Raw genomic sequence first — 144,179 nt, forward strand, 5'->3', positions numbered from 1 at the left:
TGCACTACACAAGCGATTGCTGTCTTTAAGGCAAATTATTCGAATTGAGAGCTCTCATTGGATAACTCTGTGTAGCAACAAATTGCTTATGGAGAAGTTAGTATTGAAAAAATTTTCATTGGTAAGCCTCACAATAATATTCTTCAAAAATACAAATTTTCTTCTCCTTCATTAAGAACCTATATATCTCGAGTATCAGAGGCACCTCTCCTTATCCAGACGGCAGCGAAGGAATTTTCGAGATGGAATCAACGGTGGCGGGTTCAATTCCATTAAGGTTGAACTACTTAGTGAACACATTATAGAGCTTCAACGACTTATTCGGAGCACAAGCCTATAAGGAGCAGTTTATTTGGCTCCAAGTCCTTGGAGTTATACTAAGGATCAGGCCTTCAAGGTTGGGGGTTGTGCCGGCGGGGTGTTTTCCTGACCACGTAAAAGGCCTAGTTGCGAAGCACCAACAAAGCTCGGATACGGACGGATTTACTGTTGACAACCCACGCAAACGAATTGAGGACAACGAACACTGCTATAAAGCAGACATCACCGTCATCCAGGAAATACGATGGGATGGGCTGGGAAAAAAGAGAATAGCAAACTGCAACATTTACTTTTGTGACTGCTACCACGAAAACCAACAGCGCTTATTTGGATGCGGCTTAGTCATTGGAGCCAGACTTAGGCAAGAATTCTTGAGCTATAGGTGCATCAATGAGCGCCTCATGACTATACGAATCAAGGCTAAATTCGGCAACATTAGCCTGAAATGTGCGCACACCTCCACAGAAGAGAAAGACGACAATACCAAAGATATGTTCTTCGAGCTTCTAAACAAAACATAAGAGCAGTGCCCTAGCTACGATATTAAAAATGTCCTGGGCGATTTTAATGCTAAGGTAGGAAGGGAAGACATCTTTGGTGGAATAATCGGGAAGAACAGCCAGCACGACAACACTTCCGATAACGGTTTCAGGCTCATAGATTTTGCTGCGGGGCGTCATGGTAGCCAGTACGCGTTTTCCACACCTCAACATCCACAAAGGAACTTGGAGTTCTCCAGATGAATCTACCGTCAACCAGATTGACCATATTGCGATCGACGCTAGACACGCTTCCAGCATCATGGATGTCCGAACTTTCCGATTAGCTACCATCGACTCGGACCACTACCTCCTTGTAGCCAATGTAACACTTCGTGTTTCCAGACCCAAGGCAAAACAGGGAGGTGCTGGGAGAAGGTACAACGTCGAACGGCTGTAATCGCCAGAGACCGCCAAATCCTTTTCAGACCGAGTCACAAGTACCCTCTCTCAAAGTTCTTTGCCGCCAACACAATGTATCGAAAACCAGTCTCAACATTGCCAAGATGCAATCAGAGAATCTGCCTCTGATATGCTGGGATTCAAACAGGCACCAACAAGGAACCCCTGGTTTAATGAGGAATGTCGGCAGGCAAATGCAGCCCAACAACAGGCACGCAAGGCGGCGCTGCATAAAAGAACAAAAGCTGTTCATGAGCTCTATGAGCAGAAGAGGCAAAGAAACACCGACTTCTCAGAAGGAAAAAGAGAGGGCATGAGAAGCGTGAAGATGTTGAGAGGTTTAAAAGGAGGAAAGAAATTCGAAAGTTTTATGAACAGGTGAAAAGAAATTCACAGTTACATAAACCTAGAACCGAGGCTGCAAAAACGAAAGTGGAAACATCATTCAATGCAGTCAATGCTGAGGATATCGAAGGACCACTTCTGCAGACTGTATAACGGCGACGACGAACCGAATTCCGCTGCCAGGCAAGATGATCCATTCAACATAAACGACGAAAGCCAACAATCCCATCCTCCCCACTTAGACAAAGTAAAGACATTAGACATTGTAAAGATTATTCTTAAGCTGAAGCTCTTCAAAGCAGCTCGAGATAATTTGGTTAGGAGCATGCACCAACTTATCTGTAAGATATGTACGATGCATGCCCGATGAATGGAACCTCAGTTTTTTTTCCTCGATTCTGAAAAAATGAGACCCTCTTAACTGCACCAACTATAGAGGCATCAGTCTACTTTACACCGCTTACAAAATCTGTTCCGCCGTAATATGTGAACGTCTAAAGCCCATCGTCACCAACCTGCTACGTCCTTATCAGTGTGGTTTTGGACCAAGAAAGTTCACAGTCGATCAAATAATCGCATTACTGCAAATCCTAGAAAAAACCCAAGAACATCAAATCGCCACCCACCATCTTTTCATCGACTTCAAGGCCACATATGAAAGAATCTACAGGGACGAGCTATATATAGAACCTTGTCTAGTTTTGCCATACTTTCCAAACTCAAGACCGACCTAAATGGAGAAGTTTGTTGTGTGAGGCCCTAGTTCACACAAGACTATAACGCCACCTTAAGTAGAAAAGTAAGTATCTCGAGTTTTAAATCAGATCTGCTTGTAAGACGTTAAACAAATTGGTTTCAAAATTCAGCTTTTTTTCAGCCTACATTTAAGGGGGTATTCTGGTCTAGAGACATGAATTTTAGGTAATTTTTGAAGTGCTGTAGAAAAAAGCAAGCAACAATTTTACCATCAATTTTTGTATACATTATTTATTTACATTTAGGAAGAAGAAAAAAAAATAAAAAAGTAAAAAAAAAATAAAAATTCCGTTAGTTATCAGCTGATGAAGTGGTGCGTCTCAAAAATTTGGGGCGTGACCATACCCACGATTTTAACTCTCCTAGAAATCTGAAATCAAAAACTAAAAATGATTATTAATCTACAATAATGTCGCAACGTCTGGAACTACGGAAAAGTTACAAACATTATTTTTTACAAAATGGCGACTGTCTAAAGAAAAATAAAAAAAAAATACCATTTTTTTGAACATTCTTCGATTTGTTAAAAATAGTAAAAATGAAAATTGGGGCATGGCCGTAGTTCCGGACGTAGACAAGTCCCTAAAGAAGACTCTCTTAAAATTTCAAGTAAATCGGTTCGGCAGAACCTGAGAAATCGTGGGTATCAGATTCAAAAAGACAGTTCTGAGAAAAACGCGTTTAAAGTACCCATTATGTCTTTTGTTCTATTAGTTGCAGCCCAACCGATTTGGATGGCTGATCAGCAAAATACTTATTTCTCCGAAAATAATTTGAATTTGGGGAAATCCTCTCGTAGACATATTCTTAAATAGTTAAACTATGAAAATATGAAGAGAAAAAAAAATCGATTTTTTTTAATTTATAGACCAGAATACCCCCTTAAGGATCAATCAGATTTTGACTTAATTAAAATGTGAACAGTTGTAGCTAATTAGGAAAATCTTTTTTTTTACCAAGTAACAAATCGTTTTTATAATTTTGTATGTTTCGAAACTATTCTGAGGTTTGATCTTTTGAGAGAAAATTTTTTAAAAATGTGCCACCCAAAGATACAATTTGATTATATTTTTCGACTCTATGTGCTGCACCCTAGCGCTTAAAAAATACTTCCAAGTTTCTTCTTGACGATAGCTCAAATCGTATAGCGCGGTTATTGTGACTGGAAAAATGCCAGTGAAATAAGCATCCATTTCTGATCACTATGGAGTATATGCACTTTCCATATTTAAATCATTTCTTTTTTAACAATAATTAGTTTTGATTTTCGTTTCTGTGCGATCTATTGGTTTATTTATCAAAGTGCTCATTCTATACAATAAACTAACACACGTCTGTCGAGCCAGTTAGTTGAAAATAAATTATTTATAAAAAGAAACTAAAATATTTGTCAATGTTATCTTTTTGCATACATTTATTTTTCCGGATTCGAAAGACGTTCTCGTTGAAAGCTCAATATTTGTCGGAGTTTTGAAGTGATATTGATTTAACGTAGAAAGGTTTTATGTCTTCCAATAAAATTGACTTATACTCAATATCTCGTTTTATGATACAAAACGTATTCCTCACTTAATAGAATGTTTATGTTGGGTTTCTTTATTTATTGCTGAGATTACAAGAAAGTACCTTAGTAAGTAAGGACCTTTTTCTTCTCTGGACAGAAATAAAGGCAATTTTGTCCTTAAAAAAAAAAAAAACAAACAAACAAAACTCTCTTTTTTAAATGTTTCTTTAGAAAAAAAAAATAAATTTGTACCTTTGAAAAAAGATACAAATTTTTATTTGAAGAAAGATCAAATTTTTCTAACGAACTTTCTTATTTTCTATTTTGTACTTGCGACATATAGGAACTATATATGTATGTATGTACAGTACATGTATGTATTTGGTAAGTTTTGCATTCGTACAAAATTTAGATTTTAATCAAACATGATATTACGATGGTAGAAAAGGCTAAAAAAGTGGGTCCTGCGATTCCTTCCGTCTATCCTGTCTGTCTGTTCACGCTCCTACAGGCTAAACCATTGGGTCGATTGAGTTTAAACTTGAAAGTTAAGGTTTTGAGTAGATTCGCGTTAGGTGTTTTTCTCATTTTATTTTTTAAGATCAAAAATATCAGTGGCCCCCATAAAATTTTTTTGGTGAAAAAACGAAAATTCGAATTTTCTCAAAAAACAATCCGATAGATTTTTTTAAATGTTCTCTAAATTTTTATTTTTTAACTTGGCTTCTCTTAGTAAGAAACAAATATTTTTGTATTGAAAGGTACCGCTAATAGAACCGTTATTAACTTCTCATAGGAAGTTATTTTAATGGGTTCGATTTGTCAACTTGAAAATTTTGACATTTCTCGACGTTTCAAGGTCCCCAGAGTCGATATAAAAGATTTTAAGAGAGATGTCTGTTCTTGCGTGTACGTACGTACTTTCGGGAAGTTTTTTCGTCTTACATAACTCAAGAACCAGAAGAGATATCAACTTCAAATAAATGTTGTTATACAGATAATAATACAGAAAGATGCAGAAAGGGCTCTCAAACAAATTGCGTGGGTGGTTTTTTTGCAGGTGAAAATGTTGGTTAACATTAATATCTTACGTACTAATGACGCTAGAAACTCGAATTAAATTGTATGTTATATATTGTAACGTGATATTAAATCAGTATATTTTTGGAAAAAAATCCAATCAACGGTTTTTTTATAAAACAAACAAAACTAAAAAAAAATGTCACCTCGAAAATTGTACGAATACAAAATGATTTCATCTCCAAAACAGTTTTGTGCAACGAAAAAAAACGTTTTTAATATTTGGTAAAATTTTAAGAAGAGTCGAATTGACAGGATTTTTTATAAAAAATAAAAACCTTAAAAAACATTACTTAAAGTTGATAAAAATTAAATTTCGACTGAAATATCTTTTCGAAAATTTGAGATATTGCCTTTAAGCTAATTTTATCTTTTAAAAAATATTGTTTTTAAAATTCAGTTAAATTTTGAGAAATATCGAATTAACAGTTTTTTTACAAAAAATAAAAAACTTAAAAAAAATTGTACAAAAGTTAGTAAATATTGATTTTCGATTTAAATATCTTTTCAAAAATTTGAGATTATGGCTTCGAATCAATTTAAACTTATAAGAAATATTGTTTTCAACATTCAAAACAATTTTGAGAAAAATCGAATTAATAGTTTTTTACAAAAAAAATATTGTTTTCGATATTTAGTAGTTTTTTTATTAAAATCCAACAGTCCGTTAAAATCTACAAAAAATAGATTCGGTTCTTGACATCTCTCAAATCAATTTCATTCATCTATTCATTGGTACACATTTGTTTTCGAATAAAAATCTATTCGACAAAACTAGGGCTTTTAAGCTTAACTATTTCTTTATATGAAAAATATTGTTCGTAATTTAAAATTTTTTAAGAATAATTCAACTGACAACTTTATAAATCGACAGACGGGATGGGAAGTTATCAATGTGGGTCGCATCCCAGCCTCTTTTTTTGTTTTTTTCTTTTTTGATTTTCTCACAAACTCATGAACCTATTTCAATGAGTTTTTTTTACGAACTATTGCCTTAACAAAATTTATGTATTTTTATAACTATAATTATTGTAAATATCAACGATGGCCGTCCGCGCAGCGCCACTGCATCGAATTAACGAATATGATATGTTTAGTCAACAATCTATTTTAAAGTGTCTATCAAGAAGTATATATGATTTTAAAATATTATTCTTTAAGAACAAGGTTAATTCACTCATAATTAATTATTTAGTTAATTCATCTTCGCCTTCATAAAAGAATAAATAGTACAAATTAAAGAAAAGAGTATGCTTATTTTCTATTATAATCACTTTTGCGACGTAAACAGATTATACCTTTATAGGTATTACGTACAACCTTTACAACTACGTAACGTGTCACTTCAAACCTAAAATCCAAAACGCACAAGAGCCTGACTGTAAACAACACATGAATATCAAATTCTTGTACCTGGTCGTATGCTAGTGTTTGTTTTTAACTTTAACGACAAAAATTAACTGAATGTAATAACCCCATGTTTACCCTGAAAACTTGTAGGAAAGAAGGAATATGATTGGATTGAAGTAAGTACCAATAACATTCCTTCATTATAACCATAAACATGTTTTTATCTATACCTATGTCTCCATAAAGCTGACACGCCAATGAACTATTCTTTATTCGTTTTAGACACCTACCAAACTACACAACCAATTCGCAAAGACTTTAAAATTTAAACATAAATGTTCTGACTCGTTCTTATCTTCAGATAGTTTATTTTCCATCCTGGTTCTTCTAATATGAAATTGAAATAAAGCCATCCAAAGGAAAAAGCTTTGAACGAATTAGTTAAATACACAAACAATTGTTTTCGTTAAGTATGCGTACAAGTATTTTCCATTTCCGGGATGAGTTGTCCTAGGATGAGTTGTGTCTTGGGATGAATCGCGCCTTTGTATATTCAAAGAAAATACCTGGAAACTAGCTAACCGACAAAAAATGGTGTGTATTCGACAAGATCATCCAAATACACAAAGCATTTATCTTAACATAATATTTTCCAAGTATTTAATATTTTTATTATAATAAAAAGTGAATTTTTTCCAACAAATTATAAATTATTATTTAATAAAATAATCTTTGTATTTGTAATAATAATATTTTTCATAGACAAAGATAATATATATGTATGTATGAAGATGCTTAGTTCAGACTAAATTACTATTCAATCACTAAACAACTGCATAACAAAAATATTTTTAAGAAGAAATGGAAAATTTGTATATATAAAAAAATTAATTTAAATATATAGTTTTTTGTTGGTTTTTCTAAAATTTTAATAAATTGTTAATAACAATATTTTCGTGAAATATCACAATATCTTTCATTTTTCTACTTATACTTGAGTCGAAAACTATTTCTTATCAGTTTTTTGTTGTTTTTGTAGGTTTTCCTATTTTTGTAAAAAAAAGTTGTCAATAATTTGCATATGATAAAATAAGTTTATTTTCAAATTCAGTTTTTGTTAACAAGATTTTTTGTCGACAACTAATTTTTTACCAATTTTATTAGCATTTTCTTAAAGTTTTTATTTCTTATAACAGTTTTTACCATTGTTTTGTAGATTTCAATTTTTATGAAAAAACTGACTATTTTATTTGTTTACAAATTTTTTGAATGTTGAAAACAATATTTGTTTTTAAGGTGTAATCATAGCAAATATCATTAATTTTTGCAAGATATTCGAGTCGAAAACCAATTTTCACAAACTTTCAAGATAATGTTTATTTTATCTTAAGAGACTTCAAAAACTTTTTTCCTCGTTGCAAAAATTATTTTGGGGTAAAATCAATTGTTGTTCGTGAAAATCTTTGATTTTAAATTTAAGCACCTTAAAACATGAGGAATTCTTCCTCTTCTTCGGTTCCCACGCTCGTTATCAATGATATTCATTTTGTTAGCTCTCTCGCAGCAATAGGTCCACTAGTGATCTCATGAATCATCTCACAGAACAGTGGAGCAAGTCTTTAAATAGCTTTGGAGAAAGTAAGATTATTGCACATGATGTTTCAAAAACATTTGATAGGGTTTGGCATCAGGATCTCTTATCAAAAATGTGTGCTTTCGGTTTTAATGAATCTCTATTGGATGGTTCAATACAACTAATATTAGATGAGTTAAGTCTGAAAACCACAAAATAACAAAATTAATGCTGATCTCCCTTAGGGCACTGTTTTATCTTCAACACTCTTTCTTATTAACTTCCCACAGGAAGTTATTGTAATGGATCCGATTTGTCGAATTGAAAATTTTGAGATTTCTCAACGTTTCAAGGTCCCTAGAAGATTTTTAGAAAGATGTCTCTGTGTGCGTATGTCGTTACTTTCGTACGTCCGTACGTTCGTCCATAGCTCAAGAACCAGAAAAGATATCGACTTCAAATAAATTTTGCTATACAGATAATAAGGCAGAAAGATGCAGAAAGGGCTCTCAAAAAAATTGCGTGGGTGGTTTTTTTACCATAGCAGTTTAAAAATTGTATATTATATATTGTAACTTGATACCAAACAATTATATTTTTGGAAAAAAAAAAACTGAAAAACAAATTTGCCACCTCGAAATTTTTTTGAATGAAAAATAATTTTATCTCCAAAACAATCTTGTGCCACGAAAAATCAAGTTTTTAACATCTTGTACAGTTTGAGAAAAATCGAATTCACATTTTTTTTTATAGAAACCAAAAACCTAAACAAAAAAGTTAATAAAAGTTGGTAAAAACTGATTTTCGACTCAAATATCTTTTCAAAACTTTGAGATATTGGCTTTCAACTACTTTTCTCTTTTAAAAAATATTGTTATTAACATTCAGTAAAATTTTGAAAAAAATCTAATGGACAGATTTCTTACAAAAAATAAAAACAATGCTAGAACTTGGAAAACATTTAGTTTCGACTCAAATAACTTTAATTAAAATATTGGCTTTAAACTTTTTTTATTTCACAGAAAATATTGTTTTCGATATTCAATAGATTTTTTTTCTAAAAATATAACAGTCCGTTTTTTCATAAAAAAATAAAGTCTACAAAAAGTAGTAAAGTAAGTGGGACAAATGTGGCCTACGTGGCTAATATGGCCTATACTACTATTTCCCAAACCGGAAGCCATGCGAAAAAAAAATGTTGCACTACGAAGACGTTCAAACCGGTTTAGCCTCAGAATTTCGTGTTGTGAAAGATATTCGGGGCGCTTTGTTTTTTTTACTTTGGTTGTAATTTGTTGGTAAGTTGTCCAAAGTGTTTTAATATTAAATTTTAAGTTAAATTGCTAACTTCTTTTTTTAAATTTAATTGTATTTAATTTCTTAACATGTGCGAAATTATGATTTAAACAAAAATTTATATATATGGCCAACCCTGGGCCATATTTAAAACCAGGTGGGCCATATTTGCCTCAATTTTTTTTTTAATATGATTTATGAAGTTTCTTTAAGTTTTTGTTTTAACTTTTTGTTATGCTTCTTTTTTAGTTCAAGTTTTTAAAGGCTGAATTAAAAATGTTTTGATAGAATGTTTAAAAAAATAAATTAATTAGACTTAAATATATGGTTTTATTTTAATAAATGTTAAGGGTGGGCCATATTTACCGCACTTGCTCTACGCAAATTTGGTAAAAATTGATGTGCGGTTTGCTTAAATTTAAGAAATGCTATTTAAATTGGTAAAAAATTGTTTTCGACTAAAAATCTATTTCAAAAAAAATCAAATGGGGTGGCGCAACAGTCCGTTGTGAACCAGGGCCTAGTGACTTACAACTCTCAACCATTCCTGTGTGCGAGTACTGTTGTCAGCAATGGAAGGGACCTACAATTTTAGGCCGAATCCGAACGGCTAGTTTGAGAAAACACTTTTTCATGACAAGAATTACTCTTGAAGGATTTGTCAATTCCTCGCAAGAGGCAGTACCCGCGAATTTTTTTTTTAATTAAGGTGGCACAGGCGCACTTTTTTTCAAATTCATTTTTATTTATTCAATCTTTAACCTAACTTAAAGCTAGACAAAAATTCATAAAACTAGCCTAATTATCCATAACTTACAACTAACTTAATGGTCCCATACGGACACTCTTAGTTAAACTATAACACTTAATACTAATGCCTTTCGGCCCTTAGATCTTTTTTACTTCAATTTATATTTTATTTATTTCTGTATTTATTAGAAAATTAAAAAAAAAAAAACTAATATCAAGATCCTTTTTTTTTACTTAACTTACTACAGTCCATCTAACTAACCATCATGCTACGGGTACTACGAAAATCTATTTAACAAAACTAAATTTTCAAACTAAACTATTTCCTTATACAAAAAATATTGTTGGACATTAAAAAATAATAATATAACAGCTTTTTTAACCTATCACGAAAACCTGCAAACTTTTAAACAGAAAAAAAACGGGATGGGAAGGTATCAGTGTGGGTCGTATCCCAATCTCTTTTTTAAATTTATGATCTCCTTTCTGCAACTTCTAATCCAATACATTGTTTTGCTGACAAGGACAAAATATGATAACCTCAATAAATTCCGACCTTATTGGCATTGTACAATAACGAAACCACCACCAAACAGCTCTGTGAAACGATCACATACGCGATGTTGCCAATATTCCGCAAAAAAAGAAGTTTTTCTCCTCCTCTGATCTGGCTATTATCTACTAGACTTATATACGTCTTAAGCCTAAGTATAACTCACATATCTGGGCTGGTGCTCCTAAAACTTACTTAAGACAGTTTTGAACGTAGAGCATTTAGATTGATTGGTGATAATATAACCATAGAATTATTTACGTCTATTGAACATCGTAGCAAAGTTTCTTATCTCACCCTCTATTATCCTTATTTTAACTGGTTTATGCTCTAAAGAAATAGCCACCTGTATTCCTTCGCTTAAACATTGCAACCGTTATACTCGCGCTTCTAAAAATTCTCATCAGTTTACCCTAGAGCCCAACTTCGTACTACAAAGTACATTGATTCATTCTTCAGTCGCACTACGCGAATTTGGAATTCTTTACCACACTTTTTCTTTCCCAGCCATTGCAATATTCAGGAATTCGAAGTCGAGATATGTCAACATTTTCAATTTCGAAAAATTGGACTCATTACATCACCTTTTTTAAGGTTGCTTTCGGTATATAAGAGTTAAAAACTACTCAATTCACCAGTTGATGATTTTTCCTATCTTCGGTTTTGCACACAAAAATCGCCTTCATTGAACATTACAGTATTTATTTCATTGAGCAACTTTAGTTTGCTAAATAAACTAAATTGCTATATTCAATTTCCATTTGAAGTTTAAGCTAATTCCCAACTGGAGTTGTCATCTATCACTTTACCCTTATTTAATTACTCTTGAATTTGCTTAATTTTATTAATTGGTGACTTCATCTTAAATAGACAGTGAATAAATTGAGGTTTTAGTGAAAATTAACTTATTATAAAACTGAAGTTTCCTTCCCCCTCTTTACAAAAAAAACCTTTTAACATTTTATTTACCTTCCAAAAGAAAAATAAATAAAAATATAATACTATGTACCTATACATTATACCCTCTGGAAGTATCTTTCTATGGAGGGTGAGATATAAAAATAAAATTATAAGAGTACAAGTTGCGTGTGTTTCACCTGTCTACAGAATTTTCTTTGTTCAATTTTTTAAATCCGGATTTAAGGCAGAAAAAAAAAAGAACGAAACGAAACGAAAACCCTTAGTAACCCTTTTTAATTTTCTTTTTTATTTAATGTAGGGTAAATGTATCTCAGCTGTCATGGCAATGGTTCTCATTCTCAAATCTCAATCTTCTGATGGATTATAATGCCGATGAAAAGATACTTAAAAGAAAATCCTCTTCCCCCTCCCCATTCCAGACATTTTTCATGCTTCCTCGCTTCTCTGTCAAAAGAATAAAAATATAACAACTCCTATAGGTTTTCTTGTATTTTTAATTCTTTTTATTTGCATATTTTTTACTTTATTTTATTGTTGTTTCAACAAGTTTTAAACAGCAACAAAATAAAAGCGAAAAATAACCATAATACTAAAGCGAAACTACACCATCTTAATGTAGATGTAAAAAATGTCTAAATAAAAATACGTCTAATGCCTTAGATGCTATTCATGGTACATGGGTTTCAGTTGTTGTGAAGTATGTATAGTGTCCTTAAAAGTGTAGCGAGTATCCTTACAGCTATGTAAACTTATTTCTAAAGTATCTATAATTAAAACTTATTTACATTTCAGCCACACGCCGTTCTAAGCTTTTTAGTTCTTCATTGACGGCAGGTGGTAGGTCGGCTCCCACTTGTGTTTCGAAGTAAGTTGAAATAGCTTTAACTTCCTCCGTCCAGAAGTCCTTTTCCAAGGAGAAAAGTCGATTGACATCGATTTGTGTTGACATTCCACTGAGATTCAGTCCGTCTTTGGTGGGCATACGACCGATGGGTGAGTCAACGTAGCACGGTTCATTGTCAACTCGCTTCAGAATCCATTCGAGGACTCTGGAGTTCTCGCCGTATCCGGGCCATAAGAATGAACCATCACTTGCCTTGCGGAACCAATTGATGTGGAATATTTTCGGAAGGCTTCGTCCACTCTTGTCCATGCTTAGCCAATGCGCCAGGTAGTCTCCGAAGTTATAGCCGAAGAATGGACGCATAGCGAACGGGTCGTGCATGATGACTTTTCCGCGGAATTCAGCTGCGGCAGTTGCTTCACTTCTCATCGCTGCTCCGACAAATACACCATGTTCCCAGGAATTGGCTTCATAGACTAGGGGAACTCCTGCAGGACGACGTCCACCGAACAGAATTGCACTGATTGGCACACCTTCTGGATCTTCCCAAGCCGGATCAATAATTGGGCACTGGGATGCTGGTGTACAGAATCGGGAATTGGGATGTGCTGCTGGGCGACCTGAGTTCTTGTCCCAGGGCATACCTAGCCAATCGGTAATTTGTACTCCAGGTGCCAGACTGCTTTCCATGCCTTCCCAGTAAACACCTCCGTCTGATGTCGAGGCGACATTTGTGAAGAGGGTGTTCTTAAAGACTGTGTTCATGGCAATAGGATTTGTTTCCATCGAGGTTCCTGGTGCAACTCCAAAAAATCCATTTTCGGGGTTGATGGCACGCAAGACCCCATTGTTGTCGAATTTCATCCAAGCGATGTCATCTCCTACACACTCTACCTTGTAGTTTGCCAGCGAAGGACTCAACATAGCCAAATTAGTTTTTCCACAAGCCGACGGGAACGCTGCAGTGATGTATTTCTTCTCCCCAGCTGGATTAGTAATTCCAAGGATCAGCATATGTTCAGCGAGCCATCCCTCACGTTTAGCGATTGTGCTTCCGATTCTCAAAGCGAAACACTTCTTACCCAACAAGGAATTGCCTCCATAACCCGATCCGTAGGACACAATTAGATTCTCAGCGGGCTTGTGCAGGATTATTGTTCTTTCAGGATCACACGGCCAAGAAGGGATTTCCACAACTCCACTTGCTGGAGTTCCCACCGAATGCAGGCACTTTACGAACTCTTCACACTTCTGCAACTGATCGAGCACCGATTTTCCCATACGGGTCATAATTCTCATGGATGCCACCACATACGCTGAGTCGGTAAGCTCGATACCGATTTTGGAGAGTGGCGATCCAACGGGTCCCATTGAAAACGGAACCACGTACATAGTCCTTCCCTTCATGCATCCCGGGAAGCGCTGCTGCACAGCCTCCTCCATGTCATTGGGTGAAATCCAATTTCCCAATGTTCCCTTCACTCCTTCCGAGGGACTTGTAATAGCCTCATGCTTTTCTTCAGTGCAAATAAACGTCTTCGACTCCACACGAGCCACATCGCCCGGATTTGTTCTGGCCAACCAACAATTCTCATACTTTGGCAATGCCACAATAGTTCCAGCTTCGACAAGTTGCTTCAAAAGCAACTTATTCTCCATATCCGATCCATCGCAGATATGCACTTGATCAGGTTGACAAAGCGAAACGGCTTGCTCAACGAACGCCTTCACATTCGATGTCAAGTTGGACAAGCTACCATTGGATATATTCACTCCTCGAATATGGTTGTAAAGTCCGAAGTTCGTTTGGGCTTTGTTCTTCAACAAATATGTAGGCAATCTGTAAAATGCACGCGCAACAAAACCAAAAAATTACATCAGAAACAAGAAGACAGAAAACAGATAACAATAAAACAACAACAACAACAACAACAACAAAAAGTTGCAATTTATGTTGAATATGAAACTATTGTGAGAGATAAAACTTACACATTTGATTTTTCTATAAACTCAGGCATGATGAGATTTTTGTATTTGTTTGTCTAATTAAACAAAACAATTTATTTATTTTTCCACAAAAATTTGGTTTTGTTTCAAATTTAACTTTTTTTTATTAAAAGTTCAAATAATTTCTAGAAATTCTATGTTCCTCCAAAGTTTCTTGTCAAAAGTTTCTATAAGATCACTGTTTCTATCACTTGATCTTTCCATTTACTGAAGCTACGAGTAACTAGTGGCCAAAACGGTTGGCCAATGCTTTTATATGCGAAAATTCATACGCCGCGCCGCCGTGTGCTCTGCGATGACGGGCCGATCCGCACCGCGCTTCCACCGCACCATACCCGACGTCAACAGTTATAAAACTGCGTGTATACACTAAGAAAGAGCTAGCTGAGTTTGATTGTATCTGGTAGATTTTTATAGCAGATTATTTCGGTATACCAGAGTTGCCATGTCATATTGAGTAGCTTAATAGCCCAAATTAAAAATATTTGTAGCCCAAAATCGGCGCCAACAAATAGCCCAATTTTAATAAAATAATGGCTGGAGAAACAGGTTTGCGATGTCATAAATATTTGTACCATAAAATTTGGTCAAAAAAAGTAATGATTGAAGAAACAGGTTTGCCATGTCATGAATATTTGTAGCATAAAATTTGATCAGAAAAAGTAGCCCAAAAAATAGCTCAATTTTAATGAAAATTCTGAAAGATTCAATTTCAATTTGTTGTTTGTTTAAAAATACAACCGAAAATAAAATAGTAGTTTTGTTGTTTTCTATTTGCATCAATTATGTGATCGTGCGAAGAAAAATATGGCCCAATATTAGATGTGGGCTAATTATGGCCCAAATTTGTGTCCGGCAATTTTTTGAAATGATAGGCCAATTTTGCCCAATCTGGCAAGCCTGATGCATACCCCTGAAGCAAGCCTGATGTTGTTGTTGACTGATGGGTTACACTACCACTTAAGTTCTATACAATCTCTACGTTTAGTTGCTTTTGATTGGTCAAAAATTGGAGGCTCGTCTAAATGTACGGCAAAACAATAAAACAAAAAGATCATGAATTTCGTCTACATCCACGACAACGACGACGATGCGACGCGACGGAACAACTTTGCGTATAGATGTGTATTGAAACGATTTGTATCTTTTTTGTTTTAGTTTTGTTGTTTTCGGTAGATTGTTTATGATTTGAACTGAAATTAAGTGGAAAAAAGACGGAAATTTCCAAATGAAGGCGGGTGACAATATATGAACTTGTTTATTTGTCAAAATATGTATACAGATATGTAAATAATGTATAGTATATAGATACAATTTGTTTTTTGTTTTATTTTGTATTGCAATGTAGGAAACTTTATAGAAACTGTGAGAGTAAGTAATGGAATCATAAAAACATTAATAATCTATTAAAAATACATCGGAAACCTTGCTTTGTTTGTTTTTTTACTAAAGGAATCTCGTAAAATAGGAAATGTTCTTTTTGTCCTTGATAGATAGATAGATAGAGCTGATAATATTTATTCTATTCAATGTGACAAACGACAAATGATTATTCGTATTTTAAAAGGTCGAAAAAGGAACAAGAGGATTGATTTTTTAGGGATCAAACAAATTTTTTGTGTCAATTTTTCAAAATAATGGTTTTCAGTGGAAAATTATCATGTTGAAGTTAAAAACAAAACATTTTGGAAGTGATTGTAATCAGTCCTATTTGTCGTATTGAAACCCTTAAATCTAAATCAAAGGTTTTTTGGTAGATGTGTGTGTAATTAGGTTCGTAGGTGCGTCCTTACGTTCGGTATAGCCAAGGCCGATATTAGGGGAGGGCAACCGGGACGGAAGCACGCTGCAACAGAGACATTGGTGAAAGTGGATCCGGATAATTTAGAGCCTAGTCTTGGTAATGAGTTGGTTCAATTTGTATCTTTGATTGACTCATAAGAAAAGGAAAAGGACTATGGAACAGATCAATTGCTGGAACTATTTTACTCGAAAATCAAAATTTCATAGCTACATTCCCAAACCTCGAAATTTCATTAAGAATGTATTTGGTTTTGATGGAAACAAATTGCACTGGAGAGCGCTCATTTTAAAAAATGAAAATTATACAACCACTATTTGAAAAAAACCGTCTATCAAAGCTTTCTCTCCCGAGTATTAAAAGCGATTTTCTCCGAGAATTGGATTTCAAAAAAATCATCAACGATTTTTCGGCGAAAAAAGCTCGAAAGGTTCCGTTCGTTAACCCTAAAATTTAATTTTAGAAAATTCTTTTTCCCCTTTATATTTATACGTGTTTGTTCAATACTAATGGAATCTACTTGGTTTTACAATAAATTATTTATTGAACAACTCGAGTTAAAAAAATAGTTTACTATATTTTGAAAATAATTTATGGCGAGGGGGCCTCCGCTTCTATATTGCCCCGAGGCCTCTGGACAGCTTAATACGGCCCTGCGTATAGCTATTTCCATCGGTCTTAGATATAGCCTTCAAATACATTTTGTTTTCCAGATGATATTGTTAAAAAATGCAGGAACGACATTCAAAAACAATCAATTTGAAAAATTTGTATCGCAAATATCTCATGAATCAATAGCGAATTTAATTGTACATTGTGCCGTGATGAAGACATTTTTCACCTTGAATATTTTACGAACAAAAATGGTAATGCCTTCTGAATTTTTTGTTTGCAAGAACAAATAAAAACCTTAACAAATTGCCAATAAAAATATATCTCGAATATCTTGTTGAAAAATATGGATATTAGCTTTATACTGCATTCATCTTTTATAAAACATTGTTTTAAAAAATGAAAACCTTAAAGATTACTACTTAACTGTGTTGGTAACATAAAAAAGATCTTATTTTTATTATAAAATACGGTTTTTAACCTTCCGACCACAACACATTTAAAATATACTTACACCACAACAGGGGTGGCATAACGGGAATAAAGAAAAAAAAATACTTTAAAGGACAACATCAAATTTTTATTCAGAGATAAAAATTCATATATTTTTTTAAAAACAAAAAAACTTAATTCATAAAAAAATAAATATTTTTACAAAAAAACGATAGAAAAGAAAATGATCAAAATCAAAATTACAGTTCGAATAAAAATGCCTGGGGTGTAATAGCAGCCCTGTTGTGGTCGGAAGGTGAAACATCGACCTTTTTAAAGCAACTGTACATAATTTGGTAATGAGCATTCACCAAGTTTTGTGTTAAATATGGTCGGAAGACAGTATGCCTGATGAATGAAATCTCAGAATGGTTTGTCCGATACTGAACAGGAAAGCCCATAGTCAACATGTATTCACATTACGACAGATCCTGAAAGATAACAAGAAAAACTCGACACCCAACAACTTTTCATCAGTTTCAAGAAGACGCAGAAGACAACACCTACAGCTAAAACTGTTCACAGCCATTGCTAGTTTTGGCATCGTTGCCAAACTCGTCCGTTAGTGCAGGATGACCAAGGAGAATATGCACTGCTCCATTAAGGTCAGCGTAAAGTTCCCACGTCTACATAACAGGCACTATCTTTCAAATGTCTGTCCAATTATTGGTATATGCTGATGAATGAATTAAAGAATAGTTTTTTTTTTTAATTTGATTTAAACTATATGCATACAAACAAGAATTTAAAAAACATTATAATGATTGATCTCAAGCTGTGAGTTCGAACTTAAAGTGTTGAAATCTATCTCTCGACGAAAGCTCTATGTGAGAAAGTTCTAGTTTTGATTTGCAATAAGATGAAAAAACGCACGATTGCATGAGATCGATCTCACAAATTGTTGAGGAGGGGGTTTCTCTTACTCAGTTGATAAACAACTATCAAAATGGACGAATTTCGGAAAATTTTTTATACAAATCTTGTTTATAAAAATAGAAGATGTCCAACTGCCGAAGGTTTTCTAAAGTTGTATAGATTAAGTTAAACAGGGGCCTAATCCTGGAAACACATGGTGGTGCCTTGACTCATCAAGAAAAATTTGTCTACGTTACGCCATTGGTGCCCCGGATTGTACACATGTGCAAGGATACTACTCTATCACCACGAAGAGTACGTCAACTACAAAAGATGCTACTTAATAAATGTACAGGCTACGTGTAGACGGATGAAAAACTTACAAGCAACAAAATGAGCAATTATTTTTCCCAGTCCTTAAGAATTATTTTCTTATTTTCAGTTTTTTTTAAATCTATTTTGCTTTTTAAGCGGGACTTCATATTTGACACTTTTTTAGTAATTTTTTTTTCACTTATGTCCCGCCAAATTTGTTTCCAAATGCTTCTATGATTTTAAGAATAGCATCTCTTTTTTTCTTGGTTTTTCACTAAGATGGTCAGCATTATTGTTTATAATTATTACACTTTAATTTTCGCTTTCAGAAGACATTTTTCCTTCTTGGCTCGACTTACCGCACAGAAATTGCTGTTTTAACTAGTAGTCAAGTTAATGAAGGTTTTCATGTCAAACTTGGCAAACTTAGAATGTCTGGTGATGACCCAAAAAAAATACTAAAGAATCCGACGTGAGGTCTAGCGGCGGTTATAAAATAAATTAGGAGGCACAACAGTCCATGAGGAACCAGAGCCTAGTGACTTACAACTCTCAACTATTCCCTGTGTGCGAGTAATGTTGTCAAAGATGGAAGGGACCTACAGTTTATATGCCAATTCCGAACGGCTAATTTGAGAAAGCACTTTTCATGACAAGAGTTACTCTTGAAGGATTTGCCAATTTCTGGCAAGAGGCAGTATACCCGTGAAAATTATTTTTTTTAAATTAAGGTGGCACAAGCAGGAATTGAACCCAATACCCCTTGCATAACAGACCAACGCACTAACCATGTTTCGTTCATTGACTGGACTTAAGTGCAAGTGCATACAAAGATCTTTAAGATCGTTCTCATATTACTGAGTCAGAACTGTAGAGATTGAACTCGTTTTTTTGCATATAAACAGAGCCCGAGTCCAAATCTGCTCGATGGATCTCACATGCGAATTTAAGCTCGTCAGCTCTTGCTCTGTGAACTTTCTCATCTTTAAGCATATGACCAAATATTAAACTCAAAAAGGATTTCATTCCCATTGTCTTACAAACATGCAATGTGGGTCGCATCCCAGACTCTATTCTTACTAAAATAGTTAGGATAGTTTTTAGTAGTAATGTGGCACGATTGTTAGTACCTTGGAATAACACTCCTTGGGTTCAATCTTAAGTTTCTTTTTTGACAGATACTGCCTCTTGCGAGTAATACACAAATCCTCCAAGAGTAATACTTGTCATAAAAAGTGCTTTCTCAAATTAGCCGTTCGGATTCGGTCCCTACAACACTGACATCAGTACTCGCACAGGAATTGTTAAGAGTTGTAAGTCACTAGGCCCTAGTTCTAGATTTTACCTGATTACTCTAAAAGAATATATAGCTTACTTTACATACTTACTTACTTTACTTTACTTTGGCGCTACCGCGCATGGTGCTCCTAGGCCTAAAGTAATAACTTTCGCCAGCTTACTCGATCTCTAGCTTGCTGCCTCCAGTTTCGAATACCAAGTTGACGTACGTCGTCCTCAACTTGATCACTCCACCGGAGATGAGGCCTGCCTGCTTCTTGGTCCCTCAGGCTTGGCGTTGAATACCTTACGGGCTGGAGCTTCGATGTTCATTCGCTCGACCATCCCTAGCCATCTTAAGCGTTGAATACGCAGTTTTTTTTACCTTTTTTACCAATGGCAAATCACAGCTCGCATAACTCCTGATTAAATCTTCTCCGCCAGATGTTACTTTGCCTCTCGAAGATACCAAGAGATCCTTCATCCCCCTTTGAGAGGGTCCATGCTTCTGCACCATACAGCAAGACTGGGATGATTAAAGTGTTGTACAGTGTCTCTTTGGTACTTCGCTATAGGGCCTTATTCCTCAACTGCTTGCTTAGGCCAAAGAAACAGCGATTAGCAAGGGTAATTCTGCGTTTGATCTTTGCGCTGATGTTAATTGCAGAATTAAAGCAGTGCCCATGTAAAAAAATTCGTTTACCGCCTCGAAGTTGTGCCTATCAATTGTCACATTTTGGCAAAGTCTACGGTGTGAATCGACTCTTTTGTCCTCGTTAATGTTTCATCGCCTCAGACTCGATATTAGAGAAGGCACCCGTGACTGCTCGTTTGGTTCTTCCCATAATGTCGCTGTCATCTGCATATCCAAGATATTGTGTGGATTTTTGAAAGATGGTGCCACTTGAACTGGTGTTAGTGTTGCGCACCACTCTTACCAGTACAATATTGAAACAGCTACAAGACAGCGCATCACCTTGTCGAAAGTTATTTGGTGGTTTCGAAGGCTTCGGCCGAGTCTCTTCCAATTTTGACGCAGCAACAAGAATTTTCCAGCGTCATCCTGATAAGTCGTATTTGTTTGGTAGGGATACCAAAACTCAACATGGCATAGTTCGTTCCTGTCTACGCTGTCATAATCTGCTTTAAAATCGATGAAAAGATGGTGTGTTTCGATGTTATTTTCTTGGGTCTTTTCCGGGATTTGGCGTAGAGTGAAAATTTGGTCGATGGTAGATTTTCCAGGCCAATTAGTTCGTCAGTAAATCGCTTCAGGCGTTTACATAATACGCTGGACAACATCTTGTATGCGATGTTTAAAAGGCTAATGCCTTTGTAGTTGGCGTAGAGAAGGCGATCACCTTTTGTATGGATCGGGCAGATATGGTGCTTAAGTTTTACTCGTAGGGCATGCTTTCTTTCGACCAAATTTTAGTAAATAGCTGGTGCATGTTCCTTATCCGATCTGCTCCAGCTAACGTAAAAAGCTCCGCCTGCAGACCGTCGTCACCGGCCGCTTTGTTCAACTTTAGCCTGGCGATGGCTAGTTTGATCTCACTCTGGTCAGGTGGGTGAAACTCTAGAACTAGATCGTCAAACGAATGGATTTGACGTGGCTGCTCGCTGGCGGAATCGTTGACTTCTTCACCATGTAGCAGCTGGTTGAAACGATCTCTCCAGATTTTCAGCTTTGGCTGCGTCACGAGTACGGTATTCCCCTCCTTATCTTTGCAGGATCCAGGGCGGCTAGTGAATTCCGTTGTTTTCTTTTTGACTCCTCTATATAAGCTCCGCACCTGTTTCCTGTTAAAATATCCCTGAATCTCCTAGACTACTAACTATACGTACAATCGAAAAAAAAAAAGACAGAAAAACATAGTTTCGAATTTTCATTTATATAAAAATAGTAGATCCGATTAAAATTACAAAATATGTATTGTTAATAAATTTGTATTAACAAAAGCAATTACTTGGGACCCCTTCATTGCATTTAAATTGATTTTTTCTCTTTTATTTCAATCATGTGTTACTAAAATCAATAATTATCGCTATCTTTGGTGTGTGTTTGCTTTTTTTTAATTTAGATCGAAACGCATTAATTTAGCATTTAAGAAAAATGTTGTAAAACAATCGACCGTGAGAACAACACTCGCGTGGCTATTTTTCTATTATCTAAAATTGCCTAAAAACAAGATAGTTTTCATTTATCAATCAATTGTTTAAAACAATACCACTTTAAGTGGACTTTGTCCCCAAATGGCCTTAAAAGATTGATGAACTATTGATTTTTGAAAACATATAGTTTGTAGGTAGCTACTAGATATAAACTTTTGGTTGATTAACCGGAATTTCCGGTGTCTTATGGTAACAACATAGAAGTAGACACCGACGCGACGACACGCCTTGCCATTTATCTGTATACATTCATTTTTAAATTTTGTATAAAAGATAATCATTCCCATACTTGTAGGTATTGTAGATGCATTTTAATTCTTGTTTTTAATATAAAAAAGCTATGTGATTTTTCGTTGATTAAAACCAAACTAGGGCGCTATCGTCATCATTATTAGAATTCGAAAAAAAAATCCATCAGGAAAACAAAAACATTTGCGATAGCAAACAATTTTGCTGAAGCGAAAGAAATATCAAATCAGTGCCAGTTATTGGCCCCCTAATTCTTTCTAGAAATAGATTAAAAAACGTAATATCTAATCTAGGTATGTAGGAGTAACTTGAAATAAAATATTCTTTTAGATTTATTTTGTTATTAACACAATAAAATATTCCTATGTACACATTTCTTATCAATATAACGGACTTCATGTATAAAATAATGATTGAAAGAATATTGACGGATTCAAAGTTTAACTTTTTTATGGGTTTTTTTATTATTGTTATTATTTTTTTTACTGAGCTTCGAACCCTGACTGTCTGGGTATTTTTTATTATCTTACATTTATTTTCTACATATTCTTTTTTAACTATATAAAGTACTTATTATACCTCCAAGATGGAAGACGAATTTAGTTCTTCTAAACAAAAAAAACACCTTTATAGGCTATTTCTAGACACTTTTATTAAAAGAAGAATGAAACATCGGGATGCCACTAAATATTTTGAGGAAAAAAGTAAAAGTCATAGGTTTTTTTTTCAAGAAAGTAAATAAACAAATAAATTAAAAAGAGATTTCAGACTTCAGATACTCTATCTTTATACAAATTGGCAGGGTTAATTTTAGGTTTCTTCCGGGAAACAATAATGTCAAAGACAAAGTTTCTTTTTTTTGTTTATTTTTTCTTCTTTTGTTTTGACAAAAATTCAAGGAAAAAGGTCACTTAATTAGGGTGAGTTTCAAAAGTCGTTGCGTAAAGATCAAAAATTGAAATTTTCCTTTAATTACTAAGAATTAATTGGATTAAGATTTTTGTAAGATGAAAACCTCTTTAAAAAAAAACTATTAGTATGATTAAGAATTCTTCTTCTTTTGTTTAGTCACAAATAATAAAGAATAATTGTTCATAAGAAGTCTCACAAAATATGTGCACAGATTAAAAGTCTATAGGAAATTTTTTGAAAGATCTTTTTTGTTTTGTTATTTGTATAGCATGTAACAAGTCAGGGGGCACTAGGAAACAATATTGTTATTTTTAAATAGTTTTATAATCTATTTTTACTTACTATTACTAATTGCTAACTTTAAAATTTTAAATAAAATTACTATCTCAAAAATATAGTAATTTTATTTAAAATTTTCTGTGAATAAAAAAACTAATAATTTATGGTAAGTAAATTGTTTTCCAAGGATAGTTTTTATAGTAAATAGCCCGATATTTTAGCAACTGTCACTTTTGAAACTGTCATATTTTGACATTTGGCAGGTAAAAACTACGCCATTACTAAAAATTTAAATGTTCATGGTTTAAGAACGCATTGGCTTCGTTTAATCTTTGACCGATGGGGTATCCGGATAACTTTTTCTTAGTGTTTTAAAGGAACAGCTGATCCAAAACAGCTGGGATGTCACAAAAGGAATCTGGTACATGTGGATATCTGACAGAACAGCTGATTCAACTTATGTATTCAATTGTAAGGAACCAGAAGGCCAACGGCAGCAGCAGGTAGCGTCTGTACCCATATTGGGGGTCTACAAAAGGCCTGTTTTCCCACATTGGGCGGCCTTGTTTTATTGAATGTGTTCGAACATCCAAAAGGCGGGTGTGCCTGTCGAATCGAAGGCTTGTGTATAATGTAGTTAACACATTATGCAGATAGTGTTATTAACCACATCCAGAAAGACACATAGTGGAGCGAGAAGTTTATTCTTTTATGAAACATGACAACGAATGGTAATAATTCCCCAAGAGGTAACCAACGATTGGTAAATTCTTTTACAGTCCCTTCGGCTGTAGTAAACCGCACATCGGATTTGGGGTGCGGCATTTTTTATACAACAATGGCAATCGTGATGCTATTAATATTGAATCGGCAACTAGAAACTGAAATCTCAAAAATAGAACTAGGGACAGTACTTTCGAGTATCGAAAAAACACAAGAGTATGGAACGTTCAGTCTCTGTATGGACAGGGCATTTATGAACAGTTGGAACGTGAAATGAAAATACACAACTTGAGTATTCTTGGGCTGAGTGAAACGAAGTGGAGGGGAAAAGAAGAGCACAGATCAGCAACAAAGCGGACTTGGATGCTGTATTCTGGGGAGGATGTTGGCATAATGCTGAATAAAAATGTAAAAAAAAGCTTTATTTCCTGGGAACCAGTTTCGGTTAGGATAATGACAGCAAGGTTGAAGTCCAGAATTTGCAAACTCAGCATCATCCAGTGTTACGCTCCGACGAATGATTCAGCAGAAGAAAACAAAAGCTCATTCTACGCTCAACTGAACTCGGTCTACAGCATAGTTCCAAAGGGTGACATATCTATCATCATGGGGGACCTCAATACCAAAGTTGGCTCGGATAAAAGAGGCTTTGAGCGAGTTATGGGTAGACACGGCATAGGTCAACAAAATGACAATGTTTGTTGACTTTTGTAACGCCGGTCAGTTGGTGGTAGGTGGAACCCTTTTCCCACATAAGACCTGCCAAAAAGTTACCTGGGTATCTCTTGATGGTCGAATAGAAAACCAAATCGACCATTTATAATACAACAACGATGGAGGAAATCAGTTTGCGATGTGAAAAACGAGAGACGTGCAGATGCAGGAAATGCCCATCATCTGCTATTAGCGACAATTCGACTGCGAACAGCTGCTATCCAGAAATATCCCAAGACACCTGGGACAAAATTACACACTGCAGAGCACTAAAAATAAATATAAATAATGAAACTGAAACTGCTAATCGAAAAACGGTTTTGCGAAGTGAGTATAGAGTAGCTCAAAACGTAGTGCAGAGGTTTGTAAGACGAGAAAGGAGGGCCAGATTAGACAAATTGGTAGAAAGCGCTGAGGAAGCTGGAAGAAGATGTAACGCAAGGATGCTGTACAAAATCACTTAAGATCTTGTAGGCCAACAAAATATTGTTAACCATCCTGTTCGTGACACTAACGGTAGTCTTTTAGTGTCAATGGAAGATCAATTGCGGAGATGGAAGGAGCACTTTCATACATTGTTGAACGATGACCAGAATGCAAATGATAATCATCAACTGCCGGACATACGTAGATATATCAGAAGCATTAATATTGACCCCCCGACATACACGAAAATAAGAAACGCGATACATCTTTTAAAGATCAACAAAAAAGCTGGGCTGGATGGCATACCTGCCCAATTCCTCAAAGCAGACCCCGACTTGGCTGCCGATATCTTGTTGCCACTTGATAAGTCTGTTTGGGAAAACGAAACCTTTTCCAGGGAATGGAAGGACGGGGTAATCGTCAAGACACCAAAAAAAGGTGATCTTAAGAACTGCAATAACTGGCGTTGAATCACCATTCTGTCCATATTTCCAAAGTTAATGGCAACCATCATTCTCGAGAGGATAAAATCGAAGATCGAGTCTATGCTCAAGAGGCATCAAGCGGGAATTTGAAGTGGTCGATCAAGCATCGACCACATTAACACCTTGCGAATTATTCTTGCACAATGGTCGGAGTACCAATCCCCGCTTTACCTCATGTTCGTCGATTTTGAAAAGGCCTTCGATCGGGTTAATCGTGATGTTATCTTGAGATCGCTTGTTGCTAGAGGCATTCCTGACAACAACGCAAGGTGTTTTGTTTTGCATAATGCACAGCTTTCCGACGCATTCGAAGGTGATGTTTTTTCCCGATTCTTTTCTCGCTTGCTATTGATGATGTTATGACTGCTACGGTGGGTAAACACGAGAGACTGGGTATCGAATGGTGCCTGAAGGAACAATTAAGCCATTTGGACTCAGCTGACGACATATGCTAAAGGCCTCAGACCTCAGCCAAATGTGCCACTCTCTTCAACAAAATGAAGGTGTGGCTGGCTTAAGGATTAATAATGCCAGTAAGGTTAAGTTAATGCACAACAGCCGAAATTATTGTGAGACAAGTGGGAAGCTATTCGGCACTCGATGGTGGAGCGTACCTGGATGTCACCAATAGAATAAATAAAGCCCGTAGTACATTCGGAATGCTTTCTAAAGTGTGGAACTCCTAGAAAATAGCGCTCCGTACCAAGTTAAAGTTGTTTGAGTCCAACGTAAAATCCGTGCTGCTATATGCCTGCGAAACGCGGAAGTGCTCTGCTGACATCTCGAGAAGGTTGCAAACTTCTGTCAACCGCTGGCTACGTTACATCCTGAACTCCGGTGGCCACAAACCATATATAACGATAAACTGTGGCTCAGGACTGGGCAAACAGTAGTTGTTGACATCGAGCATAGAAAGTGGCGCTGGAATGGCCATACATTGAGGAAGTCGGACGACAACATAGCAAAGCAGTGCAGAGAGAGGTGGAAAGAACTGGTTGCCGCCCTACGCTCCAGGAGGATTACTGTCGTGCCAAAGGTCTAGGGTTCAATCGATGGCTGTGCCATTTGAAGTTTTTTAGGCTTAAGACTGCAGGTCCCCTCCGTTCCTGCCAACATTATTCGCACACAGGAATGGATGAGAGTTGTAAGTTACCAGGCCCTAATTCTCAATGGACTGTGCCCCACCTAATTTGTTTTTATTAATTTTCAATCTGGCAATACTCTTCTCGAAATTTGTCTATTTGACAGCTGTCACTCAATGCTCAATTTTGTTTTAAATTTCATAATGAATAAACTTATTCCTTAACGACGTTTCCAAATCGTGCAAATGTATTTACAAAATTTGCTGGGTTATTTTTTTTCGGTTATGTGAAGACACTTGTAAGCGTAAGACTTGGAATCCCAAGACGTGTTCACTTAAATGAAGAACTCAAACCAATCGATCACCAGCAACGTTGTATCGCAGGTTGGGTCCTTGAAATAAATAAATTATCAAGATTTCTATCGAAAAATTTGCTCCAATTATAAGAGGCCCGTTTTTACATCGAATGATATGCACAATTTTTTGCATTTGAAGATCAAACAATTCAAGAATTATAGTTAAAAATTCGACCTTACTTATTCGAAAATGAGGCTACTGAAACTATAACGGTGAATGGAATGTCCTAACGAGCAATGATTATTATTATCTCGCAGACAGTATTGTTTTTCTAATATTTGATCCCGAGCTACCGAGATCTTATGGTTTAATGCTTTTAGATTTAGTTTGGGGCTGAATTAAAAAATAAGGTATATGTCAAGACCTTGAGGATGAAAATTATGAAATTGTAAAGGACGTACATATAGCCGTAAATGTATTATTCAATTGTGTATATTTTACAACGACCTCATTTAAAAAAAATAACAAAAATAAAATATGATATTCGATCAATTAATGCGAACTGTAGAATATTCTAATCAGTTCCTTCTTCTCAGAAACTCCGCATTGCACTTTGGTCTATATATGTACATATTCATATGTAGATACATCAATTTAAAGGCCAATAACAAAAATGTTGACAAACAAGAAAGTAAATAGGTTCAAAAGTCCGATAAAAATGGTCTGGTCTAGCTTATAATTTTTATCTTTCCTTTAAAAAAAAGAAAACAAATTTTGTACTTTGATTTTAAGGAATTGCGTTTCAAAAATTGTTAAACTCCCCCATATCATTTATTTTAATTAAAAATTTTTGTATTTGTTATGAAATGCAAAATATTACACTTTTAAAAAATAATAATCTTATCTTAAATTTCTATAATTACATTTTTGAAATTCGTTCTTTCAAATAAGTCAATTCTTTGGTCACAGCATTTGGCAAATGATTGCCTATTTCAGTCTCAAAATATTTTTCTATTTCACTAACTTCTTGTAGCCAGAAATCTTTTGGTAGATCAAATAGTTTATCGAGGCTTTCGGGAAGATTATCAAGGCCATCGGTGCGGAGAGCTCCTTCGGAAGGTACAAATCCAATAGCTGAATCTTTGGCACAGTTTTCCCCCTTCACACGTCTAAATACCCAATCAAGGACTCTTGAATTTTCTCCAAAACCGGGCCACATGAATTTGCCGTCTTTGTTTTTGAGGAACCAGTTGACATGGAAGATTTTTGGAACTTTACCTCGGTTTTCCATACTAAGCCAGTGTTCTAGATATTTTCCAAAATTGTATCCAAAGAATGGCCGCATAGCAAACGGATCGTGCATTATTACCTTTTTGGTATGTTCCGCTGCTGCTGTTGACTCACTGCGCATAGATGCTCCTATAAATACCCCATGAGCCCAAGACCGGGCCTCATACACCAGGGGAATGCCTTTCGGTCGACGACCTCCGAAAAGAATTGCACTGATTGGAACTCCTCGGGGATCTTCCCACGCTGGGTCAATTATGGGGCACTGGGTTGCTGGCGTGCAGAACCGAGAATTAGCATGAGCTGCTGGTGTCTTACTGCTTCCCTTTGTCCAAGGCTTGCCCAACCAATCTGTTATCGCAACATCTGCAGAGTGTTCTTTTTCCAGACCCTCCCAGTACACTCCACCGTCGGAGGTGGAAGCAACATTTGTGAATATCGTGTTTTTGAAGATCGTTTGCATAGCTATGGGATTTGTTTCCTTTGAAGTTCCAGGGGCGACCCCAAAGAAACCATATTCAGGGTTTATGGCTCGAAGCTGTCCGTTTTCATCGAATCTCATCCAAGCTATATCATCCCCCACACATTCAATCTTATAACCAGGTAAGGTGGGAGTCATCATGGCCAGGTTTGTCTTGCCACAAGCTGAAGGAAAAGCTGCGGCAACATAGATTTTCTCGCCTTGAGGGTTCGTTATACCCAAAATCAACATATGCTCAGCCAACCAGCCCTCACGCTTGGCAATAGTGCTCCCAATCCTGAGTGCAAAGCATTTCTTTCCCAATAAAGAATTTCCACCATAACCCGAGCCATAAGACGCTATGAAGTTCTCATCAGGTTTGTGGAGGATAATTGTTCGCGCTGGATCACATGGCCATGCAGGAAACTCTACAATCCCATTTTCAGGACGTCCAACCGAATGGAGACACTTCACGAATTCAGCATTCTTCTGCAATTGGTGAACGACATCGATTCCAATTCTTGTCATAATACGCATCGACTCAACAACATACGGAGAATCAGTGATTTCAATTCCGACTTTCGAAAGCGGGGAACCCACTGGCCCCATAGAAAACGGTATCACGTACATCGTACGCCCCTTCATACACGATGGAAATCGCTGATTTATTGCAGTTTTCATGTTTTCTGGAGAAATCCAATTACCCAGGGAACCAACAACTGCTTCGTCTTTGTTCTCGGTGCAAATAAATGTTTTCGACTCAACTCTGGCAACATCACTTGGATTAGTCCTGGCTAACCAACAGTTTTCGTACTTTTTCAAAGGACTTAGAGTTCCCTGAGCCACCAATTTTTCTGTTAACCATCGATTTTCAACATTACTTCCATCACAAATGTGAACTTTGTCGGGTTGGCACATTTCTTCAGAGTTCTTGATGAAAGCCGCAGCATTTGGAGGTAGTTCAGTGAGACTGGTGCCGGTGTAAGCGGTTATATTGCGAACCCTATGCACCTGCCATACTCGCAGAGTTTTTGCAGCCCTGAAAAGAAAAGACAAAAAATTAAAACTTCTCAAACAAAGCTAAGCTTTTAAAGAAATTTTTCCAGCAGGGATCTTATCATCGCCTTTAAGTTTTCAATCTCAAAATGTTCATGCTCATTCTAAAATTGAGCATCAATCACAAAGATTAACATAGAATATACGTAACAGTTGAAAACATTTAAGAAAATCTTTTAAAAATTTCTCTTAGTGTAGATATTTTTATTTTTTTTTATTTATGTGAACTCATTAGATAACCTCAACACATGAGAATCAAAAAGAATGATGAGATTATTTTGTTAACCTAAAGTTCAGAGTATAACAAGTTAATTTGAAGAGTTATAACTGTTTGCGAATTAATTTTAACTTGAATTTAAAAATTTGGATCTTTTTGTAAAGCCATTGAATTAACGTCTTAATGTCTTGATCAAATCTTCTTACATTTTTAACGGGCATAAAAACAAATATTTACAAATTTATAAACCAAATTATGCCCCATTTAACAGCTACCCTGCAGTTGTAAACCCTGACCTACCCTATTAGCTGAAAAGAAATAAGTTGTTTTTTACGTGCCTTAACTTAAATATAAAGGTTTTTGTATTTGTACAAATATTTATTTATATCAAATGCGCAAAAGAAACTTGCTTAAGGTTACTTTTTTTTGGCATATTTGAATACCAAAATATTAAAATTTTTGTTTAACGGTGATATGGGAAAAGTCATAAATATTTGAGCTCAAAGTCCATAGTTATTTTTGTTTAGTTTTGTATTTCTAATAATAAACGAGACGAGACAATTTTTAAAATTAAACAAAATAAACAAAAAAAAAACAAATATTTTTGTGATGAAATGTTGCATCATCTTATGTTTGAAGCTTTCAAAATTAAATATATATTGAGAAGAGATTAAAATTACAAAGATCAAGACTTTGTCGATTTTTAACGATAAATTGGAATAAACTTCTCAAATTGTTCACTTAACTTAACTTCAGGGTTACCACATTACCAGAGAACAAGAATCGAGAACTCAAGTCTGATTTCTAACACAGTTCTAACACAGGGTATACAGCTATGCCCAAGCTAATAGAAATACAAATAAATAATATAGTTATGCTTTTGTAAAAGAATTTCGAGAATTCTCCAAGAATTCGTTTTGTTATAAGGCTTTTTTAAATTGGCTCATAATCAAAGGGATTTGAATACCTTTAATATGCAAAATACACAGTATGAGCTTTAAGAAAAAAAGGTGGGGTCTGAAAGGAGACGTCGGTCTACATTGGTTTTGAATTATTGAACATTGCAATGACTTGGAAAGACAGAGTGTGGGAAGTTATTTCACTTTCACGTAGTATGGCTAAAGAACGAATACCTGTAGTTGATAGTACGACCGAAGTTGGGCTCTAGGGTATACTGATGAGCATTCCTAGAAGTGTGGGTATTACAATTGAACTTAATCCTTTAAAATAACAATAAATTTAAATGAGTAAATGAGCCAATCAATTAATATGTTCTACGTTTAATACTGTCGAAGAGGTTTAAGTAAGTTGCAGGAGCACCAGCCCAGAATTATACTCAAGCCTTGGACATATGTAAGTTCTTGTAGATAACAACCAGATCAGAAGGACGCCCAAAAACACCTTGCGGTTTTCTTGCTGACATCACGTATTTGATGGTTCCGCAATAGACAGAATTCTGTTTTCGAAGCATTAAATTGAACGAGGTTTTTACTACCTATTGTACAGTGCTGTTAAGCTTGGAATTTAATGAACTTATCATATTTTATTGTTGCAGTTCCTAATCTGAAAGGAGGGGTTTAAGTCTGAAAACGAATATGAAAAGCTATTAGTACTACTACTATCAGCGAAACAGTTAATTGAATTAGAAGTTGCAGACAGGACAAGATTAACGAAAACAAGAAAGAGTGTGGAAGAAAAAACAGAGCCCTGGGGCATACCAGCATTTATTTTCCGGATTTCAGACTTGAATCTATCCAATACTACTTGCATTGAAAGGTCCGAAAGGTAATTTAATTACTACACCAATGAAACAGGGATTCATGAAAACCGAAAGCACACATTCTCGATAAGAGGACCTGATGCCAAACCCTATCAAATACTTTTAAAATATCAAGTGCAATAATCCTATTTTCTTCAAAGAGATGAACCATTAGATCACCAGTGGATTTATTGTTGTGAAAGAAGAAGCTTTCGATCCTTGAAAAAGAGGGCCGTACAAAAATCAGCTGCTCAGGAAAATTAATTTCCGTCCTGAAAAATATATTTTTTTAGGGGACGATCATAGCTATCAGGAATATTAGATAACTTGATAACTATAATTTAATTTAATGACGTAAATTTACTGATTGCTATAAACGCTCATCAGTAAAATATTTCATTTTTGGTGAAATAATCGGAAAAAGGGCCTGCCCGACAACACTTCCGACAACGGATTCAAGCTCATAGATTTTGCTGCGGGGCGAAACGTCATGGTAGCTAGTACGCGTTTTCCACACCTCAAAATCCACAAAGGAACTTGGAGTTCTCCAGCTTACAGCATCATGGATGTCCGAACTTTCGGAGGAGCTTACATCGACTCGGACTACTACCTCGTTGTAGCCAAGGTAGCACTTCGGGTTTCCAGACCCAAGGCAAAACAGGGAGGTGCTGGGAGAAGGACAACGTCGAACGCCAGAGATCGCCAAATCCTTTTCCGACCGAGTCACAAGTAACCTCTCTCGAAGTTCTCTGCCGCCAACATAATGCATCGAAAACCAGTGGCAACATTGCCAAGATGCAATCAGAGAAGTTCGAAAGTTTTATGAACAGGTGAAACGAAATTCACAGGTACATAAACCTAGAACCGAAGGCTGCAAAGACGAAAGTGGAAATAACATAGTGGAACGCAATCAATGCTGAGAATATGGAAGAACCACTTTTGCAGACTGTATAACGGCGACGACGAACCGAATTCCGCTGTCAGGCAGGATGATCCATTCAACATAGACAACGAAAGCCAACAATCTTCGTCCCGTAGACGAAGTAAAGATTGCCATATCTAAGCTGAAGTCTAATAAAGCTTGAATGCCGAGCTCTTTAAAGCAGCTGGATATAAGTTGGTTAGGATCATGCACCAACTTATCTGTAAGATATGGTCGGAAGAAAGCATGCCCCATGAATGGAACCTCAGTATTGTTTGCCTGATCCTGAAAAAAAGAGACCCTCTAAACTGCACCAACTATAGAGGAATCAGTCTACTTAACATCGCCTATAAAACCTTCGCTGCCGTAATATGTGAACATCTAAAGCCCATCTTCATCAACCTAATAGGTCCTTAACAGTGTGGTTTTAGACCAAGAAAGTCCACAGTACCAGGAACCTATAGAATGTATAATACGAAGACGTAAGTGGCAATGGATTGGACATACGCTTCAAAAAGTTAACAAATGCATTGCAGGCCAAGCAATGCAGTAGAATCCGCTCCCTCAAGAAGGAAGAAGAGCTGGATGACCGAGAAGCGAACTTAACAGGCCTGAGGACCTAAGTAAGTAAGTAAGTAGTGAATGAGACTTGAATATATCTTCATACATTAGTTCCGGACTAAACAAAAGTTTATAATAAAATAACTTAAGTTTATATTATGTTTATTCAAACAAATTTGTCATTTTATAGTTTTTGCAAACTTTGACGAAACAAATGACAAAATAAAAATATTAGTACCTTGCAGACATAAAATGTATTGGAGCCTAATTAAATGACATTATTATAAAAAAAAACTAATTTGTTTTCTTATTGCTAATCTTCAAATAAAAAATTAACAAAAGTTTTTATTACAGATAAGGTAAATGTTGTTTTCTAAGATTTCCTATAATTTCAATAAAGGTGATACATTTGTTTTTATTAAATGTGTTATTTGTAAACAATCTTACCAAAATTGAAAACAAATAATAAAATTCATTATGTACAATAAAATGCTCGTAAACAAAGAACTTTTCTAGACAGTGGATGTTTGTTATTTTAATGTCGCTAATAGATGGAAAAAACCTTAAACATTAAAAGTTTGCACATTAAACTTGAAACAATTTTGAATTAAAATGGATTCTTAGTTTTAGTTAATCTTATATGGTTCGGTTAAGCAATACTTATTAACAAAAAATTGGTTTCCTTATTAGATGCCAAAGTGTATTAACTTTGATTTTCATTTTTTTCGGTTTGATTGATGTTTTGAATTGTCCTTTTAAATACAAAAAAAATTCTTATCGATTTTAAATTCTTCCCTCTTTTTAGCTTGACAACTAAGTACTTCCTGTCAGGAGTCATCGTTTCTTTAAATAAAATGTAATTAAGGATAATTTTTTAAGGATAAAATGAATTTTGTCTCATTTATAAGTCATTACCATAATTAGGGTTCAAAAACTGGAGATGAAGAAATCAATTGTATTAAGAAAATAAAAAGGTTTACCATAAATACCAATAATTGTATGCCCTTATTTTAATTAGTTTTTAATGTTTTGGTAAATGAAAATACAAATATAACGCTTTTTAATTGAAATGTCATTACAGTAACAATTATTAATTTAAATTGTGACAGCATTTTTTTCTGTTTGTTTAATCAAATCTGCTTAAAAATTCGACTTCAAAATGCAACCAAAAAACTGTTCCTGCTATGAACTTAGTGAGGAAGTGAGTGGAGAAGGTGTTTAATGTCCAATGTGCACTCCGAGTATCACACAATTGGATTATCCATGAAATGATGGTTATATAGCGAAGGAATGAGAGTTTGGTGTTCAATCCTTATATAAAATCTTTCGAAGTATTTTCCCTCTAACGATAGGAAACAAATATTTTAAAAAATTCTCCAAGTGTAATTCTTGTGATGAAAAGTGCTAGTAAATAAGTCCTTCGGATTCGACAAATTGGCAATTTATCCTTTGATTATTCGAATGTTTAAAAGTTGTAAGTTTGAGTCGCGGTATCGACTTAAAATTTTGTATTCACAACAGACTTTTAAAATAAACATTTTTTAATATATTAAATACAACCAAAAACGGCGTTTTTAAGGCTTAAGGTGGGTGACCATTTGAGAGTAAACGTGCGCGAGTTTTTAGAAGTCATTCGCAAGTGTACACATGGGCTTACCATTATCCGTGATATAAGCTCGCGGAATACCAACATAGTTCTTATTTTGCGAGTAGCTGTTGGGAGCAAAACATGGCAAAGCAGTGAACTTTAGGTGAAACCAATCAACTTATTTAAAAATATGAGTCAGCTGAATTATTGTGGAGAACTACGGATAAATCATTTCGCAATAGAAATAAAAAAAGCGTAATATTAACCGAATTTGCGGAACAGTTCTCGTGTTCTGAAGCGATTCATATGCTTACCGGATGATAAAAATCTAAGTACTACCAGCATACGCTTGCGTGCTGGCACGGCTTCCTTTAATTGGGTATTTTTTTTTTAATTATGGGTCCAACTTTGGTTACGACGATCTACGGTTTGACCCAACATTTTTTTTAATTCTTTTTTCTTTTTGAGAACAGTTCTGATAATTAAGCCAGCTTCATACCCTCGCTTGTAAGAATACATGGCCAATTGAAAATTTGCTAGTAGAAGAAATTTATTAAGTGGGCACGATTCTGAGAGTACCCTGAGCAAGAAAACTCTTAATATTTTAGCAGAGAGCTCGCGATAGCAAAATTTCTAAAATTTGGCTCTCAAATGCACAGTCCCCTTTAGTCCCCGAGAGCTGGTCTCGAGAGTTAACTAGCAGAAGTACTCTCAAATGGACAAGCACCTTTATATCAAACGGAATGTAGTCCTTAGCATTTAATTGTCTTAACGATCAGCCCACTTCACGGCATTCTACAGAATTGGGCATCGCTTAGACAACATTACATAGGTAGTATATTGGTTTAAATCCTTCAAGATCATGCTGACTCAAAAATTGAAGACGGTGGGAAATTCACAAACAAAATTGTCAGGTGCTGCTAGCATGCCAGCGATGGCCATTTTGCCATATTTTTCCGTTGACGATAACGATCGTTTCGTTTTTCCTTTGGGGCGTTAAGTCATTGGTTTATGACAAGGAAAAGCTAATAGCCAACATATAACGGAAATTAGCAGCCGTTTCGGCCGAAATGTGTGACCGAGTGTTGGAATACGTTTTTATTAGATCGACCGCTGCAAATACCCATGTTTTTGTTTGGCATTCTATAAATAGTATAGTAGAAAATTCCCAAGAAAACGCATTGGCAGTAGCCAGATTTTTGTATTTAAAAATTGATACAAATGAAAGAAGATCTGTCAGATAAAACACAAATAGAAGAAAGTTTTGTGAAAATCCAAGGTTAAAATTAACTTCAGCAAAAAAAACTAACTAAATCTAATAAAATGGACAATTTTCAAGAAAAAATGGTAAGAATCCTATAAAAATAGTTCATTTAAAAACAGCAGCTTTCACAAAAAATAAAAACTTCAAAAAGGGGGTTTGTTCGTAGACTACAAACTTAACATGTGGCATTCAAGCGAGCTTGAAGCTTGTCTCAATTCTTTATATTACTAATTCGAGCTGAAATGAGCTTGATTTGACTCGATTCCGGTCGGAGATCGGAGTCGATTCAAAATTTGTGAATTAAAACTTGTGTGGAGGAGTTGGTTTTACAGATAATGCATTATGGTCTGTTTATTTGCATGTTTGTGTACAAAAAATATAGTTTTGTTTTAATCAAATTAAAACAAAAACTATGAACTATTCAGTTCTTTATTATTTAACACGAATCAAACTATCTTACTTGCACTTCATAAGAAACATCGAAACAGCATTTGCAATTTAGAAAGTGCTGTCAAACTTAACTGTTTTTAAACTTTTTAGTAAGTATATGGCAAAATTTTAATATTTTGTTTACTGTTTTATCTTCAAAATGGGCTTATTTTCATTAACAAAACTAAATAATATCAACAGCAACAGATTGATTTTTTTTTTCGCTACTGGAAAACACATGATTCCAAATGCACAACTACTCAACGGACACTGCCATCGAGATACGAATGCAATATCAATTGTACCAACATTTGAGAACGAAATCACATAAGATCCATTGGAGACTCATATAAATGTCAAAAACCCATCCGAAGTAATATTATACTTTAACTTTTATCGGTAGTATTCATACTACGGATATTGTTTTTGTTATTCGTGTAAAATTCTACTACTATTGATAGATTTTACAACAAAATGTTAAAGGTAATGTTACTGAGGTGGCCACAAGAAAAATTTCGAGTTCCATTCATAAATGTTTTGATTATACTTGAAGTCGATAATACAGTTTTTGAAATATCACAAATAGCTTGTGTTTTATTTAAAAAAAAAAGTAGTTCTTATTGGAAATCACTTTAAATATTTAAACTTAATTTTGAGGATTTTTAAATCTGGAAAACCATCAACATTATAAAATTTATATTTTTGAATAAATAAAATTTTCCTTTTGTTTTAAAAATGATTACTTCTAAGGCTAAATTCATTATTCATTCGATGATTATAGAAAAAAAAAAACAAAAAACAAAGAAAATCTCAGAAATTCGAAAAACAAAATAGTGATTAAATCTATAACTGAAATCGCACTTAATTACTTCTGATAGTGCTAATCACAGAAACTTAAATTGGTCAAAATCAAAACAAATTTTAAAAATATAATTTATTCTTAAAAATAAAGTTAGTAGGTTCACGAATAGTTGCTATGAAAGATTTTCTTTTGTTTAACACACTTCAAGATAAGATTCAGCAGAAAATCCAAAGACCAATATAATAATTCGATAAAAATAGCCACAAGCCGAAAAGGTAATAAACCAATAAATATATATCAAAAGCAATAAAAGATTATATAGTCTGTTGTTCACATGAATGACAAGCTCAATTAAAGCTAAAAACTGTAAAAAACTTTTAATTAATTAATGAGAACTAATTTGTACATATTAAGAAACATGAAATTGTGATGAAATGTCAATTTGTTTATTAGTTTGGATCTGTTCCAAATATTCGGAAAATCTTTTCTTTTAATACGCAATTTTTATTAGGCTTCGCTTACATTTAGGATTTAGTTAAATTTCGTAATTTTTCGTAAAATTAGACTGTTTTAGGAAGGTACGCGAACGGTCCAATTTTGTTCATTTGCAGGATTTGAATGTTCCAACATTTGTGTTGTTATGTTTTGAGGTATTGAAAATTCTCAAACAGGCCATTTAAACGTCATATTTAAGTAGACAGTTTGGTGAAATCCAAAGGAACACCTTTCGAACTGGTTACATATGAAACTCTGGCAGACAATGTTGCAACATTGTTAAACTTGATTTTCTGTGCGTTCTACATTTGTATCAGATTAAAAATATCAGCTGTCAAACTCTCGAACTAAGTGAATGTTAAGATATTTTAATTTTTAGTAAATTTTGTTCAACCTACAACTACACGATTGAGATATGTCAAATAACTTATCAAATTTCATATTTTGTAAATGTTGTAACATATTCAAAAAAAGATAATTCCAAACTTTAAAAAAAAGTATGACCATGGAAATTTCAAACCAGTTTCCATTAACCTTCAAAAATCATCTTTGTATTATAAGAATACGACATTTTAAAAAAAAAACGTTTACATAATTTTTAAGGGAATTATACTTTGACAAATAAAAATCATCACAAGAAAAACAAATACATACATAAATATGTTTATATTTTTTCAATTTAAATAAGACTTTTTTCAAATGCGACATTTCAAAAGAAATGTTTGATAAGACTTTAAACAATAATAGACTTTGTCTACAAAACTAAGTACAAAGTTCATAATTCACGTCCCTCCCACAAATCAATTCAAACCGGTAAAAATTGGAGTAGACACATTATTTTCCATATTTACCGCACAATAAGCAATTGCCATTAATAAAATCGTGTGGGCTTTGGTCAAGGCGTATGACTTATGGAATTTGTACATTTCCAATAATCATTTATGTTATGTGTTGTGGTTTAAATTGCTCGCATGTCTAGTATCTCAAATGATTGCTTTATTTTAATTTTCTAGGAAAAAAAATATGATTCTTATAAAATTCATTTCAGCCATGGGGGGTGTCAGGGCCCTTTTCATAGAGAGCATCAGTGTCTCTTGCCAAACTGACCTGTTTATCTCTTTGGTATGAACGATTACATTTATATATTTGTATATTTAAAGGTCACATCTGTATCTTAGGGGGCTCGCCCCTGATTATAATTAAAACTGATACACAGTGTCTTTCTGACATCACAAAATTTTGCTACAAAAACAAAATACAAATGATATAGTAAAATGTAAAAACAAAAATCTCAAGCAAGCCAGAAAAAAGAACACAAAGAGTATTTCAAACCAAAACAACAATATACTTAATCTTTAAAAATAACATGTTTTTATTTTATAGTTTCTTTTCGTTTTCATCGGCGGCGCGGCTAGCAACGACCGTCTTTAATTTGTTGTTCGATTGCATCAGGCACACCATATGAGATGTCAGACATCGTATATAGTACGTCTATCCGGCTTAGCTACTGACGGTTAAAGTTATTTGGTTCTGATTGCCCTTAACAATATAGTTTTGTAAGTAAAGTTGCGAAATTTAATAAAAGTGAACAATTCTAGAGTCTAAATAATGTTAACTATTTTTAGCAGTGACTTTGAAGAATTAGAACCATCCTCAATCATTTTTTAAGTAAAAACGTAGCAATTAAAAATAATGTGCAGTATAAACGTCAGTGCGATTCGTATATCTACCAGTAGAGGGCCGTATATCAGTATAGTATCTTTAAAAACAAAACTGTTTTAAAATTACCTGTTTTTAGAGTTTAACATTTTGATTTTTTCCTTCCAAGGAATATATTTGCCCCCAACAACTGAGGATCCTAAAGCTGTCATTTGTAACCTACATGCCTATAAATTGACGTACCAATCGAGACTTATGTTTGATTAAAATAATACCAATTCACCGTTGACAGTGTTTGCAAAATACGTATTAAAAAAGGCTGTTTTAAGCTGAATAAGAAGAAGTTGAAAATGTGAAACTGTGTTTAAATTTGTTTGGAAAGCAAAGAGTCTGATACGACCGTTTTAATTGAAGAAAATTATCCAAATGACGTTCGTGAGAAAGCTGTGAAAAATATAAAAAATTGTTGGGCAAATTGAAGGTAAGAACTTAAGAATGTTCAAAGCAGTCAGAAGTCAGGTGCTGAAGTGGATGATATTTATGAACCGTCGTCAACGCTTTCGAATGTTTATATGACCGTGTATCAAATTCTTAGCGGAGAGATAGTTGTCAAGAATTTTTAAACTTTCTTCAGTAAAATATAAGTTTGCGTAGTTATTTTGTTTCGTAAATGGCGAGCCTTAGGATTGGCCAATCATCTTATCGAACAACGCTTTCAAATTGTGGGAATTTGTTTTAATAATAAATGAACTAAAAATGTTCAATGATTAAAGCTCATTTCTGTTACACCGCTTCGTCAATGACATTCTCAAGACATTAACGAATCGATATTGCATTTACAACCATTAAAATTAATTGTTGGTTCGGTCACTGATTGTTTGCTTCAAAAAGTTATTCAGCCAACTATCGACTAGATTCAATACCAACAAGACGGTTCAGTTTTTGAAGCAGCAGTTTTTATGACAATAATTACTCTTGGAAGATTTGTGAATTCCTCGCAAAACTACATTAACGATTTGGTGACAACACTATTTCCAGAACTAACCCTGTAAACAAGCCCAATTAGCGGCTAAGCGCTTCTCAGTTACTTTGTATGGGAATTCGTTAAGTAATTAGTGTCAAACCACTACATTTTGAAACATTAAAAGTCAATGTTCATGCCACTATTGGCGCAATACTGGCCAATTTACTGGAAAAATTGAAAAATGTAAGTAATCCATTGGACTGAGTAACTCATAACTGCGGGGGTCATTTGGAGGAAATCATATTTGAATGAAATTATAAACCAAGGTATAATAATACGTAATTGATTCCAACAAGGTTTCTGTCTTATATCATTTAAAGCCTAAAAGAAAACAATCAGTATTAAAAACTGTTATAACTTTGAATAGATATTCCTTTAAAGCAAAAGTTTGTTTTTTAAATGTACATGTTTCTTTGTTTTTTTTTTTTATAGATGGGTACTTGTTAAAATAAGACAATCATATAGTATGATTTTGATATCAATAATAATAAATTCATGTCGTGTAAAACTTATTTTAAAATAAAGATCAGCCAAAGTTTTATTTTTACATCCCATACTATAAATTTAGCTTGGGTGCAATGACGCTTTCCCATATGATAAGCCACAAGATGTTTTTCAAATAATTTTGTAGTGAATAATATGTTTTTAAATCTCACACAACAATAATATTATGTATTTTTTAAATGTTTTCAAAAAACTAGAAAAACATACCCCGTAACGGACCGTTGAAGTTTTCCAAATATCATGCTGCTGCCGCTAAAGATGTTTTTTAAGACGTTATTTTTTGTGATTTTTTTTTTTGAAAATAAAATATATTAACACGACTTTTAATTGGTTGATATTCACTTTAATCGCAGTGCTTTCTTTCAGAATAACAGTACTTCGTCGATGCAAGTAGCAATTGGTACTGAATTGGGAACTTGCCGTACTTCTGCAACTCCCTCGTTATATAATTTGTTTTTGTTATGTTTTATATTCTTTTTTTCCCTAGAATTCGTATTTATGTATATTCTTCTTTAATTTAATTTAAGTGAAAGCAAATGACAATAACAAAAGCAACAACAAACAAACAAAAAAACAATAACAACACTCAACATGACGTCCATTTTTGGCTATTTATCTGTTGCTCTTATAGCATGGGGGTCTATTCGTCTAATCATTACTCGTGCGTTCGATGATAAGGTTTAGATTTGTTTGTATCTTTTGCTAAATTATTAACACAAGAAATAAGTTATAGAGCAGAGGCCTGATATTATTTTGATGGAAAAACACAGATTTGCAAATCTTATTTCTATGCATGATTACCACAGTATGTATTTTGAGAATTTTTTAAGTAGTCTATTTTTAAATAATAATAATTGAGATGAAATGATTTTAACCTTTTTGCATTAATAACTAATTTGGTATGATAAGGATGACATTAGTTATTTTTTATTTAAAACGTTAGGGCATAACTTGTCATTCATTTTTTTCTGCGTTGGGCGCCGTTTAAAAATGTATATAGTTATATTAAAACATGTCAAATAGCTTGATATTAAGTTTTTAGTACCACACTAGCAGTCTACAAGCTTAAAAGTGATTTTACTAAAATAGTGGTAATAATAAAGTACATTTTAAGTTCAGTAAAATGTTAAATTGCAACGCTTAATGAGTAATAAAATAAGTTGCAAATAACTTTGTTAACATAGTAAATTAAAAATTCTTAAATATCGTTACAAACTATTTTTTATTTTAATTAACTTAAAATTATTTGTTTAGTGGTAAATTGTTATCGATGTTTCAGTTGTCTCTTCGTAAGTCTATTTATTGAGAATTAAACTTGAAGACCTAAGCACCTCATATCTTCGAGTCCACAGCCACCGAATTTGTACGGTTTGTACCCGTGCATAAGGTAACTACTTATTATCATCCGTGAGCTTTTCTCAAAATCTAACGAGGACTATATGTCACTTTTTGAGTTTTGCCTTTTATCAGAATATTTCAGTTTCAGCCAACAGTTTTATCTGAAAAAAAATGACGTTGCTATGGACTTATGGTCCCCTTAATTGCAGATATCTGGACGGATAATCTTGAAAAAAAAAAAAACTGACTACCTCTGTAGGAAAAACCAAAAGTTTGGCTGAGATATATGGATGATAATTTTTGTTTGATTAACAATTCCGGCATTTTGAATTTGCTGAAACATTAACTCGCAGCACACAAAAATTAAATTTACTATGGAAAAAGATAATGATTCCAATGCGTTTTTGGATGTGAAAGTGAAATCAAAATTTCACATTGGAACACACACCGTGTGTACAGAAATAGGAAACACACAAACAGGTACCAATTGGCCTCAGATCGTGGGAACAAATGAATTTCGTCAAAGAAAAAACAAGGTAGAAAATTCGACAAAAAAAAAATCTTTCCTGTAAAAAATGTCTTTTGTAAACAACCATTGGAAACCTTAAAAGTTTTAAAGGCTCATAGTTAAACTACAAAAGAAGATTCTTGGTTTATTTGACTAGGTCTTGAGGACCTTAAAATATCGATTATTTATTATTATTTTAAATTCGACAAATGGGACTAATTACATATACTTACCTTCCTATCTAAAGTTAAAAATGTATTCAAACAATATTTGTGTCTTATATTTATTATTTCAAGTTTTCAAGCTTTAAAAAACGGACACTGAGGGTCTGATAAAAAATCCAATTTACAACTAACATTAGCATCTCCAGATTTAGTTGATAATGCCAAAAATTCCAAAGGGAACACAGTTATGTTACCTTTATTGTTATTACCGTTACGGCCAGCTTGAATTGTTTAAAAAAAAGGGACTGTAAAGTTGCATACTTTCAGGATTTTCACTTCGACTCTTAAACAAAATTTTCATTGTACTAAAAACACACTGCATAAATATATTTGAACTCCTTCAACAAACTTTATCCTTTGACTACTTTAAGGAGGACAACATCATAAAATTTCAATTTAAAAAAAATCGCCGGAGAAAGATGATTTTTAACATTCCATTAGAAATTATTGTATTGCTTCCGATTTATTAAATTGAAAGTTTGGTATTTCTATCATAATCTCTCAAGACCCAGCAGAGATATCGACTTAAATTTAATGTGGTTTTACAAATAATAACATCAAAATTTGTAAAAAAAAAAAAACTGCCAGTTTGTGATTTTGTTTCTATACGAATATAAAATTTGAAAGTGAAAAAGTAATAGCTAGTTGATCTCAATTATATACCAATAATGCTATCGACTTCAATTAAATTTTATTTAAAACATTATGACTAATGTTTAGGGGAGGGCAACCGGGATGAAAGCTCCGGGGCCTCCACAAATGGGGGCCCCCACAATAGAAGGTTGGAAACATTTTTGTTTCAAATTCCAACTAATAAACACTAGTAAACATCTTTTCCTTTGAAATCTTTTTTTTGCTCTTTTACCTTAACCAACAGCCTACAGTTCTTGTACATATGTACATGATTATTTAATTATATTAATCTTAAATAACAGAAATAATTGATCTATACTTGTTCACTCCAATGCAATCCGGCAATCAATGAAATATCAAAATCTCAAATGGACGCACTTCCAATTCACTTCCTATCTTGAGGGAGAACCCCAATCGCTTAAGGGCTAAGGGTGGCACTTGCCCGCAACCTCAACGGTTGGGTATTCGATTCCGTGTCTCGACAATATTTTTTTCGTGTGTATATACATATGTACAAATTATATATATATATATGAACATAAAATTGCTGAATATTAAGTGTGTTCTTCAATTCTTGGAAAAATCAATTATTATTGACTAATTGGTAATTTGTCCATCGGCTGTTCAAGACTTTGATTTCGTGCAGAATTTGTACACGTTTTTCAAAGCCAGTACAGAGCGGCTGTGAGAAATTATCGGAGAAGAAAAGCGGCCAATTTTTAGTCTTCGGAAATCGAAAAAGCCCTAACCAGCATATCTTCCACTAAAGACCAAAAAGACATCGTGAGGAATAAAGCAACGCACCTTTGAAGACGAGTGGTCTCGAAACCGCTTTGTTTGCAACATTTTGAAACGATATCTTGGAGCGATTCAACGCTACAAACAAAATGTTGCAAGACCCGTAAATGATTCTTGAAGATTCAAGGAAGCATCCAAAAAATATTCCATACTGATGAATATGTACAATCACGCACCCGCACCAGAACGAGAAATGTGAGGTTGAATCCGCTCGATTACTAGTTTCTCTTACTGAAAGATTGCATGCCTATGAAGCCGTACGTTCGAGATTTGGATTCCTGAATCACATCGAGTAGATGGATGCTGAAGTTTGGTCGCTGCAACAGAGGCATTAGTGAAAGTGTATCCGAATGATTAAGAGCCTAGTCTTGGTAATGAGTTGGTTTAACTTGTGTCTTTGATTTCCTCATACAAAAAGGAAAGGACTATGGAACAGATCAATCGCCGGAACTATTTTACTACCAAATTTCGAAATTGTATTGAGAATGTATTTGGTTTTGATGGTAACAAATTCCACTGGGTAGCGCTCATTTTCCAAAATATATAATAATTATAAAAAAATAGGCGATGGGAAAAAACCGTCTATCGAAGCTTTCTCTCCTCAGCATCGAAAGCGATTTACTCCGAGAACTGGATTTCAACGAAAGGTTCCGTTCGTTAACCCTAAAATTTAATTTCAGTTAATCCTTTTTTCCGTTTGTATTTATATGTGTTTGTTCAATACTAAAGGAATCTACTTGGTTTCACATTAAATTATTAATTGAAAAACTCGAGTTAAAAAAATGGTTTACTTTAATTTGAAAATCATTCGAGCGAAGGGGCCTTCGCTCCTTTATTGCCCCGAGGCCTATGGGCCTCTAAATCCGGCATTGTGAATGTAAGCTATATTTATACACCATTTGAAGATCTTCCAATATTATGACTGAACTGTAAGAATTCTTCCAAAAGCATCCTATTAGGTAACACTTGCTAATTTTACATCAAGTGAAAATTGTCCGTTTATTTGGTTGCTTGATTGTATCTATGTAAATATTTGACAGTTTTGAAAAAAAAACGACAATATTGAAGTAGGAAATAACGACCACCTTGTTAAATTTATTCAAACGGTGACTTCTTATTTCTTTAGGTTTTCGTAGTTTTCAAATTCTTTCAAAATTCTGTAAACTTCATTGTTGTTTCCTGCTCAAAAATGTTTTGCCACTTAAAAATTGGATGAAGTTGTTTCGAAAGAACATCATCCAATATCCAATTAGTGGACAACAGTCTAATTTTTTGAAAATTCACAAAAATGGGTGTTTAGACGAGTACAGACGATTGCAAGAAAGCTGTAATTTTTTTAATAGAAAATGTGCCGAACGATTGACAACCCATTTTTTTCTGTCAATATTGACAGATAAAATTGAGTGTTTTTATGGTTGATATAAAATTGGTCAAATGTTTTTAAAAAAATCTTCCAATATTGGTGTATACTTCGCTTTAAAACCTTAAAAACGTTGTATTTAAGAATTGATCCCAATTATTTTTTTCCTTTGGCCAATTGCCTCGATTTTGTACTTGCCATAGGAAGTTATTGTATTTAGTATGATCTATAGAATTGAAAATGTATACATACACTGCCGATCATAAGGTTAGAAGCAGGCATTTTCGAGAAGTAAAATCGACATTTCTCCCTTTACATGATGGATTAGAAAAAAACAACTATAGTAAATGAGGGACTATTTTGTTGACAACAAAATATAACATTCGGGTATAGGAGAGATTAAGCTTACGACACTTTTATAACAAATTGTTAATTGAGTCAAGAATATGCGAATATAAATCGGGTCATTAGATTAGAAGCAGTCAATAAATCGACGTTGTTTTGCGAAGTGCAAACATTCGAACCGCGAAGTATCGTTAGCAAGCGTCAAATTCAGCTTTATCGGCAGCTAAAACTAAGGAGAAAGCTAATGTTAAGGCAAGCTTACTTACTTACTTACTTAAGGTGGCGCTACAGTCCGGGGCGGACCTGGGCCTCAACCAACAAGCGTCTCCAGCCAGCTCGGTCCCTAGCTAGCTGTCTCCAGTTTCGCACGCCAAGTTGGTTGAGGTCCTCTCCCACCTGGGTGCGCCACCTGAGTCGCGGTCTTCCTCTACTGCGCCGTCCCTCGGGATTGGATTCGAAGACCTTCCGGGCTGGAGCGTTGATGTCCATCCGCTCTACATGACCTAGCCATCTAAGCCGTTGGACTTTGATTCTGCTAACTAGGTCAGTGTCGCTGTACAGCCCGTACAGCTCGTCGTTATATCTTCTCCTCCATTCTCCATCTATGCGTACGGGACCAAAAATCGCCCGAAGAATTTTTCTCTCGAAGCATCCTAAGACGCTCTCATCTTTCTTTGACAGGGTCCAGGCCTCAGCGCCATAAATGAGAACCGGGATGATGAGTGTCTTATAGATGGTGATTTTACATGCTCGAGAGAGGACTTTACTTCTCAATTGCCTTCTAAGTCCAAAGAAGCAGCGATTTGCAAGAGTTATTCTTCGTTTGATTTCAGCGCTGGTGTCGTTGTCTGCATTAATAGCGGTGCCTAGGTAGACAAAGTCCTTAACTACCTCAAAGTTATAGCTGTCCATGGTGACGTTTTGTCCAAGACGTCGTCGTTCAGTGTCCTTTTTTGATGACAGCATATACTTGGTCTTGCCCTCATTGACCACTAAACCCATCTTCTTCGCTTCCGTCGCAATGCTCAAAAACGCTCCACTGATGGATCTTTGGAAGATTGTGCCTCTAGTGTTTACGGTTGAGTTTTGCACAATTCTTTCCAGAACGATGTTGAAGAAGTCGCATGACAGTGCATCGCCTTGTCTAAAACCTTTTTTGACATCAAATGCATCGGTAAGATCTTTTCCGACCTTGATAGAGCAGCGAGCATTCTCCATCGTCATTCTGCACAAACGGATAAGTTTGACAGGGATGCCAAAACTAGACATTGCTCGGTAGAGCTCTTCCCTATAGATGCTGTCATACGCGGCTTTAAAATCGATAAAGAGATGGTGGGTATCGATTTGAAGCTCCTGGGTTTTTTCCAAGATCTGCCGTAGTGTGAATATTTGGTCGATAGTGGACTTTCCTGGTCTGAAGCCACACTGATAAGGACCAATCAGGTTGTTGACGAATGGCTTCAGACGTTCACATAATACGGCAGAGAGGATCTTATACGCAATGTTAAGGAGACTGATGCCTCTGTAGTTGGCGCAGTTTAGAGGGTCTCCTTTCTTATGTATCGGGCACACTATGCTGAGGTTCCACTCATCGGGCATGCTTTCTTCCGACCAAATTTTGCAGATGAGTTGGTGCATGCTCCCTACCAAGTCATCGCCTGCTGCTTTGAATAGTTCGGCGGTGATGCTGTCAGCTCCAGCAGCTTTGTTTGACTTCAGTTTAGATATAGCTATCTTCACTTCGTCAAGGTCGGGTAGGCGGAATTGTTGATCTGCATCGCCGAGGTTGAGTGGTTCTATCTCCCTTACAGCGGAGTTCGGTTCGTCATCGCCGTTATATAATTTGGAGAAGTGATCTTTCCATATTCTCAGCATCGACTGTGGTTCTACTACGATGTTCCCTTGATCGTCTTTACAGGCTTCGGTTCGTGGCTGGTACCCTTGGGAGGTTTTTTTTACCTTTTGGTAAAATTTACGAACCTCATTCCTGTTGTGACATCCCTCTATCTCCTCGATCGCGCGCTTCTCATGCTCTCTTTTTTTCCGTCTAAGAAGCCGGTGTTCCTCTCTCCTCTTCTGCTCGTAGAGCTCGCGAGCAGCTCTAGTCCTTTTGTGCAGCGCCGTTTTGTATGCCTCTTGTTTCGCTGCGTGCGCTTGCCGGCATTCGTCGTCAAACCAGGGGTTTCGCTGTGGTGGCCGTGTGAAACCTAGCACTTCAGAGGCGGCATCTCTGATGGCTGCAAGGCAATGTTGCCACTGGTTTTCAATGCTTAATGCAGGAAGCATAGGACTCCTTAGGAGGTTACTAGAGACTCGATCGGAAAAGGACATGGCAGTCTCTTGCGATTGTAGCCGTCTAACGTCGAATCTTCTCACAGTACCTCCTTGTTTTGGCTTTGATCGGGATATCCGTAGCCATACCTTGGCTACAACGAGGTAGTGGTCCGAGTCAATGTTGGCCTCTCGGAATGTTCGGATATCCTGGATACTGGAGAAGTGTCGTGCGTCGATCGCAATGTGGTCAATCTGGTTGACGGTTGATTGATCAGGAGATTTCCATGTCCCCTTGTGGATATTAAGATGCGTGAACTGCGTACTAGCTACCAGAACGTCTCGCCCCGCAGCGAAATCGACCAGCCTGAATCCGTTGTCGGAGGTGGTGTCGTGCAGGCTGTATCTCCCGATTATGCCACCAAAGATGTCTTCTCTTCCTAGCTTGGCATTAAAATCTCCTAAGACAATTTTAATGTCATAGCCAGGGCACTGCTCATATGTCTTGTCCAAGAGCTCGAAGAACATATCTTTGGTGTCTTCATCTTTCTCCTCTGTTGGGGCATGCGCGCATATTAGGCTTATGTTGGCGAATTTAGTCTTGATGCGGATTGTCGTGATGCGCTCGCTCACACTGTTGAAACTCAAGACTTTTTGCCTGAGCCTAGTTCCAACAACAAATCCACACCCAAATAGACGCTGTCTTTGTTCTCGGTAGCAGTCGCCGTAGTAGATATCGCAGTCTTTTAGTTTGCGTTTGCCCGGTCCATCCCATCGCACTTCTTGGATGGCTGTAATATCTGCCTTGCAGCAGTTTAGGGCTTCCGCTAATTGTTCGGCTGCACGTGGTCTGTTAAGGGACCTAACATTCCACGTACATATCCGAAGTTCGTTGTCCTTATTTCGTTTGCGTGGGTTGTCAACAGTAAATCCGTCCGTATCCGAGGCTTGTTGGTGCTTCGAGACTAAAGGTATTTTTACGTGGCCAGGAAGTCACCCCGACGGCACAACCCCCAACCTGGAGGGCCAGATCCTTAGTATAACTCCAAGGAAGGGGAGCCGGATAAACCGCTCCTTACAGGCCTGGGCTCCGAATATGTCGAAGAAGCCCTATAAGGTGTTCACTAAGTAGTTCGACCTTACTGGAACTGTAGACGCCACCGTTGATTCTATCTCGAGAATTCGTCCGCTGCCGCCTGGATAAGGAGAGGTGCCTTAGTGGAAACACCTCTCCCCCCCTCTCTCGTTTGCTGCCCCCAACAACTTTCCACTGGGGTTGGAACCCAATCTCCAGTTGAGGTACTAGGCACCCGATGTTCACCGCGGGGAGGTGAGAGTAGGAGTTGATAGACAGAGGTGGGTTTTGAGAAAAACCTGTGGACGCTTGTGTCCTCTTGAATGCACATGTCTACCATTTGAACAAGCTTATCCACTGTTAAATGCACAATTCGCCATGCTAAACACTTAAAGCACCTGAAGTTTAAGAAAAAAATGGAATGACCGCAAATGATTGGTGGAAGGTTATTTTTTCCGACGAAAAATTTAACCTAGATGGGCTAGATGGTTGTAATTGTTATTTCCATCACCTGAGGAAAGAGTATTGATTTTTAAACCGTCACCATAGCAAAAAAGGAGGCATTATCGTCTGGGGCTAAATTTTATTGTATGACGCTATAGACTTGGTAGTCCAAGTCCAAGATACCAAATGACTAGGAAAACATACATTCCTGGAATCAGTATTCCCCAATACTATCGAGCTTTTTGGAACAATTCCACGGATTGTTCAGCAGGAAAACGCTCCCCTACACACAGCCCGAGAGGTAAAACCCCTAATTGGAAACCAAAACTTCCACTTGCTGCTCGGCCACCATATTCCTCGGACCTTAACTAATTGAAAATGTGTAGGACTATCTTACACGTAAGGTATATGAGGGATGAAAGCAATACGGTAACAACGAAGCTCTAATTTATGGTATCAAATTGGCCTGGAGTGAAATTTCTATGGTCTACTTGGAATCTCTTTGTAAATCCTTAAAAGATAGAATTTTTAAGTTATTTTGAAGACTGGTGGTATCACACAGTATAAAAATCCCAATAAAAGCTAAAAAAACATAACAAAATATAAACACTTGCATTTTATTTCCATTTATTTAGTGTGCTTCTAATCTAATGACCCGATTTATTTTCGCATGTTCTTGACTCAATTAACCATTTTCCATGAAAGTTCCGTTAGCTAAATATCTCCTGTACCCAAATTTTATATTTTGTTGTTAGCAAAATAGTCCCTCATTTACCATAGTTGTTTTTTTCTAATCCATCATTTAACGGGAGAAATGACCATTTTACTTCTCGAAAATGCCTGCATCTAACCTTATGACCGGCAGTGTACATAATATCTCGACATTTTAATGTCCCTAGAATCTAAATAAAAAATTTTTAAAGCGATTTCAAAAAATATCCAAGGAATTCAAATAAATGCTGGTTAACAGATAATAAAATCAAGATGCGCTAAAAAAAGTATTGAATTAAAAAAAAAATATTTAAAAATTTGGCTTACCTCTAATATCTCACGAACAAATTATCGACAAAATTGATATTTGACTCATTTTTGTAAATATGATTTTGTAAGTACATATTTGGTAATGTTTTTATATTTGTTTTTTTTTTCAAAAAAACATACACCCTAATTCATTGAAATTTTTGAAGTTGGCTTTAAATAAATTATAATTTTGTTGTACTTTTAAGGATGTGTCAAGGACTAATGACATTTGCTTACCAAATTTTCGGAAACTATTTTTTATCAAAAACACATATATGTATATAACAACGGCTTAAACTATTACATCGCATTTACAATTATTCTTGATCTTAAAGCCTACGGAAAGTTACGCCTAGTTTGTATTGGAATATGTTCTTATACATATTTGCATATATTTAAATTTTAAAAGTACAGGCCTCTTTTGTGACCTAATTTAGTTTTGTTCACTTCTTCTTTATTTTCAATAAAAATAGAAACAACAAAAGCAATAAATTAATATATACTTAATTAAAACAAGTATAAAACCAGTTTTAGTATTTTTGCGTTCTCCGTTTTTGCTCCATTTTCTGTGCTTCATGTTGAAATCATGTAAGAAATTCCTTAAATATCTTCAAATCAAATATACTAACTCCATAGATTATATTTTGTTTTATGATTTATTTCTTTACATTAAAATTTGCAATATATAATTTACTTTACATACAAATAACTACAAATGCAAACGTTTCTATTAAATTTAAGCTTAATTTGATTGTAATCACGATTATCATCTAATTGAGGTGTAAATTTTTGTTAATTTTTAAATAATAAACTCCATAAATATAAAAAAAAACATTAAATGCACATGATGTAATTATGTATTATATTCATCATAAAATTTTACTAAATTTATACGAATCGAAGATTAGGAAAAATTAATTAACAATGTGCTTTCAAGGTCAAACTGAACGTGCCATGATGCTCGCAATCATCACATTAATTTGCATCATTACGATGATGTCTTCAATATTATGTTAATTACTACCAAACATACATATTTTAAATTTTGGAGTTCATTGATCTACATACATTATAATTTGTGATACAAAAAACACAAAAATACAAGACAAGAAAAAAGAAGAAAGATAGATTTTGTTTTTATAGACACACTTGGTTTAAATAGATATATTTTTTATATATGTATATAACTTTTTGTTGTGGGTGATTAAATAGTTACTTTTTTAAATTTATATAGTTTACTTTTTTATAACTGGCTTTTATTTCCATACATAAGTTGTATGTATCTCTTTGGATATAGGTAAATATTTATATATAAGTGAAATTATTGTGTATACAGGTTTCCTGGTGCAACAACATTACTTGGAGGCGTAACCTTTTGGATTGTTGCTCTGCCAACGCCATGTGTCTTCGCACATTTCTTTGATTCCCAATTTTGCCTTCCATCCGAGGGCTTTAGTTGCTAATGAAGCATCAGCAAAACTAGTTGCTACATCTCCGGGTCTACGTGGGACTAGTTCACGATTGATGGGCTTTCCTGAAGCCTCTTCGAATGCTTTCACCAATTCCAGCACCGAGCATCCGACTCCTGTTCCCAAATTATATGCAAAGAAACCTGTCTCATTGTCATTCTTGAGCTTGTCCAAAGCTTTGACATGGCCTTCGGCAAGATCTACGATATGAATGTAATCACGTACACCAGTACCATCGGTAGTTGGAAAATCTGTTCCATAGACTTTAAGCAGTGGGCGGCGACCAACTGCTACCTGAGCAATATATGGCATGAGGTTATTCGGTTCTCCATTGGGATCTTCTCCGATATTTCCACTGGGATGGGCTCCAACTGGATTGAAGTAACGTAGTGATACAACTGCCCATCGCTTGAATAAGACGTTTATATAAAAATTAATATATTACAACAAATTTTATATGAATATTTGTTTACAAAAATTTCTTTTGTTTTTAAAATAAGTTACTAAGCCTTTTTCTCAAAAACTGCAAAGTATGGTACAAAAAGACTCGTCATTATTGTCTCTGAAATATAAGCGAAGCAAAATTGAATTGATATGTGTTTTTTTATTTAATTTGATATTTGAAAAAAACACACAGGTGGGGTCTTTGTTGAGATGTTCATGTTAGTAAGGGAGTTGGGAGCAAATAAAGCAAACAAAAACATTCACATATCGTGCTGTTGTGGACCTTTTTTCGAAATGATTAAACCTTATCATAGGGGGTTTCATTTTTTTAAATTAAGGATGAGATAAGTAAACAAAAAAAAGATTATATTATTTTATTTCATGTTAAGAATTGTTTATCGTTTAATTGAGCGGTGATAAAGCTAAACAATTATTTAGCACCTTCAGATGAATAAACAATGTATGTTCGTATCGAATAGCGAGAAACGCCAACTCAGCGATTATTTGTCAATCATTTATTTTATTTGAAGAAGAAAGAAGACTTGACAAGTCAAGTTGGAGAAAAATTGTCTCCAATAAAAGTTTACACAGATTTCGATTGATTTTTTTTTCACTTATAGATTTTAGAATCTTTTCCTAATAAAAAACCTTAAAAAACAAATGGGGTCTCCAAGAAAACATTGATTTCAAGGATATTCCGACAGTTTGGTAAATAACCACATTTTAACCACTTTATATGAAACATGCAACTATTCAGCTTGCTAATTTTTTTATTATCTGATATTCGAATACATTACCTTTTGTTGAATGAACCTCGTATCTTTAACGTTCCTTACCTACTGGTAATATCTTATATAATGGGTGTTTTTTAGACGTGTGGTATTCAATCTGACAATACTTTTTTCGAAGTTGATCTATTTTACTGCTGTTACTTGATATAAACTTTTTCTTGAACAGCGTTTGCAAATTCATTCGGGTGATTTATGTAACACCGCTGGACTATTTGTTGTGGGGTGGATTGAATTCGCTTATCAACGTAAATAAGCCTGAAATTATTGACGCCCTGAAAGAGAATATGCTTTATTTCTGACAAACAAATCACAATTGCTGCTAGAAGTGTTAAAAAATTAAGGATTTCGGAGGTAGCCAGGAACAGCGGCCACAAGCCCGACATAATTTTTAAATAAATATAAAGCTCAATTCTCGGCCATAACGGGTTGTCGGGACATGGGAAATCTGTTAACTTAAAAAATATAGCAGACCAAATACAACAGCTCAGCTTAGGCAAGATTCTTTCAAAAAATTGTGAAGGTAAATGTGATGTAAATGTAAATGGCTATGATCACATCTCACATTCTCAACACTTAGTTTGTTGACAAGGAAATGTGAAAAGTATAAAGTGGTCATTATCATAAATGGGATAAAAAACAGAGTTGGGCAAAGCACTACATTCTTGATGTGCTATATGTTTCGAAATATATTGGATCAGGCTGTTCTTAATTTTGTTCGCATAAAGAAATTTAAATATTCAAAAAGACCGATTTAGTTTAATAAAAGTTTATCAAGGCTAAAAATTGTTATGATTAAACTTCATAAAAAAAGTTAAATTTCTGTCTCTATTCGCAAACAATTTAATATATGTAACTAGGAAAGAGTATGAATTAAAAAAAAAAATATACTTATAAACAATATATTTGGTCTCTTGAGTCGAAAATAAAGAGTAATTGTAAAGTTTTTTGGTCATTTTTGAATACTAAAAGAATATCAATTGGAATTCCATCTAGTGTTTCTTACAATGGGGTCTTTTCAAAGAACTTAAGTGATATTTGTAATAAGTTTCCCTTATTTTTTCAATCGAAAGTTTTCTGACTTGGGAATAAATTATGATCAAGATTTTAATAATTCCAATTCTTATATAAATGCTGTTAGCCTTTGTTTATCTTTAGATGATGTGTTGTCAGCTTTATCATCTCTGGACAATAGTTTCTCCGCGGAACCAGATAATATTCCTCCACTTCTTTTAAAATTTTGTAAATACAATTTAGCAGCCCCGCTGTGTTAGGTTAGGTTAGGTTATAGTGGCTGTCCAAGATGGAACAAGCTGTGTTATATTTTCAACATGTCTTTGGGACAAGGTATATTTTTAGATACATGGAGACATTCTCTGATTACTCCTCTGCATAAATCTGGATCTAAGGGATCTGTGGAAAATTATAGACCTATTGCTAAACTTCAGTTAATTACACAAGTATTTGAAGCAATTGTTAAAAATAAACTGTATAATTTAGTTAAAAATCATATTTCTCAGCATCAGCATGGCTTTATGAAGTGTAGATCGACAGCAACTAATTTATCAATATTTACGAATTATTTTCTTGGTTGTTCAGAAAATCGCTTGCAAGTCGATGTTATTTACACCGATTTTTCAAAGGCAATTTATCATGTGCAACACAATATTCTTTTGAAAAAAGAACTTGAGCTGCTAGGGTTTCACTCTGCTTTCCTTAACTGGATTAAGAGTTATTTGGTTGGACGTAGTCAATATGTTAAAATTGGTGATGTTTTATCAAATTAACTAACAAACTTTTCAGGCGTTCCTCAAGGTAGCCACCTTGGGCCACTCCTTTTTATTCTTTTTATTAATCATTTGCCAAATTATATTTCTTATGCAAAGTGTCTCTTATATGCCGATGATATATGGAATCCCTTTACTCCATCAAGTATCCTTAGGATTGAAAAAGTTCGGAAAAGATTTACCAAATTCGCCTTACGTAAGGTTTTTCGAACCTCAGATATTCCATCTTATGAGACCAGGTCTAAATTAATTAATTTAAAACCTTTATTGCAGAGAAGAAAACTATATTCGATGCTCTATGCTTTCGATGTTTTGAATTCTAACATAGATTGTTCTACTTATTTCTACAACCCAATTACTGATTCCTGTATTGCTTTTAATAAATTTGTTTTTTTAATTGATTTTAATAATAGTAGGTTAGATATTATATATATTAGATTATTATTATTTGATTTAAATGTAGTGTCTATAGGGTCATGTTACTTGAAACACGAAAATAACTAAATAAATAAATAAATAAAAAAAGGAATTTCTAAACTAAGCAAGACGTCCAAAATTGAACTCAGGGGTTAACTGATGGACATTCTTGGAAGTTCGAGTATTAAGGCTGATTCGTTTAAAAAGAGGGGGTGTTGGATTTGGCAGAATATGATTTTAGCAACAAATATCAGTAAAACATCGAAAGACATGAAGCATTATGGCTGTTTTCAAAATTAACTTTTTGAATTTCCTCCAAAAGACTTAAACTGGTTCCCAAATATAAAAATTATATTCAAGTTTTGGATTACAGCCAAATAAAAAGAATTTAACAATTTCTTTCACAGTTAAAGAAATCTAAAGCTCTAAGTAATATTTTAACCAATGTCGAAAATATGATCATTTCCAAAATAGGTCATCTGTGACACTCTTATCGATTACTGAAAGTTGATGCAGGTACTGGTCATCTGATTTTTTCAAATAATCCACCGCAGACACTTCACATTATTTTTGTAACTATACCAATAGCAAAGCATGATACCATTGCATGATAACAAAACTTCAAGATGTTGATTATTTACATTTTATGAAAATAAATTGAAGTACAAACATAATGCAGCTAAAGATAAAAATAACAAGAAGCAGTTAAAGTGATTAAACCTAAAGAAATCAACAACTTTGAAAGTAGAATAACACTTTGTATATATTGAGAGCTCTTACAATGAACGAGTATCTCAAAAAATTATCTTATCTTTTGCTATCGAAATTAATTAAAGAATCGGACAATTTTTATAGCCATACGCAAGATCAGTGACCAAGAAGTGATCGTTGTTTGTTTTGATAAAAAGAAACCATGTTTGAATTGTTCTTAAAACGCATTTGGAAAAGAATAACGCCATGACTATAAGAAAACAGTTCATGGGAATTCAACGTTATGTTAATAAAACAAAGAAAAGAAGAGAATTCCAACTAATCTGTCTTTAAAGTCAAACATAAATTTATAAAATAATCGATCCTAACCTTATCTTAGAACTCAAACAAATTGTTTTTTTTTCATGGGTCATTATTACTTTTAAGTTTTGTTATTTTTAAGGGTCATCTACCTACAAATGTAGCTAAAAAAAACCAATTTAGTTAGTAGGGAAAAATCTATTAATTTACTCATCAAACAAATCAATCTAACTAAATGTTGGCCATACACAAATGAGTCATTTCGTTCCAAGCCAATTTGACACGGTCATATTTTATTTCATAGAAATGTTAAGCAAAAACCCTTTTATGATTAAGGTCTTGCCGGCTTAATTGTGTGTTCAAAAATACAGAAATCAATTATGTACTCGACATAGTTCAATCATAAAAATCGAAATGACAACAACGTGTATGGCCACTTGAACACATATATAAAATAACATTCCTGAAAACCATATGCATTAAAGGTTTTTTTTATTTTTATACTTACATCATCCGATGTACATAGATCCTTTAGAATTTCTTCAGTAAAGTATTTGGTTTTTCCATATGGACTTGTACAATTACCCGTTGGATGTTTTTCAGTTATTGGCAAGAATTGTGGTTCTCCATAAACAGTCGCACTCGAACTGTATACAAATTTAAATACTTTATTTTCAGCCATTGCTTCTAGCAACATATTAGTTCCAGTCATATTATTTTGATAGTATTGCAATGGATAGCGACATGATTCACCAACAGCTTTTAAAGCTGCAAAATGAGCTACCATATCAATTTTATGCTGAAATTAATACAAATTAAAACAAATATTATTTTTTTTTATAAATACAATTTAATTTTTAGTTATTATTATTAAAAGAAAAAGAAAACGTAAATAAGAAATTTGAAAAAATATTACCATAAAGAGCACAGTCGTTACTCAAACACTTTTTGGTGCAGTAGAAACAAGTTCAAAATATTGTTAGATAACGAATATTTACATCATATTGTGTTTTCACCAAATCATAGGACACCCTGTATGAATACATTTCATACCCATTTAAAATAAGAAGAGTTAAAAAAATGAGTCTACTAATTCTGGAAAAACCTTTATACAACTCTAAGTGTGTTTAAAAGGGTAACAACTGTGTTTACAGAAAATACTAGTCTTAGAAATATGATGAACAAACATCTTCTGTGTAAGTGCCGACATCAATTTACAATATTCAACTTATTGCGAATAGGAATAAATATTTAACAAAACAAATCTATTTGCCTTTCTTAGCATCGTTTAAAATTTGTTTCTTAAATGGAAAATTAAAAATGAGGCATAATTTGTATTCTTATAAAGGGAGTTATAATTTTTGTGATATAAAGGTTGAGAACCACTGATTTAAACAATCAAAATTTTTTAATTGCGTCATTACCGAAACATCTGCTAGTTTTACTATTTGTTATTTAAGATAAAAATTCGGAGGTTTTTATTATGAAAAACGTAAAACTAGACCGTTTTTTAAAGCTTTTTATAGACCGCTATTAATTACCTCAAGCCTTTGTTTTGCTTTTGGGATTTATTTCTTCAGTTGTTTAACATAAGACACATACGAAGAGAAGGCAAATAAGATGATAACATGAAAAACAAATAACATAATTAACTACTAAGATTTTGAAATAATACTTTAGTATAAATTAATAATATTAAATACTTTTATTTATAAATTTAAAAAAAAAACGTGAGCTTTAACTTCAATTATTGAACAGGTTCAGACGACATAAGGGACTTGAAAGTAAGACAAGTTTCTAGTATTTGATTGGCCAGCTGTGAAAAAATAGTTTTTTAACTAAGACAACTTAATTGGAGTGTTGACAAAAGATTAGCCAGGAAATCAAGTAGGTGGAGTCTAATTATGTCAACATGACAGCTAATTAAGTTTTTTTTGTATTCAAATGAGAGCTTAACTTAATTACTTTGTAATTTAATTTTCTGCACAATTCCATTTGTTATTTTCTATAAAAAGGGTTTCTCGTCAAATTGGAAAAAAATAAGTAATATTTTTTCACCATTCAAAATATGTACATATTTTGATGTATTTATAGATTGCTTGAGTGTTTTGTAGAACTGAAAGTAGAGGTTTCTGAAGTAAAGCTATAAACATTTTTGAATACTCTGATTAGCGATTTGAATTTAGTACTCACCCCGAACGTTTCGCTTTAAATTGCATTGAGCGTGGTGACCGTTTGAAACATTTGGGGAGTAATTATATTATATTTATATTTATAACGCGCCTAATCCGAGTATTCAAAAGAACCCCGGAAACCCTAAAAGTTATAAAGTTCTGAACTTGCAATTTTTGGCTTTTAAAAAATGACTACTTGCAATGAAGTCCTTTGTGTTGTCCAAACCTGCCCATTTTTGTATACTTTTTAAAAATATTTAAATAACAAAAAATGGCCGGAAAACTTTTGTACACAGCCATTAAATTCAAATCCGACTTTAAAGTCACCTTTGTGCTCTTTATTTCTAATACGGATCAGAAATCTAGTACTTACGGAATGAAAAACCAGCATTCGTGTTGCAATGCCTGAATATCATTAGCGTTCGAAAACGAACATTTTAAACTTGACCCTTCAACAAACGCCCTCGATATTAAAAACTTTATTTCGAACAAGACTGATACGTTGTTGAGAAAATGATTCATCGAAACCACTCGAAATATGCATCTTTTAAGATAAGAATTCCAGACTCAATCTTCCACCTACTAAACTCAACATCGCTTTGGCCAAAAGGGATCGTAATACACGAATTCAAGAATAAACAAAATAATCATATAAAGTTGTCATCCTTTAACCCTTTTCAAGATACCCGGACAATGCATTATTATCGAAGAGGCAGATTCAACAAGTTTTGATTAAGTACCAAAACGTCAATGGCCTAAGGACAAAGATCAATACGATCTATAAAAATATTAACAATCTACAACATGACATAAGAAACATGGCTAAATAATTCCTTCATAGATACCGAACTCTTTGACTCAACTTACCAAGTTTTTAGACAAGATAGGCACCAATTGAGCGACTCGGAGACAGTTGGTAATGGAATGCTATTCGCGGTAAAAAAAACTACCTTATATGCACTTTGGTTGATACTTTTGATCTTTCTGACATCGAAATGCTATATCTTTATCATCTCAGTATACATACCTCCAAGATCTACTAGTTTTGTCTATAAAAATTGCATACATTTAACTGAGAAGATCCACGACCAAATGGAACCTAATGATGAACTGCTGATCTTAGGTGATTTCAATCTGCCGAAACTCAACTGGACAAAATTATCAGATTTCAACTATTTTACACCTATCAGTCCAACGAGCACCAATGAATTCACAATTATTGATGGTTTAGCTTCTTGTGGACTTGTTCAATTTAATGGGGTTGCCAATCAATACAACAAATATTTGGATGTTAAACTAGTAGAAGAGGACCCTCACCATCTAAAATATATCAATGAATATAAATGTGTGCAATATCCCTAATACATCAAATGAAAAACTTGAATTCAATTTTAAAAAATGTATCTTAAATGAACTAACTAACTTATTGTGTAATGTTGACTGGAATCAACTGCTCCTAAATCGTAATATGGATGACATTTGTCTAAATTTGTAGAGTATTATTTTTAACTGTTTTTATGAAACTACGCCATTCTAAAACTCCACCATGGTTTGACACTCAATTAAAAACTTAAAAAATAAAATAAATAAGGCATGGCTAAAATTTAGTAAAACTAGAGCAGAAGAAGACTTCAGGATTTACTCCGAACTTAAAAATATTTTCATTGACTACTCCAATATTCTATACTCTGACTATATTATAAAAATTGAAAATGAATTGAAACAGACCCTAAAAAACTTCTGGGATTTCGTGAAAAGTAAAAGAAAAACTGACGGTTACCCAAACTCTGTGTCTTTTAATAACACACCAAGTCATGACTCCCAAATAATTTCAAATATGTTTGCTAATTTCTTCAAAAATGCTTTCGACGTGCCTCCTTCTTTTCAAATTCCCGATTAGTTCTTTCCAACACAAAATTATCCACACCTTAACTCACTTGACTTGACAATATGTGAGGATTCAATTGATCGTTGTGTCTCAGAACTTGATGACTGTTTTCAACCTGGCCCTGATGGAGTACCATCATGTGTTTTAAAAAAATGTGTGTCTCATTTATTGTACCCTCTGTTTGTTTTGTTTAATGAATCTCTTAGAAGCTCAGTTTTCCCACTATTATGGAAAAGTGCATTTATAACTCCGATTCATAAAAAAGGGTCTAAGAATGAAATAACGAATTACCGGCCGATTGCCAAACTTTCCGTTATTCCCAAACTATTTGAGTCCATTATCTGTAAGATGTTATCCTTTAATTGTAATTCAATTGTATGTAAAAAAACAACATGGTTTCGTCCAGAATAAATTAACAATTACAAACCTACTTCACTTCACTTCTTTCTGCCTTGACTCCTTCGAAGATCGTAAGCAAGTAGATTGCGTATTCACAGATTTCAGTAAAGCCTTTGACAAATTGTGTCACAAGACTTTAGTCCATAAACTTAAGGCCTTAGGGTTTAACGACAAATTCTTGACGTGGATCTCGTCTTATCTTAAGAACAGAAGTTATAGAGTTATATTCAGAAATGAATTCTCCGACCAATTTTACGTCAACTCTGGTGTTCCACAGGGTAGCCATTTATGTCCTTTATTATTTATCTTATATAGTAGTACCCGTGGCATGATGGTTAGTGCGTTGGACTGTCATGCAAGGGGTCTTGGGTTCAATCCCTGCCTATGCCACCTTAATTTAAAAAAAAAAAAATTATTAATTTTCGCGGGTACTGCCTCTTGCGAGGAATTGACAAATCCTTCAAGAGTAATTCTTGTCATGAAAAAGTGCTTTCTCAAACTAGCCGTTCGGATTCGGCCTAAAATTGTAGGTCCCTTCCATTCCTGACAACAGTACTCGCACACTGGAATGGTTGAGAGTTGTAAGTCACTAGGCTCTGGTTCACAACGGACTGTTGCGCCACCCCATTTGATTTTGATAAATGACATAACATGCGTTATAAAAAACTCATCCGTTTTAATATACGCTGATGACATTAAAATTTTCAAATCTATTAGTTCAATTAATGACTGCTCACAGCTTCAAGAAGATCTTCATAGTTTTAGGGAATGGTGCACCACAAACCGACTTTTATTGAATATTGACAAATGTAAAACTATGTGTTTTACACACAAAAAAAAACAATTATAGATTATAACTATTTATTAAATTCTTCCTCCCTTTGTAAGCTTTCCGTTTTCTCTGATTTAGGTGTTATTCTTGACAGTAAATTAAAGTTCTGTGACCATTATAACTTTATAGTTAAAAAAGCTAACAAGATTCTAGGATTTATTAAACGTTTTTTTCGTGACTTTCGTGACCCCTTTGTCTTAAAACTTCTTTATGTATCATTTGTCAGGCCAATACTTGAATACGGCTGTGTTATATGGGCACCATACTATTCAGTCCATATTGACAGACTTAAAAGTATCCAAAGAAGTTTTATGTGTTTTTGTCTTCGTTTTCTTCAGTTTTCCCAAATATTCACACCACCTCCTTATTCTCAAAAACTTTTGCTAATAAACTTCCCTACACTTTCACAACATAGACAATATCTCCAATTTTGTTTTATTTTAAAAGTAATTAATGGTTCTATTATATCCCCAACAGCTCTGAATTCTAAATTTTAGCTATAGTCAAACTAGCATAAGAAGACAGATACCTTTATGTCCGATCTTTAGCAGAACTAACTATGGTATGAATAGCCCTTTAAATCAATTGATTTCAGTCTTCAACAAATTTTATAATTTAATTTCATCTGTTAATGACAATGTTAAAAGTAAACAATTTAAAGAAAGATTTTTTAATATGTTATAGTATTTATTTATTTCTATGTTAATTAAGATTTTAAATTAAGAATTATGTAAATAGCTATCAGTTTATATTAACGTTAGATAATTAACGGATTAAATAAATAAATAAATAAATAATATTTTGTTTCTACACCAAGAGAGGTAACGAATTGCAATTCGAAGGTCGTTGTTAAAGGACACAAAAGGAAAATTGTGTTAAGTTGTGTGAAATAGATAAAATATAAGCAAGGAAATAATAATTTTATTCAAAATTTAAGCAAATAAATTCCATCACAGGGAATCATCAGCGAAAAATGTGCATACCAAACAAAAGCAGTTTGAAATTATGGTGGAATTCGTATGACTTGAAGGAAAAACTGTATACCTTGGCAAAAGACAAATTTCAACACAAAAAACGAAATGACTATAAAAGAGTCAGCTTAAACTTTCTAAGCTTGAATTAAAAGAGAGATGTGGAAATTGTTAAGTACTTAAGTTAAAAAAAAGTCATTACGATTATTCTTTAGTGATAATAATGACTGAATTTTAATTTTAATTTCTTCCTCGTCTTCTTTGTGATTTGTTTTAATTTTTTTTGTATTTTTCCTTGGCAAATCTCATAAGAAATACTTCGAGACTCGGCAAATCTATTCGAACGGGAGCGGGTGGAAATGCTGTATTTTAAAATACTGTATGTTCAAAATTCTGTATGATACTACATATTCTGTCATAATACTGTATGGTTAATATTCTGTACTTCAAAATACTGTACATTTAAAATACTGTGTCTCAAAATGTTGTATTGTCAAAATACTGTATTTTACAATACTGTATAATGCTGGAAGTTTTGACAGATCAATTAGTTTGATGCAATTGTTCTGTTCACGCATTTTCAAAACGATTTTTTATAGCCTTGTTTACAACATTTTGAAATACAGAATTTTGAATTACAGAATTTTGAATTACAGAATTTTGAAATACAGAATTTTGAGATACAGCATTTTGATCATGCAGTATTTTTTACATACAGTATTTTGATCGATACAGTATTTCGAACCCAACCCGATTCGAACATTTTACAGAGTACGAATTCATAAACGAATCGAATTTCAGATTCGAATCGAAATGGCTTTCGAAACACATTACAGAGTAGGGCCCCAGGTTTTTCTATTTTATAGATTTTTTATTTTAATTAATGAAGTTCTTTTGAATGGTTTTTCAAATCTATAATCACTATTTTCAATATTCAGTTAAAATATTTCGTGTATGTTTTGAATAATCTTCAAAAATTTTTGGATTTCACCTACCTTACATAAATAAAAAATTGTAAACAAATTTGAATGTGATAGACAAAATATAAGTTAATATTTAAATTCAGGACAAACTTAATCTTTAAACAAAACTATTGTTTTATTTAATTTTGCCGACCAGTGTAATTATTTAAAAGGGCAACAATGCAAAGTTATCAGTGTTGAGCGCATCCCAGACACATTTATTATTTGTTTGTATTTAAAAAAAATGCAATCTTATACCAGGTTTATAAACAAAATACTGCAAACAGCTTCATTAAAAAAATATGTTTATGGACATCAAAACCGTGAAATAACATAACTTAAGTCTTAACTTGGCATTAGAAAAAAAGTGTTGTTTTCTTAAAATGCTTGGAAGCTGCAATTTATGACACTAAATAATTTAATATGTAGTTAAAAATAGTCATTAAATATCTTAGTCATCATTAGTTTAAGAAAGATTCATTTACTAAACAAAGCCTAACATTTGAATTTAAAATATTCAAAAAACCTATTCAAGACTTGTAATGACGTGTTTAGAAAATATTCATATAAAAGGGTGTTACATTAAAATCTAATACACCATTCATGCTATTTAAGTTTGTATTTAAATTATATTTGGAAGCCTCAATGTCGTTGACCTTACAATTATCTTTTTTTAATCGCTTCGATTTTGCACAACCTTCTGCTTAAATTTTGTTTTCATTCATTATAATTATTCTTTCACTGACAATACAAATGACAAAAAATCAATAAAACAAACATTTTGACCTCTATCTATCTGTTTAGTGGGTAATCGATCATAATATACGATGATGATGATAAATAAAGAGCTTCTAGCACACAAGCAGCGCGCACCGCTCCAGCACTCATCTACGATTGTTTTGTTTTATGTAACGCAATGCTAAATGTGTGTTATTTTGTTTTCAATTTTAAAATTAAAAACTTAATCAAGTATGTTTTTCTGTATATTTGTTTTATGCAATATTTATTCAAGTGTTTTCTTCTTCTGTTTCTTAACGATCTACCTACATACTCCTACATACAATTATTTTTATATCTCCTTTCTTATCAATAAGTTGAGTTTTTACTTTCTGCTACGCTTTCAAGCAGCAGATAAGACGTGATGTGTTGCATGAGCGCAAACAATTTAAAAAAATATTGTTATTCATATACATATCAAGAAATTTATAAGAAAATTCAAACTTACTTTTTTGAAAACAGCTTTAAGACTCTCTCCGTTGGTTATGTCGACTTGATGGAATGTCAAAGTTTTCCCGGTTATTTTCTGGACTCTTTTGAGGGCTTCCGGCATCGCATCTTTACCCTCGCTATAGGCATTGCACATATTATCTATACAGATTACATTGTAACCAGCATTGAGCATCTCCAATGCCGTATGCGATCCAATGTACCCCGCCCCACCAGTGATTAAAACTGTTGGTGCCATATCTGAGTTAAATCCAACAAGAAACAAAAAAATTAAGAATGTAAAATGATACAGAACTTAATTAAGTATTCTAAAAATGGGTATTATTTAATATTACTCACTCTATAGTTTGTTTATTGGAATTTCACTGGGACTGGGACACGCAAAAAATATAAATGATTGAAATAGATTTCGTAGAAACAACCGCGTACCAATAAGATCTCTCTCCTACTAACTACTAACTGACCTGTTATCATACACGTTGTCACGGCGGCACGGTCTAGTCTAGGCTCTCTAGAGTGGCAGTAACTAGCTCACTACAAGTCACTGTCTTGACTCTTGAATAGAATATACTACTATACGTAGACTTATTGCTCACAGCTAGCACTAACTTATTGCTTCGAATTGGAATTGAGAACGTTTTTTTGATGTCGTTGCCGTCGTCGTCGTCCCCACCAGAAAATAATTTATATCACTCTTTGTGTTATTGTTCTTATCGTTAAACGAAATAAATATCATTTTAATTGAAACGCTCGTATTTATATAGCTCAGTTATCATGTTTCACTCTCATGACAAATTTTATCAGAAATATTTTTTTTATCAACTTAACTTTGTATGAATGATTATTGCAACGTACTCGGCTTTTCGTTCGTCACTTCGTCCGCCAGCGAGATTAAGAATTTTTGTATATTATAGTGTTGAAGAGAGATGATGTAAAATGTAAACAAAAGTGCTGTCATTTGTTTGACTTTTTGATGACGTTTCCTAAAATTGTCAGAGTAACGTACGGGCGACATCTAGGGGAATAATTTGGAATGTTAGTATGAATGGAAATAGTGTTGCTGTGTTAAGGTTTAGAAGATATTATGGATATTTTATACCCACTTTTTAAAGATGTAGGGATGAAGCTGCACTAAATCTAGTGTACATTTGGAATGAATCTAATTTATCGACTTTACTAAATGGTTTCACGGAGTGGCTTTCCGTTACCGCAGCACGAATTTCCCTCTGATTTTTTTACAGTGAGGTAGATGTCTCAGAAGAACATGTTTTGAATAAGTTTAAATTGTATCTAGTTGAATAATAGTTTGATTAAGCACTTTACTTATCAAGCATTAAATAAATTGCGTACATTTTTTATAAGGTAGGCAATTATATTGAAGTTCAAAAGACAAGAAAGAATTTATATTGCCAATACCGTGACATCAAATTATGTGTACCGCAAAAGAGCAGTATCGGAAACATCACCGGAAATAAACAAGAACAACAAAAAAAAATTCTCAGACATGGCTCTAGTGGATGTTTGAAGACTATCTGGCCCAGATTTGAAAAACAAATTATTTAATATAGTTTATATAATTGTTTAAGTGAGAAAATGAAAGATTTAGCTACAAAAACCGATTTTGCTACGTTCGCATTGGAATTAAATTCACTAAAAATAATAACTTCCAAGCTAAACGAAAAATTAACACCCATTTCCGAAAGGTGTGATCTTTTGGAATCACAACTAGAAGCAATTACACGAAAAGCTAACGAAAATATTGTTGTTGTGCACGTCCCATTAGATCAAGAAAACAACGCAACGATTTGTCCACACAAATTTGTAAAGACTTACTTAAATTGAAAGAAAATGATATTTTACAAATAAAAAAATTACGAGAAATTATAAACACGCAAACAAAACGAGCAACTGTCATCTTGGAACTTCAATCGACCGAGTAAGCGGATAATCTTTGATTAAAGTTTTAATGTATGCAGATGATCTGGTACTTTTGTCGGATAGCTCATTTTCTGTACAACTGTTAATCAATAGACTTAAAGAATATTGCGAAACTTGGATCAATACTAAACAAAAAACAAGGTTACGATCTTTGAATCTTGGCGGCATGCACGACGTGCTGAAGAATCATGGAGCATCAACAATAGTAGGGGACCCAGGATGCTAAATCGGGATTTACTCGAGCGTCAAAGAGACCTATTGGATTGCGAAGCTTAGATGATAAGAACAAAAAAATGTTATATCATATATACACTTTCATCGTTGGGGGGAGCTGCTATATGTTTTCAAAAATGTAAAAAAAAAAAAACAGTTGCATGGACATACTCGAGCGCGTCAGATATTAATAGCATCCATGTTCTACGTATTTTTGAAAATATACGTATGTTAATCTGACCGTTTCCATGATGGGGGTGGTCGTACGTAAGGGTTGAAAACGGTAAAAAAAAATTTAACCGAGCGCGTCAGATTTTCAAAGGGGATGTTAAGTGAACCTAAAAGAACGCTCTTATGTAATAATCTGACGATTTGGATGTGACCCAAACTCTCGGCCATTATTAGAACTTGCAAACAAAAATCGCCATTTTAAAATACTCGAGCACGTCAGATTTTGATATGTATGGTTCATGTATATACCCTTAACGTGTTGTCTCTTAATCGGACGATTATCTGGAGGGATTCGCCTAATCTGACAATGGAAAGATTTTTTTTCAAATCTTTTAACAAATTAAAGAGCTAAAAATATAGCATGCAAGGAAAGCAATATATATTCATTGAAGTACAAAACTTTTATTTATGAGTTATTTATTTAAATGCAAAAGAAACTTTGCATGCACCCCATCTTGCATCCATCGCGCCTTTCAACCTCCCCACCTTGCACATACTTCACCTTGGACCCCCTCCAAATTCTATATATGCCCAAGCAGGGGGGTTGCAGGGGGCAGCATGTCCCCATACCCACCTCAGTGTGGCGTACACCCAAACTCTCACACACCCCACTGTTGCATACACCCACACTCACACCTACTATTATTACTATCAAAATAAGACCACTGAAGCATTTTTTCTAAATATTATTATTATATCATTCAATTATAAAATACCTATATACCAACTTGGCAGTTCCTTTAGTTTGTAAGTTTAATCTAGTCATTTTTTTTTTTTATTATAAAATATATCGAATGAAGGTTTTGTATCATAGTTTTCCTTCAAATGTAGTTTTTTTCAATTTAAATGTATTTATTATATATTTCAAATATCAAATCTCTGTGCAAGCTGCGTACTACGCAAATTTTTGTAAAGTCTTAATCTATGAAAAAATAAAGTATCTATCTATCTATCTATCTATTAAAATAGTAGTTGTGGTTATTTTCAATTTTCTCAAAAACTAAAAGACATAAAATCATCTAGCTTTCAGTTTTTAATCAAAAACAAATAAGAGCAATAAATTCTGAAATAAAAACAATGGTAGATAATCTTGAAGTATTGAAAAATTACACTTTAAACCTTTTTTTTAACTTTTTTACTCAAATTTTGGGTTTAAAATTAAATTTTTCAAAAACTACGCATAGTTCTGACTTGAATTAAAAACTGACTAATAAAACAGAATGTTGGCCTTAAAAAAATGTATAAATCTTAATTGTAAGTATCACCATTATTTTTAATTATTTTTTTCCCTCACTTCGGCTAATTATATATTATTTGTCAGATTATATATTATTTGTGAATGTTGAATTATTACCTTCAAAATAAAAAAAATTTAGCCACGCTTGAGAAAGTCAAGATGACGTTTTTTTACAAGTTTGTAACCCGCCTACTTCTTATCGTCAATCGAAAATGGTCAGATTAGTGGAATATACACTTTTTAGCATAAAACTAACTTACCCTACCTTAATCTTACGCGCTCGAGAAATTCAAATGATCAATTTTTTTTTACTAATCTGATCCATTATCCTTGACGCGCGGCCACATATACAGTGCTAATACTTGGTGGAGGTATTCAATGGGGTACAAGGTACCTCCCTGTATATTAATCTGCCGCGCTGTAGTAAATCCCAAAATCCCTCCTTGGGCTCCCCTACTACAACGAGTGCATTGAAATTGTGAGTGAGTTTAAATATCTAGGTGTATTGCTGACCTATAACCTAAACTGCAGCAATCATGCGAAAGAGAAAACCAGGGAGTCCAAACTGGCCCTAAACCTGATGTGGCCCAATTTTTTTTGCAACCAACTTATCGACCTCTCATCAAAGTACAGAGTGTTCAATGCAACAATAAATACTTGCTTATGTTACGTTGTCCAAGCCTTCGAATACGCTCAAATAGAGGATTTTGAGACTTTACAAACTGCCTAACGCTACACCTACGTACGCCATACGTGTCAATTCGGGAATAGCACCGATATATATTCAGAATCTGAAACGGCACTCCGACTATTTAGCTACGGTTATGAAAAGAGGAATGGGCTTCATAAGACGATCTTAATAAGACTGCTCCGTACAAATGCTTCTCCCTTCAGAGAATGGAACGCGCTTGCTGCAGGAGTTGATATAGTACTCTCCTTAAGGGAAAATAATGTATATATGTTCGCGATTTTGATATCGGCAAGCAGAAACATATACAAACGCTTAAACCATCACTTGCCATCAACTTCAAATTATTTTTGTAAAGAAATGACTCCGGAAGCTATCGGCACCATTTTTAAAGCTAGAGTGGAGATCCTTAATCTCAACTTTGTCCCCCATAGATCGGACCTGTCCCAAATTTGAACACTCTGCAATATAAGAGATGTAGAGGATATAAATCATTTCATACCAGTTTATCTCATATTACAAGAAATAGGACGGCTATATTTCCAAGTGAGTTTTTTTGTCTATGGACCAACTTATTGACATTCTTAACGGGCTAAGTGGTTGGACAATCTGTTTTAATTTTGCAAACATGCTTTATCTTATAGAAGTAGCTTTTGAACGGTCATGTATCCAGTTATGGCGATTGAGAATTTAATATTTGTTGTGTTTCAAATCACGGCAAAATTGAACTTGTTTTCATCTATTAAAATTGATTTTAAACGCGGAAATTTATTTTAAAGATTTTGTATTTCAAATCACGGCAATTTTTTTATAAATAATCATGTTTTATTTATTTATTAAATTATTCATCTGTTATATTTGAAAATTGTTAAGAAAAATCACTAAAAAATTCAGTTTTTATTTTCTTATACTAAAAACAAAACAAAAAAACTTTCATAATGTTAAACTATTTTCAACTGAAATGTCTATCAGGCAGACGGCAACAAGGCCATGTCTTTATATTTTTAGCTTTAAATAAATGTAATTTTATTATCGAAATAATTATTAATCTAATCTAATCTAATGTAAGAGGGTCATGCTGGCCCCCTGCAACCCTCTTCCTGGGATCACTATTGGTTGAAACGAGGTCAGTCATAGGAATTCAATGCATGCTATCACAATGAATCTTCGACCTCACGTTTCATTTGACAATCGTTAGGAAAAGAGCTTAATGTTACGTAATGTTGCTCTCAAATTAAGCTCTAGTTCAAATTTGCTGAAGACTTGCTTTATCTGACAGATCAACAGCTGTAAAAAAGTCAACAAACAAAATACATTTGCTTTTGGAGGGTTGGTTATTATAGGCTGTGTAAGCTACTTCCGCGACAAATTTAATTTTTTCGATTTCAAAACTCATATTTTTTATTTTGAGAAAAAATAACAGCTGCTTATAACAGAAGTACCATTTTAGAAATGTCATATTGGAATTGTCATTCAAAACAACCTCGAAACAGGCCCAACGTAACGCAGACGAAACCAAAGCTAAAGCGTGTTTGTGTTTCAGCCATATAGGATTTGAGGGGGGTGTGAGTTTGGGTATATGCAAAGTACTTTTTGCATTTACACACTTAAATCAAAGAAAACGCTGTCCAAAAAACAGGGAAAAAACGCCAACCATTTTTGCGTGTTTTGTATGTGAAAAATTGAACTTTTAAAATTAATTTAAAATAGAAATAAATGTTCAAATGGTAGACATGTGCATTCAAGAGGACACAAGCGTCCACAGGTTTTTCTCAAAACCCACCTCTGTCTATCAACTCCTACTCTCACCTCCCCGCGGTGAACATCGGGTGCCTAGTACCTCAACTGGAGATTGGGTTCCAACCCCAGTGGAAAGTTGTTGGGGGCAGCAAACGAGAGAGGGGGGAGAGGTGTTTCCACTAAGGCACCTCTCCTTATCCAGGCGGCAGCGGACGAATTCTCGAGATAGAATCAACGGTGGCGTCTACAGTTCCAGTAAGGTCGAACTACTTAGTGCACACCTTATAGGGCTTCTTCGACATATTCGGAGCCCAGGCTTATAAGGAGCGGTTCATCCGGCTCCCCTTCCTTGGAGTTATACTAAGGATCTGGCCCTCCAGGGTGGGGGTTGTGCCGTCGGGGTGACTTCCTGGCCACGTAAAAACATCATAGTCTCGAAGCAACAACAAGCCTCGGATACGGACGGATTCACTGTTGACAACCCACGCAAACGAAATAAGGACAACGAACTTCGGATATGTACGTGGAATGTTAGGTCCCTTAACAGACTACGTGCAGCCGAACAATTAGCTTAAGCCCTAAACTGCTGCAAGGCAGATATTACAGCCATCCAAGAAGTGCGATGGGATGGACCGGGTAAACGCAAACTAAAAGACTGCGATATCTACTACGGCGACTGCTACCGAGAACAAAGACAGCGTCTATTTGGGTGTGGATTTGTTGTTGGAACTAGGCTCAGGCAAAAAGTCTTGAGTTTCAACAGTGTGAGCGAGCGCATCACGACAATCCGCATCAAGGCTGAATTCGCCAACATAAGCCTAATATGCGCGCATGCCCCAACAGAGGAGAAAGATGAAGACACCAAAGATATGTTCTTCGAGCTCTTGGACAAGACATAAGAGCAGTGCCCTGGCTATGACATTAAAATTGTCTTAGGAGATTTTAATGCCAAGCTAGGAAGAGAAGACATCTTTGGTGGCATAATCGGGAGATACAGCCTGCACGACACTATCTTCGACAACGGATTCAGGCTGGTCGATTTCGCTGCGGGGCAAGACGTTCTGGTTGCTAGTACGCAGTTCACGCATCTTAATATCCACAAGGGGACATGGAAATCTCCTGATCAATCAACCGTCAACCAGATTGACCACATTGCGATCGACGCACGACACTTCTCCAGTATCCAGGATATCCGAACATTCCCAGAGGCCAACATTGACTCGGACCACTACCTCGTTGTAGCCAAGGTACGGCTACGGATATCACGATCCAAGCCAAAACAAGGAAGTACTGTGAGAAGATTCGACGTTAGACGGCTACAATCGCAAGAGACTGCCATGTCCTTTTCCGATCGAGTCTCTAGTAACCTCCTAAGGAGTCCTATGCTTCCTGCATTAAGCATTGAAAACCAGTGGCAACATTGCCTTGCAGCCATCAGAGATGCCGCCTCTGAAGTGCTAGGTTTCACACGGCCACCACAGCGAAACCCCTGGTTTGACGACGAATGCCAGCAAGCTCACGCAGCGAAACAAGAGGCATACAAAACGGCGCTGCACAAAAGTACGAGAGCTGCTCGCGAGCTCTACGAGCAGAAGAGGAGAGAGGAACACCGGCTTCTTAGACGGAAAAAGAGAGAGCATGAGAAGCGCGCGATCGAGGAGATAGAAGGATGTCACAACAGGAATGAGGTTCGTAAATTTTACCAAAAGGTAAAAAAAACCTCCCAAGGGTACCAGCCACGAACCGAAGCCTGTAAAGACGATCAAGGGAACATCGTAGTAGAACCACAGTCGATGCTGAGAATATGGAAAGATCACTTCTCCAAATTATATAACGGCGATGACGAACCGAATTCCGCTGTAAGGGAGATAGAACCACTCAACCTCGGCGACGCAGATCAACAATTCCGCCTACCCGACCTTGACGAAGTGAAGATAGCTATATCTAAACTGAAGTCAAACAAAGCTGCTGGAGCTGACGGCATCGCTGCCGAACTATTCAAAGCAGCAGGCGATGACTTGGTACGGAGCATGCACCAACTCATCTGCAAAATTTGGTCGGAAGAAAGCATGCCCGATGAGTGGAATCTCAGCATAGTGTGCCCGATACATAAGAAAGGAGACCCTCTAAACTGCGCCAACTACAGAGGCATAAGTCTTCTTAACATTGCGTATAAGATCCTCTCTGCCGTATTATGTGAACGTCTGAAGCCATTCGTCAACAACCTGATTGGTCCTTATCAGTGTGGCTTCAGACCAGGAAAGTCCACTATCGACCAAATATTCACACTACGGCAGATCTTGGAAAAAACCCAGGAGCTTCAAATCGATACCCACCATCTCTTTATCGATTTTAAAGCCGCGTATGACAGCATCTATAGGGAAGAGCTCTACCGAGCAATGTCTAGTTTTGGCATCCCTGTCAAACTTATCCGTTTGTGCAGAATGACGATGGAGAATGCATGCTGCTCTATCAAGGTCGGAAAAGATCTTACCGATGCATTTGATGTCAAAAAAGGTTTTAGACAAGGCGATGCACTGTCATGCGACTTCTTCAACATCGTTCTGGAAAGAATTGTGCAAAACTCAACCGTCAACACTAGAGGCACAATCTTCCAAAGATGCATTCAATTACTCGGATACGCAGATGATATTGACATAATTGGAAGATCAAAGCGTGATGTCAGTGAAGCGTTTTTGAGCATTGCGACGGAAGCGAAGAAGATGGGTTTAGTGGTCAATGAGGGCAAGACCAAGTATATGCTGTCATCAAAAAAGGACACTGAACGACGACGTCTTGGACAAAACGTCACCATGGACAGCTATAACTTTGAGGTAGTTAAGGACTTTGTCTACCTAGGCACCGCTATTAATGCAGACAACGACACCAGCGCTGAAATCAAACGAAGAATAACTCTTGCAAATCGCTGCTTCTTTGGACTTAGAAGGCAATTGAGAAGTAAAGTCCTCTCTCGAGCATGTAAAATCACCATCTATAAGACACTCATCATCCCGGTTCTCATTTATGTCGCTGAGGCCTGGACCCTGTCAAAGAAAGATGAGAGCGTCTTAGGATGCTTCGAGAGAAAAATTCTTCGGGCGATTTTTGGTCCCGTACGCATAGATGGAGAATGGAGGAGAAGATATAACGACGAGCTGTACGGGCTGTACAGCGACACTGACCTAGTTAGCAGAATCAAAGTCCAACGGCTTAGATGGCTAGGTCATGTAGAGCGGATGGACATCAACGCTCCAGCCCGGAAGTTCTTCGAATCCAATCCCGAGGAACGGCGCTGTAGAGGAAGACCGCGACTCAGGTGGCGCACCCAGGTGGGAGAGGACCTCAACCAACTTGGCGTGCGAAACTGGAGACAGCTAGCTAGGGACCGAGCTGGCTGGAGACGCTTGTTGGTTGAGGCCCAGGTCCGCCCCGGACTGTAGCGCCACCTTAAGTAAGTAAGTAAGTAAGAAATAAATGTTTCCTCGCCATAAAGTTGCTATAATTATTATATTTTATTAGCACGCATCTATTAAATACAAAATAAACATGTCGAATTTCGTGCTGCGGTAATGGAAAGTTAGGCCTTATAGTAAAGACTTTTACTTACATTTTTCCTTTATTTTTAAATAGTGTTGCAGTGTTAAATTTTGTACATTTGCTCTACTGACATCACGCTTTGATCTTCCAATTTTGTCAATATCATCGGAGTATCCGAGTTATTTGATGGAACTTTAAGATTTAAAAGATTGAGTTTTGCACTATTATTTACGGAATCATGTTTAAGAAGTCGCATTGCATTGTCTAAAACCTTTTTTGACATCAAAATTTGCACAAACGGATAAGTTTGACAGGGATGCCAAAACTAGACATTGCTCTGTAGAGCTCTTTTCTGTAGATGCTGTCATACTCGGCTTTAAAATCGATAAGGAGAAGGTGGGTATCGATTTGAAGTTTTTGAGTTTTTTACAAGATCTGCCGTAATTTGAATATTTAGTGAATGCTGGACTTTCCTGGTCTGAAGCCGCACTGATAAGGACCTAGCAGACGTTCCCATATTGCGGTAGAAAGGATCTTATATGCAAAGTTCAGGAGACTTCTGCCTCTGTATTTGGCACAATTTAGAGGGTCTCGTTTTTTGTGTATTGGGCGAACTATGCTGAGATTCCACATGCGAACCTCATTCCTGTTGTGACATCCCTCTTTCTCCTAGATCATGAGCTTCACATATTCCCTTTTTTCCATCAAAGAATCCGGTATTCTGTGAGGTAGTGCTCCAAGTCAATGTTTGCCCCTCGGAATGTTTGAATACCCTGTATACTAGAGAAGTGTCGTGCGTCGATAGCAATGTGGTCAATATGGTTGACAGTTTATTGATCAGGAGATTTTCATGTCTACCAGAACGTCTCGGCCCGCAGCGAAATCGATCAGCCTGAATCCGATGTGGAAGGTGGTGTCGTGCAGGCTGTATCTCCCGATTATGCCACCAAAGATGTCTTCTCTTCCTAGCTTGGCGTTAAAATCTCCTAAGACAATTTTAATGTCATAGCCAGGGCATTGCTCATAATGTCTTGTCCAAGAGCTCGAAGAATATATCTTTGGTGTCTTCATCTTTCTCCTTTGTAGGGGGCATGGGCGCATGTTAGGGTTATGTTGACGAATTTAGCCTTGATACGGATTGTCGTGATGAGCTCGCTCACGTGGTCAGGAAGTCACCCCAACGGCACAACCCCCAACCTGAGGGCCAGATCCTTGGTATTACTTCAAGGATGGGGAGCTGGATAAACCGCTAACAATATCTCGTTCCCTAAGTAGTTCAACCTATACTAACTATAACTATAGACGCCACCGTTGATTCCATCTAGGGAATTCCTCCGCTGCCATCCAACATCTTTCCACTGGGGTTAGAAAGCAATCTCCAGTTGAAGTACTAAGCACCCGATGTTCTCCGCAGGGAGGTGAGGGTAGGAGTTGATAGACAGATTTGGGTTTTAATAAAAACTTTTGGTCGCTTGTGTCCTCTTGATTGCACATATTATAAGTTTGAGTAAAATACACACACAAGACACTTATAAAGTGTCAAAAGTTTCGCCCAATTTCCACTAAACCCACGGAATGTAATGGAAGCGTGAGGCTAGGCGCACTCATGCAACTTTTAGTTTCGAAACTGTTGGTTTCTAAACTGAGCACTATAGACTTATGTGAGTGTCTGCGCACATGCAGAAACCATTCTGTCGCCCATTCCAGCAACTTTTTAATTTGTGTTTTGACACAAACTAGACAATCACCTCCTTAGTTTGTGTCACAAGGAATTATAGGTAACTGCGCGGACATTCAACTAAATGGTTGAATAATTTTCTGTAAGAGCAAGAGGGAGAAAAATTTAGTCAAGGTGAATAAATATTTTCTGTGGATTGGTTTATTTCGTTGATTACTTTCCGAGTTGCTTATGTGCACGATGTTTGGGCAACTAACGATCGAACTATTTGGTTTTAGGCGCCTAGCCTAAAGGAATAGATGATATCATAGTGAAGTAGGCTGCTATAGCAGTCCACTTGATCTAGAAGGCCAATGTTACCGGAGCTCCAATAAACGTGAAGAAACTAAAATTATAAATGAGATGGGTTAATCTTTTTTAATGGAAAGTTATTTTCAAGATAGTTAAATCGAATTAAACCACTTGTAAGGAAATCGGCCCTACGTCTTTCATGATAAAGTGATAAATTGAACACCTTTTTTTATCGTGATTGCCTCCACAGAACGTTAGAGTTTTAGCTTAACTTAATTTAGTTAAACTTGTTGTCATATCTCTGTTATGGACTATTCGGAATGTATTCGGAATCTTTAAACAAATTTTACATATTTATCATTAATTTCTTGATTTATAAAGAAATCCACATAATTTTTTGTTTAAAAATATTTGTAATCTTTTTTGATGCGTCTTGTGCAACCTTGTGGTCGCACCTTTATTCGAAGATCCAACTGATTCCAACTTCACTTCAAACCGTTTCGGCAAAATGTCATCAATTTCGCAGTTCAGTGTCTCGTTGCCTTTCCTTTTTCTTAAAATCAGTGGCTATGGTAGGTTCCATTTTGTTTTCGTCTAATAAATTTTGTTCAATAATTCATCAAATTCTTTAAATATCTTTAAAAATATAATGTGAAATTAAAAGCATACATATTAAACTATCGGTTTAAGTGAAATTTATTATGTGATGTGTTTAAAATGTTGCTGATTTTGATGGATTACAAAAATACTATTTGCCGCTTCTCAAAAAATTCTTTAACGAGCAAGAAAAAAAAACAAATTTTTGTTACCTCAATTTCAGATGATTGGAAACAAAATTATCAAGCCTAACGGCGCTGAACCCGATGAGTTCGAGAAATCCATTGCTCAAGCTCTATTGGAGCTCGAGATGAATTCCGAGTTGAAACCCCAATTGAGGGACCTTCACATTACCCGTGCTCGTGAAATCGAGTTCAACAACAAGAAAGTATGAAAATTTGTATAAAAACTTATCACACAGTTGCTAATTGTTCTCTTTTGATTTTACAAAAAACAGGCTGTCATCATCTATGTCCCAATTCCAAAGCAGAAGGCTTTCCAGAAGATCCAAATTCGTTTGGTCCGTGAGATGGAGAAGAAATTCTCTGGCAAACATGTTGTGTTCATTGGCGAGCGTAAGATCTTACCTAAGCCAACAAGGAAATCGAGGAACCCTTTGAAACAAAAGAGGCCACGTTCCCGCACTCTTACCGCTGTGTACGATGCCATCCTCGAAGATTTGGTATTCCCCGCTGAAATCGTCGGCAAACGCATCCGCGTCAAGCTCGATGGCACACAATTGATTAAGGTGCACTTAGATAAGAACCAACAAACCACCATTGAACACAAAGTAAGTAACTCTACTTCGAAGCTTTTTATATCAATTAGGGAGTAAGATAATGTCCTTGTGTTATTTGCCAGTGGAAACTTATTAAACTGGTAATCGTCAAAAAGGACAGACAACAAAATTGAGGCAACTCGTTATTGTTTTTCTTGAATTTCCAAAAGAGAAAAGCATATTCCATATGCCGCAAACATTTAACCTTATTTTAAATTAGTGATGATTCTTTTGATGAAGAAAAAAGTTACAGTGTGTCGATTAAAATGAAGCCGCATACTTTTTAATTGTTATTTATGTAGTTTGAATTAAGACAATGTCCTTGTGTTATTTGCCAGCGGAATCTCAATGAGCTGGTGATTGTCAAAAAGGACAGACATTAACATTCTAAAATCTCGTTATAAAGTTTTCTTGAATTATTGTTGAGAAAATTTTGTTCCATATTTTAGAGACATTTTTTAAATTTTATTTTAGATCAAAATTGTGAATTAAGTTTTGTTCGCTGCTTTGCCCCCCTTTTATGATTTTTGTTCTCTAATAAAAGGGGCTTCTACATTTAGCGAAAATCAACATCTTGCTGGGCAAAGTTTGAACTCTAGATGAGTACAAATTTATTTGCGCCATTATAGCAAGGGACACTCTTTTTATTTTGATTACTGTTTGCAGTTTTTAAGTTCTCTATAAATAAACAAAAACTTGATCTGAATGAACACTGATGACAAATGAAAGTTAATTGAAACAAAAATATTGCATCGACTTGATTCCTTTAATATAAATTTCTGTGAGTAGTGCCATGGGTATATTTTCTGCACATAACTGTTCTGACAATTGTTGAATGACTAAGTCACTTTCTTTTACAAAATCTCGAAAAAACATCTGTTTTAAGCGGTGGAATGAATGCCACGTTTTTGTTAAACAAATATGGAAAACAATGTCATACTGACAGAGACTGCAAATCTTGTCTGCTTAGTTACGAAGTACTAAGAACGTTAGAAGGAGTCTCAAAATTTCAAACAACTTATTGTTAAGAACTTAAAATTTAACTCGGTGGCAATTTTTCTAAATGATTAACCAACTTGTTCATAATTTTAAAATTTGTTTTTGGTTTTGCAAGGAAACCTAAGCCTTTGGAACAGATCCGTATAAAATGATACGACACACAAAAGTCAATACGAATTAAACAAATTTCCAAAACCTACTGAAGCCATTTTGTAATATTAACTCAAGTTCAATGATAACGGTTGTAAAATCTACTAAAATATTCCTTTGGCTTAATAATATGGCTTTAAAATTTTACTAAACCAAATGTGTTGTGAAACTGTTGTTGCATAGGAACTATCGTGCTGGATTTGGGTTCCAGCCTTGACTGTGCTTTCTCAAATTAGCCGTTCGGATTCGGAATGAAAACTTTAGCCCCCCTTTATTCTTGACAACATTATTCTCATACAGAAGTGGTTGAAAGATGTAAGTCATTGGGCCCTAGTAGGTCTCTAAGGATGTTGTGTATTTTAGAGGGAGTTTTATTTCGCAAACACTTAGAAGTGCTTCGGGTCATTTAACCTTATTATGAGTTTTTACTAGGAAAATGTTTTACCCAAAATTTGTTGGTTTTTGTCGAATCTTAAAAGCTAATATAGGTTAGGTTAAAGTGGCTGTACATGATGGAAGTTCAGTTTAATGGCCCATTGCGATACCACATGCATGTTGAGGCTTCCTCCCAAGCTCAATGAAACCAGTTTAAGTTCCATGAGAGAGAGGCTGATTATGCTGATATGATTAATGATCGTTAAAGATGAATTCTCCTAGGTAATTCTTGAGTTTTTGAGGCATGTAAAGAGAGGGCGAAGAACTGTTTCGTGTTTTTCCTCGTCCATACAGCTTCTGCAGTAGTCATTTGAGAATACGCCTAGCTGCTTGGCGTGCTTTCCTATTAGACAGTGTCCGGTTATGGCACCTATTATCGAGCTTATATCACTTTAAATCTAGTGTTGGCCACGTATTTTTTATGGCCTGACACGTGGTGATAGCCTTCTTCATAGCGTCTTGCATTAGAAACAGTTTATAAGTAACGATTGGTATGCCAGCATTTGCCAAACGTGGTAGAATGGGCTGAACTGTACCGTTCCTGGTGAGTCCATCTGTCTTACAGTCATCTGAAATGTCTCTATAGTCCGGCGCCGAGCAAAGGTGAATTTTAAACTTCATGAGATGATCAACAGTTATGGACTGTTATAATAGAGTTTGAAGAGACTTGATAGCGGCCTGACTATCTGAGGAAATACGCATATCAGATGTTGATATCACGTTTTCTTTAAGCCAGGACAAGACTTCTTTTATCGCCAAAAGTTCCGCCTGGAACACAGAACAATGATTTGGAAGACGGAACGAATAACTTAGTTTCAGGCGTTCAGAGTACACACCTCAATCAACCCCTTCTTTTGTTTTTGGACCATCTGTATAAAAATTGACCCGTGTTCCAGGAATGCCCCCTATCCTCCCAGAAAAATGTGAGGTATAGAAATCTGGAAATTTATCTCGTATTGCAGTTGGGGGATGGTGTAGTATGTGTGCTTTGGAATTGATTCTAAATACATACAAATTACGACCAATGTTATTGTTAGTCCACGGCGACGAAGCTTTGAGGGGAATAGCAGAGCTTGCAGCTATTTATTTGCTAAATATGTTAAGAGGTGTTAGGTAGAGTAAGGTGTCCAGTGCCGCAGATGTGGTCGTGCGAATAAAATAAATAATAAATTGGGTGGCGCGACAGTCCGTTGAGAACCAAGGCCTAGTGACTTACAACTGTCAACCATTCCTGTGTGCGAGTAATGTTGTCAGGAATGGAGGGGACCTACAGTTTATATGCCGACTCCGAACGGCTAATTTTTTTTTTTTTTTTTTCGTGCGAAGCGATGCGCTTATACATAGGCAAGCTGAACGTTGGACTTTATTTAGTCCCTGTTTATACCTTTCTCTTAAGCAGTCCATTATACTACCAAACCGTACATTAAAATCGGTCTGATACCGATCTGGGTTGTAAGCCCCATTTATTCCCAATAGCTTTCTTGCAAGAAAAGAGAGCTACAGTAGTTTTTTTTCTCTTACCTGTACGTTGCGTTTCCAATTTATTTTTTTTTTATCTAAGACAAGACCCAGGTATTTAGCCTCGTCTGAGAATTTTAATTGGATTCCTTTAATATAGGGAGGGTTGACAAATGGAATTTTGTATCTCCTCGAAAATAAGACCAAATCTGTCTTGTGTGGATTAACACCTAGTCCACTCCGATAAGCCCAAAGTGTTAAGTCTGTCTAAGGCATTTCGTAAGAGTTGTTTTATTGTGTTAAGGTGCTTTCCTGAAACTGCTATAGCAACGTCGTCTGCATAGGCGCATCCAGATTAGTTAGGATTTCATTCACCACTAGGCTCCAGAGGAGAGGGGAAAGAACACCACCTTGCGGCGTCCCTCTACTAACGAATCGTCTACCAGAAGAGTTCCCAGTTTTGAGTTGATTAATGAATTAACTCCCGAAGCGAACTCTCTATGTTTAGAGATGTTAGTTCAGATGTGTCCACGTTGTTAAAGGCACCTTGGATGTCAAGGAATGCAACCATGGAGAACTCTTTTTGATGGAGGGAATATTCGATGGTGTGTACTAAGGTGTGTAACGCTGTTTCCACCGATTTACCTTGACAGTAGGCATGCTGAGACAGAAGTCTTGTATCAATACTTGCCCTATATGAATATCAATCAATCTTTCCAAGGTCTTAAGAAGGAATGACGAGAGACTTATAGGATGTAGATCTTTAGGATTGACTTTTGAGCATTAACCTGCTTTGGGTATAAAGACAACTTTAACTTCTCTGCATGCCGAGGGAATATGGACCAGATATAGGCTAAATAGCTATTTTGTAAGTTGTTATTACAATAGTTCTTAAATTTTTAGCAACAACCATTCATTACTTAAATCTGTCCAGACCTTATTAGAGACCTTTTACAATGCCAATACATTCTCTCCATTCTGAATTGAATAAAAGTGTTTTATAACTGTGAATTGTTTATAACACCAGATATAATAGACACCATGCGACCTGACCTGACTGGCAGTGTCATTTCAATCCTCATATACTGTCAATTACATTACTTTCTAGTAATTTTGTCTTGGGATTTTGTTGGTAATACTTTGATTTTAGTTGTGATTTTCTCCTTGTATTTGTAATGGAATCTCTGTGCAGATCAATATTAAGAATATTCATAAACGCAGAAAATCTGCGCTCGTACAATCGCATTTCTTTTCTGATACATTTGTGACTGCACTCCCAATGCAGAATGTCTGCAGTAAACAAAAAGGTCTGACTTAGTCCGATTTAAGGATTAAACGGAGTTCATAGACGTCAGAGAAAAATTTCTGCCAAACAAATTTTGTCGAACTTGATTTTTGATTTGCTTACCTAAAAAGAAAAAAAAAATATAATTTTTTCTGCAGCCAAACAAATTCACCTGCACGACGCTGACGACAGTCTGACGTTTATGAACGGTAGGTACTGCAGTTCGACTAGGTTAGTTCGATCGAAATCTGACTTTATGAATGCAGATAATGCAGTTCTTAGTTAGGCTGACGTTTATGAATACACTCTATCACTTACTATGGGATACAAAAATTAATGAAACGCAAGCATTTCAACCGTTATACTCGCTCTTTTAAATATGCTCATCAATATACCCTCAAGTTCAACTTCGGTAGTAGTGTCAAGTACGGAGATTCGTTTTTAAGCCGTACTACGCGAATGTGAAATGCCTTGCTGCACTATGTCTTTCCCAGCTATTGTAATATTCAAGAATTCAAAACCAATGTGCACCGAAACCTCCCTTCAACCCCTCTCTCCCTTTCCTAGTGCTCACACTCTATCTTAATATAATAAAGGTAGTGATATCCCCTGAGTGTGCCCTTATTATAAAAAAAAGCATCCCCATTTTCTCCGTATTGAAAGAATTTATTAAACTATTTTATTTGAAACAAAGTCAATATTTTGACAGAAACAACAAAAGTTATGACAACATCTACACAAGTTTTGAATAAAATTTTAAGCTTAATTAAATTATTAAACTTGGAAGTAGGAATGGCTTTTTTTGTTAAGTGCAGTTATTAAACAAAAACTCAAATGAACCAAAATTTCGTTTTAATTTTTCAAATCGACAAAAATTGAAAAAGCAAATAAGTTTTCTGTTTTCATTGATAGGTTCGATCTATAAAACTAAAATAAGAGCTTATATTCCCTTAAACCGAAATCTTGATATAAACAAATTCAAAGGTATAGTCTTTGTATTATTCTTGTTTTCAATTTTTTGAAAAGGAAACATTTCCTGGTTTAAATTGAGTTCACTAAATCCCCTAGTATTTTAACAGTATTGAAATAAGTTAACTAATAATAATGTCCTTGTGTTATTTGCCAGTAATTTATTTATTAATCTGGTAATTGTCAAAAAGGACAGACATTAAAATTCTAAAATCTCGTTATAAAGTTTTCTTTAATTTTGTTGAGAAAATTTTGCTCCATATTTTAGAGACATAAATCTTATTTTTATTTAAAAATTTTGAAAAAAATATGCATATCATTAATTTCAAAAAACTGGTAAATATAATTCTTCTAAGATTTTTTTTCTGGTTGACTATATTGGGAAGGTTTTTATGTAAAATTTTGAAAATTCTCAGCATTAACAGATTTTTGAGGATTTTATTATTCATATTCACTTATATACACTTAGTTTTTCCAACTATACACATTTTTAGTATCAATTGAATAAAGAAACGGTATTTTATTTTGCACCATTTTTTGAAGTGTTGATTCAGAGTCAATTATAATTAACTTTTAATGTCCTTGTGTTATTTGCCAGATATTTTAATTATTAATTTGGTGATTGTCAAAAAGGACAAACAAAAAAATCTAAAATTTTGTTGAAAAAATGTTTCTTAAATAAATAGGAAATATTTGATAATAAGTTTTAGAAACATTAACTAATCATTTGGCTTAATTTTTGTATTTAATTGAATTAAAACTAAAAATGTGTACAATACAAATTCATTGAAATTAAGCGAAGAAAAAAAATAAACTTACTGGGAAAAAATATTTCCTCATCTACTTTGTGAAATAATAGTCAAAGTAAGAAACATTTTGTAACATTATCCTGAGGTAGCTTTGGAGGTGTTAAAGTCATATTGTTAATTTAATCGCTGTTAAATTTCCTTCGAAAAAGCTTTTGAAGAGCTTGTTTTCTATTAACTTGGAAGTTGACGGTGAAAACTTTTTAAATAACGTCCCTATGTTATTTGTCAGTGAAAAAAAAACATTATGACATAAAAATATTCTAAAATTTGGTTACTTAAGTTTTATTTATTTAAGAAAATTTATTTTTTATTGTTTTAGAAACATATTCTTCTTAGTATTTGTATACAACGGTAAACGTTGAATTGAAATGAAAATTATGCTTCTTTTAATCGACACACCATCTATCGCTTTTTTGCCCCCCTTTTACGAATTTGTTAACTTAGTAAAAGGGTCTTCCTAAACTAAGCGTATAAAAACATCTCGCCAGATAACTTTTCGTCCTCTCTATCGAGGCTTAAAATATTCTAGTGTGGAACAAATTTATTCTTAATCAAAGAATCATTTAACTTTAAATTAATAAACTATCGGATTTTATCGTCTGATTGCTTTACGGTTGTTTAGTGAAAATTCATTATTCGACTGATTTTCCAGACGAAGAAGAACGTTTTCAGTTTTTAATTAAAATATTTGTGTTTATCTAAATATTTTGCTATTAATATTGAAATACATTAAACAACTAAAAGTTTATAGATTCATATTTAAAATTAATATTTAAAAACAATTTATTAATTTAATATTTTGTTTGTTTTATCTTTCAGGTTGACACCTTCACTTCAGTGTACAAGAAATTGACTGGACGAGATGTAACTTTCGAGTTCCCAGAAAACTACTTGTAATTTTTGTTTCAAGATTACGTTTTAAAACATTCAAAAACAGGAATAAAAAAGATACGTTTTTAAAAAAATAGTTGTTGTATTATTATTATTACTATATTATTTTATTTAACATTTCGTCCATTGCACACTTTTATGCTGTATTTAACCAAAGCTTTAAAAGTGTTAATTGGACGTAGATAAATTTACCATTGATTTATTGGTTCTAATTTTTGCATATGATTATAATCAATAAAAATGATGGTACATATAAATTTTAATTATGAAATAATAAATTTCGTCCTTTTAAATTGCACACTTCTCTGTTGTATTTTTATCAAAAGCTTAGAAGTGCTAAACTGGACGTAGACTAAGAAAATATTAAATCGTCATTTTATCATTGAGGTTGGATCTTGTTCCTTTCTTCAACTACGAGTGACACAACTTAATTGATTTTTATGGTCAAAATTAAACTATGGGGTCTTGGTCCCTTTCCATGTTCATTCTAATTGCACACTTTTCTATCCAATTAATTAGGATATTGAAGCGCTCAAATGGACAAAGAAAAACCACTGCATTTTAATAGCGAATTTTTGTTTCAAAAATTTAAAATGTTTGCTTTGAGGTGTAGTAACAAATAAAACTTGCATCCATGAGTATGGAAATAACTGACAAATTAGAATGGTTTTTTTATCTCGAAAGTTCTTAAAATTTTGTTAAAGGCCAATAATTTAAATTCGTCTTCATGTCCATTCATATTGCACACTTTTGTATCTTTTTACCTTGGATATTGAAGTGCTGATTTGGACAGAGAATAAAAACTGCATTTTAATAGTAAATTATTGTTTACAACTAAATGATTTGCTTTGAGGTGTAGTAACAATGTTTTTCTTTTTTTTTGTAAATTTCATTGCAAACTTGGTTCTTATAAGAAAACTGGAAATAAATGAAATAATAAACAAACAAAAATTGGGTTTTAATTCAAGGGTTTTGTACTTGCTTCTGTGTTTTATTTTAGTTAGTGGAGATACGGGTTAAAAGACTAATTCCTAATGTCGTCAACTCAAGTTTTATAACGAAAGTGTAGTCGGAAATTTGCGAATCCCAAAAAAACGGATCACCAAATCCGTTGCTTAGCTGAGTAGCGAAGCAAACGTTTGCTAAATTTCGATTTCGAATGTAGAGCGAATTTCTTTTTTGTTAGCATTATCGTTAGCGATTCGCTTCAAATATCAATGGTGCCAACATTATTTCATTGAAAACAAAAATGAAACGTCAATTGCCTCCATCGGTAAATGTCTTAGAACAACGTTGGATAGACCATCGACACCTGCTAATTTTGTATTGAATTGAAGATGAGCTGAAGTTCAAGTACTAACAAGGGACTTGGTCCCGTTTGCTCGGCGATTATGGCATTTACCAAGGAATCGTCATCGAACCGCATGAAACTGCAGTTCTCAGATCGCCATTGTGTCATATCATTTCGAAGGTAAAAGTGATTGACATTTACATCACAATCTTCAATAATGCTGCATATTATCCAGGGGCTGATTATGAGGTTGGCGGCGAATCGTTTTGCTAACGAGTTTGCCATTTTTCAATTATTGCTTTCGACTTCTTCGTTTTGAATTCGACCAATTAACGAATTCGAAGGCGAGTTGAATCCGATAGCTTTTTTTTGGCGGATTCACAGGCGAAAGAGTGTTTATTATTATTCAGTGTTCGATTTCGTGGATTATTTCTTTATTTTAATTTAAAAAAATGAGTTAGCTTTATTTTAATTTTCTTATAATTTATCCACAATAAAATTTAAAATTCATTCAAGGAACGATAAAAACAAGCAAACAAATCGACATCAATTTTTGGCTCTCGTCGAGTTTATGAAAAAAAATAAGGGCATTGCAACGGGAGCACTCGTCGGTCCTGAATATCGGGCTAAAACAAATGAACTGTGGGACAATATAGTACGTCTTGTCCATCTGCTTTTTGGTACGATCTCTCAGCAAGAAATCTCATAGCATTGGCAAGCTTTAAAATTGAAGGAATGCCGTTGCTGTTCTGATCCTTAAATTCCTCACTGATCTCTTGCAAAATGAAGACAAAAGCTTCTTTCGAAAGTCAAAATAGTTTGATAAATCTATTAAGACAAAGTGTGTAAATTAATTGATTAATTTGATTTCAACTAAAAGGAAACAATACTTAGGGGCCTATTATGTAAGACAACTAAGAACAAAGTTGAGTTGTAATCCGGCAATCGGTATTACCGATCACAACTAGTTGACTGTCACAAGTCAACCAGTAGTCAACTAAAAAATGGTTGACTTTTTAAATGTTTTCGGGGTATTATGTAAGCCAGTTGAGTTGTCTCTCAGTTGTGATTGTTGTCAAAATTAGGCAACTGATATTTACTAGTTGTGTAGTGCATTTGTGTGTACAAAAAAATAACGGTAGGCATCAACAGTTCATTGAAAACCAATTTTTTTAAGAAAATGGAGAAAAAAATGTAAGTTTTACAAATAGTAATATAAACATCTGTAAGAAAATTATTTTTTTAGATTAAAAATAACTAAACCTGCCCAATTCAAAATACTAAAGATGGCATATACACTTACAATCATGACATTCAGACTGTAGTAACCTTTTCTATTTAAATAGAGATGTTCAAGATTTTTTTTTTGGTGCTATGATTCGAACATAGTTCCATCGATGCTTCCTATTACTCCAGGAAATCTGGTTTTCTGGTAAAAATGAATTTTTGATAAATTTATCTCATCATTTGTCATACGAGCCTTAATCCATTGTGGACAGATAAGTTCTTCTACTACGTCTAGCACTTCTTTTAACACTACCGAAACTGTTGGCTGAGCAAGGCCTAAATTAAAATCATTACCACGGCACTTTTGGTAACTTCCTTTTGCCATGAAACGTAGGGCAGTGCAGAGTTTGAGAATTGATGGGATTGCGGAGGAACGCAGTGGTTGTTTCAAATGATCTTTGATTTCATTTAGCACATAACCAAATGCGTCTTTGTACATAAACAAATGCGTCTTTGTTGAGTCTAAAATAACTTATAAATCTGAAACAAAAACGATCCGCCGCGAACCTCATAATCAGGCCCGAGTGCATTGGAAGACCGTTGTTGTTCATTCTCTCCCGAAAAAGGGACAGGACAACTCCAACTCGTCAAATCTTCGGTCGATAAGTCTTCTTGTGAGCATCATCAAAGTTTTTCGAAAAGATCATCAATAGGGCTCTAACCAAGTGGGTTGCGGACAGCAAAATAATTCCGGATAAACAGTTTGGGTTCAAGGCGGGTCATGACACAATTCATGATCATTTCTGATATACAATGGAATAAATCAAAACAACAATGCACAGGTGCTGTTCTGGTTGATTTGGAAAACTCCTTTGACACCATATGATTAGAGCGTCTTTACCTAAAACTGAGCAGGCTTGGCATAAGCAAAGCATTGTTGTATATACGTTATGATATGCTTAACGGTAGATAGTTTGTTGTCAAAAGTGGCAATGTAACTACTACCACAACATTCTCAATTAAAAATGGTCTTCAACAGGGAGCGGTGAATTCGCCGATTCTCTTCAGCATTTACACCAGCGACCTGATAGGTAGTCTTACAAGGGCAATTGCGTACGTCAACGACCTAATTCCGTACAGAACGACCCGGAAGGTTGAAGTTATTAGAATTCTCTAGCAGCGTGATTTCGATAAGATTCAGCGATATTGCGACGACTGGAATCTGAAGATAAATAGAAGTCGGAGACAATTCTGTTCCGGACTCTGTTGGCTGGGGCCACGAGGGATATGTGCAAGAATTGGCGCAAGATGGCCATCGTTGGTCGTTTATGGTTGTCCTGTGTGGTTAAACGTTGCCCCTTTCTAGATGGAGAAGTTTCGGGTGTTCGAGCGGCAGTGTTTACGACGCTGTACCGGCTTATATCGAACAGCCGAATCTTCTTATGTGCATTACTATTCCAACGAGGTCCTATACAACGGGGCTTGAATCAACAAAATTGACAATTTCGTGATAAAACTCGTTCGAGGTCACATTGCAAGAGCTATGTCTTCGACCATCAATTTAATTTTCGGGGCGTTCTATCCGAACGACGAGTATTTTGAAAGTGCACGCTTGAGCGGCTTCATTCCAACAGAGGCATTCCTCTTTTTAGGTAGATGCGGTCTGATACAGGATAGGCAACGAATAATCCTATGCCGCAATCCATATCGGGATTCGTTTTCATCAATTGCACCAGTCTAGAATATTGATTTGTCCTTAAAAATTTTCTTTTTTTGTTTTAATAATATATTTGGTTTTTTTGACAGCTGTCATTTGATTTGATTGATTGGTAATAGGTCTGTGCCCAACCATACCAAAACTGCCAATTGTTGACCAAATACTGATGTTTCACACACAAATTTTGTAGTTTTAAGTAGAAGAAAGATCTAACGACAGAGTTAAATATTTTCCCCCCTGACAAATTGTTTGTGCGAAAATTGTTGGTCTGTCAAATGTCATATTGTATTACATTAATTGAATGATATTAGCGACGTTCGTTCGTTTTGCTTCACAATGATTGAGTGCCAGCCAGACAATTTTTGCTAAGAAGTCATTCCACACTTTTTTAGTCAGTTTTCCTCTTTGAAACAATTTTATCTCCACTTTCAAAATTTGTCAAGCCAGCTATTTCTGCCCAAGAAAAAAACTAATACGCACTTTGGTTTGCATTTCGTAATGAAAATGAATAGACTTAGGCGAGAAACAAATTAACAGCGGCGGCTTTTGTTTTAAAATTAATTTATTTTAATCATTCAGAACATATTAGAACAGCAAATGTCAGCAGCGTCGTTAAACATTATTGCAAAAGTTATAGGTTGATTTTGCTGTTTTGAATGCGTTTCAAAAATATTTGCTGGCCAGTGAGCGGTTTTCTGTTTTAATTTGTTTCTCGCTCTAGTCCTAAAGTTTGCAAATTGTGCAAACTTATTACCAGTATAATCGAACCATTATCACTTAACGCCTCAATTTATTGAAGGGAACTTTTTGTGAGTGCATTATCTCGGGTCCTACGCCTGTGGAGTGGCCTCCGTGATCGTTTGCTTCAACACCGTTTGGGAAAATTTTGTTTGAGGTTATCTGATGTCATTTGTAATTATTTGCCTAACATTTAGTTCTAACGTGTTATTTCTTTTTGAAATCTGGAAAAACAAAATCACTGTACAGAAATGGTTTCGACTACAATGTTGAATTTTGTAGTAGGTATGAGGTTTTTCATTGTGAAATTTTATTTATTTAAACTTTTTTTTTTGTGGCAAATGATAAATGATTATAAATTGAATTTTTTTCACTGAGCCAGTTTATTATAAAAATGATATTCATACAACGTGGTAAGTTTATGAACTGTGTGAAATTATAAGTTTACTTCATTGAGTTAAATGCTATGCAATCAAATCATTTGTTCCTTAAATACTACTTGAATACCCTCATTGTATAAAATTGATAAATGTATGAATTTGTTCTGCTTAACGACAAAATAAAAATACTGAATCAGTGATCGTTCGAATCAAGAGGGTTTTCAACAGTTTTTAAACCCAAATACCTAAAAATTACTCGCTCGAGACTTATCATTATCATACGAAGAAGTTTGAACTGTGTGTGATTAGCCTTAAGTGCGCCATTTTTTAATTTTACAAACTATAACCTGAAACGCATTCCAAAAACTAACGTCAAAAAAAAATGACAGATCGCACTTATTTTTAATTCGTCAATTTCCATTTGAAAAGGTTACATTTTTGTAATTTATTTTTAAAATAGTTTATCAATGAAATAAAATGTTTCAACCATCCAAACAACAAATACTGCGCCTCTATAAACATCTCATAAGATACGGCAACCAATTGTACCTGACTGACAAATCATACTTCCTCGGAAGAGTTCGTAGGGAATTTCGTCTGAACAGAGAACTAACAAACCCATCTGACATCGTTTTCAGTTTCAAGGTAAGGAAATGCTTCTTTAAGATAAGAATTGTAAAATATTGATATTGTTTTCTCAGAGAGGTGAAACCTTACTCAAGAATGGCCGCATTGTATAAGACTCCAATCATCCACACATTTCTTCGCAACATCTTAGTAAATAGTCAACGTTTTAAGGCAACCCTAGACTTTTCAAAGTACCCCAAACTGGTCGAATCAGAATTAGAGGAAACCTTTGTTCGGGGCAGTGGACCTGGTGGACAAGCAGTCAACAAGACATCAAACTGCGTCATGCTTAGGCATATCCCAACCAACATCGTTGTCAAGTGTCACATTCATCGAGTTGCTTCCCGAAATAGACAAGAGGCTCGCAAGATTCTCTTGAACAAATTGGATCTTCTCTACAATGGAGAGAACTCAATTGAAATGCAACAAAAAGCCATCGATAGTCGCAAGTCCACCGAAAAGAATCGTCGACAAAAGAAACTGGCCGAAATGAAGGAAAAGTGGAAAGAACGGGAGAACTTAGATGAAAAATAAAACCCGAAAACTTAAACCTCTAAATTAAAAATAAATTTATTTTAAAACTTAACTACTTTTTTCCTACCACGATTTGAAATCCCCAAATTGAGAGCTACTCTTTTTCTGCTTCTTTGGTGGCGCACCCAAAGCCACCAAAGTCGACGTGGAAGTCGAAGTTGATGCTTTGACGCTGTTGAGGTCCAAGTATTTTCCCACGCCTTCTCTGTAGACTTTCAGCTTCTCATTCATTCGCTTCTTTTTGGCAACTTCGGTAACTATTTTCACATCTTTGGCGGCTTCTTCTGCCCGTTCACGAGCCAGCTCCTCTTCAGCTTCCTGAAAGGGGTCAACGAATACTTGAACCTTCTGAATTATGATATCCGCTATTGGGCGATCTTTGTTGTCGACTTCGATTTTTTCCATCTCATTTAGGGTGTCTAAGCCTCCGACTAATTTACCGAAGATTGTGTGCTTTCCATCCAAGTGGCGACATGAACGATAGGTTATGAAACTAGCAGTAATTTAAAGTGAAGATGTACAAAGTGTCAATAATGGTATTTCTGATGCACTTACAACTGAGAGGAGTTTGTATTGGGACCGGAATTCGCCATTGAAAGGATACCTCGTCCAGTGTGTGACAAGTTTGGTCGGAATTCATCGTCAAACTTCTTATTCCAGATTGATGTTCCACCTGTTCCGGTGCCAGTGGGATCTCCACCTTGAATCTACGTTCGGAAAAGATTTGTCTTTAAGTTAGAATTCATAAATAGCCTCTGATCTTACCATAAAGTTCCTAATTGATCGATGGAAAATGGTGTTGTCATAATAACCATTGGCGCAGTTTCTGATAAAGTTTTCACTCGACATCGGAACCGTATCACAGTGAATCTCAAAGTTTAGGGGTCCGAAATTGGTTGTTATACGAACGTAACCCTTCTTCTTAACTCGCTCATACTTTACGGTATCATCATCAATACGTGCCGCCTCATGATTGGACACCGGAACCATGGCTGTCGATGTAAAACTTGCAGCCACAGCTCCAGTGGAGAAATGGGCGGCATTAAACTTATCGGTAACTTTTTTCTCTGCAACTGCAGCCTCAGCAGCAGGTTGGTAGTCCTTTTCCAATTGAGCTAGAGTTTCTTTAGTCTCCAAATTCATCGACTTGATGCGGCCCTTTGAACCCAACAACTTGTCTGAGATTTCATCCTCGGTCAGAACGCGTAGATTTTTCTTTATGTGATGAAATCTTGAAATATCAAACTTTTCCAAGTGCTGGGGATCTTGGATGGTTATCAGGTCTTTCCGCAGAAAGGGTGTATCATCAACTAGATCCTTCCAATTTTTTGTTTTGATATTCAATTGTTCGATGGCCTCCCATGAGAAGACGTTCCCCGTCACAGCGACAGCAACTATATGGGAATTCTTTGTGAATGGTTTGAACAGAGCTGGACAGTGGTATTCACCGTCGGCGTTCTTGTGAAACTTCAATGGAACCAGAGACTTGGCGTCTTGCGGTTTGCCAGTGATGGGATTCATTTTGAACATCTTGAGGAAATCAACGATGGCTTGGAGTTCGAAAACATTGCCTTCTCTGTCGCTGTAGGGGATTTCAAAGGGAATCATAGTTATGCAGCAGTGGTCGAAAGGGAGTCGTTTAAACTTTATGTGCTCATTCTCCGCGGATTCTGTTTTCTTGCCTCCATATAACTCCGACCACTCTGTGTAGGTCAAGTACCTGGAATAAATAGAATTTTAAAACATACGGACTTGGTTGAGGATTGATTTGGTTTACATTTTATCTTTTTGATGCTGTCGTTTACCCATCTTAAAGCTTTTTTTCTAATTTTAAATAATTTGTAATCCTTAAATCTCGAATTAAGTTACGGGCTATGCAGAGAAACAAATATTTCTTTATATTTCAAGTTGAATTGATGTGGGATTTTGTGTTGACAGATTTTTTGTTTATTACTTTTGACATTTAGAAAAACTGCATTCAGTGACAAAGTCCCTTTAATGCCATGGACGGTGTTCACACTATACTTTATTGATGGAACTTCTTTTCACTTGATAGTTGAAAAGATAAAGGAAAAAAAGGGGAGAAAAATGATATATGTAATGTGCAAATGGGTGCAAAAAGTATTAACCACCGTACATGATTTTGGCATTGTACTCTTTTGAGGCAGCTCATTTTGACATTCAAGCTTAGTTCAGGTAATGAGTTGCTCCATGGGTAAAAGAAATCAATTTATTCTTGATCCAGAACTGTAAAAAACAAATTTCCCGTTCAAAGATCAAATCTGCACATCATGATTTTTTGGTAGATTAAAGCACAATTCGTAGTAGGTAGTACCCATGGCATGATGGTTAGTGCGTTGGACTGTCATGCAAGGGTCTTGGGTTCAATCCCTGCCTGTGCCACCTTAATTTAAAAGAAATTAATTTTCGCGGGTACTGCCTCTTGCGAGGAATTGACAAATCCTTCAAGAGTAAATATTGTCATGAAAAAGTGCTTTCTCAAATTAGCCGTTCGGATTCGGCCTAAAGTTGTAGGTCCCTTCCATTCCTGACAACAGTACTTGCACACAGGAATTGTAAGTCACTAGGCCTTGGTTCACAACGGACTGTTGCACCACCCAATTTATTTATATTTTTTTTAAAGCACATTTCACATGAGCACGACCAACTACCAACGAATAAACAAATATTCGTTGATTTTGACATTTCCTTCACATAAGAGTTCTCAATTCGTCGCGAATGAAAACCATTCACCAGCCAAACCAAAACAAGAATGATTTTTTTAGGTTAAGTACGAGCGATTATTTTACTCGTTGAGAGTGTGGATAATATGGAACGTGAATAAAGTTTGACAGTTCGTACAACTACAATTTTTTCCGCGACGAATAAATTTGTTTTTTATAATTTATTAATATATGATATTGAAAAGTAAAAGGATGCATAATAAATCAAATAAAAACTATATTGCTATCGTTTTGTTAAGAATTTGTGTGGGAATATGTCTTCTTTTATCCAATCAGAATTCCTTTTTTCTAATCGAATTGTAATCTATTTGCTCTGTATAAATTAACCAAGCTAATGAAGTAAAAAATTGAGCACTTCTTACTTAACTTTTTTGTTTGTGGTATGACAGAGACAGGTGACAAATTCTTAAACTTTTGACAGCTGCGTTCCCGAGTTTGTATAGTAAATTGGAGAGCTCTTATGAGACTTTGCTTATTTAAATGGAAGGAAATGAAAAGAAGGGGATACTAGCTTACAAAGTAACGCCGTTTTTTATCACTGGGCAATATGCAATAGAAAACAATCAATTAGGCAGATTAAGTAGATAAATTATTCATCTCACAAACGTCATTTCATATTTTAATTTGATACTTAACAACATATGTAAGTTAAATAAATAAATTGGTGCAACAGTCTGTACAGAATCAGGGCCTAGTGACTTACAACTCTTAACCATTTCTGTGTGCGAGTAATTGCAGAGATGGAGGGGGCCTACAGTTTATGTGCCGAATCCAAACGGCTAATTTGAGAAAGCACTTTTTCCTTTTACATGACAGTCCAACGCACTAACCATCATGCCACGGGTTAAAGAAAATCAAAAATTTTACTAAAGGTTACATCGAAATCTAATCAAAATCATTTAAAATTTATGGCATGAATATTCTAATATTATAGCAATTATTTCAACAAAATGTCTCTATAAAGAGCCTGTTTTTAGTTTGGCCAAACCCATTTGTTTTTGAGGTCTTCCAAATTAATTGGGTATTCAACCATTTGTCAAACCATGTACCCCAAATGACTCCATTGATCCTAAAGCCTAGTACATACTTGTGAACCATCTCGTGAACCCATACAAATTTCAGTTTTTGGTTCACCCGTGAACTTGCTCGTGAAGCTGAGTGGAGAACAAAGTGGAGAGTTTTCGTTCACGGGCTATTCACGTGCAAAATGTACGGGAACTGTTGGTGAAGCTTTGACATTTGGTTTGTTCATGTTCACAACGTGTACTCACAAGTGTGTACCAGTGAGCAATGTCAAAAGTTCACTTTCTCCACTGGCGAACGTTCACTTCACGAGGAAGTATGTACTAGGCTTTAAGCCTAGTTCCCGTACATTTTGCACGTGAATTGCCCGTGAACGAAAACTCTCCACTTTGTTCTCCACTCAGCTTCACAAGCAAGATCACTGGTGAACCAAAAACTGAAATTTGTATTGGTTCACGAGATGGTTCACAAGTATGTACTAGGCTTAACGCAAAGTTGTCAAATTTACATAGCAACTTTGTATATATAAATCTATAGCATCATCATGGAGAATGTTTTTTTATACATTCGCCGTAGGTGGAGTTGCAATTTTTAACCCGCCATTGGTGACGCAAATTTGACTTTGATCAATGGTGACACCGGTCTCACGGACCGGGTTTTGCAATAAGAGATTTTTCGAAATGTGTTACTAATATTTCGTATTTGTTTTTTAAACGCTCCTTGACAATAAAACAATGATATTATGCTCTTTTAGTATAATGCATAAATTCAAATTCAACAAAAAACAATAACGGAGAAAAAATGTATTCTCATTTATTCGCACACCCTTTATCACAGACCAGTAGGTCACCATTGGTCAATAGGTAATGTCACCCTAGCCACTAAGTGCCACCAAAAATATATAAATACAGATGACAAGCCACTTGGTTGTTAATGGCAATCCTAAAACATATACAAATCTCCATCGAAGAGTTTCCTTGTGTGAAATGGTTTTAATTATTTTCGCATCACACACCTTTTATAAAGCGTTCGAATTGTAGAGCGCGGTAAACCCTAAAAAGCGCGCTGAGCTACGAAAACCACGCCATACTTTTGTTTTTAATTACAGCAGTTGGCTGCATTGAATTTTACTTAAGGGTTTATATAAACTTGTACTTCTAAGAATTTGAACACCTTATGGTTGGTTCCACCAACACATTTTAAAAACGTGAATTTTATGATAAAATAATGTACTTTTCACGATATCTTGTTTTTGGTTAGTGGCTTCACTACATAATAAATGAAGAGCACAAACTGCTTTAACAACGGTGGCAAGTAGTATAAATAACTCGTTATTTGCAGTTACCGGAAAATGGATGATCCTCTTCATTTATTTTGGTTGTCCACTGTTAAAACGGACCACCACCGCACATTTTAGATACAAAATTAAATTGTGGAAAAACTTTCTGTAGTTTAAATAGAGTTTTATAAAACATATTTTAGATTTGACCGCTCTTAAAGAAAAAACAGGCTTTTTGAGTACTTTTTCGGAAATACTAGAAAATTAATCGAGATTGCAGAAACGGGATTTTATTAATAATATTTTAAATATTTTAATATATAAAAATCGAGTACTCAAAGGTATTTCCAAGCCAAACACACAAAATTTTATTTTTGTAAAGTTCTAGGCCTAGTTTCTAAAAAAATTTTTAACTGTTAGTTTATTCTCTGTGGGTTCAGTTTTTAACAAAAAATTCAGAAGTTCTCATTCAATTAGCTTGATTCCTTAACCTCAAGCCATGAATCCTTTGCAAACATTTTGGGGAACAAACGCATCTGAGAATACAAAGGCTGGAATAATCGTGGATTTACAATCCAATACAGTGTGAAAATACTCAATATTTGTCGTTTTTTTCTTAGTTCAGAGCAGAGCTCGAGCTTTCAAAAAAATAATTGTGTTTCTTTTTGAGTTTTGATCGTTCAGAGCTTCAAATTCGTTTTTCTTTTGTTGCATATAACATTTTTATGAATCAAATTTATTTTAGGCTTCAAATGGACATTCATAGAGTTGCTATGAATGTTTTTTTAATTAATTTGATTTGATGAAGAAAATGTTGAACGCCTTTAAACAGTCGACATTTTAAATCAGGACAGTTTAGTGCTTAAATCAGAGAGTTTTGACATACTCTGCTTAAAACTCTACTATACTCTTATCTGTTCGCTCAGAGTCTGCTCACTGCTTAGCTCTAAACTGAACTAAATAACAAAAACGCCAACTGTGTTCTTTCTCGTATTTAATTTTGTACTGTTTCAAAACAAAGTTTTTTTTGCAAGTTTTCGAATTCTATTGAGATCTAATAAAAAGTTTATTTTTAATGTTCTGTCCAATTACAAAATTTTATTTGGCATCACTGATTTTCGTCAGAGTAGAGCTGTCAAAATTTGTTAAGAACCAAATAAATAAGATTAATCTTGTGTCAAGTTTGACATCTCAAGCAATTGTTTACTTCTGATTATAAACATGCCACATATTTTTATGTTTAAGATAAGCAAAGGAAGATGCACTTAGAAGTTCTGAACTTATATCCGAGAATTCAGTATCTTCAAAGTTCAAATTGATCAAATAAATGCACTAAATTGTATAAACAACATAATATATTTTAAAATTATGTTATTAGTGCCTCAGCAGAAAATAATTTTTAATTTCCATCACAAGACAAAATAGGACAATTCTACGAACTTCTAGATGCAAACGCATCAAAATAAAAACAGGTTAGCCAAACATGAGATATCCAAATCCTTTTGCCGATTAACAACCCCTAAAATAAACGAGGCAACACGAGTTCGGCATGCAGCCGGTATTTCTGTGGGCATTGAAATTTTCTCACAAGTCGGAGGCTTTATTTGGACGGCAGCCATTTCGATTTGCATTTTGTGCCGTGGTGGTGGAGACAGTTTTTTTGGGAGTTTTTATTTCTATTAATTAAATTAGTTCCAGTGAAGAAGCAGGCGACTCGTTGCAGAAATTAAAAGTTATTCCAAAAAAACACTTAAAAACATAACATCAATCTAAAATGTCATCATCATCAGCTTGCTACAAATGCAATCGCCCGGGCCATTATGCCCGTGATTGTAATTCCGGGCTCCGGGATTCACGCGACGGACGCGATGGCGGTGGTCGAGATGGTGGTCGCGGAGACATGCGTCGTGGTGGCGGTGGAGGAGGTAACCGGGAGAAATGCTACAAATGCAACCAAACCGGGCATTATGCTCGTGCATGCCCCGAGGAGTCGGAGCGTTGCTACCGTTGCAACGGAATTGGTCACATTTCCAAAGACTGCACCCAAATGGATAACCCAACATGCTACAAATGCAACAAACTCGGCCATTGGGCCCGCAACTGTCCCGAACAGATGAACGATAGCCGTGGCTCGTCCAACTCTAATTTATCCTGTTACAAGTGCAACAGAGCCGGTCACATTTCCAAGTATTGTCCGGATGTAACAAAGACTTGCTACAGCTGTGGCAAGAGTGGGCATCTGAGGCGTGAGTGTGACGAGAAGGGAGGACGCAACTAAAGCAGAGCGATGGACTTACGATGTTTTTTCGGTGGCTGGCAAGAGCGTTTTACCCCGAGAAGTAAAACTTCGCCTTCTTTATAAAATATTGTACTTGTACTACCTACCCCCCCAATATTTCAAAACACAAATAACAAAAAAATAAGAAAATCTGACTAAAAAAAAAAATAAAAAATCACTGTGATTGTTTTTTAATTGCAAATTAAAATGACGGAGCTGCTGATAGAAAAAATATAAAACCAACTTGAGTTTTTATTGTTCCTTCAGCAATTTAGCTTCTATTTCTTTTTCATATCATTGCATTCATTCATATCGTGCATGGTTGGTTTTCTCCCCACATTTCCATCGGGGAGATTTTTCTTATTATGCTTCTGTTGTTGGGTCCTAATTTCTTTGGGTTCTGTTCTGAGTTTCAGCGTCGTAGTTTCAGTTTTCTTTCAGATTTAAAACCGAAGAAGACAAAAGATGTAAAAAACGATGGCCATTTTATCTCTGATTTATCCTTCTTCATTTGGAGGTACAGTCATCGTTTTCTCATTATATGCGGTGTCTGTCGTCTGGTGCCTTTTTATTGCGCCACACTTTCCACAAAAGGTGGTTTAGTTGCTGGCAGCTGATATAAAACATGTTTTTAATTTCGTTCAATGGCAAATTTTGAAACTGAAATTCATCTTAAGTGAATAAATATACACATTCCAAAAATTATCTTGACATCGAGATCGAAAAAAGAAAAGAAGAAACTACATTTGCGGCGATGACGATGGCACTCGTATTCGGGTGAACGGTGTGAAGCTTTAAATCCAAAGCAAAGCAGCATAAAGAACACGCGGTTAGGTTGATAATCGAATCGCATTTCTGTATACATACCCGTTTTTTTTCTGTCGAGTTGCCTTTGCCTATTGTAGCAAAGAAAATCTCTTGCTCTTCTTCTTGGCGTGGTTGTTGGGGTTCGGATCGGATGCGGGTAGGGGTTGGGTAAGTTTGGACACGTTGATATCATAAAAATTATTTATATTTTTAATGATTTTTTATCAACTTTATGGCAATAAGAGTGGAGATTAATAGATTGTTATGATTTTTCCTTTCCCCCTTTATCTGTTTCGCGCACCTATGGAGAGTTAAATTGTAAGGGAGGTTATTGTACTACGTCGTCGTCATAGTTCAATGCCAAATTTCTTTGTGATTAAACTTATCGCAAATTCCTTTGAAGAAATCTATAAACTATAGTATGTAAATAAAATAAACATTAGTTTAAACAACCACAGTCTTGTTTTGTTTTAGTTGTAAAAATAAGACTTGTTCAAATTTATTTTATGAGTTCATAGTCACTTTGAGAGCAACGTGGTTAATTAATTTATGCAGAAAACGTGAAACTACTGAATGGGGTGGGTTCTTTTTTCTGTCTACTTTATTATGAATTATATACCTACCAACAACAACAACTAGATAGGTATACCTACATATATAAAAATAGTAGTTTTATGCTCTACGTACAGAAAAGATAAGTTGTAGATACCAACACGCAGATGCAAGTCTATGGGAAAAATTGAGAGGTGAATCTGAATAGGGTGGCAAAGTATAAGAGGCAAAAAAGGTATCGGCATCCGAAAGGCGGTCTACTTCAATCAAATTATAATTTTTAATAAACAAAATTAAAAAAAAACTGCTTGAGTTAAGCCAGTTTGAGCTGTATAAGATTTATTGGTTAAACTTTGAAATCCATCTCCTGAGTGAAGAAAAGAAAAGGATAGCGAAATTTTCTCACGTGCTTCTTTTATCTTTTAACATTCAAAGTACTTTTTGAAATACTATACTTTTTGGGGTTTCAAACAGAACACAAGCTAAGCTGGTTATTTTTCGTTTTAATTACGAGAGGATAGTTTTGAAACAACTTTAACTTTATTCGAAGATTTTTTATGAGGTAAAATATTTATTTCAAACTGAACACAGAACTAAAAAGGGTCTAGGTACATTTTTTAACAAGCGCTCATTTTAAATCTACTGATTTTTTAAAATTTTGTTATTAGACGATGTTTTCAAAGAAAATCAGATGAAAAATTGACCTTACTTTGAAAAAAATTGTACGAAGCTGGATTTTGGTGGTGAGCTTAATAGAAACGTTCTTAACACTACATACAAATTCCTCTCATAATAAAACAAAAGCTGATAATGACTTGGTAATATACAATGAGCTAAGAAATATGTTTATTGACTATTCAGATATTCTTTTATACTGACTTTATTTTAAATACTGAAACCGACATAAAAAACAACCCAAAAAACTTTTGCAGCTATGTTAATAGCAAGAGAAATGCTGACGGGTATCCAAACTGCATGTCTTTCAACAATGAACTCATCCATGACTCTGAAAAAATTTCAAATATGCTTGCAAATTTTTTCAAAGATGCTTTCGAAGTAGTTAACTCCTTTCAAACGCCTGAGTCATAGGCCCTCCCACAAAATTTCCCTCATTTGAATTTAATTAGTCTATGTATGTACATATCTCTGAAGATGAAATCGTTCGCAAAAGCTTCAGAACTTGAAGTTTGTTGTATCTTTGGTCCAGATGGTGTACCTTCTTATCTTTTGAAAAAATGCGCATTCTATTTATGCCATAGACACACCATATGGTGTGTCTATGATTTATGCTATCCTCTTCATATTCTTTTTAATCAATCGCTCAATTCTTCAATTTTTCCTGAAATTTGGAAGAGTTCGTATATAACACATATAAAGGGTAGTGAAAATGAAATTCAAAATTGTCGTCCCATTGCAAAACTGTCCGTCATCCCTAAGTTATTTGAGTTCATTATTTGTAAAGTCATATGATTAAATTGTAAGCCTATAATTTGTGACAGTCAAAATGGTTTTGTTCAAAATAAGTCAAGAGTTACTAACTTCTTTCATTTCAGTTCTTTTTGTTTAGATTCGCTGAAAAACGGAAACAATTTGACTGCGTCTTCACAGACTTCAGTAAGGCCTATGGTAAATTGTGCCATAAAACATTAACATCCAAAGTTAAATCTCAAGCAGCGTTGTCACTTCAAGAAGAGAAGAGCGCAGTAGATCATAACAGAAAAAGCAGTAGATTGGATCTTTCCGAAGTAGATTTCCATCGAGCACAAAATATACAAATAATTAATTAATTAAAAACCATATTTATATATGTACGCATTTTTAAACTGATAGATATTAAAACCTTTAATATATTGAAATACTTACTAAATATTTAAACGTTATTTTTACAGACTATCTTTCAGTAAAAGTTAAATTTTTGGAAATAGTACTCTAAAAACTCAGGACAGTCTGATATTTACTGACATTATTTTTTTACAAACAATTACTTTTGCAAGAATGTTTGTTGTTTTGTTATGTAGCTTTAAGTTGGCTTAAAATATAAAACATAAGCTCCGCGCAGAAATTGGTACAGGAAAAGAGGATATATTGATGGCATAGCACCATCGATAACTAATGTACTCGTAGCATCTATGTATTTCAGCAGTTGAAGTCTTCGGGATCATCGGAATGAGAATTTCCTTACAATTGATTTTTTTCTTTCAGTATCGTCACGTAAATTACATTGTTTATCAATATTCTAACCAACAGACAAGTACCGATGCACAGTTTTGGTTGGTTTATGTTTCGAAGCATGAGTACACAGAGCCAACCTTTAGGAGTAAATTGTTAATTGGCAGGTACATCCAAGAAGCTTAAAAATTCAATTGGATAGTTTAATTTCAATATATTTAAATGAATGCATTGTTCCAATCATCTTATTTTGAATTATGTAGTTCAGTTCATCTAAATCTTTATTCTTAGCAGCTAAAATTGCTTGCTCAGAAAAAAATGTTTTTTAAATACATTGTTGATAAGTTTGACTTTTGATGGGACAAAATTACAGAAATTATTTGGAAATGATAGCAATCCGCTCTATTCATCGACAGGTACTTGACCACTACCGATAGTCAGGAATCGCTCAAAGAAATCTTCAGCAGATGTATCATTAAGCAATGTTTGTTGTCAGATGCAGTTTCATACGTCCACACCATACGCCCATTAAATAGCTGCTTCTTTTTATTCCAAGTCTGATTATTTGTTATTATACCACGTTTTATGATGACTGACGTTTTATGTTAAGTCAAACGGGAACGCTGTTGGACGGGATAAGCAGTATCCTATGTCCTGGCTCTAAGCTACCTGCCCAACAATTTTCAGCCATATCGGTACAGCCGTACGTAGTGTAACTAACACGGTATCTTTTATAAATATGCCTATAGATTCTTGTAAAATGAGGAATTGTCAGTGTCACATAACAAATATACAAATTTAAATAAGCTCCCAGAATCCTGTAGTTTCGCAGAAAACGGGAACATTTTGAAACAGGAACACATATTTGTTTCATGAATGAAAACGTCCAACTAATTTTTTATATCATATCAAGTTCACAATGAATTGGCTTTTTTCGGACGGTTTTTACCGCGGTTTTTTGTATATATGTTTTTAGATAGCTGTCCAAAAGCAGTAGATTGGATTTAGTGGCAGTAGATTTGGATTTTGCGAAATGTGCAGTAGATTTACTGCTTTTGCAGCAAAGTGGCATCGCTGATCCCAAGGCCTTAACGATAAATTTGTTAGTTGGGTTTCATCGTACTTATATAATAAATCATACAGCGTAGTTTTTAGGAATGAGTACCACAAGGTAGCCACTTAGGACCTTTACTGCTTATTTTGTACGTTAATGACTTACCTTCTAAACCTAGACTAAACTCTCTACCTTCTCTGACCTATGTAGTGTTCTTGACCCAAAATTCACTTTTAAAAATCATTATGACTATATTATTAAAAACACAAATAAGACACTCGGATTTATAAAACGGTTTTCACATGATTTTAGCAACCCTTAAGCTTAAGAATCTTCTTTATATAACATTTTGTAAAACCAATATTGGAATATGGCTGCATAATATGGGCTTCTTTTTATTCAGTCCATATAAACAAAATAGAAGGAGTACAGAGAAGATTCATGTGCTTCTGCCTCCGTTTCTTCCCGTGAGCCAAAAGGCTCAAGCTTCCATCGTACAATCTCACGCTCATAAATCTTCCACCGCTTTCTAAACACAGAGTGTACATTCAGCTGTGCTTTATTATAAAATTAATTAAACTTTATTTATAGCTGTTCAAGTATTAGAAGGCAAGTTCCTTTACGTCCTACATCAAGCAGATCGAACTATGGTTAAAACAGTCCCCTCAACCAATTGATTTCAGTTTACAAGAAGTATTTCTTTTTGGTATATTCCGTAAGCGATGATTTTAAAAGTAAAACATTTAAAGTAATTTTTTTCAATACTTCAGTTTAGCTTTTTTTTGCAAATTGCTTAAAGCATTGTAAATCTATAAATCTAAGAATAAATGTAATATTAGTCATAATTTCTGACGTTAGTATGTTTAACGAATTCAATAAAATAAAATAACAAAATGATAGGAGGCAAACAAAATTTAAATAACATAATGTGGATCTTAACCTTACATTTACAAATATCAATTTCTTAAGAGAGAAGAAATGATATGAAGAAATGTCGATCTGTTTTTGACGTTTGAATCTCAGTTCTATAGCATCCAAAGCAAATTCACTTCAAAAGTAGATTTATGTATTTAATTTCTTAAGATCTTTTAAGATCTTTTGCATTCAACAGAAAATCAATTTTTAAAGAAATAAAATGCACGAATGGGTCGCTAGAACATGCTAATGGCTTCCAGAAAGTGTGTTTAAAAATATTTCCTATATTTTAAGATTTAAAAATGTAACTTAATTTTTTTCGAAAATCATTTTAAATTTTGTCTTAAAAATATTTTTGGTAAGCACTAAATAAAGTGCCTATAAATTTTACATTCACATTTCGTTATCGAGTTTTGTAAACAAAATTAATATATTTTTCAAAATCGAAAAACAAATGACATTTTTGATTATCAAAAATCATCATCAATTTGATCATTTGATCATCGACAAAAACTTGCACAGAAAAAGAAGACTATTGAAATCGGTCTATTAGTTCGTAAGAAACCTTAAACAAAGTAATATTTCGTGAGGGATACCCTTCTTTAAAAATACCAAAATATGTTTTTCTTGGTCCAGTCCAGTCCAGTAGTAATTTTAGCAACATATGGAATTAATTAATAATTCAAAATATAATGGGGGTCATGTCCTTTAACGAAAGAAAGAAAATTCTTAAAAAAAAAAACAAATAAATTATCTCCCAGGGTCATGACCCCTACGGATCTCCCCCCCCCTCTGAATGCGCCATTGCATGCGCATAAGTTTTTTAGGAAAAAACCTTCAGTTTTCGAGTATTTTTCTAAAAAAGTTTACTTTACCCTCTTTTACCCCCCTCTGCATCCTTTAAAATATTGTGCTCCGGTTCAAAAAAAGAGAAAATTTTATTGAGAGTTAAAGACGTTTAAATAAAGCTATCCATTCTCATGTTAAGATTGGTCAGATTTTTTTTAAAGTGAATGCCTAATTATCTTAGATTAATATAAACAAAATGGACAATTGGGTTGCTCGAACTTGTTCTTGTATCCAAAAAGTTTGCTTAGAAACATTTGATTTTTTACAGCTTTACAACATTTACCTGCAAAACAAGTTTATTTTCAAAAATTTAAATGTCATTTGATTTCTCAAAAAAACTATTTTTTTAAAATTTTTATTTGAAAATCGTTACGAGTTGTTTTTTTTTTTCAATTTAACTGTGTATAGGTTAACATAAGCACACAATTTTGTAAATTGGCTTTGAAAATATTTTTAGTATGCAGTTATTAAAAGCTTATTTAAATACGTTTAACCTTTCAATTTCGTAAATAAATGATGACACATTTTCGAGATATCAAATTTTGAAAAATGTTTAATATTTTTTTCAAAATCAAATATAAAATGACATTCTTAAGAATTAAATGTGACTGAGACAGTATAAGAGCTTGTGCAGAAAAAAACTATTGAAATCGGTTGATTAATTCTTAAGAAAACTTACAAACAAAAAACGAGTTTTCGACTACGTAACGGGACTACTGTCCGTTTACAAAAAACGCCTAACGCGAATCTGCTTAAAATCTTAATTTCGAAACTTGAAGTCAATCAACCTAAATGGTTCGGGCTGTAGAAGTGTAGAGGCGAGCAAAGACATACAAACGGACGGAAGCTCGATTTTTTTTGCGAATGCAATACTTGCCATATAGTTTCTTTAAGTCTTAAGTAAAAACGATTCCGTAGACGTGACAATTATAAACTGTTTGCAATATAACTCGAAGCAGGTATCGTCAAAAAAATTAAGCTCAGTAGACCGCGGAACCTGTCCGGAAAGCCCTTTGCAGTACATGTTATGGTAGGCGAAAGCGTGGCAGACTCTACTTAGTGGTTAAGAAATAGAATAGGACACCTAAGGTCTTGAGTTACGCAACTGGGTAGCGATCGGGATAAATGGAAAGAATTGTTGCACCTACACAAGAATTACTCTTAGAGTACTTTACTGCCTCGCAAGAGGCAATACCCGTGAATAAAACTTTAGATGGCACAGGTAAGGATTAAACCCATGACCTTTAGTATGGCATTTATACTTGAATTGAAAAACTGAGTACTTAAAAGTTTTTCACGGAAATAATATTTTGGGACAGCACTTTTTAGACCCTAGACGACCATTTTAAACAAAAAAAACTTTTATTCGGAAATTGTAGAGTGACTAACAATTACCCCTTAAGAGTATATTACACCACTATACAATAGATTTCATTAATTATCTCAATATTGTAGTTTATTACTCTAAAGAAACAAAAAATATTACGCAGTTAGTTCTATCCTTAATATTAAACCACACTTCTTGGATACAAGTGTTCTTTTTTTTAACTAGACTAGTTTGTTATTTTACCAACCATACCCACTCGAGTAATACGAGTCGAAGATGGGGGACGACAAATCTACTGCGTATATCAAATTACTTAAACAAATCAATATCAATTGTATTCCCTCAATTTTTGTTCGTAACCCACCAAAAAAAGTAATAAACTAAATTAAAAAAATAGAGAATATTGTAAAAGTTGTGCACCGTGGGGCTTCTTAATTTCGGTGGATAGAAAAAAAAACATCAAAAATACTTTATCCATCCACTCAAAGTCCTGAAATTAAAATTACATTGATATAGAAGTACTATTGATTGAATTGTACCTAGCTAGTTCCTTCATTTCACTTTCACTCGTAATGAAATCGAAATTAAAAAATAGTGGTTAGACTTAAGGACTGAAAAAACCTCCGATTGATTTGAATTGAATAATTAGGGGAAGTCTTTAAAAAATAAAAAAAAACTTACTCGTTTTTTTTTTTAATCCGATTTCTAGAACCTAGTTTCTTTTATAGATCGAAATGAAGTAACCCTGTTACTTACAATAAATATACCTACGTTATCACTGTGAGTCATCACTTGTAACTCATTGCATACATTTTAAACCATATATGAAAAAATTTGTACTTTACTTCCTTACTTTCACAATCTATTGAACTTTTAAATCACTTTATTCTTTATTATGTTTTCTCAGGACTGAATAAAGGCAAAACGAAGTGTTTGCTGTCGTTAAGAATAGATCTACAACACCGGAAGACGTCTCGGTCAAAACATCACGTAACGATAGACGTAACTTTGAGGTAGTTAAGGACTTTGACTACCTGGGCTCTACTATGAATGCAGAAAATAACACCAGCGGCGCTGTGATCAAACGAAGAATAACTTTAGGTAACCACTGTTTCTTTGGCCTAAGAAAGCAATATTGTAATATTGTGCAGATGCATGGGCTATAAGAAAAGCGGATGGAAGGACCTTGGGTCGTTTCGACAGGAAAGTTCTTCGTGTGATCTGCGGTCCCGTAGAAGATAGAAGGTAAGTGAAGACGATGATGGAACACCGAGCTGTACGAGCTGATCAGCGACGACGCACGTAGCTTAGCCAGAAGGATGAAAGACCTGAGTTGGTTTGGTCAATTAGAGCGCATGGAGAACAATGCTCCGGTCTTCCAGTCCACTACCACAGGACCGAGCAGTAGAGAAAGAACGCGGATTAGGTGGGAGGTACACGTAGAAAGTGACCTTCCCAAACTTGGAGTGCCCGAGTAAAGCAACGCGCAAGTTAGCCTTTGTTTTATTATGGTGCTGAATTTGTATCCTATAACTATTTTGTATCGTCCGTAATTTGAGTTTGTCCAAAGTTCCGTCAAAATAAATTGTTGGAAGTTTTGTATATTTTCTCTAATAAACAGTTATAAATACAAGGGGGCTTTATTCAAATGTAGACCAGTGGACTGTTCTTTCTTTGAAGAATTGATGTTATGCAAAGAAAGGAATTAACGAGAAAAGCACGGTTTATGAACAATTGTTTTATTTAGATGAAGAATGGCTTTTAAATTTATTGTTTTCTACCAAGCCATCACAGTTGTGATTGTTACAAGTCATAACTATTTAAAGGTTTAACAATAATTTCAGAAACAATGTGATAACGTCATACTGTTACAAATCGTAACAATCATAACGTTAAGGGACGACAATAGTTAACGATTGTAAACAAAATTTAGAAAAAGAATAGATCTCTGGTGATTCGACAATGGTGTTCAAAAATATTACTTGCATTCCTTAATCGTTTCAAGGATAGTTTTTAGAATATGTCTTATTCTTAAGGTTTACATATTCAAAATTATTTTTTAATTTTTGTACTTCTGTCAATTTGTGTCCAAAGTTCTTAAGCGTAGAACAATAAGTTCTAAAATATTTTTGTTGATAGCCATCTTTTAAGAACACAAGATTCTAATAAATAATTTATATTTATCATTTTGCAACTTTTGCTATTGTGAACCCATTGGGCATGGGCAACAAGCCTGTAATAACGAACTCAGCTCAGCCTATATTTGGGGATGAATGGCATCCAAAACTTTAAATTTAATTTTTCATGGATATGGAAATCGAAAAACTATTCTTCTGTTGATAACGTCATTCCTTATAGACGACAGACACAATTACATATGTATAATTCAATTTTGTAAATACTTATTAAGGACATCGAACCAAAAAGTTAGGGAAGCCCTTGCGGGAAATATTTTATTCCGGTTCGATACGTTAAGTCGGTGAGTGAAATCTTTAAATTTTTCTCATCTCTCATTTGTAATTTAAACAATGTTGAACATATTGAAAATTCTGGGCTTGAAACAAATGTAAACTATTTGAATTGAGAATTATTTGTTTACATTTATATTATTATGTACAGTTGTGTTCATAAAAATAGCAGTTTTAAGTATTAGTAATATACTAGCATATACAAAATTAATAAACATAAGTTCAAAAATAAACAATCAGACGGTCAAGACACTGCACCAAAGAAATTCGAAAACTTATTAAAAAACTGCGTTTGAAGGGAAAAACCTACCAAAATATTCAAGACATCCAGGGCTGCTCACCAAAAATGGTCAGTAACGCCTTAAAATGGCAAAATATACCCAAAACGCTAGGCCCAAAAAGGATTACTACTAAAAGAACTGACAGAAAAATTGTTCAGTTAGCAAAACAGAATCCTTCCATAGGCTCTAGGAAAATAAGAAATGGACCTCAACTGTCTGTTAACGCTGTCACAATATGAAGACGTCTTTTATAAGCGAAGTTACCAGCCCAAAGTCCACGCAAGGTACCATTTTTGACGAAACGGCATGTGGCCAAGAGAATGGAGTTTGTTTAAGTGCATAGAGATTAGACAAAAGAGAAATGGAGGAATGTTCTGTGGAGCGATGAAAGGAAAGTCACACTTTTTGGGTGCAAGGTTCGTCGGGAATATGTGACAAGACAATAAAACCACGGAACACTTTAAAAACAGTGAAGCATGGTGGATGAAAAATTATGATATGGGCTTGCTTTTCATATTACGGGGGTCGGGCCTATTTATCCTGTCGGGGGTATAAGGAATGCAACCTACTTTGTGAAAATTCTCGAAGAGGTTATGTTGCCCTATGCTGAAGAGGAAATGCCGTTGGTTTGGGTATACCAACACGACTATGACCCAAAGCATACGTTAAAAAAATGCAAAATCATGGTTTGCGTAAAAGTAGTTATTCGTTATGAAGTGGCCCGCTGAATCCCCTGACCTTAACTTCATCGAAAAAGTGTGGGGGGTGTTAAGAACGCAGTTCGAAAGAATTGTTAAGCAATGCCTGATTCGTGGAAAGCAAAACCAGTCGAGAGGTGTCAGGTTTTAGTGAACTCGATGCCACGTAGATACGAAGCAGTCATAAAAAACAATGGTTATGCAACAAAGTACTGATTGCAAGCTAACATTATTTGCATACTTTCATATAACTTATTACAGTTTTTCTTACTTCTTATATAACAGATACAGTTCTTTGTCATGCACTGCTATTTTTATGAACAGCCATATATTTAAAAAATGGTTTTTACTGTGACGAATTTAACGGTAAAAAATCGATAATACTTAATTTCTGTTATTATAAATAAAATATTTTAGTTTGTTATTTGAAGTTTGATGAAATATATTATAACGTTGATATTGAAGGCCTTTTTGTATTATTTGGAGAGCACTGCTATTTTTATGAACACAACTGTATGTATTTGTTGAAATTATGACATTTTGGTTTAAATTTTAATTTTCATTTGGCAGGTTCAGCCAACATAAGGGACTTCATTCTCTGAACGTAAATTTTGACGAAGGCAACTAGTTTTTCGTTATGAATTTCAAATTCAGAACTTCATAATACAAAAGGTACAAAGAAATTACTGTCTTCAAAACACTCCTCAGGCAAGCTACAAGTCCATCATGAATTGTGTTTTGTATTGTAAAGAAATATTAGTTATTTCTTTTCCAAATTGACAAGGAAGCCTTTTACAGAAAGCATTAAATTAAGTTGTGTAGAAAATATATAAATTATAGAGTAATAAAGTTTAGCTTTCAGTTGAATGAAAAAAACATTATCAACTGTCATTTTGATAGAAGTGGACTTGACTTGATAGTTAGAGAGATTTTTCTTGACTAACTTTCCAGTCAACTTTCCAATAAAATAATTGGAAAGTAATTTTTTGACAGCTGGCCAATCAGATACAAGAAACTTGCCTAACTTTCTAGTCTCTTATGTTGCCTGAACCTGTCCATTGGAAGTCATATCGTATATTAAACGTTTGAATACAAAAATAATTACAGAAATTGTACAACCAGGAACAAGGAAGCCACATCTTAAATGTTCTTAATGGTAACCCAGGTACCAAAGATAAGAGTACTTTAAATGATAAATTCAAATCTTCTTTAAAACGCATTCTTAAATCATACTATTTAAACACTGCATGAAAAATAACGACATAATTATCCTTGAAACAATTTCAAAAGCTCAATCAAACAGCATTTAAATTTCAAGTATTTTTACAGCTTACTGTTTATTTAAATTATTATAAAATTTTTGTTTTGAGTACATTTCTCTCTTGGACATGATGATATGGCATGCAGCGATTTTATATTTTTTTATTTGTATGTTAAAAACTAAAGAAAAGGTACCTAGTGCTGGTTTTGTGTGTCTCATGGATCATAATAATGATACTGATTATTTTTAAACTTTAATAATATAATATTATTATATAAACTATGTAAATAAATAATGGCTGCCCTACTTAAGCATACGTACAGAGTATATTATTTATTCCATTATTTCATATATTATTTTCTATCATCTCACATTTTTCTATTCTATATATTTTAAAACTATACAAAAAATGGTAGTAAATAATAAATTCAAATTAAATTATTAAAAAAAAAACTATGAACAAAATAACAAACAAATTACATTACAAAACAAAATATCAAAAATGAAATTTCCTTCTTTTTTGAATATTATATGATTTATCTCTAAATAACAAGCATTGGTTGTGATTGTGATCCTGAATCAGTTTCAGAAATGAGCGATACGGTAAGTCCTTTCGGAACCAAGTTATAAACTTGCTGAAGATTAATGCCGCAGTTTAATGTCTTTTCATTCAATTTTGCTTTATCCTTCTCATTCTCATCCACATCCTTATTGACAACAACGTCGTCGTCGTCGCAGTCACCTGCCTCTTCCTCTTCGTCACTGCTATCGATTTCTATAGAATCCGAGGTGGGAATGGCGTCTGATATTTGATATGTCAACTTTCTTCGGATATGCCTGATCGGAAGGACTTCCGTTATTGCGGTATTGAAGTTAATAACAATCTCGTTATCAGCAATATTCCGTGTCCATTTTTGGGATTTCTTCTTCGCAGGACTCATTATGGGCGGTTGGTAGGTTGTTGTTGTTCCTGTTGTTGATGTACTATCCCTGGACAATGTGGTTCCCAGTCGTCTCAGCATTGAAACAACTTTACCATCTACCAATGGTCTTTGGTATTGACGGGGTTGGTATGGCAATGGCAATGACAATTGAGACGTAGTATAATTTGTATTGTGCATTGAAGTTTGACAGTTGACTAGATTTCCAAGATTATGCCTCACCGCTAACGACGACGGTGATGATGATGACGATGGCGATGATGACTTTGTTTTGTTTGGCAGTTCATGATGTTTCTTTTGAAGCAGCACAGTTTTCAGGTACATATTCCGCCAGTGCATGGTGTCTCGACATCTCTTACACTTCACTGCTGTTGCCTTTGATTTGGAGGTGGTGGCTAGAAGTCTCCTTGTAATAGAACGCCCGCAAACGCAACAATTATGCAATGTCCTTCTTTGGAGGCGATTTTTCTTCATCCGATGGCAACTAAGATAAGTTCTCTTCGAAAGATAATAAAATTCACTACGTTTTGTTGATGGATTTATCGATTGACTTGTTGTCCTCTTTGGCAATGATTGGGATTGGGAAATATTATTTAATTCGGATGGATGCATTTTTATTTGGGGTCGAACTTGTGCGATTGGTTTTGGGCTGTTGTTTGTCATTGTTATGTTGCGAGTTGCTTCTGAAGGAGAACCTTTATCGGAAACCATATTGTTCATTTGTGATGAACGAAATGTGCCCGAAGGATTGTCAGCGTCGTTACTGTTAAGAGCCTGCAGAGAATGCCAGTTGATGAGCCAGTTATTGCAGCTGTAGCACAGATATTTGTCTTCGTTCAGGGGCTGGAAATAAAGAATAATGTTTTGGTTAGATAAATCAAAGGAATTAAAATAATGGAATTTATGGATATGAAAACAATTAAGCAACAATCTTTATGGCAAAAAGTTCTTAGCACTTGTTTTAGGCAACAAACATACAATTTAAAATGTTTATCATTTTGTAAATATTTCTGGCCTTTAGATTTAAAAAAAAATATTGGCAGCCAAGAAGTTTTTAACTTGCGTACGCTTAAAGGTTTGATATACCCTTAATATAACAATGAAACACAGAAAGACATTTAAAATTCGCGTAGTGCGGCTTAAGAACAATTCTCTGTTTTTTGTAGTGATTCGGTTGAAGTTGAGATTAAGAATAAACTTATGGGGATTTGCAGTATGAATGAAAATCGTGGTTTTATTGATGCAAGAGTCACTCATCGGTAATGGAAAGGAGGGTCTATCTAGCTTTTACAGTTTTGGAGTCCATTCTGCAAGTTTCATAAAAGCCTGGTCAAAAAATAGGAACACTTATAAATTAAACTTGAAAGGAATAATAAACTTCAATCAATTTTGTTTTTTGAACGTTGTTATCTTAAATTTTTTAACAATATTTTTGTTTTATTGAAATTAATTCTATTTTCCATGGAACCAATTAGATACCGACATTTTTTTTAGTAGTGCAGTAGTCCCACATTTCAGTAAAAATTCTTCAAACATTCATTTTGCTTTAGTAGGATTTTGTCTAGTTTCTATGATCATGGACTCAATGAAATTGCTCTTAATAAAATTTAGGCCTAGTTTTTGAGAATATCACTCAATAATTTGTTCTTTTAAAATTAGAGCTTCGTTTACATTATAATATGCTTCGAGTCGTGATCATGCCATAGAAAGGGAATCCTTTTGTATGCAACACTCTGTAGTAAAAGATTTTCTAATAAGGGCTTGACAGCTTGCCCAACGGAGAACTTAAATCGCTTCAAATGCTCCATGGGCTTCAAGCTTTGAGCAAGCTGTAAATTATATGGGTTTATATCAAGATTCTAACGCTATGCCGAATTCTGAAAAGAACGCCGTGAAATTGACTGATTTCGACATACTCGACCAACCCGTTGTCTCACTGATACGGCAACATCGCATAACGTATATGTAGATTCAAATTTTTGCCGCTAAACTTTCTATTGCCTTGCAACTAGCGCGGGAATCATAATTGAAAATTGGAGTAAACTCTCTTAAAGTTGGGGCCGCCGACTCCGAATTTCGGAAGAAATTTTGTATAATTTCTACCGGTTTTTTGTTCATGTTGTGTTACATGATTTAAATGTTGAGTTTGGTCGCATTTACAAAGCTTGTGGCTACGTAGTCGAAATTCAACTATCTTTGTGAATGCAAAACGACACTACAAAGCTAGTCAATCTGGAGCTGTCATATTATTGACAAATGCAAATATATAATGTAAGGAACATTTTTGGTTTGATAATTTTAAATTATCTTTTTTTTTTTTTTTAAATTAAATCAAATCAAATTTAAGACGAAATTTGAATGATTTATATATGATTTTAAATACTTAACGATTTATTTCATTTTGAATTCGTGTGTCTTTAGCGAGCAGCTGATTCTGAAACGTCAAAATCATTCTCCGCTAACTCTGTAGCCGAATTTTTTACACTACGTCGGAGGGGAAATTTCAACTACTTTTGTAGTTAGATTAAGCCAATCAGAATCCCTTGACTACGTAGCCACTATGTTTGTAAATGCGACCTTTGTTAATTAAGTTGACAGTTCGTTGACTAGTGAAAGGGTGCGTTCAAAAATTAAATTGGGCAGGTTCAGACGACACAAGGTACTATTTGAAAGTAAAGAAAGTTTCTAGGATCTGATTGGCGAGCTATCAATTGCCTACCAATTAAGACAACTTTATTGGAAATAAAAATCGTCCTATCAAGTCAAGTCTACTTATGTCAAAATGACAGTTGATCATATTTTTTCATTCAACTGAAAGCTGAACTTTATTACTCAATGATTTATTTATGTATATTCTGAAATGAGTAATATTTCTTTACAATGCAAAATACAAATCGTGATAGACTTGTAGATAATGAACTAAAGGTACATATATTTAGGCAAGTGAGGTAAAGTTCTGAGTTTGAAATTCATGACACTTGAAAAACTAACCAGTTGCCTTGGTCAAAATGTACGTTCAAAGAATACAGTTGACTGCGAATGAAGTCCGTTATGTTGTCTGAACCTGCCATTCAAAGTTGTATATAATATAATAATGTTTTCAAAAATATTCCATCCGTTACAAAAATTGGAAATATGGTTACCCAAGAACCATTGTACGAGTTTGGGGTGCATTCTGCCCCTTATATTCATCTAATCCTTAATTAAAACATTTTACAACATGTTAGCCTTTTATGTTACAAGCTTTACATAAGTGGCCAAAAAACAGTTAAATTCAAAAGTAAGAAAATTGTTCCAAAAAAAAAAAATCTTTTCTCTTTTATTCGAATCTTGCGTAAATGTTGGACACCCTTTATAAAAATAATTTAACGCATAAAATTCATTCATAAATTATTATCCTAAGAATGGTTATATCAAAGCTTAATCAAGTAAGCACCTTTCATTTCTATAACCGCCTTTTTATTCAAAGTAAATATTTACTTGTTCCTATATTTAAGTGGTGCAACGTAACGGTGCGTGGTGGTGGCACGCGAAAAGATCTCCCTTTCTTCCCTCAACAAACATAATATTTTGTATTTTTTATTCCTTCCAATTCAACACCTTGCCTTTTATTAACCCAACGGAAACCGATCAATTCAAATTAATTTAATACCCTGCAACTGTCCCTTAAAAAAAAGATCAAAAAATACCTCAAACAAAAGTTGGTATAAACATACTCGTAACAGCAGCAGCCGTTGGAGTCAGTAGTTATGTATTATCATAAAAATGAGAAGTATAAGAAAAGGTGTATAGGCATATAATAAACCACCTGCCTCCAAATGGAACTTTATCAGCTGGCGCTTAATAACTTTGGTGTTCGAGTAGTCTTATAGCCTCGCATGGTTCTGGATTGTGGTCGGTTTTTTTATTTCTCTTTTTAGTTTAGGGGTAAAATTCAATCGACTCGACATGCGGCTTTGGTCTGTCGAATAGGTAGGTTAAATACACCTAAGGAGTGGGTAGGTTAGGTATCTACCTATATTTACGTTAATTACTAAAAAGTATAGATAGGTTATGTTGTTGTAGTTGGTAGAAGGAACATATCTCACATGGCACATGCGGTGTGTCTACTATGAATTTAAATACATAGTTTAACATAACACATTTTAACCTAGTCTTTCATTTTCAAAGAACAGCAGTTGGATTGGTGATAAAAAGTAGCAGATGTTTTTTTTTTAACATTACAAAAATATAGACAACATGTGCTATAGTAAAAGAAATGACATTGCTTCTTTAGATCTGTCTAATTTATGTGAAGATCACGCTGTCAATTATTTAAGTTGTGAATCGATTAACTCGATTACCTCTTTGTTGGTACTTTTATTCTCAGAAATTTACTATATTGACAGTTGTTTGTAATGACATAATCGTTTTTGATTAGAAATTTGCAATGTATTTCCGATCTGAAGATGCTTAATTTTGGTGTGGTTATTTCTGCGAAAATAATAAGTATCAGCTCGAAATCATAAATAATCACACTGATTACGAAATCCGTTGACCAGATTCGAGAGGATATCAAAAGCCAGTTTAGACATTTCCACTTACCATAATTACAATAAAAATGACAACTGTTGAGTTTGACATTTCTTTCAAGTTTTATGCGGTTTAATTTCAAATCCAGAAGCCGATTTTTCCATAAGTAAACCTTTTGGATTACCAAATTAAACTAATATAAGTTGTTTATTTTGACAGTTGTAGCCCTCCATCGATGCACCATCATTTTGACTATCATTTAAATGTCTATTGATTGGTAATCCGAAAGAAGAATTACTAAATACTAAGTTTTAGATTGTACATATATCTAATCAATTCTGAATTGTGCATTTACAATTGACAGTTTCAAGTGTGTCATTGTTTTAGTGCTTTTGATCATTCTAATTCAGAAACACTTATTTTCACTTCCATATAGAAGAACTGTCATTTCACTGATAGGCGGTTTCTGGACTACCAATGGAAAACGCCTAACGTCAGCCTTGATAAATCAAAAATTTCAAGTTTAGAAGGAAATATTCTGACTTGTTTTGCTTTCGATGTGAAGTTATCAAGTATGTAGTTGAATAATAATTTATGTTGAACAATATTTTTTTAATTTTCCTTTACAAACAAGTGCCACTGTCAAAATGTTTGTAATATTTTTCGTTTGATCGAGTTTAGAAGAAGTACTTACGACCGAATTTATTTTAGACTCTATTTGAATACAGTGTTCTCAAAATATATTTATAGAGTTTTTCAATTAGTGAATTAATTTTGAAGAATAAATAGACTTAAAGCTGTCAATTTTTGACATTTGTCAAGTAAAAACAACTCTAAAATGGAAAGATACACGCATCAACAAAAAATCGTGAACATTTTGCAGCCACAGCTCGTAGTTTTGCAAGAAAAGTTTCGTTTGTGTGATTGAACACTAAAATCAAGTCCTTGTACATATGCTAAAGATTTAAAATCGTTTGGAAACCTGATTGTATTCGTGAAGTTATAGAAATGCACGAATTGCTTTTGGACATTATTTTTGTACTTTTATTGGATCAAAAAAGTTAAGTCTATCGAAAATCTATCGGATCTGTCAAAATACTAAATTTGGTGTTGTTGAAATCTTTTATCAGAACCTTAAAATAGAATAATTGACTACAAAAAACAGCTTGACCGGTTAGAACCTTAAAATAGAATAATTGACTACAAAAAACAGCTTGACCGGTTAGCAATTTTCTAGTATACGATTGGCTAACTGCCAAAAACCTGCTTAACAATTTTATTGGAAAGTTAGTTAAAAAAATCTATCAAGTCAAATTCACTTACATATGTCAAATTGTCAAATAATCGTGTATTTTCATTCAACTGAGAGCTGAACTTTATTATTCTGTAATAATTTTATTTTCTGCTCAATAACATTTAATGCTCAATCTTTAAAAGGGTTTCTTGTCAAATTAGAAAAGAAATAACTAATATTTCCTTACAATTCAAAATAGAATTCGTGATGGATTTTTAGCTTGCCTAAGAAGTATTTTGTTGACACGATCAACTGAAGGTTGATGTTAGTGGAATTATGTTTCGAGTTCGAAATGTATGACACTTGAAAAACTAACTAGTTACCTTGGTCAAAATGTACGTTCAAAGTCTGCAGTTGACTGTAAATGAACCCTCTTATGTTGCCTGGACCTACCCATTGACAAAAAACAACAACTTGATAGAAATAGAAAATAGACACACCAATAAAATAGTCAATTTTCTATTTCCCAATTAAAAATTCTGTAGATCTGAAAATTTGATTTGAAATCAAAAATAAATCAATTTATTTGGTCAAGTGAAATAATAATATGACATTGAAAAATGGTTGGTTGTTGGTTTCACAACTGCAAATTAGAAATGTCTTGATATATTTAACCTACCATTTCCAAGCTCTATGAATTTGCAAATTAAAAAGGTTGTATAGAGATTTGAACTCCATAAAACGTATGAACCGTAAAGGACTATAAAAAAGTCATGAAACAATTTTTGACAGATGACGTCTTATGTACAAAAAAAAAACTAAGACAACTCTACCAGTATGATTATAGTTGCAGCCCATGCATAACTTAAGTCAAGTACGTACTTACTACTTATTCACAGAGGCTCTACAAAAATAATCATAACAGCAGATGTTAACACACTGAAGACACCTTTTGTACCCTTACCTGATTTGAATGGGACACAATTTTGGATAAAGTAATTATGATTCCTAACTCCCAAGTCCAAACTGACAGACTGGTGCGTGCTGTCGGTGGTACCACAAATTCAAAAGGCACAATTCAGAATTCGAACCAATTTTTTCTTTTATTTTTGGTGCGTTGAGTTTGATACATTGAAGAAAACATTTAGTTCTATAAGATTGAAGATCACGCAGATTCCTCATCATCATCGTCTCTGTTCTTTTTTTCTGTTTTCTTGAATGGAACCAGGTGCAATAACCAGGTTATGCGATGTTCAGTTAAGAAAAAAAGAAAAATACGAAAAGAAAAAGAAGAAAAAACATCTGCTTGCCGTCTGTTGTTTTGTTTTTTTTTTTTGGTAAGGTTTTACAACTTGTGAAGAAGATGATCAGACACGACTTAAAAAAAAATTGCTTCCCAGACAGCTGCGGGAAATGCCTCATATTCCAATTCAACCAGCATCAACATCCATCCAGTATCGAGAACTATAACAACATCAAACATCGAGGACACATTGCGATTGCAAGGAACATCAGAACCAGTGTGTTTTTGTGAAAGTTTAAAGGTTACTGACCATCATCGGCTCAAATTTCTATTGACACGCATCTTTTTGGTAGGAACACATATCATATATAATATCGTTTGTCCTCCTAAACCAATATCCCTATACTACTACATTCCTACGAGTATAATGAATGCATTTCCTGCCTATCGATTTATATGGTACCATATCAGATTACTCGCAAGTGCAGGTTCCCACACATCGATTACCTAGAATCAGGAGCCGAAGTATAAGAAGAAGAAGGATCTGGGTTAGGTTGGCGTTGGCGATGGCGATAGACTATACGTCTAGAGGCTTATAAAGTTTTCTCTACCTCCTTCTCCGCCCATATGTAGAAAGTACCTACGTACATACATATGACCGACTAATGGGTTGATAGAAGACGAAGAACTTAAAAAAAAAAACACCAAATAAGGATACATAGATCGAAAAGTTTCGCTCTTCAACATTTCCTACTTATGCTCAAATACCTTTGGCAAGAACTCTGTAGTTGGTGGGTTCAAGAATCGCGCAAAGTGAATCCTTTTTGCTGTGACAGGGTGTACGGTGTGTTTGTGCAAGGATTTCATAAAACGACAACTACGACGAGGCTGAACGATGACGAGGGGTGGATGAGTCATTTTTGTGTGTAGTATACCTACGTCCCATTCATCCACCCAACCATATATAATTATATTTGGCCTTAAGTATTGATTTTTCCTAGAATTTAATATTATATCCTGGCAATATGAAATGTAGGTAGTATTTGCACATTCGACACTCTTAATTTTTAAATAAAATTATGTCGTAATATCGAGTGAGATAAAAAAGCATCCTTACCTGAAATTTGAATCTAGCTTGAATGAGCCGAACGATATTTGGTCCACTGCGGGGTTCGTAGATATTAATGGTTAGGTTTGTATGGCATCCACATATGATACAAGTCTTCTTATGGTATTCCGATGACTTATCAGACATTGTTATCCTTGACGTAGGATATTTAAAAAAATATTAAGTTCTATATTTAACAAAACACACTTGTCTTTTCTCTTTCCTTCCTTCCTCTCACAGCAATTAAACTTTACACATTATTGCACAGTGTATATACCATCGAACCATCGCATCGTCGTCGTCGATAACAACACAAGTTATTAATAAATTAAATTTAATGAACATCAAACAAGCACAATGTCAGTTGCTATGGAAACACAACATTATACAAAAGGATAATGAAATATAAATAAATAACGGTTAATAAAATATAATAAGGATGACACGGTGTTCTATCAATAAATGTACGTGCGACACGACTAATATTATGTACGAGACGTCCTATCTACGAAAAGGTTCAACTTCAAATGATTATTTTATTCGTATTCCTTTACGACGACGACCGGCTCGGATCGACTCTCGTATAGTTCGGTTTTTCGTCCTGTAGTCTCGTCGCCATAAGCATAACGTCTGTTATCCTCTTGTACCTGTACTGTATCTGTATCTGTATGCCTGTGTATCTACTGTTCAGAGTTTCACAACTGAGCGCCGCTAACCAACATTCTCTTTGCGCCTCAATTTCAAACCGCACATGTGCACATTGCACACAACAATTTAACATCAACACAGACTTAGGGATGTGGTTTGGAGGTTTGAGCACATTTAATTTTTAGTTCCTGAAATGAGGATAGAATTTCATGATCCCTTTACAATGGTAAATTCTTAAATTCGAATCTCGCTTTTAAATTTTTCTATCACACCAGGTTTTTAAAATATGCCTCTTTAAAAACAACAAAAAAGAGTTTTTAAAGCTAAGTTAAAACTCAAAATACTACTTGTTAACAATAAATTATATGAGGATTTTGCAAAGCGAAATACTTTCTCTTCAAGGTACAATTTCAATCATTGCAGTATCTTACTTAGTTTATGAAAATTCTGATTAGTAATGAGCAGGATTATGATTTTGTTGACCTAAAAATTAAAAAAAGGAAAAACAAAACACTTAAAAATTCAAAGAAAAGGCATTAATTAAAAATGCTAGGAAAATATACAAAAATACATTAAATTATAGTAGGATTGGACTGCCAAGAGTTTTTTAAAGTTCTCAGGTAGTAATCTTCTTCGGTTGTCCTTTAGAAGGGCTTTGAAAGGAGCTAAATGATCTCTTAACTTCAGCTGAAACGAGTTGAGCCCATCTAAAACTTTCAACATTATTCACTTCAATGTTTCCTGGAAGTTTGGAATACACTTCATCGTTTATTACAGAATTTATCTGCTCAATCATTTTTGTGTTTTGTGTTTCCATTGAAAACGGCAGTAAACTTCTTTAAGACTTCCTCTGCAATGGATACTTTTGCTTTTTAAAAATTTGTTTCAATGGCTTTCAAAACAGGCCTTTTGATGTCCCTTGATAAGAATATTGGTACCTTAAATTATAAATAGGTACAGACTCTTAAATATACCTGTTTTCTTTGTAGGCCTTTGAAAATATGTTTTTTTGGGTCGACTAAAAATTCAAAACTGACTTTAATGTACGCATTTTACACAGGCGAGGAAAAGAAGTTGCAAGCATTCTTGAGAAGATAAACATTTATATATGCATAAATTCGAACATTTCCCATCATTTCATTTTCAACTAAAGATTCTCAACGGTATGAAAAAATGTTCGCATTTCTTTTAATGCCAAACCAATTATTAGACATGTATTTCTTAACAAAATTTAATAATAAAGCAATGAAAGGCAGAAAAAGGCATCTAACCAAAAAAAGGCAATGCTTATTTGAATATTTGTGAAATTTTAAGAAAACATTGAACACATTTTGGAACTAATTTTCAGTGCTGATTTCGAATACAATAATTTTAATTTGTATACTCAAGTTTTTAAAATACCGGTTTGAACATTATTTCTATTTTTTAATATACATATTTTAAAAACTTGATTTTATGATTTAGACAATGTACTCTTCAAAAAACAAAGCTTATTATTGATCCATTTTTGTGTTGAAAACATTTAGTGTTTCTATCAGATTTTTTTAAGACAAGTGAAATCTAACAACTTATAACGATCTTTTGAGTATTATATGGAATAATATAAATATTTCAATTGAATATTGGAGAAAGGATTATAGATTTGATAAACTCTCATATACTTTATTATAGTTTTTTTTTGTCGGTGGTAGATTTTGGTGCCCCGTGGCGGCTATTTTGTTTTGGTGACATCTGTCAAATCTTTTGTTTATTATTCAGTTGTTTATGCCAAATCATCAAAACAAGTTACACGACGCTTCAAAGTATCGTGGCCAATCACGCAATACCCGTACGTTCAAGGAACGCAAGATCGGCGGAGAACAACGCCGCGATCTGTGAAAGTGTACAGCAGAACCAGAGGCAGTTCAGAGCTCGGCCTTTTGCAAGGTTTACCAGGTGAAAATGCATCCTCAAAAAGTAACATTTGGTGGGTATTTTGGGCCAGCGGCGTAACTGGTCCGTACTTTTTTGAAAACGGAGTAAGTGAGGCAGTCACCGTCAGCAGCGAGCGCTACATAACGATGGTAACTAATTTCTTATGGCCCAAATTGAGCCATATGGACCTAGACAACATGTGGTTCCAGCAGGATGGCGCTACGTGACACACAGCAAACGGCACGACATCTATACAGAACATATACCCGCGCTTATTGAAAAACCTTGTATAAAAAAATCTACTTCAAAAATTTAGATAGTCTAAAAAGGCCTTATATCCGTCTGTTTTGAATTTTAAAAAGCAATATCTCTGAAACCTGATGTGATGCATTAATTTTGAAGTCGGATTTGGATTCAAGATATCCAAACCCCTTGTAAAAGTGCAATTTTATTGCTATGAAGAACATTGTGCCAACCAGTGTAATGAAAAGTTCAGAGACTGAAGCAAATGAATATGGTGACACTTAATCAACAACTTATACTTATGTATGTTATTATTTTCTTTTAGGAAGATATACATTTTTAAATTTCTTGACGTTTTAAGGCCAAACATTCGTGCTTTCAGGATACGTTTCATCAGTATATCTTTAAATAAATTTAGTTTTACAGATAATAATATCAAGATGTAGAAAGAACTTTTTAAAATTGCAGTGGATGTTTTTTTTTAATACATAGTTGTCCAAAAAAAAAGTGTCAAATCTGTTTATATCAAAAAAAACGCTATCGACTTAAATTAAATTGTACATCATACACTGTGACGTCATGTCAAAATAGTGTGAACTTTGAAAAAATATTTGTCACCTCAAATTTTCTACGAGCAAAAAAATGATTAAACTGTATGCATAAAAACGCTTTTGGTATCTGTTGTAGTTTTAACCTTCCGATGGCAAGTGGGGTCGCCCATCACCCCACTACTTTTTATAAAACCTCAAAAGAATACTTTTCTCAGTTTCTTTTAATGTAAATACTTGATCTTTAATAAATTATAATAATTGATCTTCAGTTTCATTACTGTTTTTTTTATAAAAGGTGATGGGACGATGAACAACAGCAGATGTAATTCACTAAGGCAAAAAAGCCTTGCCTTTGGAAGGTTAAGAAAAATCGAAGTGGTAGACTCCTTTAACAAATAAAAACTTTAAAAAATATCTACTGAAATTTGATAATAAATGATTTCCAACTAAATATAATGACAATTTAAAAGACATTGACTTCAAACTGATTTTTAAAAAAATCCAACTAACCAAAAATAACAATAAATTGATTAAACATTTGATTTTTCGAAGTTCATTGTGCCAAATTATCAAATAATTATTTTAAAGGACACAGGAGTGTTAGTCGCCTCTTTTGAAACATTTTGTAGCTACATATTTTACAAGGCTTTGAACTTAGTGATTTAGATTTTTGCCAAAAGTCACAAATTAAATAAATAAAAAGGTCTAAAAACGTTTTAAAATATTAAATCTTATTTTGGGTTTCAAGTAAAATAAGTGCTAAGCTACCTTATCCTTCTAGATTTTGATAGAAGTTTTCATTTTCAATGCACATTAATAAACTGGTCTGTACTGTATAGTTTACCTTTTAATAATGTTCATATAGTCTAAAAATATAGGTAGTTAGATAGGTATAATTGATTCAACAATGTGTTCATAATTTGATATATTAAACTGCAAGAAGCAATACTTTCTAACCTGTGCTAACTACAGAGAAATAAGTCTTGTTAACACTGTGTACAAGGTAATAATAAAGGCAACAACAACAATTTGATCGGGCTTTAGTATTGTAATTTTACTCAAACTCAAATTGACACTGACATTGATTTTCATGTGACACTATCCATAGTGATGGTTGTTATAGAGCTTACATTCGTCCTTACAATCCCTTTATCCCTTTATTAAATATTTAATCTCTCGGACATTATATATTTTGCTTTGGATTTGAAACTCAAAATTTTGTTTTCAAATATTTCAAAACATGGTTTAATTGAGCCTCATCTTAATAAAGCACAGAAATCACAAAGGAACACGTCCTCAAGAACCTTTATACGAATTAGAACTCTAAATAGAAATTTAAAAAAATAAATCAAAACTTCTTTGAAATATTTCCAAACATTTCCCCTAAGTCCGTCACAAATTATTTTTGAAGGGTCTGAACAAAAATTCATTCAAAAACAAAATTGAAAACACACATCAACAAAAAAAAATCGACAGATGGTCTCGTGTGTTAAATGGCACCAAACTCCAAACCTTATAACAAAGGTGCGCATAGCAGACTTAACGTATTCGTATAGTAGAGTAGGTATAGTGTAGTAAAATAAAATTGAACTCAAGGCGAAGGGTTTGCTTTTTAAAGTTGGTATTTTTTGTTCATACCGTTTTTGTATATTTCAGTATTCTTATGACTTCAGTTGAGTACCTTTTTTTATATTCTAGAGGACATACATATGTTCATAATAAAGAGCATGTGTATTTCCTCTATGAACTTGTTCGCATGCCTTTCCAATTTACGGCGAGCTAATTCGGAAGTAGGAACCACACAATATTGCGTTATTAATTGGTTTACACGCGCATGTCGTTAGGCATCATAAGACAAAGTAATACCTAAGGTTCTTCCCTTCTTTAAAAAGGGTTTCGAGGAAGTTAACCGCAAGGCGGATATTAGATTGGTATACCTACATATATTGTTTTAAAAAGTACAAAAATCATTCATACAAAATTAGGTAGGTTGCTCCCTAACCGTTAAGTAATCTTTTAGCTTAAAGGTACTGGTTTTTTCTCCAGAAAATGTTAACAGACAGGTACCTACCTACCTTTATCAACAAAACTTTGCATTTCTACGGTAATTAGGTTTTTGAGCGGGATTTTCTTCTAAGAACCAGAAACTCAATTTATAGAGCTAGTGAACTTGACCATGTACATAATCTGCCTTTCGTACCTAAATCTATAACAAAAGAATTTTTGTGTAATCTACTGAGGCGTACTTTTTTACCTGTGTGCATAGTAAATTTTATGATCTTTCTAGGTACCTACAGAAAATAAATACCAAAGGATACATAATCCTGTTTTGCACTAAATATTTAAATTCCGAAAAATTTGGTTTTTGGTGTGCATTCCATAAACTCAGCTACCTAGTATAAACCTGTTATACAAAATTCTGTACCTTTATAAAATGAAATCAGTTAAAAAATACATTTTTGAATTTTTTGATAGCAAAAATTGTTTACCTTAAAAGCCATAGCTTATTCACTTGTAATCGCAAAGCTATTGGCTTTGGACTCTGAGGCTTGTAAAATATTCTTTTGAATCGACTTTTAATACTCTCCTTCTATTATTTCTAGAGAGATAAAAAAAAGTTATCGCTATAAAGAAGAAATTTTTTCCTTAACGCTGTATTCAGAAGTCATAGACATTTGAAAGGACAAAAAGTCGACGGTCCAAGATAAAAGAAAATGGCGACATGCTCATAGAATTCTGAATAACTCTGTTGAAAGATTCGAGAAACTGTTCCGTAATACTCACAATTCTAGGAATGCCATCAGAATACCCTTGCACTTTATTTCAGATGTACTGTTAAGAATAGATATTCTTTTTTATGCCACGCATCAAGAATGTGGAATACTTAAACCAACAGCGTTTTTACTCTGGGTATTATAATCAAAATCGAAGTTTGGATTCAAAATAGGTACCAAACATTGACTTCAACATGTAATGTCAAAGTCATGAAGGCATTCAATTTGAGTTTTTCTCAAAACTTCTTCTATGAAGACTTATGAGAATTTTAAAGAACTAATTTCGTTACTAAAATATTGGCAACTGTACCCAAGAAACAAAGACTTGTATAGATACTTTGCATCTATCAATTGCACAATAGACTTTAGCATAAAAATACCATTCTTGATTGTTTTAAATAATTTTAAAGATGCATACATATGTATTTTGAAAACCCTGATGTGATCGAAAAATCATAAGGCGAGATTCGAATTTAGGACTAACTTAAAAAAGTATTATTTTGTTTGTGGGGCAGGAAAAAACTTAGGTTTGTCGACCAGTGCTACAAGTGATTTTATGACAAAACTACAACGATCTTTACAACTGAATACAAACACCTCGAATTTTCCAACGGATGCACATTTACACCCTTCAGCCTTTGATAAGTTGCTCATGCGCCATTTTATGTCTTTAGTTACATATGTTAAAGATCTTTTTATAAGCAAAGTTAGCTCAAAATACTTACTTACTTACTTAAGGTGGCGTTACATTCCGGGGTGCACTTGGGCCTAAACCAACATGCGTCTCCAGCCAGCTTGGTCCCTAGCTAGCTGTCTCCAGTTTCGCACGCCAAGTTGAGGTCTTCACCCACCTGCGTGCGCCACCTAAGACACGGTCTTCCTCTACTGCGCCGGCCGTCCCTCGGTATTGTATTCGAAGACCTTTCGAGCTGGAGCGTTGATGTCCATTCGCTCTACATTACCTATCTATCTAAGTCGTTGGACTTTAATTCTGTTAACTAGGTTAGTGTCGCTATACAGCCCGTACAGTTCGTCATTATATCTTCTCCTCCATTCTCCATCTATGTGTACGGAACCGAAAATCACACGAAGAATTTTTCTCTCGTAGCATTCCAAGACGCTCTCATCTTTTTTGACAGGGTCCAAAGAATCGGGATGATGAGTGTCTTCTAGATCGTGATTTTAGATGCTCGAGAGAGGACTTTTCTACTCAATTGCCTTCTTAGTCGAAAGAAGCTGCGATTTGCATAAGAGTTATTCTTCGTTTGATTTCAGCGCTGCTGTGGTTGTCTGAGTTTATAGCGGTGGATAAATAGACAAAATCCTCGACTACCTCAAAGTTAAAGCTGTCCATTGTAACGTTTTGTCCAAGACGTCGTTGTTCAATATGCTTTTTTGATGACAGCATATACTTGGTCTTGCCCTCATTGACCACTAAACCCATCTTCTTCGTTTCCGTCGTAATGCTCTAAACGCTCCACTGACATCACGCTTTGATCTTCCAATTATGTCAATATCATCTGCGTATCCGAGTAATTGGATGGACCTTTGGAAGATTGTGCCTCTAGTGTTGACGGTTGAGTTTTGCACAATTTTTCCAGAAAGATATGGAAGAAGTCGCATGACAGTGTTTCGCCTTGTCTAAAACCTTTTTGACATCAAATCTATGGGTAAGATCTTTCCGACCTTGATGGAGTAGAGTGCATTCTCCATCGTCATTCTGCGCAAATGGAGAAGTTTGACAGGGATGCCAACACTAGACATTGCTCTGTAGAGCTCTTCCCTATGGATGCTATCATATGCGGCTATAAAATCGATAAAGAGATGGTGGATATCCATGTGAAGCTCCTGGGTTTTTTTTTTTGAAGATCTGCCGTAGTGTGAATATTTGGTCGATAGTGGACTTTCCTGGTCTGAGCCACACTGATAAGGACCTATCATGTTGTTGACGAACGGCTTTAGACGTTTACATAATACGGCAGAGAGGATCTTATATGCAATGTTAAGGCGACTGATGCCTCTGTAGTTGGTGCAATTTAGAGGGTCTCGTTTCTTATGTATCAGGCACACTATGCTGAGATTCCACTCATCGGGCATGCTTTCTTCCCTCCATATTTTGCAGATGAGTTGGTGCAAGCTCCCTACCAAGTCATCGCCTGCTGCTTTGAATAGTTCGGCAGTGATGTGGGCATCTCCAGCAGCTTTGTTTGACTTCATTCTAGATATAGCTATCTTTACTTCGTCGAGAATAGTAAAATTATAAGGCGAAAATATGAATTCAATACTTTCCTGAACAGTGCTATCAGTTATTTTACAACTACAGTAGACTCGCGATAGCAAAAACACCGTCTTAGGTGAACACGGCTAACGTTAAATTAAATTGGGTGGCGCAACAATCCGTTGTGAGCCAGGGCCTAGTGACTTACAACTCGCAGCGTTAACAGTTATTTTTTTACATTGGCTACTCTGTGGCGTTTACTATAACGTGAAAACTTTTAAATGCGTTTGACATAAAAAACATAGCTTCCTTTGACCATTCTTCGGTTTTTCAAATCGCTTCAATAAATGGGGAATCCCGTTAAGGATTTTTCAGATATTATTTACTTTAGTTTGGCATTTGTCTTAGTGCGCGGTGCTGGTTTGGCGTATTCAAAGAGAAGGTTTTATTGAAAAATGTCGCAAAAATTACCAAAATTGTTGTCTTTCAAGGACAAAGTAAGTGTTTTAGAAAAATTAAAAAGCGGATCAAGCGTAACCAGCTTAGCAAAGCAATACGATGTAGCAAAATCAACAATTTGCGTTATCAACAAAAAATCGGAGAAAATTTTAAAATGTGTTAACAAGCGTTCTGAACTTCCCAAAATGTAAAAAAACTCTTTACCGTTGGTTCATCAAACAGCGAGAAAAAATGATCCAGTCAATGGATTGATGGTTAAGGGAAAAACTTAATTTTTACATTCAAAAATTAATGAAACTCAGGGCGATTTTAATGCGAGTGACGGGTGGTTTCAAAGATTTAAGAAGCGTTATGGTGTGTGTTTTATCAAAATAAGTGTTAAAAAATTACCCTCTAGACCTGACCTTGTTGACCCTTCAAAAACAAGCTGCAAGCCAAAATAAAAGAGCTTGGTCTATCTCATAATCAAATATACAATGCGGATGAATCCGGATTACTTTGGAAGCTGTTTTCTGACAAGACATACATAAAATCTAAAAAAAAATGCTCCTGGCAGAAAACGGAAAAACGCGTCACTTTTCTTCCTTGTAAAAACGCAACAGGAGAACATAAAGTAAAGCTTTTAGTGATTGGAAAGGCAAAAAATGCTCGCTCTTTTAGGAATTTTAAATCTCCTGTTGACTACAGTTGTTCCAAATCGTCATGGATGACAGCTGCTATAATTTTAAAAATTGGTTTCATCATTCTTTCGTACCACAGGTAGGAAACAGATTGCAATTTTGTATTGATTTCAAATGTTTTGTTGTGTAGGTCTGAACATTTAAAAAAAAACTAAAGTTTGCCCACCAAAGCTCTTTTTTGAATTGATAACGCTCCATCTCATCCACCCGAAAACGAATTAACATCTGAGGACGGGTTAATAACTGAGATGTTTGTGCCGCCGAATGTCATGCCGCTCATACAGCCGATGGACTAAAATGCTATGACTTACAAAACTTTTCTAAAGAAATAGTCTTTTGGCATCAGTTGTGGCCGAAAAACTGATGTTATTGAAGCATTAAAAAAAAATGACGTTAAGAGACGCTATTTACTATTTAAATTCGTGTTGGCAATGTTTTGAAAAAGAAACAATAGCAAAATGATTGACGAATATTTTAAGCTCAATCAGAAATAAAAAAGACTCCGAAGAGGAATCCCACTTACTGTTTTGAGAAAAAGAATTTGTTCACCAATCAACTCACAAAAGGAACGTACACTAGAACTTTTCACATTTCGAGAGGTTTGAACATTTTCTCTTGTATACAGAAAAACATTTGATTCATTGGTGCCCTTCTGTGTAGATCATTTTTTCGGTTGCTGGTGTCAATGAATAGAATGAAGATCTTCCAAACGACACCGAAACGAACGATGTTTTGAATTTTGATCTGTGACGAATGTGAAGGCGAGAATAGTATTCTGGAAACAGCACATACCAGTCTAGAGCCTAGGGAAGCAATCGACATTTTCAATAAGGCTTTGGAATGGGCTGAATATGAAAACGTTAATGCAAATAGAAAAAAAGAAAATTCAGAAAAAAATTACGCATTTTTTTTATTAATTGCAAAACAATTACATTTTTTCATGAACATTTACAATTAAAATAAAAAAAAATATATGAATTTTAGTTGAAACAAAGGTCTTATTTATTTTATAAATGTTAAGAGCTACACCTTCGTCAACTTGAACAACTTCGATAACGTGAACACGCTCGGTTTGAAAAGTTCACGTTATCGCGAGTCTACTGTATAACCAAGCTGTCCAAATCATTAGCATCATCTTTAGCACCTAGAATTTTCAAGTGGATGACCATTAACACTCCTCAGCCTTTAATGCGCTGCTGATACGAAACCAAGAATCCATTTCATGTCTTTTATTATCTCCAAAATCTTTTTATAAACAATGCTCAAAATACTTTGCTGTAATACTCGAACCACCAGAAATTCCCAGAGGTTTACCTTGAAGGCTTGAAGTCAATCTAGAACATATTGTCAAGTGTACAGATTCTTTTTGTAGCCGCACATTCAGAATGTAAAATACTTTGTTTATTGAATTAAGCTAAAGTTCTAGTCTGGATTAATGACATCTATAATTTGGTGTCCGGACCTGACAAACGTAAGACCAGAAAATTGTTCCGATTACTATGTATAAAACCAAGAACTGAATAAGCCTTAGAAGATATTGAGTTGAAGTGTTGTGAAAATTTCATTGCCACGAGATAAAATACATACAAATTACAGATAGGTTTCTTGTAGAGCTTATAGTTTCATATTTATCAGCGTTAATAAGCAGAAAATTACAAACAACTCAACCTAAAAAGGAGTTTAGATCACATTGCAGTACATCACAATCCCAAGAACTTAAAACAATTTTAAAACTATAACATCGTCGGCATAAATGATACACTTATTTCAACACAGACGGTAAATTGTTTATAAACGAAATAAAGAGATTAGGGTCTAAATGACTACCTTGTAGAATTCTAGAGCCAACTTTAAACTTATTTGACTCGCATCCATTTAGAAGTACAGAGTATGATTTTTCTAATTGAAATAAGATTGAAGTAATTGTTCGAAACGTCAGATTTATAACAGGTTGAAGTATCACAGTTTATGTCGTATCACAGCTTAAATTATCGCAGTTGAAAGTCTCACTATTAAAGGCATTCTTTCCCAAGGGCTCACGTACCTACACTAAAACCGATTTATCGGCCGATATCGGATCGGAACAATTCGGACGAGCATATCGGGCGTTCGACTGCATACACGCTTCTGACCGCGGACGATACCGGTTTGGAGTCTGAATTTGTGAAGATTGGATGTAAAAATAATAATTTTTCCAATGGAAGATTTCGAAGAAATGTATATTTTAGAAAATTCATACCGTCATTTAATGCGTCAACGCAGAAGACGTCGTCGCTGTGTATGGATTAATGAAATATTTATGCAAAGAAATTCAACTACCATCTTTTTGAAGATTTAAAATTACAACCCATACAATTTTTCGAGTATTTTAGAATGTCTTTTAGTACATTTCGATATATTTTAAACTCAGTGGAAGCATTGATAACAAAGCAGAACACAAACTATTGGGAATGTATACCACCCATGGAAAGACTCGCAATAACATTGCGGTAAGATGAAGTACTTACAAGACAAATTAATATGCTACTTAAATCTTTCAGGTACCTTGCAACTGGGGAATCTTTTCGATCTTTAGCATTTTTGTTCAGAGTTTCAGACAGTGCGGTTGGAAGGATTGTCAGAGAAACTTGCAAAGCAATATTTGATAGTCTTGTACCACATCATATGCCAATGCCAACCGACGAAATGTTTCATCAAAATGCTGAATTGTATTGGTCAAAGTGGGGATTTCCTAACTACATTAGTAGCTTACAAACAACTTTTTTCCATTGTCTTGCAAGCGGTTGCAAGTCCAGATTATACATTTTTATTTATCGAGTTAGGTGCTTATGGACAGCAAAGCGATGGTCGTACATTTGCCTTTTCAACTTTGTTTCGTCACTTCGAAAATGGGCATTTTAATATTTCAAAATATTTACCACATACAAACACTATCTTACCTTTGGTTCTAATAGCTGATGAAGCATATCATCTAAAAAGGTACATTATGAGGCCATATCCAAGACGTAACCTTGGAAACGAAAAAACGCTTTACAACGAACGTTTGTCAAATGCGCGAGTAGTAATTGAATGCGCTTTTGGTATAATAACACAAAAGTGGAAAATTTTTACCAAATGTATCGAAACTACTACAGAAAATGCCGAAACTATTATAAAATCTATATGTTTACTATATAACATTGTTATAGACAAAGAAGGACCACCAGCGCACAATTAGCTCTACTTTCCCTCCCACTTCGATATTTAAAACTTGCACAGGTATCTCCTTTTAAATTCTTTTTGTAAACAAAACATTTGTTGTGTTTTTCTTGAATGTGGTTGACTTTTTGGAGACCCAGGCAAGTTTGTACTCTTCAAATAAACTCACGTACGTTTTTGCGCTAAATATATTCAAATGTAGGTCTACAACATTGTTGTAGCCTAGTACATACTTGTGAACCATCTCGTGAACCCATACAAATTTCAGTTTTTGGTTCACCCGTGAACTTGCTCGTGAAGCTGAGTGGAGAACAAAGTGGAGAGTTCTCGTTCACATGCAATTCACGTGCAAAATGTACGGGAACTGTTGGTGAAGCTGAAGTCAAATGTTCACAACGTGTACTCACAAGTGTGTACCAGTGAGCAATTTCAAAAGTTCACTTTCTCCACTGGCGAACGTTCACTTCACGAGGAAGTATGTACTAGGCTTTATACCGAAAATATTGTGTATTTTCCAAAATTCCAAACTCTCCAAAATTAACTCCATTCCGAAAGAAATATATATTCGGTGTATCAAATACATCTACCACACTCGGAGTTTTTTGCAGCAATAATTATCTCATACCCAAACCAATTTGTACACAGTTTGAGGTGCTCTTTTAAAAACAAGGGAAATTTAATCTTCAAATAAAACAAATTGTATATCCTCCTAAAGGTCTTAAATAGTTATCCTTTCATCTTCAATAATTTGAAATTGCACTGTTTTGAGAAAATATTAATCTTATTTTCAATTATCCTTCTATCCTTTCTTTTTTCTTCCTTTCGTTGTAGAACAAGTAGGAAAGACTTCCGTTTCTTGAACAAGGATCCGAAGTATATTTTAGTTCAACAGTTCCTTTTCCTGTTTATTGTTTAAACAAAAATTAATCACTGAATTTTAATCAGATGGTTAAGTAAGTGGTTGTTTTGATTTATTGTTTTAAATCAAGATAATAAATCTTGAGTTTGAATTGAGCTACTTTGATGGAAATTTCACATTTTTATTGCAGAAAATAGGGTGTGCTGTGCGCATGAGCGGAAGTATTTACACTTGGAGATTAACAAAGATTACAATTGAAGAATTGAAGGATTGAAGGCAAAATGAGGTACATACTCGTACGTGGATGTTTAAAGTTGTTGTTTGAACTTTATAGGGTGTTGAAAAAAGGGGTAAGACTGAAATATTGCAGAACAATAGCTAAAATTTGTGTATGGTTTGATGACCGAAAGGATAATAAAATAATATAAAAGAAATTAGACATAATAAAAAAGTTAGTTGATTAAAAACAAAGGTATTGGGTAAAGGTGATTTTGAATAACAAATGATCGTATTTTGAGAATGTAAATTGACATAGCTTGGTATAGAATTTTCTAGCTCAGCAAGTATAATATTAATTTATCGCTGAATATTACCGATTAAGCAGATACCTACATATGTATGTGTGTCTCGATAGATTTTCCATGTGGAATTTGTTTCAATTTGTAAGCGTGCAGTCCGTTTTTATTCATACAAGAATTTAATTTGTATTACGCTAGATGTTTATGAGTATACATTGAATGTCAATTTTAATATTAAGTTGTGTTGACCTTATGTTTTTAAAAAAGATTTTTTTTTATTTTATCAAAATCTCAAAACTATCTCAAAGCCAGAGAAAAATTCTTAAAAAACAAGAGTGTATTTCAAAAACTTATAATTTTATCTTAGTTAATCTATTATCTTATAACTACTGCGTTTAAGCCTAAAAACAATTTTAATACTAAATAACAATAACTTAATCTTATTAGAAAAAAAACTTGACATCTTTATCATTATTTTTCATTTTATGTAATACTTAAAACGAAATAAAAAACCCAAAATCCATTATAAAATTTAAGCTACTTAAAACTAACCAAAACCAATATAATAATACTTAAAATTACTTAAACCTACTTAAAAACTGCAACAGTCATAGTATATTTTTTAAACTTTTTTTTGTATTGTTTTTCTTTTGGTGCCACCCTGATTGTCCCTAACCTAATCCTTAAACCTATGTAAGCCAGCCAAGACCAAACGCCCTAGACAACTTTAAATCACATTCTCAATTTGAAGCCACCAAAACTGGTTCTCCTGCCTCACCCTATCTCTTCGGTCCCTATCGGAAACAGTCCTACTGAATCGAAGGCTCTCGGCTCCGTCCAGTGCGAGGACGTCTCGACTGTAAAGGAGTCGCCTATCTACAGTTTTACGGCTGACGGTGGTAGATTAGCGGAACCGCCTCCCTATCCTGTATTAACCCTCGATTGTCTAAATAGGGAAAAACTTCGGGTTGAATGTTGCCACTTAAAAGTGCACTTTCGTAGTACTCATTGTTGGGGTAGTAAGCCCTACAAATTAAGCTGTTAGTCGACGAAATGTGACCTAGCTTAAGCAAGAAATTATCTATTCTGTTTCTGTTGGCTCTGTTGTATAGAACCTGGTTGGAAATGTAATGTTTGTACTCCGACTCTGGTGTTATGTGTAGTCCAAGACAACATCGCAGACATTGTTTCTCAAACACCCAAATCTTTTCCATTTGAGATAGGGCAACGTTGAACCATACCGGGCACCCATAGGCAATCATCGGCTGTCAAGGCGGCTGCTAAAAAACAAACGTTTTTCCAGGTCAAAGGCTTCTCTAGCTCTGGCCAGAGTAGCACTAATATGTCTGTCGAAATACAAGTACTGATCCAACCAGATGCCAAGGTATACTTTACCACACTTTCTTTCGCCAGTAGCTGTAAAATTGTTTCAACGATCACTAGATTTTTCTTTCTCATATCCCTTGAAGCTCCATACAGCGGAGTCCTGGGGTGGAATCGGCTAAGGTGATAATTGGCTATCATATTTTTGATACTCAAATTTGACTATCATTTTCATTCCATCTGTGTAAGATGATTCAAATCAATTCATGGATAATTGGATAATTTTTAAAATGATTCCTATAAAATATATAAAGTTGAGTTAAAAGTCAATTGTTCAAATTTAGCTGTCATTTTATTTTGAATTAACAGTTAAACCAAAGACACACACTATAAAGACCGGGTTCTTTCGTACGTTTCACCCTCCAACACCCATTTGTTTACATTTGTAATTTTGACATTAGGTCTATTAAAAATGGAAGAACAATTCGATGCGGTGTATTTACTTTTTTTGACAGAAGTTGTTGTTTCTTTTTATTAATGTGTGGCGAGGATTTTAGATTTTCTTAATTAAGGTGACGTCACACTTTAGTCTTTGAGTTAAACATTTTTCTGTTTTACAAATTATGATGAAATTTTCATATTTTTATGTAAATAAAATCCTTTTGTTGATGTTTGTTTTCAAAATAATACTAATTTGGCACCAAATCAAATTATATAACACACGTACAATTTAATTTAAGTCAATAGCGTTTTTAGCTCGTGAGATATTTGGGGTTAACCAACATTTTAATTTTTTAAATTGCTTTAGCAAAAAAAAAACACTTTTCTTTTCTGCATCTTTTGATGTTTTATCTGTAAAAAAATTTATTTGAAGTCGTTATCGATTAAGATAAGTATTTCATCGATTTTTTTTCCATATCTGCCTGTGACATCTAAGTTTTTTTTGACAAATTCTTCAGTAGTAATTCTTGTCATAAAAATGCCTTCTCAAATAGCCTTGGATTCGGCTAAAAATTGTAGGCCACTCCTTCCCTGACAACAAACATTATTGCTTAAAACTTTTAAGTCACTAAACTCTACAAAATAATGATAAGGACAACCACAAAATAGGTTTTTTTTTTTACATTTATTATTGGAATTTAACAACGTAATTTAATTTATAGCATCTCAACAAAAATGTGAAAAATTAGACTTTACTTTTTTAATTTTATGTGCCTTAATTTTTTTTAGAACTAAATAATGTTAAGGGCAATTTCAACAAAAGTATTTCTTAGTAAAACTTATACTTTTTCAAAAGGCGTTCAAAATTTGTTACTTGATCCTTTTCGCTAAATAACATCTCTTAGACCTCGTGGTATTGAAATTATTATTGAATTTATTTGACACTATTGCCCAAACGATTTCAATCGGGTTCGGGTTTTGAAAAATAAATAGTTGCGTTATCCTGGTGAAAGATACATTCCGCAGCAAATATTTCATCCGTATATTCTTGGGAATTTATTTTGTTGGCAAGCTGCCAATTTTCAGCTAAAGTCAATCTATTCGCTTTTTGAAGAGATTTAAGTTTTGGTTTCGGGACGCTTTAATGATTAGGCATTTGATTACTCCTTAGGTTAATAATTTATGTTTTACCTGAATTTTGCTTAACAGTTAACTCCATAATTTTAACTCATCTTTAAGAAAATGTCTATTACAGGTTTACTTCTTGAAAGTATACACCACTGATTTGGATAGGTGTCTTTCTCTGATTTCGGTAATCAGCAACAAGACCCCTCTTTTTTCGGATAATGGCTTTCAGGTTATAAAATTATAATGACGTGCTTTATTTTAATAAATTCAATATATTTACGTGACCTAGAAAGTATTGAAAACTAACAATGGGCAACGGCCTAGTCACTGGTAAAGCATCGGTTTCCATCCAGCGAAATTAAGCATCAGTGAGCGCGGTTAGTGGGCAGATGGGGACCATCTCGAAACCTACCGCGTGCTGTTATCATGTTTTCTTTCTGTCTGTTGTTCTTTCTCTTCTAATGTCCTTCTGTCTTGTATTAATGTCTTGGGTTGTTATTACCTTATATAGTCTAGTCGCTCAAGGTGCTGTGTTCCCTGCTCTGTACATTTATGTGCTGAGTAGTATGTAATGTGCAATGTTAAAACTAAAAAGCCTTTGTTTTCTGAAGATTTTCTTATTGTTGGTCCTTTTTAATAACGATTCTTAAATATAGGGTGATTTTGTAAAACTGTAGGAAAGTTTTTTAACAAAAAAAAAAAACACATACAATTCATAAAAATGGATGAAATCTTTATTTGAATCAATAGTACGGTTCATATAATTTAATGTTTGAAGATTATTTCATGCAAATGTTGACTTTGACTGCGCCTCAAATGGTCTATCCACTAAGTCCAATTTTGGGATACTCTTTCCAACATTTCAGCCGGTACCTCACTAATAAATACTTCAATATTGTCTTCCAATGCGTCAATTGCCGAACTTGTTAAAATCACATGTCATGCAAGTCAAGCTCTTGCATTTTGGTAAAAAAAAAGTTGGATATCATCTCACGGTAGCGCGCACTATTCATAGTTACGTAACGATTCGCACGATCTTTGAAGAAGTACGGTCCAATGATGCCACTAGCTCATAAACCGCACCAAACTGTGACTTTTTCTGGATGCATTGGTAGCTTTTGCAATTCTGATATTCACTCCAAAATCTACAATTCTTCTTATTTACGTACCCACTGAGCCAAAAATGAGCTTCGTCGCTGAAGACAACTTTTCGGAAGAAGAGTGGCCAACTTTCCAAGAGCCTATTCACCAAAAATTGTACGTTGCAGTAGGTCGTTCGGCTTCAATTCTTGCACCAGCTGTATTTTGAAAGGCATCACACCTAAATCCTTAAGTAAATTTTTCAACTTTATTGAATAACAGAGGCCATTTGCTGCGAACTGGTGATTTAATGTCCAACAATGTAAATTTGGTGCGAAATTTAGTCAAAAAAAACCGAATAGCGGCTTCAGCGGGTCGATTAAACTGACAATAAAATGGAATAAGCACCCGATGAACTTTCTTAACAAAGCACACATTTTGATAGTTGTTGTTCGTTTGTAAGACGGTTCATGGTTAAATTACAGACAAACTGAAGATGTTTGACAGTGAAACAAACCAGTGATGCTAAAAAGATAATAGCTAAAAAATCACCCTTTAGAACAACTTAGCCTTATACATTTTTCGTATCGTGATGAAGATCTATAAATTATTGTTAGACCAACGATGTAAGAGAGAGAAATTTTGTTAACTCTTTATAAAAAATATAAAATCAAACAAAAGGGTTGCCATTCCTTGATAGTAATCGTTCATAAAAACAGACAGAACAGCATAGTTTTTTGTTTGTCCTTATCATTATTTCGCAGAGTGTATATGCCATATAGTTCTCTACGGACTATTGAGCCATTAAACTTATTTATCTTTATGTTTTCGATTTCTTATTAGTCATGCACAAACTTATGTGCACCACTACCTTCCAGAATAAAACCTAAAAAGTATCTTGTTGAGTCCTACTAAAAAGATACTAACACAAAATTCTTCTCTTTCTGGATTTTAATGCAAATAAAGCTTTTTTTTGGTAAACTAACTCGTCTTAGTTTCTTACCTATACGATAAGATGTATCATTGTTAATTATTTTGTGAGAAGTTATTATTAACAAACAATTTTGCAAAGTTTATCAATGATAGCGCCAACTGTTTTGCAAGTAAGAACAAAATTTACTTTGACCATAATCAACGAAAAAACCCCTTTAATTCAGTTCTTATTTAATTCAGATTCAGTTTACAGAATGGAAAACAAATTAAATGTCGCCCAATTTTTAGCAATATTTGTTTTAGCTTATAATCTGACAAATGACATTTGTATCAAATCTCAAACATAAAAACCGGACCGTAATATACATATATTGAATCACCAATGGCAAAGATGTAAAGACTAAAGTCTTTTAATAACTGCAATCAATAACTAATTTTTACAATTTTTATTTAATTTATAATAGCTAAAAATCATTTTTATGACTTTAAAAATTCTAAAGACTACATTCAAATTACTTTAAAATTGACTTGCATTTAAAATTGATTCTAAATGACTTTAAAAAATTTATAAAATCAAAGACACTGCAGTATAATTGAATTTTTCAAGTGACTGCAAGTCATGACTTTTAAAAATTACTTAACTTTTATGTAAAACGTCAAAGTTATTTTGGAAGCCTGAAATCTCCTTTAAGATCTTTTATGTACTGTCAAGAATTCGAAAATAGCAAACAATCTGCTACAAATCAACTTTTTGGTATTCAGCTCCCCAAAATCGTTTATAAAATCTGTTATAAACTGTTAAAGAATAAAAGACACATTTTGTTGACTTTTACAACAAAATATTTCTAAGCAGATTTGATTACAAATGGATTATCTATTATTTCGTCAACGAATCGCTATAAAAAGGAGACAAATCCATACAAAATAATAACAAAAAACTGCCATTTTTTGAAAACTCAACGATTTAATTACCTTTAGATGGATTTTTAATTAATTTTTGATAGAATTTCAAAATGGATTTCTAATAAAAGAAGGAGGCAAATTAGAACTCAGAACTGTTTTAGCTATCCCAATAAAGTAAGTAATTTTATAGTTACCGCATTTTGTATGGCTAGTAGTCGTCGGTTTTGGCTCGACGGAAGCAACATGAGTATGATACAAGATTTTAGTTCTGTTTGCTAACAAATTTCGTTTTCGAACTTTCATAACAGAATTTTATAAAAGGTCGAAGAACTGAATACCAATTATATAAGATCTTTAATAGTGAAAAACTTTTATTGCATATAACAGAAAATTGAACAGATGTGGCAGAATAGGCCTAATTAGTTTTTGAAATTCCTACCCAAAGCGCCACCTTGTGTTATTTTTAAGACACTTGATTAATTATGACAAAAAATATGAAGTTGAAATGTGAAAAATTTTCTGTAAAATAAATTAGGTATTGCATTTAAACCAAATCCTACATGAACGAGAACGTGATAGAAGTCTAACACTTAAACTAAATTATATAGTTTATTGTATTGTATTGTTTCTGGGAAACTCAAGCACGAAATAAAATGATTGGGACTCATATGTTAAGGTATTAGAATGTTTAAAATGACTTCTCTCAATATGAGCCCTTAATTTTAGTACTTAAATAATATCCCTTAGTGTAAAAATGAATTTTAACATACCAACATTTAGCCTTTCTTATAAGCATGAATGAAGTTTGCAAGATTGTCACCTAGAATTACTATCAATAGAATTCAAAGAAAAAATCAAAACTCCATTGATGGGAATAAAGTCACATCAATTAGAATTATATCATGATGAGAGCTATTCCTACAAAAAAAAACTATGACTAACGTCTTCTAAAGAAATCATAAATTCGTCTTCTTCTATTTTTCAGAAAGTTTTTCTTTGAATAAAATTTTCTCACATTTACACTATAATTATAGGCTTTCGGTTTGCATCAATTCAAAAGGATTGAATATTCGATTGAATTTATATTTCTCTCTTTTAACAAACAAAATAAAAACCCAACACAGGTTGACCTTCATATTGTCAAATAAAATATTTTCTTAAACTTCTTATCAGTCAAAAATCATAACAAAAGAAAATACTCACACCATGTCCCTCTGTTTTTTGACATAATTTTGACGCAACAAATGTTTTCTCACGTTCCTGTATACAGTGTAAAATTTTACGTACCATCACCCCCCATGGGTGAGAGTTGCTGAAGGAATCGACATTACATAAAATCACCCTAATGCCAACTCAGGAGCACAAGTAAGTACAACAAAAAAACACCGACTGATTTTATAATTACTTAGCTTGCCCCGTGGGCATGCACCCCAGTGAGATATTGACTCAGCATCAGCATGCCTATACAACTTCCCTAAATATACTTATGGAATTGAAGCGAGGATATACTTTATGTACATAGATTCCTAGAAGCTTTCATTCCCATAGGTGATGAAGAATATACCATATGTATGCGGAACACTGATGTACTAAAGACCCCGACCGACTTTGTCACCCTTTTGGGATTTGATTTGGTGACACATAAGCAAGGCACATCCCTTAAGCGCAAATAGAAGGAAGAGAAGAACTTCACTGATGAATGATGCATAACTATACTTGTACCGTTACCTATGTGGTGCGCTAAACACAACCTTGTACCTACCTATATGATTTCCCGATGTGCTATAAGGTGCACTTACAAAAGATCCAGCCCCTTGGGAGTTATGAAACTTGACAGCGCGCACATAGTTTCCTTCAAGGTTTTTATTTGTTTTCATATAGTTCGACTTCGAAGTCGGCTCGGCAGTCGGCACCCTTCTCTCTCTCTTTCTGTGTGTTTGTTTGTTTCATTCTTCCAAAGGACGAAATTTGCTCTTCAACTTTAAAAACACTCTTTATCATCATCACCATCAGCTTTTCGATGGCACAAGAGCTTAAGAGAAATTGAACACCCCTTATAGAATCAGCTTCATAAGGTTCGTTTTGGTTGGGTTTGGTGGTTCATCATCATCAGGAGCAAGAGCGAGCAACATTGTTTTGGAAATAGAAAAACATTCGGTTAAGGATGTTGAAAGGATAAGCACGCACGTTGCCGGAAACGCTTTTCCAGTTTTTCATTTCTTTTACTTTCGAATCGAATCGTTTCGTGAAAGTGACAGTGAATAATTGTTTGTTTTTGTTAAAAGGAAATTCCCGCCTAAATTCATTTGAAAAAAAATTAAATCCTGTTTTAAGGAATTACAAAAAGTGAAGTGTTTTCTTAAAAAAAAAATCAGAGTGTTTGGGAATTTTTCTGTCTTTTTGAAAGGAAGAAAACAATGTCCCGACGAAAACAGGCCAAACCACGAGCTTTCCTAAAAGGTAAATTTGTCACTCACTACACATTTGACTCTCAAGCTAAACTCAAAACTGATGAATGGGGCAAAATTACGGCAATGGTGCTAACCATACATATTTAATCCAATTTCGAATTGCACCACATCCCCCTTAGCGGAGCGTGTCTATCTCTGATCCCCTCCCAGGTGGTTCTAACTTTATACAATATATATTTTACGTTCCTACCTATACACAACATATATACTACGTTTATATATGTATGTAGAAACCTCCTGCTTCGGCTCCATCAGTTCTATCTGTGGCAACAACTATTACATTCAAACCGTTTTTCCCTGAAAACATAGAAAACCCATCGTTGGTATTTCTCGTGGGAATAAACAATCCCGTGGGAGTTGCCTCTGAGGATTACTTCGTTTGGTTGCTTGCCTGAGCTGGTGTTGTGTTGTGTTGTATACTGGCGCTGCTGGTGCTGGTGCTGTGCTGCTTCTGTTTTTGCTTCTCTGCTATTGCTAGTATGCTACTGCTCCTTACTGCTGCTGCCCCAACACAACACATTGCTCCATAATGTTGTTGTACGAGCACCGCTACCGCCACCGCCTTCTGATGTACCTATGGTACTGCTACTGCTGCTCCTACTGCTACGAGTGTTGTGTTGTTGTTGTAAGCTTTCTATACCCAGTTGCCGTATGTACACAACACAACACAACAGCACAACGTCAATAATGTCGACGACGTCCCTAGTGTTTATAAGAGAGGAGACAGGACACCAGCAGCAGTGCACAAAACAGAACCAAACTCAATTCAAACCAACAGAACCCAACCCAACCGAACCCAATCCTACTACCTACATACTCCTCCATCCCAGTGAACTTGTACCACAACAAAACGCACGTAGTATCTGTCGGTTTATCCTGTTGACTATATGCATGCAAATACTAATGGCACTTGGAGTTTGCTTCGACAAGGACAATTCGTTTGGGAAATCCTTTCTAATTTTTTTGAATTTGTTTATTTTTTTCTTGCACCTTTTTATTTTGTATTTAACAACATTGCGCCTTTCTTACCCCCACCGCCACCGGTTTGAACCTAGACTAAGGTGCAACACAAGGGTGCATCCTAGGGCCATTAATATTAGTCATAAATTACTAAGATTTAAGTGGTTCGTCATGTTAGTCTGCCTAAATATAAAATGTTCCGATTTTTGTTCTTGATTGATGCAAGTAACATTTTAATCCTGCTTCCCCTTGGTTTAAACCAAGACTAAGGTGCAACACAAAGGTGCATCCTAGACGAGTTAATAAATATAAGGTTTAAGTAGTTCTTCGAGTTAGTCCGCCAAAATATA

At 34.5% G+C, this 144,179-nt stretch overlaps 8 protein-coding genes, 1 long non-coding RNA gene and 3 other non-coding genes across 12 annotated transcripts; 7 read left to right on the forward strand and 5 right to left on the reverse strand.

Moving 5' to 3' along the window:
* Positions 1-11,866: 11,866 nt before the first annotated feature.
* Positions 11,867-14,476, reverse strand: LOC129938551 (phosphoenolpyruvate carboxykinase [GTP]-like). The gene is made up of 2 exons (XM_056046182.1): positions 14,224-14,476; positions 11,867-14,074 (listed from the first exon to the last, which is right to left on the reverse strand). Exons 1-2 carry the CDS (start codon positions 14,250-14,252, stop codon positions 12,172-12,174), a joined length of 1,932 nt encoding a protein of 643 aa, XP_055902157.1. The 5' UTR covers positions 14,253-14,476; the 3' UTR covers positions 11,867-12,171.
* Positions 14,477-27,762: 13,286 nt separating this feature from the next.
* Positions 27,763-41,402, reverse strand: LOC129939696 (phosphoenolpyruvate carboxykinase [GTP]-like). Its single transcript, XM_056047805.1, has 2 exons — positions 41,170-41,402; positions 27,763-29,721 (listed from the first exon to the last, which is right to left on the reverse strand). The coding sequence occupies exons 1-2, from the start codon at positions 41,202-41,204 to the stop codon at positions 27,855-27,857; spliced, it is 1,902 nt and encodes a 633-aa protein (XP_055903780.1). The 5' UTR covers positions 41,205-41,402; the 3' UTR covers positions 27,763-27,854.
* Positions 38,939-40,641, forward strand: LOC129939697 (uncharacterized). Its single transcript, XR_008780569.1, has 4 exons — positions 38,939-39,096; positions 39,159-39,331; positions 39,401-39,530; positions 39,604-40,641. It is a non-coding gene; the product is annotated as an uncharacterized LOC129939697 (long non-coding RNA).
* A 10,219-nt stretch (positions 41,403-51,621) lies between the features above and the next one.
* Positions 51,622-66,241, reverse strand: LOC129939875 (UDP-glucose 4-epimerase). Its single transcript, XM_056048053.1, has 4 exons — positions 65,687-66,241; positions 65,346-65,587; positions 57,403-57,693; positions 51,622-52,855 (listed from the first exon to the last, which is right to left on the reverse strand). Exons 2-4 carry the CDS (start codon positions 65,583-65,585, stop codon positions 52,334-52,336), a joined length of 1,053 nt encoding a protein of 350 aa, XP_055904028.1. The 5' UTR covers positions 65,586-65,587; positions 65,687-66,241; the 3' UTR covers positions 51,622-52,333.
* Positions 66,242-77,341: 11,100 nt separating this feature from the next.
* On the forward strand, positions 77,342-85,347 carry LOC129940705 (40S ribosomal protein S7). Its single transcript, XM_056049136.1, has 4 exons — positions 77,342-77,472; positions 77,721-77,885; positions 77,955-78,287; positions 85,200-85,347. Exons 1-4 carry the CDS (start codon positions 77,470-77,472, stop codon positions 85,275-85,277), a joined length of 579 nt encoding a protein of 192 aa, XP_055905111.1. The 5' UTR covers positions 77,342-77,469; the 3' UTR covers positions 85,278-85,347.
* Positions 78,337-78,473, forward strand: LOC129943636 (small nucleolar RNA psi18S-1377). The gene has a single exon (XR_008781344.1). It is a non-coding gene; the product is annotated as a small nucleolar RNA psi18S-1377 (small nucleolar RNA).
* On the forward strand, positions 78,592-78,732 carry LOC129943635 (small nucleolar RNA psi18S-1377). The gene has a single exon (XR_008781343.1). It is a non-coding gene; the product is annotated as a small nucleolar RNA psi18S-1377 (small nucleolar RNA).
* LOC129943634 (small nucleolar RNA psi18S-1377) lies at positions 83,707-83,797 on the forward strand. The gene has a single exon (XR_008781342.1). It is a non-coding gene; the product is annotated as a small nucleolar RNA psi18S-1377 (small nucleolar RNA).
* Positions 85,348-91,128: 5,781 nt separating the features above from the next.
* LOC129941070 (mitochondrial translation release factor in rescue) lies at positions 91,129-91,837 on the forward strand. The gene is made up of 2 exons (XM_056049610.1): positions 91,129-91,269; positions 91,326-91,837. The coding sequence occupies exon 2, from the start codon at positions 91,348-91,350 to the stop codon at positions 91,783-91,785; it is 438 nt and encodes a 145-aa protein (XP_055905585.1). The 5' UTR covers positions 91,129-91,269; positions 91,326-91,347; the 3' UTR covers positions 91,786-91,837.
* Positions 91,797-93,703, reverse strand: LOC129941069 (RING-type E3 ubiquitin-protein ligase PPIL2). The gene is made up of 4 exons (XM_056049609.1): positions 93,563-93,703; positions 92,551-93,505; positions 92,341-92,492; positions 91,797-92,278 (listed from the first exon to the last, which is right to left on the reverse strand). The coding sequence occupies exons 1-4, from the start codon at positions 93,592-93,594 to the stop codon at positions 91,849-91,851; spliced, it is 1,569 nt and encodes a 522-aa protein (XP_055905584.1). The 5' UTR covers positions 93,595-93,703; the 3' UTR covers positions 91,797-91,848.
* Positions 93,704-98,417: 4,714 nt separating this feature from the next.
* On the forward strand, positions 98,418-99,348 carry LOC129941183 (CCHC-type zinc finger nucleic acid binding protein). Its single transcript, XM_056049750.1, has one exon. The coding sequence runs from the start codon at positions 98,606-98,608 to the stop codon at positions 99,107-99,109; it is 504 nt and encodes a 167-aa protein (XP_055905725.1). The 5' UTR covers positions 98,418-98,605; the 3' UTR covers positions 99,110-99,348.
* A 12,186-nt stretch (positions 99,349-111,534) lies between these two features.
* Positions 111,535-121,137, reverse strand: LOC129942536 (protein phyllopod). The gene is made up of 2 exons (XM_056051517.1): positions 120,538-121,137; positions 111,535-113,274 (listed from the first exon to the last, which is right to left on the reverse strand). Exons 1-2 carry the CDS (start codon positions 120,673-120,675, stop codon positions 112,033-112,035), a joined length of 1,380 nt encoding a protein of 459 aa, XP_055907492.1. The 5' UTR covers positions 120,676-121,137; the 3' UTR covers positions 111,535-112,032.
* Between the last annotated feature and the right edge of the window lie 23,042 nt (positions 121,138-144,179).

This window comes from Eupeodes corollae, chromosome 1, assembly GCF_945859685.1.
Source record: "Eupeodes corollae chromosome 1, idEupCoro1.1, whole genome shotgun sequence".
In the NCBI taxonomy this organism is placed as follows: domain Eukaryota; kingdom Metazoa; phylum Arthropoda; class Insecta; order Diptera; family Syrphidae; genus Eupeodes; species Eupeodes corollae.

Coding starts and splice junctions, on each gene's coding strand:
- LOC129938551 (XM_056046182.1), bottom strand. CDS start 14,252: ATGCCTGAGTTTATAGAAAAATCAAATGT. Junction 14,075..14,223: donor TTTATAGAAAAATCAAATGT/GTAAGTTTTATC, acceptor TGCATTTTACAG/ATTGCCTACATATTTGTTGA.
- LOC129941070 (XM_056049610.1), top strand. CDS start 91,348: ATGGCCGCATTGTATAAGACTCCAATCATCCACACATTTCTTCGCAAC.
- LOC129939875 (XM_056048053.1), bottom strand. CDS start 65,585: ATGGCACCAACAGTTTTAATCACTGGTGGGGCGGGGTACATTGGATCG. Junction 57,694..65,345: donor TTAAAGCTGTTTTCAAAAAA/GTAAGTTTGAAT, acceptor TATTAATTTCAG/CATAAAATTGATATGGTAGC. Junction 52,856..57,402: donor ATCTATGTACATCGGATGAT/GTAAGTATAAAA, acceptor GTCTTATTCAAG/CGATGGGCAGTTGTATCACT.
- LOC129939696 (XM_056047805.1), bottom strand. CDS start 41,204: ATGATATTTGGAAAACTTCAACGGTCCGTTACGGG. Junction 29,722..41,169: donor CTTCAACGGTCCGTTACGGG/GTATGTTTTTCT, acceptor TTTTCTTTTCAG/GGCTGCAAAAACTCTGCGAG.
- LOC129940705 (XM_056049136.1), top strand. Junction 77,886..77,954: donor TCGAGTTCAACAACAAGAAA/GTATGAAAATTT, acceptor TACAAAAAACAG/GCTGTCATCATCTATGTCCC. Junction 78,288..85,199: donor AAACCACCATTGAACACAAA/GTAAGTAACTCT, acceptor TTTATCTTTCAG/GTTGACACCTTCACTTCAGT.
- LOC129942536 (XM_056051517.1), bottom strand. CDS start 120,675: ATGTCTGATAAGTCATCGGAATACCATAAGAAGACTTGTATCATATGT. Junction 113,275..120,537: donor AAGCTAGATTCAAATTTCAG/GTAAGGATGCTT, acceptor CTTTATTTCCAG/CCCCTGAACGAAGACAAATA.
- LOC129941183 (XM_056049750.1), top strand. CDS start 98,606: ATGTCATCATCATCAGCTTGCTACAAATGCAATCGCCCGGGCCATTAT.
- LOC129941069 (XM_056049609.1), bottom strand. CDS start 93,594: ATGGGTAAACGACAGCATCAAAAAGATAAAAT. Junction 92,493..92,550: donor GATCAATTAGGAACTTTATG/GTAAGATCAGAG, acceptor TTCCGAACGTAG/ATTCAAGGTGGAGATCCCAC. Junction 92,279..92,340: donor AATACAAACTCCTCTCAGTT/GTAAGTGCATCA, acceptor AATTACTGCTAG/TTTCATAACCTATCGTTCAT.